This window comes from Bidens hawaiensis, unplaced genomic scaffold, assembly GCF_021521415.1.
Source record: "Bidens hawaiensis isolate Kalapana, Puna unplaced genomic scaffold, B.hawaiensis_p1.1 tig00022317_1, whole genome shotgun sequence".
In the NCBI taxonomy this organism is placed as follows: domain Eukaryota; kingdom Viridiplantae; phylum Streptophyta; class Magnoliopsida; order Asterales; family Asteraceae; genus Bidens; species Bidens hawaiensis.
The window spans coordinates 123,770-267,948 of NW_027493471.1; the positions used below are offsets into that span (position 1 = coordinate 123,770).

Below are 144,179 nucleotides of genomic sequence, written 5' to 3' on the forward strand. Positions count from 1 at the left end.
TGGGTTTGCACGGCGGATCCGACGGGGGTTTCATGTTTGACGGCGAAAATCTTGTTAAGTCAGGAAGTGTTGATAAATGGGGCTATTTACATCAGTGGTGGTGGTGGTGGTGATTCAAGGATTTGACAGCGAAAATCTTGTTAAGTCAGGAAGTGTTGATAAGATTTTCTCACAGTGAAGTGTTGATAAAGGATTTGGTTAACAGTGGTGGTTTAGGAGTATAATTGTAAAAGATATATTTTTTCAAGAATTTGAAAATATGGACGGGAAAGATAGGAAACATAAAAAAACAGTCTCTCAAGACGGTTTTTTGAAAAAAAAAAGTTTTGAAAAAATCTGAACTTTTACTCAAAGATTAGAAAAAAATTTGGACTTTACCTTCTTTATTTCCCCAAATAACGTCTCCTACCTGACTTTCTTTTGAAATTTAGCATGCTCCTGTTTATTTTTATCTTTTCTCAAAACGTCTTACCAGTCCAAATTATAAAAAGTTTTAAGTAAAAAAGGGCTATTTTAAAGACCCTCTAACATGACATGACCCACAAACCTTATAACATGCATTGTCTCCGTCAAAATAATTTTCAGCGTCATCTGGTCCACATAAATACTTTACCATTTACTTTTAAATATCGAGACAAATTTTCTAGCATAGTCACCATCAAAATAATTATTTTCTTATTTAACACCCAAATGAATGATCTTCCCAACGTGTCCTAACATTTTGTTCAATGTTTGAGAGTTCGGTTAATATTTCCATGCTAATTTTTTTTATTTATTAATTATAATTAAGTCATGCAAATCAAACAAAGTAAAGCAGTACAAGATATCAACTTTGATTACTAAGTTTTACCCTTAAACTTCTTTCTCAAAACAGGAGAAAACCAAGTGATTAAATGGTTTTTAGGCGAGAGAAATGGCCTTTTATGTTTCTAGGTAATCTGTCATTTCAAATGACAGAGCCTAAGAATTTTCAAAGCTTGCCTACTTTTGTCAGATGACTTAAAAATTTTAAAGACGTTCTGCCATTTGAAGTGAGGAAGCTAATGTAAATACTAATAGTTTACGATTCGCCATTTTAAATGGCATATCCCATTATCCCACCGGTCACGTGCTAGAAATTACATACCCCTATATTTTTCAGGGTTATGCCACTTGAATTTGTGGATCTCTAATAGCATGGTCACATACTTTGACTTTTTTTTTTAATACTAACTGAATTAATAACAACCAAATGATTTACAATGAAGTGGCAGGTAAGCAGGCAACAAGCTGTGCCGTAACCTCCTTTTGAATAGCAAATCCAATTCTACTAAAAACAAAGTTTTGGCTCTTATGGGCCGATAGATTACTACGCTCGACTTTATGAACTCTGTTCAGAAGGTCCACGGCATCCGGAGCTAAGAAACCAAATGTGTCAAAGGCAAAGAGTATAAACATGTGTTAATTCTCCAAACAAGCTTTCTCGTGTTTAACAACCTTACCCCGATGCCACCTTCAATGCTGCCTGGCCTGCTACAAATCCATTGTCCCTAAGACCAACAAAAAGGGACACTCTTGTGAGATCCACACAAGCGTGTTTCTCCCCTACCCACCCAAAAACAAGAATATCAGCCGGTCGTAAAGTAGATCTTCCTTCAAGAGGATCCGTAAGAAAGTTTACGAGGGCCTCCTTTTTAACTGAAATTCCGGCCCGTTTAAAAACATCGTGTAGAACATCCCTCATCAAATCATGTATGTACTTAAACCCAGGTAACTCTTTACAATGAACTGCGTGTTTGCCAAAAGAATCCAAGCAAACCTTGTGGCAAACTGGGCATGGCTCATCTACCGGGAACAAATGGATCATTAGCCGATACTTAAGGATGGTCCGGTATTCGAAAGCCGATATATGTTGGCCTAATCTTTCAATAGGGATAACATTTAAGAAATCTTGAGCCCGGGAAGCCGAAGGCACTCAAACACCGCTCTCTGACGAGGAGATAAATGACATATCCTGAATAACGTTATGCTAACAGGTAATACGCATCACAGTTTTCATTTACAAGCAAATATGAATCGCAATGTGGTGAAGGCAGGCGGGTCACATACTTTGACCCGAGAACATGAAGCCGGAGCTGATGTGAATGATGAGGTCGATGAAGCCAAACTCATACCCTTAGTAAATATCGATCAAAATGTAATATTAGGTTTACTTGATTGCATTGGATTTTATCCATGTTTTAGTTATGTAGTTTTACCAACTTTAATTTACCTCTAGCCCTCATTTGGTTTTCAAGATGTAACGGTTTGTTCAATATACGGTCCAGTTTTAAAACCCCTAGTCTTCATCAACATAACCGACTGGTGTCGTAGAAATTTACACAAATTACAATATTCAAATAGTAAAATCCGGATAAATAAACAATATCGACACATAACACCAAAATTGTTTCACACATTGAATCAAAAGTACAATATTGACACAAAACTCATTTCATAGCAAAAAAAAAAAAACGGGCACAAGAGTACGCGTTATAACTTATAAGTATAGCCCATATCTAGCAAACATTGCATCCCATCGATCGAGTAGATTTAGACGGATGCTTACAAATGAAAAACTTAACTACATCATATAAATAAGAACACACCTATAACTTAACCTTTTTCGCCATTTGTAAGCCTCCTTTTATGGAGAAGGTGCGAGTTCTTGCTTGGTAGCAAATATACGACGTGATTGATGTCTGGTATGATCATGCTTCTATAATAAACCCTTCACTTCACATTATTCATTTTTCTGCGTGTTTGGGTACAAGGCGCTGGACCAATTCTGGAGAGGCATGAGCTAGCTCTGTACCAGTATTAGTATCGTTTATTAAGAATCGTCCACATTCAATCAAAAATATATATTATTGTAATTGTACGCAACAAATAAGTTATTTATAAAAAAAATTGCAAAATGGGCTTCGAGTCAACAGAATCCGTTTTGACTAGGGTGTAAACGAGCCATGCCGAGCTTGCGCTCGGCTCAGTTTATTTACTAATTATTATTTTTATATACATTTCGAATTATTTTTACGTTTTTTATATATAATATATGGTATGTAGTTACTATTATCATTTTATTATATATAATAATTTTTGTGTGAATAAATTGAATAAAAAAATAATATAAATAACTGCACTTGTTTAGGCTCGCAAGCTAGCTCGAGCTTGATAAATGAAGCTCAAGCCCGGTCTTGTTTATCGAATAGGCTTATTTCAAGGTCGCTTAAGCACGACTCAATTAGAACATTTAACGAGCCGATCTCGAGTAGCTCATGAGCCCAGCTTGAGCTTGACAAGTGAAGCTTGAGCTCGGGCTTGTTTATTAAACAAACTTATTTTAAGGCTTTTCAAGTAGCTCATGAGCAACTTGGCTCATTTAGACCCCTAATTTTGACCCATATTGAAATATACCTGGTTTCCACGTGTTTAACATTTTTTCATATTTCTTTATAATTACTAACGAAGAATAGTATAACTATTATACCTTGTGGTGTGAAGTTAAATAAGGGAGGAAGGGGTTTGCCACTTGGTAAAGTTGTGTTTGGATCTCTTAAATCATCAAAGAACGGATGGGCACACGCCTCCAACTGAAAAACATTATAATCATCAAAATTCCGGTTTATTTTCATATTATAAAATACTAAAAATGTATAAAAGGCCCGCATATGAAAAAAATGTTATTTAGAGAAATAAGAAGCAAGTAACGAGATTCACTTACAGCACTACATCGCAGCTTTGGTGAATATTGGAGTAAACGTGAGACAAGATCAACTGCTTCGGGTGGCATTCGCTTCTGAAAAATCTGCGAAAACAATGCACAAATATATATTTATATGTTGGAATCAATATATTAAATAATCACACATACAAAATGTTTTCCAATACAAAATAAAAAATTGCTAACCTTATGCCATGGATGAGCCTTGATTTGTGGAAACTTAAATTCTGTGTAATGTGGATTCATACACTTGATTTCCTCTCGTGTTGGTGTTCCCAGAATCTAAATTAGAACAAATTAAAAAATTTAACGTCAAAAAAATCAGTATATGTTTTTACAGAAGCAAAAGTTGTAAAGGAATATACCTTGATAATCTCCACCAGCTGATCTACACCACTTTCACCAGGAAAAAGAGGCTGCATATGTTTACAAATCGTGTTTGTTTAACTTTCACCGAGCATACAATCGAACATGAACAATTGAACGTACAAAATTACTTGTTCGCGTGCGTTCATCAAAAGAAATGAGTGTGTTCGTTTATGTTCGTTCATTAATAGTATAAATAGACGGTTCACAACGTAAACGAACAAAGACGAACGAACATAATTTAACATAGACGAGTAGACATCTATTATGCTGGACCTAAAATTTTAATAAGACTAGACTAAATTGTAATCGGTGAAATTTTAATTTCATAAAACTATAAAAACTGTATGGGCTTAAAATATGTTGAAGAATATGTAAACAACCAAATGTAAACGAAGAAACATAAATGAACGAACTTCACGAACATAAATGAACGAACGAGACATGTGTTCATGTTCGTGAGTTCGTTTAACTAAATGAACAAAAGAAATTCTTCATGCCCGTTGGTTTACGAAATGAAAAAAACTTCCTACCGAACAGTTTAATGTTCGTTTATAAGCCTAAGATGAACCCGATATATTAAAAAAAACATAGAATAGTCACATACGTGTCCCAATAGTAACTCAGCCAAAACACAACCAGCAGACCACATATCTATTGCATTCGTGTATTCTGTTGCTCCAAATATCAATTCAGGAGCCCTGTAATATCTTGAACAAATATATGAAATATTCGGTTCACTGGGCACCTATAATGAAAACAAACAAAGCTCAAAACTTGACAACCAGCAGACAAAAGAAATTAATAAGTGTCCTCACCAACATCTTTGCACTCCCAAAATCACATAGTTTCAGCTGATGAGTGTGTGGATTAACCTACAAATCAAGATCTCAAATTGTTGTATAAACTTTACAATAAACGAGAAGTACATAATAATAGCAGGGTTATTTAGGTGTTAAAGATTTTACCAATAAATTTTGTGGCTTTATATCGCGATGGCATACACGAATCACATTGTGAATGTAGTTAAGTGCCCGACAGATCTGAACCAAGATGAATAGTTAAGTAACTTAAGAGGCAAATTAGTAAAAGTATAAGATATCAATGATCAATATTTGAGTACAAGTTTCACCTGATACGTGTACAACTGTACGTATAAAAGAGGTATGTGCTGAGTCATCCTACTGTAATGCCTTGACACGCGATACACCGTTTCAGGTATATATTCTAGCACGACGTTTAGGTACACTTCGTTCTTTTCTGTTGTTGAATAGAAACAGTTTTTTAATGGAACAATGTTTGGATGGTCGAGTAAACGCATGATTTGAAGCTCTCTGTTTTTGTATCGTTTATCCTGTAGCACTTTCTTTATAGCAACAGATTCACCGGTTTCAAGACATTTAGCCTATAAAATAATTAAAAACAATGCATTATTTATTATATACTTATATTATAACCAATATCTTTAAGCACAGTAACATTATATGTTTAGAAAATTTGAAATCATATCTTAGTACCTCAAAAACTACACCAAAGGAACCGGTGCCAACTACACGCTCCGCCATGTAAGATAAAGTCTAGACCAAAACAGATTCAATGATGTTCAGTCAAATCTAAATTTGCAATATTCAAAAGCTTATTTTGAAAGATTACCTGTTTCGGTTGTCCATTTCGACCACCAACAGAAGTCACTATTATCTGGCCCTTTTCCGTCCCGTTCCCATTGACAACAGTAGCTTCAACTTCCTATGTTACAATTTAATCAAAAACATATTCAAAATTATACCAATATGAATAAATAAAATTACCCTATGCATTAAATCGAAATGTACCTTGTCTTCAGTTTTATCTTCCTTGATTTTCATTTCGTTCATTTCTTTCGGAAGCACATCATAATCAGATTTTTCAGGTTTAGATGTAGAAGTTGCGTTGGATGTGCTTGCAGCCATATCAGTGGATGCAGCTTCCATATGCAACTCTACAGTTTCGGTATTCTTCTCTACCACTTGCGGCTCTGGTTCACCACTAACATGTGATTCAACCTCTTGCTCAACTTTTACTCTCTTAATGCTAGAATCTCCACCCTATTAAATAAAAACGAATAATAAGAACGCGACACGCGAACGGTTCACGAACAGCTAACCAAACGAAATTTCTTCTTCGTGTTCGCTAGTTAATAAAATGAACTTGTTTGTAAACAGTTCACGAACACAAATGAACAAAAACAATGTTTTGTTTGATTTGGCTAACCGAAAATGGCCAGTGCAAAGGAGCATTCCAGCTACAAAGTTTGTGTAGGTTTTTTTAAACATTCATATTCATATTTAATTTTACATATAAATGAATCACATAATATTCATATATACCTTTGCTTTATAATTACTAATATTGCTTAAATAGTTATAAATCTATATGATAAGATTTGAAAAGGCGTTAAAATGCATTAAAATCTTTAATGAACTAACATAAACGAGCACATTAAACAAACGTTCACAAACACAATTGAACAAGCATGGGCTCTGTTCATGTTCGTTCATTATTAAACAAGCAAACACAAACGAACTAAACGTTTGGTTTGTATACAGCATATAACTCCTCAAATCAAACAGTAGAACGATATCCAATACAGATCAGTAAAAGCTAGGCGTGGCAAATGTGACTCACTAGGGTTATTGGTTTAACTAAAATGTATAATGAGTCAGAATGGGCTAAACTAAAAGAAGAAAAAAGTTGGAATGAGTTAGAAGGGGTTGAGATCAAAACCCCTCCAAAAAATTCGAAAAAATAATAATAAAAAACCATAACTCAAAATATAAATAAAAAAAAAACTAAAATGTTTCCTAAGTTGCCCTCATTCAAAAAAAAAAACAAAAAACAAAAAACCCGAGTTAAAAAATTAGTTCTTCAACTAATACATCCATAAATCAGATGAACTAACATAAATCCTCTAAACTAACTAACTTAACAATAACTCTTAACACTTTCAACTAGTCTATCATTTAGTTTAAGTAAAATGTATAACGGCTCTGAATAGGTTGAGATCAAAACCCCTCAAAAAAATAAAAAATTAATAATAATAAAAACTAACTCAAAATATAAATATAAATCAAAATCAAAAAAATTAAAAAAAAAAAAAACTAAAATATTACCTATGTTATCCTTTAAAATAAAATAAAAACCTAGGAAAAGCATTCAACTAAATACATCATAAATAACTATTAACTAAGTATCCATAAATCACATGAACAAACACAAATCCTCTAAGTCAAAACTTTCAACTATCATTTAAATATAATAATCAATGAATGAAACACAAAACACCCACCGGATCTGAAACTGAAGATCTTCCAGAAGCAATACTCTTCAACCGACGCATCATCACATTCATTATTATGTTTCATATAACATAAGTTGGTTCAAAACCTTAATTCACTAGAAAAAAAACACAACTTTCTCTCTCTAAATCTATGGGTTTCTCTCTCTAGACTCGATCTCAAAGACTGGTCAAAGGTGTGAAGAGGGTAATCATTCATTGTTTGCCTCTTTATGTACGCTAGTCAAAGTTTGATTACAGCCGTTGGATGTGATGGTGAATGGTTGATCTGACGTTTGAGAGTGAAGGTAGCATTGGATGCTATGAAACAGGTTTGAACGAAAATGCCCTTGCGTATGGGAATTATGTTTATTTTCGTTTCTTATCCCTATACTATTTGAAATTTTAACTATGCAATGAAAGGAGGTAAATTTACGCTTTCGACGTGAAATAAGTTGAGTAAAACTGATACGTTTCTGGTTAGCTCTAGTTTGTCAATAAATGGCGTAAAGCTTGTTGTAGGGTGTTACCCAAACTGTTGTCGAAACATTGCCTGATAATTTTGATAACTAAATCGGTTAATTGTCGTAATCGGTTGGTCCGGTTCTTTAATTCGTGGCCGGACATAATGAATTTTGATGGGGTGGTTTGATACGCTTGTGAAAAGTTTTAGGGTGATGGTCCGCCAGATTTGAAGTTGTCTAAGAAATTTAAGTCCGTCAGATTTAAAAAGTGGCGAGACTTATGCAAAAATAAGGGGAAGAGGAGTATAGTTTGAAGGAAGAAATAAGTTATAGAATACTCATTTTTACGTTTTAAAAATTGTTTTCACATAATCATTTTTGTTTTTTTTTAAATAACATTTGAAACCATTTTAATAATAAAAAATACTTTATAAATAAATAGTTAAAAAGTAATTTGTTTTTACAAAAATAAATGTTTTTTATTAAACTCCTTCTGCATGAGCATTTTTTATTATTGTTTTACATTTAAAGGTAATGCTTCCTGGGTTTTTGTGGTTTTTTAAACTCCCTCATTAAACTTCTCTTACACCTACAAATCTACAATGAAATTTGAACCCTCATCACTTGATTGCTGAAATTCACCAATGTCACTGAACCAAACGCCTTTTTGGCACAACCCAATTTTCATGGTAGATCTTTTCTTAGGTAGGTCTAGGTCTAAACTGCAAATCAAAATGTTCGATATCCGCCAAGCCAAAATAATTTCTTAACAATGCGTAAGCGCCAGCAAAATGAATGCTTTTGCTTCGGCGCAAAGTTGAATCAAACTACTTGACGAGTTGATGTCAATAGAATGGGTATTTCATAAGTTATGGGCTATCGATTTAGAATGAAAGAAAGTTAATAGGCCTTTCTTGTTATTATTTCTTTTTAACTTTTACTCTTTTTTGTTTGTTTGTCACTAAGAATAAAGTTGTGTATGGTATTGAGTTTATGTATACTTGTGTTTGTTTGGCGCGTTAGGAACAATTCATTTTCTAAAAATGAACATAGACTATAGGGTGAACCACACAACAAAAGTATACCAGTGCAAAGAAAATAATAATAACCAAATCTCTTGTTCTGATCACAAGCATGATCTAATCAAGCTTGCACTTCGGCAGACATTTAACTATCAGCGTAATCACCATATAAAAACACCTATCTGCACAACAATCACCACTGCAAACAAACATAACCATTTTAGTTTCACTATGCTTGTGTTTATACATATTATTAAGAGTTAAGACATGAAGAAATGATACCAGCTACCGAAAAAGAGAATAGGATACCCAGGCGATGCCTCAAGAGCCACGGTAAGTCAATGATGTAGGCTGTCGCGGTCTACTCAAACAATTAATTTTAAGACTTAAATACCTATAATAAGTACGGGTAACTAAGATCGTCTCCACAGGAACTCAAGGAAAGTGCTAATTTATTATTACTAATTTAATTATTAAACTAATGCGGACAGACGATGTCAAGCGGTTTTTAGAAAATATTAATTAAAACTAAACAATTACTTAAAAAATTTGTAAACAATATTAATAAAAAACATTCGTTCTAGGTTTAGGTAATGTGCTAATCAACTTAATCCCAGATTCACTTGTCTTGATTGCGCAGTAATTATTAGACCTAGTAGTTTGATTGTGATGACAAACGATACCCTAACCGAATTGTTGACACAATTGAACTCGATCTACACAATTACCAATTTATGTTTTATGATAAATAATAAAATAACATTGACCGATGATTATTAGTTCAATGACACAAGAGCCTAACCCTAAATGTTGATGAAGAAACCAAACAAGTGATGTACTAATCAAAATCGCAAACACAAATTGTTTAAACAACCAAGCAATAATTGAACAAGATAAAAACAATAAAGTCAAATCAAGTTCATAATATGAAGCATAATAAATCTGGTCTTAAGAGGATTTACACAAAACCCTAGCCTAGAATGAACAAAGGATTTAGTCGAACATGATCATAATGTCAAACACTTATCTTTGATGAACATGCAAACCCGAGATGAACCGGAAGCTTCGGGATGGCTGGAAATCGTCTTAACACAGCTCTTCTGCCTCTAGAAGTCGATATTAGCCGAATGGGGAGGTTAATGGGTTTATATAAGGCAAACCTAAATTTTTGGCCGACTTAAGCATCTTCGCGTATCGCGAAGATGATAGGGATGCTTCTTCGCGTATCGCGAAGGACAAAATAGTCGCGGCCGGATTTCTCGCGAAGTTGCCCTTCTTTGCATCTTCGCGTATCGCGAAGATGAAAAACTTCAGATTTTTCTATTTTCTTTTCTTGAATGCATCGTGATGCGTGCACTTCCAATCTCTCACTTCCCGATTTTCATTCCAAGCCCGTAAATATCCTCGTTAAGCTCCATAGCTTTCAATGTCCTGAAAACACATAACAACACTTGAAGTACCAATGTTTATTCATTTATTTACCTAAATATAACTAATTAATATATAATAATAACTAACTTTTACCCAACCATCACATCCCCACACTTATCTTTTTCCGTCCCGAAAAAGATTTTGCAATGGAATCAGAATTAGAGACTATTTTCAAAATACTTCATAGATTATCTTAATTAAGCACAAAGAACACAAAAACCGCAATTGCCGATATTGTTGTTCACTTAAACCCAACCGCCGACAATTCAGACGTCTAATCATGTTAGATTTAAGTTCAAGTTAACATTCAGTCTAAGGGTCTCACACCTAAAATCACAAATCCACATAATTTGTTTCAGGCATGTCAAAGCACAGATAAAATCATAAAGATTATTTCTACCAGTGTAAACTAAAAACTTGTAATTATCAAAATTTAATTTATTAGACAACACATATGAATTAATTGAGCCTTTTGAATTTTTATCATAATTTAGACCTCACCCATGGATGTTCTCACCGTGGTTACTAGCCCAATGAGAAGCATGTAAGCTGTTGGTTCTTATTCATTAATGTTCATTAATCCTTACCCAGAGGCCTATCAGTCAAGCTACCAACTCGAAAGAAAACACATAGGTTGTTGGATTTTTATTTATTTTATTCTGATCCTCATCCATAGATGTCATCTCCAAGTTACTATCCCAGAGGGAGACACATTAAATTATTGGATCATTTTCAATATTATATATTTTCATGCTCATTGCTTAATATGTCAATAAAATTAAATTTTAAAATTTACAAGGCTTTACTCTACACTAGTGCATATCCATTACCTTACGCATTTCAGTTTTTCTATATTCCTAAGATGAGAACCCACAAGACTTCCTGATATTAATTTAGAGGTACATTTATTACATTATCAAAAGCCTTTCAGTATCAGCTAGGCCTACCGACACATCCCAAATTAAGTGTGTTCCCTTTTTTATTATCTCTTATTATATAATAATTTAGAAAAATAATCCCCGATTTTTCTATCATTTTCCATTTATTATGCAAAAATATAAATTCAAGGAACATTCAAACTTTTAAATTTCAATTTCTCCCCATCCCCACACTTGAGGCAAACATTGTCCTCAATGTTTAAAAATTTAAGACATAAAATAGGGATGGGGTTAAAATTCATTTTCATAATTTTAAAAACCGGGCCTAATGTGATGGTGGTTATTCATTTATACAATTACACTTTTAACACAAAAACTAAAAAAACAAAGAAGGTTATAAAAATGAAATCACCTGATAAAAAATATAACTCTCATGTGCAACTCTCGTGCCCTTGGTGATCTCTCGATGAACTTACCTCTTCAACTCTCAATAAAATCTGCAAACTCTCAAACATGTAGAAGCAAGCTTCTCATAAGTGTTAGAAATATAGATCTTTTAAATCGTTTGCAAAACCATTAATTTTAAATTACCAACCAATTAGTAATTAAATTCATAACCAAATTTGTTAAACGAGTAAAAACGTTAAAAGACCTAACTCACTGCCGTAGGAATCACGGTTGCATTTAGCGTATGCAACACCGCACAATCAAGAACAACCCATTACACATAACATTCCACATAACCTTCCACAAAACCCACCACTCAATGACTTACCACCAAACCCACCACTTCACCAACACATTCACCGAAACCAAAACCGCAGAGCTCAGAGACAGTACAACATGAGAGATGATCGTTCTATATGGTCTAAACCGCCAAACAATCGGGTCGAGTTCGAGTATGATCGGCGAAGGGGATTTGATAATTTTGAGGAGTTTGAGGATGAAGAAGAGATGGAGGATGATCGGGGGGGTCAGTATTATAGAAGACCACAACAACAACCCCCTCCCGTTCAACAACAGAGAAACCACCGAGCCCAAAGACGACAAGAGATTCCCGAGCCGTAGTTTCCCGAATATGAGTTGGTTGATGGGGTTCCGAGGGCATTTGTTGTTGGACTCGGTCTGCCCAAGACACATATTATAATTGATGTGGCTAGTACGTTATGATCCAAGTCGGGTCATACCCAATAACAAGCTAGACAAACATCAATTATATTTGTTTATATATGATATGATCATAAGTAAATAAATATTGACACTTATGTTATTTGGAAAATGGTTTCTAAATACAATGTACTTGTGAAATGAATAAATCATATGGATGATTTATATTTTGAGAGATAACATTTCATAGTGTTATTTAAGATGATTAAATAACAATATGTGAAAATGGTTACCTAGCATGTTGCCTATATATTATGTTACACTTATAAGTAATAAGTTTCATAACACAGATATATAAATGGAAGGTTTAGAAATAATAATAATAATAATTACAAGGAAGGAATCTCTTTCTCTCTTATTATTTTATTGTTATTTCAAATGTTAGTGGAGACATGCAAGGTTTCTAATTGGTGTCATGGGTGGTGCCAAAAGATACACACTTACTTCCTTTTTCACTCTCATTTTTTGCAAGTAACAAAAAAAAAAGTTTTCTACTCTCTCTCTTTTCTCTCTAATTTTGGCCAAGAGGAGGAGCCAAGGGAGGAAGAAAATTTTTGAGTGCAAATCCTAGCTACAAAGTGTTTGCTTGAAGGGTTGAAGGGTATACAAGCTTGAGGAACTCCTATCTTGAAGTTCTAGCCTACAATTCATCATTCCTTTCACATTTCCTTAGTTTTGAAAGGTAGTCTTAACATGCATGGACTTATAGTGACATGCATGTGTTTGATAGTATGTATTTTGTATTTGGATCCGGGTTTGGGTTTTGCATGTATAAAATTGGTTTTATACACTATAAACTAACAAGATTTAAAACATTTATCCGCTGCGTTTTTGGTAAAATTAAGGTTTTATCACTTTGATAATCTTGTTAAAACCCAACAATGGCATCAAGAGCCGCTTATACGAATGCATGCTTTATTAGACCCAAAAATTTTCGGGTTTATGGTGGGTTTTACCATATGGCCGAAAGTTTTTGGGGTTTTGGTTTCCCCATGGTTTTTCAAGGTTATACTTTACATGCATATGGTAATCTTGAAAAAACTAGGTCATTTGGATGATTGTTTACTTTGTTTGGACAAAACCCGAAACTTTCGGTTTGGTTAAGGTTGGGCCGAAAGTTTTGAGGGAAAGGGGAACCATTTTTTGGTCTTGGATTATTGCATATTTGGATGTGTAATAGATGTTCATAACCTAGCCATGGCCTTGTGTTTGGTTGTATGATTGTGTTATGGTTGATAATTTATTCGATATGGTTGTAATATTATTTGGGTTTTGTAATCTATTTATTCATTCATTTGGTTTATAATAATAAATAGGTTAGATGTATTTCTTTTACTAGAAAAATATATTATGATATATTTTGTAAAAGAAGATACAAGTAAGGAAACCCAAGTAAAAGATGGAGACCACAACACGGAGAGAACACTTGGAGCATTTGGATGCGGGATCAAGTCGGAGTTCACCGACACAAGTTCATGTTCTTATGGGTCCCTTAGGAGAGACATTTTGGCACACTTGTCTTTGGTCAACAAGTGTAGTCAATAATAGGAGGCTATGGTTATGAACATGTGGTTGTATAATGTATGCTTGTTTGGTTGATTTACTTTTGTTTGTGCTATTACAATATGGATTGTTAACAACTTAAAATCAACAACTTGCACAAAATTGGTTCCTTAGAAATCGTTAGGCAATAAAATTGGTTTTATTAAAGACTAGTGATTTCATAATAAAATGGGTTTATTAATAGGAACTTTGAAAATGGGTTTTTCAACTAAGTACCATACATTTGAATGCATGCAAATGGAAGGTACATAAATTGTTTTCCAATCTAGAATTTAGAAAACGAAAATCCCTTTTATAAAATAAGTCGAACACCATCCTTTTATACAACACTCGAATCACTTGGGAACTCGATATGGGATAAAGGTCACCTAACCATGTTGGAGGAAACTTGTGAGTTTGAGGTGGGTTTACCATATTTGTGGGATAAAGGTCACCTAACCACTTGTATGTGTAAACTCACACGTGTGTATAAGTAAGACGACTTAACTTGGAAACCATGTGAATAGGGTCACCGAAGCATGGTATACAATGGTGTTGATGGGATTAAACATGCCAACTAAATATAAGATGTTTAATCGATCCCATAAAACTAGAAGTTGCAAAGGGTTGCAATCGTCAAGCGTTGACTACCATCTCAAGTCAAGGTTTCACTGCTGATGAAGTCAAGCTAGTCGTGTTCCAGTTCAGCCTTAAAGATCTAGCAAAGTAGTGGTTTTTATCGTTACCATCAGCAAGTATCTACATGTGGCAAGATCTGGCTCAGCAATTCTTGGACGAGTATTACACACCGCAAAGAACATCCAAGGCCCGAACCTCCATCAGAAACTTTCAGCAAGGGTCGGGTAAGAATTTCCATGAAGCATTTACGAGATTCAAGAGGTTGTTGAGAACTTGTCCGCATCACGGGATTGCGTTGTGGGAGTTGATCAAAGCGTTTCATGATGGGTTGTCGAGTGACGATGTGCGTGATCTTCAGTCGACCACAAACGGGTCGTTTTTGACTAATGATGAGAATGAAGATTGGCAACACTTAGAAATGCATGCAATGAACTCGAAAAGGCAAGCTCAGTCGAATCGCATGGTAAAAAGAGCGGTTGTTAAAGCCGTGGATAGTGGTGAGTCGGATGATCGAATGGCTAGGTTGGAGAAAAAGTTGGATCAGTTGATGGGTGTGGGAGTGAAAGATAAAGGCAAGTCAGGAAAGGCCTATCCAGTTTGTGAGGGCTGTGGTGGAATAGGCCATGTAGTGGCGACATGTGGAGTTGTGATGGAAGACGAAGAATAAGAGAAAGAAGAGGAGGTAAACTTTGTTTAGGGTGAGAAGAGGTACAATAATAATATGAATTCAAACACCTATCACTCGGGCCTCCGAAACCACCCTAACTTCAGTTGTGGAAACCCGAACACGCAACAAAACCCGAACTTTCAAGGTAGTTCCCAAAAAGCAACCCGGCCTAGTATTCAGGTACTTGTGTATTTTGTATTTGAATTTTGTGGTGTAGTTCACTATTAACCCTCACGAGATCATACTCGTCCACCCAGGCTACCGGGGGGTTTAAAAGGCTTGTTGCATACGCTAAATGCAACCGTGATTCCTACGACAGTGAGTTAGGTCTTTTAACGTTTTTACTCATTTAACAAATTTAGTTATGAATTTAATTACTAATTGGTTGGTAATTTAAAATTAATGGTTTTGAAAACGGTTTAAAAGATCTATATTTCTAACACTTATGAGAAGCTTGCTTCTACATGTTTGAGAGTTTGCAGAATTTATTTTGAGAGTTGAAGAGGTAAGTTCATCGAGAGATCACCGAGGGCACGAGAGTTGCATATGAGAGTTATATTTTTTATCAGGTGATTTCGTTTTCATAACCTTATTTGTTTTTTTAGTTTTTGTGTTAAAAGTGTAATTGTATAAATGAATAACCACCATCACATTATGCCCGGTATAGTGGTAAGTCTTCCCATCTGTCACGCGGGTGACCTGGGTTCGATCCCAGGCAACGGCGCCATTTTGATGTAGGCTGTCGCGGTCTACTCAAACAATTAATTTTAAGACTTAAATACCTATAATAAGTACGGGTAACTAAGGTCGTCTCCACAGGAACTCAAGGAAAGTGCTAATTTATTATTACTAATTTAATTATTAAACTAATGCGGACAGAAGATGTCAAGCGGTTTTTAGAAAATATTAATTAAAACTAAACAATTACTTAAAAACTTTGTAAACAATATTAATAAAAAGCATTCGTTCTAGGTTTAGGTAATGTGCTAATCAACTTAATCCCAGATTCACTTGTCTTGATTGCGCAGTAATTATTAGACCTAGTAGTTTGATTGTGATGACAAACGATACCCTAACCGAATTGTTGACACAATTGAACTCGATCTACACAATTACCAATTTATGTTTTATGATAACTAATAAAGTAACATTGACCGATGATTATTAGTTCAATGACACAAGAGCCTAACCCTAAATGTTGATGAAGAAACCAAACAAGTGATGTACTAATCAAAATCGCAAACACAAATTGTTTAAACAACCAAGCAATAATTGAACAAGATAAAAGCAATAAAGTCAAATCAAGTTCATAATATGAAGCATAATAAATCTGGTCTTAAGAGGATTTACACAAAACCCTAGCCTAGAATGAACAAAGGATTTAGCCAAACATGATCATAATGTCAAAACACTTATCTTCGATGAACATGCAAACCCGAGATGAACCGGAAGCTTCGGGATGGCTGGAAATCGTCTTAGCACAGCTCTTCTGCCTCTAGAAGTCGATATTAGCCGAATGGGGAGGTTAAGGGATTTATATAAGGCAAACCTAAATTTTTGGCCGACTTAAGCATCTTCGCGTATCGCGAAGATGATAGGGATGCTTCTTTGCGTATCGCGAAGGACAAAATAGTCGCAACCGGATTTCTACAACTTCGCGTATCGCGAAGGTGCCCTTCTTTGCATCTTCGCGTATCGCGAAGATGTAAAACTTCAGATTTTTCTATTTTCTTTTCTTGAATGCCTCGTGATGCATGCACTTCCAATCTCTCACTTCCCGATTTTCATTCCAAGCTCGTAAATATCCTCGTTAAGTTCCATAGTTTCCAATGTCCTGAAAACACATAACAACGCTTGAAGTACCAATATTCATTCATTTATTTACCTAAATATAACTAATTAATATATAATAATAACTAACTTTTACCCAACCATCAGTCAACCTCAAGGGAGCAATATTGTTGTTTGACATTCACCTTCTTCATGCCGCTGCCTTGAAGCTCTTGCAATGTAGTCACACTATTATTAACCGCCTCCCCATTTGCACCTCTCACTTCAGATCTCAAACTCACTGGATTTGCATCCTAATTTGTTTCTATCACTCAAAATTAGGTAAAGGTTGTCCTATACAACATGATATACATATATTCTCACATCATTTATACATCATGTCCAACAAAATAAGAGGGAACATACCATGTGTGCATGATTTGTGTTTGCAATTGTTGTTGATAACCATCTCAACACAAAATGTAAGAATGAAGGAATTACCTTCTCAACATCTTTGTTACGACAACTATTAAAGTCTATTATATTTATGACCTATTAACCCTGGGCCTACATTAAAAGAAAAAAAAATGGCATATGAGTTAGAATCACTAATTTATCAGGTATCGTGTGAAAATAAGTTCATGCCAGCATGGTAAATATTTAAAAATAAAAAATAAACTTGGGAGAACAACTAATTTGAAATTAAAGCATTTATATGAAAGATGTTGATATGGAGAATATTCATGAAGGGTTAGTTTTTTTGTGTTTTTGATTGTTATGAAATTGGCCATAAAGCAATTACTAACTTTGAGTTTGAATGGCAGTCATTTGGAGCTTGAAAGGCACGATTTTCTTCTCGGGAGCGTAATCGATGCGGTGGTCAGCCAAGTGATGTTCGCTTTGAGAGATGGAGGTGTACAGCTAATCCGTGATATTCCCGAGGAAGTTAAAACTTTGACCGTGTTTGGTGATCAACACGGGTTCAATAAGTTTTGACAAATTTTTTGATGAATATGGTTTACCATGCACCCTCGCCCAACGGTTGGGTGGAAATTCAAGTTCGGCCTACATACAGATTTTTGATGGAATGACCGACGTGCATATTGACTTCAGGTTTGTTGTCTTTACCTTTATAGACTCTTTTAGTATTATTAATTTGATATTATTAGAAAACGGTTAGCAATAATAAGATGGTGTAAAAACATAGAAAGAATTAGTTTGTTAGTTATCTTACAAAGTAATTTATTGTTTGAATATTTTCTTTAGCTGACGTATTACTTTCTTTACAATAGTCAGTCCATCCTAAACAAAATTTCACCAGAGAGCCTAATGCAAAATCTTTTGTTCGTAAAACATAAATTTACAACCTTTAAAATATATAACAAAATTACATGATCACTTCTGTTTTCAATACTACTTTGTTGTTTCTGAATGAACTGCATGCATTTGCTTTCTTTGTTTCTGTCAAGAAAGAGCAAGAATTGATAAAACTAAACGAAAGCGAGCAATACTGGCTGACGTTAAGTTAGCAGACTCACCAACTTGCCTGTAGCGTATGGGTGTGATTTTGTTCTGACATGGGCCGTGATGAATTCCTTTGGGAAGCGTACACACCTTCTGTTTTGTTTAGTTTTATGTAGTTGTATGCTTGACCACATACTTCTTCTGCAAATCTTTTAGTTTATGTAGTATTTCTTGGAATGTAGGCTGCGATGGTGGCTCGCTGAATGTAAAAGAAAAGAAAGTTTATGGTATTTTAGCCGTTCAATTAAAGGTCAACTTTAAAAACATATTTATTAGTGAAACCAACCAACCTGCACCAACAGCTTTCGATAAGTGAAGTCCACAACGGGTCAACATCTTTCGGGATCTCTGGTCTTCTGTCCTACAGCCGCTATAACCTGCAAGTATGTCATAAATAAGTATGGTTTTCAAAAAGTATGTGTTACAACTTACAACCATGCATTATGCATATTGATCCAAGTTACCTGCATCAGGTTAAGATCATCCCAAGGCATCTAATGAGTGACAATTTCCTACAACACAACGCCATAGCTGTATACATCCGACCTAAACAACAAACTAACTTAATATCGGATTCATGAGAAAATGACAATCGAAGAAATCTTACTTTTCATCTGCTTGCTCGTTACGAATAATTTCCGGAGCCATCCATTGAGGCTGCACACCACAAATAAACAAACAAAAACGTTTGCACTTTGTGGGTCCCACATAACGTCACAAACACTTTGATGCTTGATGCGAGAGAGACCAAAGTCACCAACCAAAAAATTAGATCACATTAATTAATCATAGTGCATGTGAAACAAAACAACTTAAACAAGCAAGCATAGTCACCTTCGTTGTCCAGTTCTTATCCACAAGAAGATTTGAAGTCTTGAGATCACGTTGAACAATAGGTGGATTATACTGATGAAGATAGCTCATGCCTCGTGCCTATCACAAATAACACTACATCTCAATATATAATAATTAATCTTGATGAAAAGGATAATAACTATTATAAGCAAGGCAACTATGTGTGTACAATATCAATGGCCAATTGAAAATGTCGTCTCCAATCTAATCGTGTTGATTTTTGTTGAAGTATTTGAAACAAACTTCCGCTACATGATTAAGACAAGTGGATGTAGACTTGAGTTAAATAAAGCTGGTGTTTGAGGCGGAGTTAAGAGTGAAGAATTAACCAACCGGGTAAGGAACTCGGTGACAATGCATAGATGCTGAAGTGAAGTTACTGCCCCATGAACAGTAAAATTTTGGATGTCTCAGTCTTTTCATCAGAGACACCTTCAAAATAATTAACCATTACATATAATTATAAGTAACCTAACACTCAACGATCAATACTAACGGTTGAATAATTAATTTACCTCTTGTTAAACAAGATCATCGCATATGCCGAATATTCTTGGTATGTAAATAGCTTGATTGCAACATCCTCCACGTGTATTTTAATTTCTCTAAAATTTTACCTCTTAGTTGTTTCCTACAAAAATTGTTTAAATGTTTAGGTGACATGGTTAATGTACTTGATAAGCCAACTATTTTGGAAATCCTACAAACAATTCAATGTTGCACTGCCGTTGAGCGTTCTGACCCTACTGTTATGTGCACCCTTGGTTTGCAAATTCCATATTGAAAAAGGTCTCACATTTAATTTCTTTATATTCAAGATTTTATATTCTGTTATTTTATAGACAACTCAGATTTCGCTTTTTTCTGTCTTGATTAGTATAAGAGTTAATAGTTGTAAGACTTTATAGTTGTGTGGGTATGTTCAATTGAAGAGATTACGTTAAAGAAAGCGGAGAGAATAAAAGGTACCTGCTTTCGTGATGCTATGGTTGGAGGGATGCAACCTACCACTACAGACATCGGTCTGTTCATACTTATAGTAGAGACGTGGTAGTGGCTCCTCATTTCAACTGATTAATATTGGGCATTGAATAACATTCAATTGCCGATTAATTGGAGGGTTTGATTGCACATCTCAGTTTGTACTCCTTGTAACAGTCGGCCGACATGATTGGAGTCTTCAATTCAGCAATCTTCATGTACGTAACGGTTGAAATCATTGTCGTAGGACGTTATGGTCTAACAATTGATTAACGACGGGGAGGGCACCGCCTATCACCCTCAAACCGATGGGCAATCCGAGCGAACGATTCAAACGCTTGAGGATATACTTAGGTCTTGTGTTTTGGATTTTGGTGGAAACTGGGATTCCTCATCTTCAATTGATTGAGTTCTCCTACAATAACAGTTTTCATTCGAGCATCGGCATGGCTCCATTCGAAGCACTCTATGGTCGTAAGTGTCGTTCTCCGATTTGTTAGAATGAGATTGGTGAAACCCAAATCACCGGTCCCGAACTTGTCCAGGAGACCACTTATCGAATTGCGCAAATTCGACAAAATCTCTTAGCCGCTCGTAGTCGCCAAAAGAGCTACGCGGATAATCGTCGACTACCTCTTGAGTTCAACGTTGGTGATCGTGTTCTTCTCAAGGTATCTCCTTAGAAAGGTGTTTTCGTTTCGGCAAGAAAGGTAAACTATCTCCTCGATATGCTGGACCTTTCAAAATTCTCGATCGTGTTGGTAGTGTGGCCTATACTCTTGAACTTCAGCAAGAACTCACGAATGTTCATCCGACGTTTCATGTGTCGAATCTTAAGAAATGCTTAGCCGAGGAAAATCTCCACATACCACTTGACGAAGTGCGCATCGATGAATCTATGCACTTCGTTGAGAAAACCGGTGGAAATTATGGACCGCATGGACAAATAGACCAAACGTAGCCATACACTTTTGATAAAGGTTCGTTGGGAATCTAAACGAGGCGCTGAATTTACTTGGGAGCGGGAAGACCAAATGCGAACAAAGTATCCCCATTTGTTTGATATGGATTCTTTAACCTAATTTCGGGACGAAATTTTCAAAAGTAGGGAATGCTGTGACATTCGTCAATTTTCGATTCGTGTTTGTATTTGTAAATCCGACCTGTTGGGTCGTTTCAATGTATTATTTATCATTAATAAGGTATTCCCGACATTTAATGTTCAATGTTCGTTGTTATTCGATCATTTATGAAATCCCAAATCTTATCGATAACCTAGTTAAAACGCGTAAATATTCCAAAACCGAAAACCATATAATTTAAATTATAAAGCATAAGGTTAGAAATGAAAATTTAAATATTAATTTTCAACTTAAAAGATTATGAAATTTGTGGGGTTTAAAGTGTAAATATGAATTTAAAATATAATAAAATATATAATATATATTAAAAACCCAACCCTCTCCCGTCCTAACCCCCGTTTTTTCAGCGGAGCCTCCGGCCAACGGAATCCGGCGCTGGAGGTGGCCGCCACCCCCCCTTAAAACACATTTTTTAATCAAATTAATTATATAACAACCAATAATCGTCAATATAATATCTTAACAAACTAATTAATTGCGTTTTAACACCGCGAATCAAACCCGAAATCTTCACCGGAAATCTGGAAAATCAAATCAATATTATTAACGCGTATACGCTCCTCTTACTAGTATAAAAAGGAACCTAAGCCTCATTACAACTCGCTCACGCTCCTCTTTCTCTCTAATTCTCTCTGTTTTTGGCTGTAATATTGCGCGAACTTCCGGCTCCGGCTAAGTCCCGTTCTCCGTCAATTTAACACCTTTTAAGGTAATTGTAAGATGCATTTGATTAGTTTTGATCCAACAAACAAAACCCTAAAGTAATTTAAGCAAACCTAGGGTAAATTAACAGTTGTTAATTATAGGGTTCATATGAAGAAGATGATGAATCTAGAAATTATTTATATATATTCTTTTTTATATCTAAACTGATTAAATCGTTGGCTCAGCTGGTTAAAACGTTAGTATGATAAACAACAGACCCATGTTCGAAACCCGGGTCAAGCATACCTTTTTTTTAAAAAACTGTATATTGTTATTATTATTATTAAATAAAACCATTGAAAACTAATAATGTGTGTGTGTATATATATATAAAATTAAAACCATGTTCATAAAACACACGAAGTTTACAACTTAAGGATCCGGGTTCGAAACTCGGGTCAGACACATTTTTTTTTTTGTATATTTAATTTTCAGCTTATTAATAATTGATTAACCATTTTAATCAATTAAAAATTAAAATAAATTTATAAAAACCTTTTTAAATTAAATAAAAATTATGTAAATTAAATAATATATCTCACCATTTCACACTTAAAAACTGAATTTTCTGTTTACGTAAACCGTAATTAAAAATCGTTTATTAATCTTAAACGTAAACTTTATTTCACTAAAAATAACCTTGCTAAATCATTGATTATAATTTCGACTTATAAACCTTAATTCAAGTATTTCGAATATGCAAGCCTCGTATCTTTGTCATTAAAATACTTATATCATAATAATACCCGAAATTTCCGTTCAAACATAAATAATAATATAATAACCAAAAGCTATAAAGTAATGAAATATTAACTAACCATTCAATATAAATTTATACAATAACTGACCCCATAAGATTATCGATTAAATCTCGTATTCCTTTATCATAGTTGGTGCGGATCGCTCGTTTCGGCTTTCATAACGCTTTTGGTTCTTTTGCCATCTTCAATCTTTTCGTGACGCATTCGGATTACCTTTTTACCTCATTTCATAAGGTGAGTTTTCACAACTCCTTTTTAAATGTTTTCATATTTTGGGGTAGTATATGTATCCATTATTAAATTTCAAGATTTACAACTTTGCTTACAAACTACAATTCATATCATGGACTTGTATGCTTACTTGCTTATTTGTTATATACGTGGATTTCAAGTGGTTGCCTCAATAAGTATGATCATACGCCCCCCTTTGCACTCAGGTCCATTTGTATCGAGTGGAAAAGGGACCTCATATCCGAGTACGTTGGTAGCCCCAACTGGAAAGGACATTCGTTTGTTCTTTACACTCAGGTCCATTGCATCGAGTGTAAAGAACCCTTACTTGCGCATTTTACAAGTTTCATGGAATTGTATGGTTTTTACATAGTATATCAAACTGTGAAAATCTCATCAGCTATATTTGTAGCTGACCATATTTTATATATATGTTACATGTACCGTGATTAGAGGTTGAAGTATTGAAGACATTTAGTTCCTAGGTTATTCAAATAAACAAACTATTGCTATGATTGTGATTTTGATTTGGATTTGTATTTTTACATTTAAACTTGTGTTACATGTTGCTTGAAATGAATTAATGTTATTATTGTCACAAAATAGTGTCACTTGTTGTCGGGGTATGGTACTAAGAACCCTAATTTATTATGTTTTGGGCTTATTTTATTATATGGGCTAATACATTTGTTATTGGGCTGAGGGGGTTTTGTGGAGGTAACCCTAACTGGGCTAGGCCCATTAGGGTACCATGATGGTGGCCATGAGGCTCCCTATATAAGGAGGTCTCCACCTCCTTATCAAGGGTTGGCAAATAGCTCAATAAGAGCCACCACCATATTTTTGTGTCTGTGAACAAGAGATCCTCTGGGATTTCTTAGCGGTCACCTCCACACCCCCAAAAGTCACAGCAGATCACAGCAGCGGTCGGAGCAGAAGCAAGCAAGTCGTGGTTCGTTCATCTCGAAGTCCGTGGAAACATCGTCATGGGTCAGGTCAGATTCATTTCACGTTTCTACAGTTGGCGCCATCCGTGGGACGGCAATGATCCACACTTCGCTTCTCGTTTCGGCCCTCCGATCTGTCCATCAGCATCTCAGATCTACGGATCTGTTCATCAGATCTACAGATCTGTTCATCAAGATCTACAGATCTGTTCATCAAGATCTCAGATATACGGATCAATATTCCAGATCTGTTCATCAATATTCCAGATCTGTTCATCAACATCTCAGATCTGTTCATCAATATTCCAGATCTGTTCATCGATATCTCAGATCTACGATTTCTTCTCTCAGATATGTTCTTCCGTAGATCTAAAAAATATTTCCAGATCTGGAAATACTATCAGATCTGTTGGAAGAAAAACACAAGAAGAAATACTATCGGATCTGAACAATGATCTGGAAATACACAGGAAGAAATACCCGATATTTTGGGGAAAACCCTCATATCTGTGCTGAATCAGATCTGGGTTCGCTCACGCGTCAAGCATGCTCAAACATCAAGCATGCTCAAACATCTAAGTATGCTCAAGCATCAAGCATGCTCAAGCATGCTCAAGCGTCAAGCATGCTCAAACATCAAGCATGCTCAAGCATCAAGCATGCTCAAACATCAAGCATGCTCAAACATCAAGCATGCTCACGCATCGATGCTCAAACATCAAGCATGCTCAAACATGCGCGCAGGCACCGAGCGAGCGACAAGCATGCTCACGCATCAAGCATGCTCACGCATCAAGCATGCTCAAGCATCAAGCATGCTCAAGCGTCAAGCATGCTCAAACATCAAGCATGCTCAAGCGTCAAGCATGCTCAAGCGTCAAGCATGCTCAAACATTAAGCATGCTCACGCATCGATGCTCAAACATCAAGCATGCTCAAACATGCGCGCAGGCACCGAGCGCGCGACAAGCATGCTCACGCATCAAGCATGCTCAAACATCAAGCATGCTCAAGCATCAAGCATGCTCAAACATCAAGCATGCTCAAACATCAAGCATGCTCAAACATCAAGCATGCTCACGCATCGATGCTCAAACATCAAGCATGCTCAAACATGCGCGCAGGCACCGAGCGAGCGACAAGCATGCTCACGCATCAAGCATGCTCAAGCATCAAGCATGCTCAAGCGTCAAGCATGCTCAAACATCAAGCATGCTCAAGCGTCAAGCATGCTCAAGCGTCAAGCATGCTCAAACATTAAGCATGCTCAAGCATCAAGCATGCTCAAGCATCAAGCATGCTCACGCATCGATGCTCAAACATCAAGCATGCTCAAACATGCGCGCAGGCACCGAGAGCGCGACAAGCATGCTCACGCATCAAGCATGCTCAAACATCAAGCATGCTCAAACATCAAGCATGCTCAAACATCTAAGTATGCTCACGCATCGATGCTCACGCATCAAGCATGCTCACGCATCAAGCATGCTCAAACATGCGCGCAGGCACCGAGCGCGCGACAAGCATGCTCACGCATCAAGCATGCTCAAGCATCAAGCATGCTCAAGCGTCAAGCATGCTCAAACATCAAGCATGCTCAAGCATCAAGCATGCTCAAAGATCAAGCATGCTCAAACATCAAGCATGCTCAAACATCAAGCATGCTCACGCATCGATGCTCAAACATCAAGCATGCTCAAACATGCGCGCAGGCACCGAGCGCGCGACAAGCATGCTCACGCATCAAGCATGCTCAAACATCAAGCATGCTCAAGCATCAAGCATGCTCAAACATCAAGCATGCTCAAGCATCAAGCATGCTCAAACATCAAGCATGCTCAAACATCAAGCATGCTCACGCATCGATGCTCAAACATCAAGCATGCTCAAACATGTGCGCAGGCACCGAGCGCGCGACAAGCATGCTCACGCATCAAGCATGCTCAAGCATCAAGCATGCTCAAGCGTCAAGCATGCTCAAACATCAAGCATGCTCAAGCATCAAGCATGCTCACGCATCGATGCTCAAAACATCAAGCATGCTCAAACATGCGCGCAGGCACCGAGCGCGCGACAAGCATGCTCACGCATCAAGCATGCTCAAACATCAAGCATGCTCAAGCATCAAGCATGCTCAAGCATCAAGCATGCTCAAGCATCAAGCATGCTCAAACATCAAGTATGCTCACGCATCGATGCTCAAGCATCAAGCATGCTCACGCATCGATTCTCAAACATCAAGCATGCTCAAACATGCGCGCAGGCACCGAGCGCGCGACAAGCATGCTCACGCATCAAGCATACTCAAGCATCAAGTGTGCTCACGCATCGATGCTCAAACATCAAGCATGCTCAAACATCAAGTGTGCTCACGCATCGATGCTCAAGCATCAAGCATGCTCACGCATCGATGCTCAAGCATCAAGCATGCTCAAGCATCAAGTATGCTCACGCATCGATGCTCACGCATCGATGCTCACGCATCAAGCATGCTCAAACATCAAGCATGCTCACGCATCGATGCTCAAGCATCAAGCATGCTCAAGCATCAAGTATGCTCACGCATCGATGCTCAAGCATCAAGCATGCTCACGCATCAAGCACGCTCAAACATCAAGCATGCTCACGCATCAAGCACGCTCAAACATCAAGCATGCTCAAACATGCGCGCAGGCACCGAGCGCGCGAAAGGTCAACCCACAAGATACAGACCGAGGCTTAAAATCGAGATGTCATGAAGACAGCCAAAACCTATGCTCATGGCGCATAGCACATGCTCAAGCATGCTCAAGCATCAAGCATGCTCACGCATCACGCATGCTCACACATCACAGATGCTCACGCATTCAAAATCTCTGGATCATGCGTGCCACCGCGGATCAACTTCGGTTTCCGCATGCGCACTCCCGGCAATCACTCTTCGCCACAGCGGTTTGCATTCGCGCCACCGCATACATGTTTTTGCATACATGTTTCACACTTCCTTTTATTAATTTGAGCAATATGACAACATTATATTGACATCAAACTAAAAATAAAACGAAGTAAAACATACATGCGCGAGCTTCAAGCTCAAATGCGTTGACGAGTCTTAACTCTAAAACGTCAGGGCCTTAGCCCAAAAATATGAGCCTTAGCTCAAACTTAAAAGTTGGGAATACCCATAGACCCACAGGCCTCGCGCCAAGGGTGGAATGCTCATAGACCCACAGGCCTCGCGCCAAGGGTGGAATGCTCATAGACCCACAGGCCTCGCGCCAAGGGTGGAATGCTCATAGACCCACAGGCCTCGCGCCAAGGGTGGAATGCTCATAGACCCACAGGCCTCGCGCCAAGGGTGGAATGCTCATAGACCCACAGGCCTCGCGCCAAGGGTGGAATGCTCATAGACCCACAGGCCTCGCGCCAAGGGTGGAATGCTCATAGACCCACAGGCCTCGCGCCAATGGTGGAATGCTCATAGACCCACAGGCCTCGCGCCAAGGGTGGAATACTCATAAGCCCATATGGCTACGCGCCATACTAAATGGTTCGGCCACGAGCCGCGCAAGCACCTGTGACATCATTATTATTATCTGGCCGTTTGTGCCTCCATTATTATTTTGAAGACAAGCCGGGATAGTCATCCTGCGCAGAAGAGGCCCTTGGCCAGTCATTATCATCATATTACAGCTCGTAAGCCGCCTTGCGCGCCAGCTTAATTATTCTACAAGCTCGTAAGCCGCCTTGCGCGCCAGCTTAATTATTCTACAAGCTCGTAAGCCGCCTTGCGCGCCAGCTTAATTATTCTACAAGCTCGTAAGCCGCCTTGCGCGCCAGCTTCATTATTCTACAAGCTCGTAAGTCGCCTCGCGCGCCAGCTTCTTTATTATTACAGCTCGTAAGTCGCCATGCGCGCAGGCTCTCATTATTCTACAAGCTCGTAAGTCGCCTCACGCGCCAAGCTTTATTATTTTACAGCTCGTAAGCCGCCTTGCGCGCCAGCTTCATTATTCTACAAGCTCGTAAGTCGCCTCGCGCGCCAGCTTCTTTATTATTACAGCTCGTAAGTCGCCATGCGCGCAGGCTCTCATTATTCTACAAGCTCGTAAGTCGCCTCACGCGCCAGCTTTATTATTCTACAGCTCGTAAGTCGCCTCACGCGCCAAGCTTTATTATTTTACAGCTCGTAAGCCGCCTCGCGCGCAAGCTTCATTATTCTTCAGCTCGTAAATCGCCGCGCGCGCCAGCTTTATTATTCTTAGCTCGTACGTCGCCGCACGCGCCAGCTTTATTACTCAGCTCGTAAGTCGCCTCGCGCGCAGGCTTTTATTATTCTCATCTCGTAAGTCGCTTCGCGCGCAGGCTTTTGTTATTATTATAGCTCATAAGTCGCCTCGCGCGCAAGCTTTATTATCAGGCCCCGCGCCACTATTATTATGATGCGTGCTATATCTTATTCATACTAGTGCACCATCATCATCATAAGGATCACAACATGTCACCATCATGGAGAAAACCTCCCAAAACTCAAAGACAAGGCCGAAGGAAAGGGAAGAAACCGCCTCACGATCTAGCACACCTTATAAAGTCCAGTCCTCCACCTAAACGCTTGCACGCCTAGGAGCAACACTGGACTTGGGGGGCTTGTCGGGGTATGGTACTAAGAACCCTAATTTATTATGTTTTGGGCTTATTTTATTATATGGGCTAATACATTTGTTATTGGGCTGAGGGGGTTTTGTGGAGGTAACCCTAACTGGGCTAGGCCCATTAGGGTACCATGATGGTGGCCATGAGGCTCCCTATATAAGGAGGTCTCCACCTCCTTATCAAGGGTTGGCAAATAGCTCAATAAGAGCCACCACCATATTTTTGTGTCTGTGAACAAGAGATCCTCTGGGATTTCTTAGCGGTCACCTCCACACCCCCAAAAGTCACAGCAGATCACAGCAGCGGTCGGAGCAGAAGCAAGCAAGTCGTGGTTCGTTCATCTCGAAGTCCGTGGAAACATCGTCATGGGTCAGGTCAGATTCATTTCACGTTTCTACACTTGTGTTTGAACAATCTGTACGTGACACTCAGACGTTTCCACTTAAACGGGTGTTACATTGAGTTTATAATTTTTAAATCTCAATTCAAGCACTAAGGTATAAACCTTCAAATTAAAGTAACTTTAAATGATTATGATGCCAAGCAATAGCGTGTGATAAAATATTATTTGTCTTATAATCACATGAGGGTTAACGACTTCTGCAATCATGCACATTATTATATATATTAATTTTGAAAACGGTCTCCCTCACAGATATACTGTTTCTTTACAAAAAAAAAAAAATAAAAAACTACAGGCGGAAAAATAGATGTCAGTGGAGGTGAAAGATCGTTAGTAGATGAAGAAGACCAGAGATGAACACGATTTACATTGTTAGAACATTTTTAGCTGAAATTGATGCTGCGTTAGATTTAGTTTAATTTCCAACATGGCATAATCGATTTTAAATTTGGAAATAAACATTTCAGTTGTTCTCTTTAAGCCATAAACAACTCCATACTTCAGTATCTTCATCATCGTGATGATATATGCTTCTCCAGGTCCGAATTAGATAATGTTATAGCTTTATGAAATTAGTGCTTGCTATAGTAAGTAATTGAAGTTATTAGTACTAATAATAAACTATTTTGGATCTATTTCAGTTTTTGCAATGGATGTACTTCTTTATGTAACGTATGACGAAGATTGTAATTTTGCTTCAAGCTTGACAAACAGCTCTGCAGTTCACTTTCATCTTGGTAATTATCGGTAAGGATACTATGCCTTCTTTTCTCTTAATTATCCATTTGTACTTGGTTTATTTTCAGAAGATGTGTTTGTTTTTGAGCCTTTGGTAAAATAATTACTATTCTGACTATATGTGGTCAAAACAATCAGATTTGGGTAGCCTATTAGAAAGTTTCATAAGAAACTTCAATAATGATATAAATCTAAAGACCCTCATGTTTGTTACCGTGTGCTTATTCTTCTTTAAATTGATCAGATATTTCTTGGTGTTTTTGCTATTTTAAATTCATGACTCTGTTCAAACCCACATCGAGATAGACTAAGAGTATGTTTGGCAAGGAGCTTTTAGGGGTTTCAAGCTTCAAGCTTTTAAAAAAAAGCTCCTACCTGACAAAAAGTCTTGTTTGGTTCAATAAGTTTGAAGCTTTTATATTAGGAGAAAAAGCTCGTTTGAGAAAAAGCTACAAGCTTTTATAATTGAATTTACAATTTTGGTACCTGAACTTTCATCAACTTTTGTTAATTTATATAATAGTTACATATTTTACCCTTATTCAAAACTAACTACCCCCATGACTCTTTAAAAGTCCATAACTTTTTCATACGTTAATATTTTTTTAAACACATTACATCATAAAAAAGAGCATTTTATTCTCTTTAATTTGAGTATGATATTGATATACTTCTTTACCGGTTATGATTGGCAACAAGTCGAGTCAGACGAGCTCGGGTCATGTGTAAGACCAAATTAGGGTCGGAACAAGTCGATAAAAAAGGGTTAATGTAGTTCGGTTCGTGTCGGTACGGTTTTGGGTCGAAAGACGCCAGGTCAGAACATGTTTAAGATTAAAACGGTATCGGGTCGAAAAGGGTTTCAAATCAAAAGAGGTTGGTTTAAAAAACTATCTATTTGAAATTACTGTATATTTTAACTTTGTTTCTTGATTTTCGTCACGATTACACGCTTGCTGCCTTTGCACGAAGTACACGTCTGTATTCGTGCACTAATATCAAGTGAATCACGTACCGACACTGATTATGCGGTTGATCTCAGGTTGCGCGCGCACCCCGCAGCACCGCGCTGGCACCCAATTAGTTTTATTAAAAGCTCCAGCTACTCTGCCAAATACCTAAATATATCTAAAAAGCTCCAGCTACTCTGCCAAACACCTAAATATATCTAAAAAGCGACAGCTAACAGCTACTAGCTTCCAGCTTCTAGCTACCAGCTAGTTTTGCCAAACATACCCTAATACGGAGACCATGCAATATTGGTTCGTTCAATTGTTATAATAGTTTTGACCTCATAAATCTATGGCTGCTTTTCAAATATAAGCTACCTCTCTCTCTCTCTCTTTTTATTCTAGCCATCTGCAACAAAAAAAGTTTAACAATGGCCTTAAGGTTTCACATCAAAATCAAATTAAGGTAAGATTATCGAATCAATATTAGCAACCGAGGCAACTGATATGAAAGTGATACATTAAACAAGTATAAAATGTTGATTTTAGTTATATTAAATAAATTCTTTAGAATTTTGAAAATTTAAAATCGGATCCTCACATTCTTTGGATCTTATTTTTGGTGTTGGTAATACCTTATTGGGATGATATTTGTCTGCTGTAACAAAATAAATAAATAAATAATTAGCATTTTACATACTTCATGTTACTAACACTTGCATATATGATACAGCTACTGTATGAATGCGACCCTCAGAGACAACACCGCAACACCTCTTAAGTTCTTTTCTTCAATGATGCGGTGGAAAACATGTTAAACATTAGCTGCAAAAATATGGTAATCGAAGGTGGGAACAATGATCCGCAGCTTCTGCCACAAGAAATGGCTGGATACATTGGCCAACTTAATCTTTTTGAATTAGCAGTGCAGTCCAACAAATCAGTGTCTCACCAAGGCCACAGACATGGGAAGCAATCAGCATACTGCATCACAAACTGAGATCGAAACATTCACATCAATGCCTCCCGCGACACCTATTCCTAAGGAACTGGCACTAAAGAGGCAACACCGGAGTACAACAGGTAGCGGCCATAACTGCCCTTCAAATATCAATTTTAATTGCTTATAGTTCAGCTTAACAACCTACCAATTCAAACAGGGATAAGGGACAACGACACTGGAAGCAAGAGCAAAAACTTTCAACTTCAAAGGAAAATGGTCTCTCTTAATAAGTAGATGAAGACAGTCACCTTTTGTAAGGTTGTAGGACTATAACTATATGTAAGCAATCTATCCTTTTGTAGAAACTCCGATGGTCTCTATAAAAAGGTTTTGTCACAATAATGCAATAGCCGTCTTAACAGGGCGTTACAGTTGTGGCGGGTCTAAATAATAGTAAGAAATAAATCTCAACGAAAGTAATAGAGAAGAGCGTTGTATTAAGTTTACGATCGACTATGCATTTAAGTGAAACACACTTGGTGAACCAAAGGCATTCAATTAGCTACCCAACCAATGCTTCGAATAAGAAAAGTAGCATAGGTATTATATAATATATCACGAAAGGATTAATAAGCAACATAAAATTATTAGACCATCCGCACTCAAGCTTTGTTATGGCTTTGTGGGCCAAAACGCCCCCCCCCCTGGGCGTTTTTGGTCAATTTTTTTGAGGTAACATTTTGTACATAACGTTCAAATGGCACACATTTTAATAAATATAATCGTTGGGCAATAAAAAAACCTTTTATTTGTATAATACAAACAAACCCCCCATTTCAATATTTTTTAATCATCTTCTTCATTTTTTTTTTCAAATAACCCAACAATACCCATCACTTTATATGGAGCAACCAAATTCTCAACGGATAATTAGGGTAGGGTCTCGAAGATGGACCCATAAAGAAGAGGTAGCGCTTGCAAAGGCTTGGGTCTATGTTTCCGAAGACTTGGATCCGTGGAACGATGAACGTCGGGTTTTTGGCCACTAGTTTGTAACTATTTTGTTTTAGATGGAGGATCAAGCGATCGTACAGAGGACCAGGTGTGCTCGAAATGGAAAAATATGATGAGAGAAATTAACACTCGCGATAACGGCACGTACGAAGTCATAATGAAAGTCAAAGGCCGATGGAATTAGGAATAGTATTTTTATGTATTTTGTTTATTGAATAAAAAGCTGTTTCAAGCATTTATGTATTTTTAAATTTATAATCTATGTGTTTTTATGTGTTTCTTATTTACTGAAAGGAATATTAACCTATTTTTATTTTTTAGTTTTAGTTAAAATATTAAAAAAATCAGAAAAGAAGAAAATGATTGTTGTGGAGTTGCATGATTTCAACCATCTAAAAGTAGAGGATTATGACTAGGATGGTGTTTAGTGCGTTGTAACGGACGGATTTTGTTCTAGTGGCTAAATACAACAAACCACACAAAAGAAATAATAATCTACTCCAACCTTTGCACTTGTTTTCTAAGCGCAATAATAATAATAATAATAATATACTATTGGTTCAATCACTCCACTCGTATTATATCTTATCTCTTCATTTCTCTCACACAACTACTATTGTTCCCAGTTTACTTGTTCTCCGTTAAGTGTTAGCAATGGCTGAAACAGCTGTCTCAGCCCACCTCAAAGTCATTTTTGAGAAGCTAGCTGATGAAGCCTTGAAGAAATACGTCCGTGCTCATGGGATTCACTCCGATCTCAAGAATCTGGAGAGGATACTGTCCCAGATCCAGCGTCTGCTTAACGATGCTTCTCGAAAGGAGATAGTGGATGAAGCTGTTAAACACTGGCTCAATGATCTCCAACATCTAGCTTACAGAATCGATAACATACATGACGATGTGGCAACCAAAGCTATGCATCGTGAGCTGACCAGGGAGTCTGGAGGCAAGGTACTCACTCATAAACTGCATAACAAGTTGGATAGTATTACCACCGAGTTACAAAATCTATATAAAGCAAAATCTGATCTAGGTTTGATTGTGAAAGACGAAAAGTCGAAAATTACTAGTAGAAGAAATGAAACCTCTTTGCCAGACGTGTCTAGTGTTGTTGGACGAGAAGGTGAGAAGAAAAAGTTGCTCAGCCAGTTGTTGTGGGACGAGCCATCTAAGGAAAACTTTAGCATTATACCTATAGTTGGTATGGGTGGAGTTGGCAAGACAACTCTAGCAAGGCTTTTGTATAACGATACACAAGTGAATGATCACTTTGAACTCAAGGCATGGGTTTATGTTTCTGATAATTTTGATATATATAAGATAAGTGATGCTATCGCTCAGTCGGTGACGAAAGAAAACAAGGAATTTAAAGATTTAAATCAGCTTCAGATGGCCATCACACAACAATTTGAGGACAAGCGATTTCTACTTGTAGTTGACGATGTGTGGACTGAGAACTATGATGATTGGGAAAACCTAGTTCGCCCATTTCATTCACGTGCTCATGGAAGTAGGATAATCATCACAACTCGTAAGAATCAGTTGCTCAAAAAGCTAGGTTTTGATCATCTTAATTATCTCAATAGCTTGTCAAATGAAGATGCTTTGTCTTTACTTGCTTCACATGCACTAGGTGTTGATAACTTCGACTCACACATAACGCTTAAAGCACATGGTGAAGGTATTGTGAAAAGGTGTGCTGGTTTACCCTTGGCAGTTGGAAGGCTATTGAGGACCAAAGTTGATAGAGAAGACTGGGTTGCTTTGTTGAACAGTGAGATATGGGATTTAGGATATGCTGATAGTATTATTCCAGCCCTTAGTGTAAGCTACCATGATCTTTCTTCAGATTTGAAGCGGTTATTTGTGTATTGCTCATTGTTTCCTAAGGGCTTCTTGTTTGACAAGGAGGAATTAGTCTTACTGTGGATGGCTGAAGGGTTTATCATCCAAACAAGTTCAACCAAGTCAATAGAACGCTTAGGCCAAGAGTACTTTGAAGATTTGTTATCAAGATGCTTTTTTCAGGATGTTCCCAATGACAAATCTTTGTTTGTGATGCATGATCTCATGAACGACTTGGCCACATTTGTTGCTGGAGATTCTTTTTTAAGGTTTGACATGCATATAGAGACAACAGAGGAAGATTTGACAAAGTACCTCCACATGTCATTTATTCGTGAGGAATATGTAGCTTACCAGAAGTTCGAGGCTTTTAAAAGTGCTAGAAGTTTGAGAACATTTTTAGCAGTATCTTCTGGAACAAATCAAAGTTGGAATGCCTTTTACTTATCTAGTAAAATTTTGGTTGATTTACTTCCAGAGTTATCAATGTTAAGGGTTCTTTGCTTAAGCCGTTTTGAGATAAGTGAGGTACCCGATTTCATTGGCAGCTTGAAGCACTTGAGGTATCTTAATTTATCTCGAACTAAAATCAAAGAGTTACCGGAGATTGTCGGCAATCTGTATAATTTACAAACATTGATTGTTTGCGGTTGTCAGAGTTTGACTAAGTTGCCTAAAAGTTTCTTAAATCTAAAAAATTTGCTACATTTTGATATCAGGGATACTCCACAATTGGAGAAGCTTCCTATGGGGATTGGTGAGTTAAAAAGCCTACATACTCTCACAAAGATCATCATCGGAAGAGATAATGGTTTTTTAATAACCGAGTTTAAGGGTTTAAAAAATCTCCATGGAGAAATTTCCATTCAGGGATTGCATAATGTGCAACGCCCAATTCATGCACGGGAGGCAAATTTATCTATTAAACGGCTTACTAAGTTAGAGCTGAATTGGGGTGATGGTTCTCAAAGGGGAACATTTGAGAAGGAGGTTCTCAATGAGCTCAAGCCACACACTGATACGCTTGAAGAGCTTAAAATTGTGTCATATGGGGGAATAGATTTTTCGAACTGGGTCGGTGATCCCTCTTTTCTTAGGTTGGTACATGTGTCGATACGTGGCTGTAGAAACTGTACATCTCTACCACCGCTTGGGCAGCTTCCTTCACTTAAGGAGCTTTCTATTCAAGGCATGGATAGGGTTGAAATCATAGATTCAGAGCTATTCGGTCCTGCCAGTGTTGCCTTCCCTTCACTTGAAATTTTACGGTTTGAAGATATGCCGGGGTGGGATACATGGTTAACCAGCAACCAGGTAGTGTTTCCATGCCTTAGAGAGCTTTATATAAAAGACTGTCCTAAATTGATTCATGTCTTAGTTGAAGCACTACCTTCAATGAGGGTTTTACATATAGATGGATGTGGTGTTGGTTTATTGAGACATTTGATTATGGCAGCTTCATCAATCATTAAATTGGAAATACTATCTATTTTAGGGCTTACCTATGAGGCATGGAGAGATGTTTTAGACTATCTTGGGGCAGTTGAAGAAGTAAGAATCTACAAGTGTAATGAAATAAAATATTTGTGGGAGTCAAAAGCACATGCAAGTAAGGTTCTTGTGAATTTACAAAAATTATATGTATATAGTTGTTTAGATTTGGTGAGTTTAGCAGAGAAAGAAGAGGAGGAAGATAATTTTGGGAGCAATCTCTTACCGTCTCTTAGAATTTTGGATGTATGGCATTGCAACAACATGAAGTGTTGTTGTTGTCCAAATAGCATTGAGAGTCTGTGTATTGGTTCTTGTGGTTCTGTTACACATCTCTCCTTGCCAACAACAAGAGGAGGACAGAGGCTCAAGTCACTTGATATCTCTCTATGCAATAAGCAAATGGAAATATTCAGCAACGCAAGCAAGACACTGCTGGAAATCGTATATATATATCATTGGCCAAATTTGAAATCAATCACTCAATTGAGTACCTTCATTCACCTCACCCACCTTGAGTTATATGGATGTCCAAGTATTGAGTCGTTTCCTGACCTTGAGTTGTCGAAGCTCGCTTCATTACAGTTTATTTTAATAGAAAAATGTCCAAGTATGGATTATTCCTTTCCTCGTGGGCTTTGGCCTCCCAAATTGGTTAGCCTTGGAATAGGTGGGTTGAAAAAACCCATATCAGAGTGGAACTCTCAGAACTTTCCAGCTTCTCTTGTTGAGCTAACCTTATTTGGTGAAGACGTGAGTAATTTTAGTGAACTGTCACATCTTCTTCCTTCGTCTCTTACTCGACTTTGCATAGAAGAATTTGATAAACTGGGATCACTTTCAATGGGGCTGGAACACCTCACGTCCCTTCAACATCTCGAGATTGAGAAATGCCCAAAGATGATACATCTACCAGAATGGTTGTTGCCTTCACTTTTGAGTTTGAGAATCTATGAATGCCCAAATCTGGAAGAAAGGTGCAATGGAAGAGGCTCCCACTACTGGCCCCTCATCTATCATATCCCCTGCATCGAGATACAACCCAGGTGCTTGTTCTTAATAGATCCCTTTTTTACTTGTTTTAGTTTTGATATGCATATATAAATTAAATATTTGGATTTGTTTTCATTCAAACAACAAATTGTACATACTATCTTGCAGAAACTATGAGGTTCATTGGGATCTTTCTGACAGTTGTTTTCCTTTTCCTATAGCGATTGATTGGACCCATCGAAGAGATAGAGTTTGTGGTTTAGAGCAATATACAACTTCTGAAGAATGATAGTTTGTGGTTAGTGGTAATCTACAAGTCTTTTGTTGGATTATTGATGTTTTGTTGCTCATAACAAAGTGATTGTTTTTTAACATTTATCTATCTTCTCTAACATGCAAATCTTGGAGATGCTGGCTAAATTAGCAAGTAGTATGAATAAACCATGTCAGTTTGTCATCAGTAAAAGGCCTTCTTGAACCTTTGCCTATATCTTCTTTTAATCCAGGGTAACTATCATTATTCATTAGTAATTTACAACAGTTCCGTGAAATTTTTTAAATTAGTTTTTTGTTTCAGTACTTGACTATGGAATATTGCAAGAGGTATATGTGGCTGGGGATGAAGTTGAAGGCCGCTTGCACCCGGACTAAAAACTCTTGGTATGTCATAACTAAGAGCATTCTCAACCGATCCCCTATCCCTATCTCTATAATTACACTAAAAAACCTTACATTTCTCTCTTCTGTTTAATTAAATACTTGCCATATTAATTGTTTATTGGATTACATCGAAACAGAAGGCAAGCGGGCAACAAGCTGCGCCGCTACCCCTTTTTGAATCGCAAAATCCAATCTTTTAAAAACTATATTTGCTGATCTTGGAGTCATAACATTACTATGCATTAAATAGTATTTTTTTTGTACTTTAATCATTACAGTTTTCTTTCTCCGCCCAATAATTTACAAAAAATCACTACCTTTTCTCTCTCCACCCTATAATTTACACTCACAACCACTCAAACCCCACCCTATAATTTACAAACTCTCCTCACAAAAATTTGGGGAACCTGATGAGAATGCTCTAAAAGGTCCATTTGCAGCTGTTTTTTAGTAATAAAGTCTATAAATTCCTATTCAGGTTGAAAATTGGCGAAAAATTATGTTAGGAGTTAATGAACAATTTCAGTCAGATCTAGAAACAAGTAAACGAGTAGATCATGCATGTTACAGTTCACATGCGATACTTCAGGTTTTGATCAACATCTTCCATCTTGAGATTTCTCGAAACAAACTGTTGCACTTCATCAAAGTATTATTCCTCCTGTTTTACATATTTTAGTATTTGAAATGATTGAAGGAGCACGAGAAGCATTGGATATGGAGAGTTAAGAGTTTGACAGAAAGTCAAAATAACGAAGACCAAATCCGTGACATTATATACAATGTAGAAGAAATCTCCTTGTATAAATATCTTTATAAACTTTCAAGGCAATAATTTAAATTATGACATTGGATTTTCAGGATGTTAAATTGGTGATTTATAGTGAAAATTGTTAGTTTGACTCAAATTGTTTTTTTTTTCTTTTCATTGAAAATTGTGTTCACAATCTTGATTACGTTGACGGATAGTTTTAGTCACCATTGAATTGATTTGTATTTGGATGCATATCCTAATAGAATTTGTTCATTTTTAGTAATTTATAAAAATTGGTTGGCATTTGCCTAAATTGACTCGTTCCATGAAATGCCTTTGTGAATGATGTTCAATTATAAGAATAGCTACTAAGTTAGTAAAAGTCATTTCATTTTGTGGATAGCAACAACAGCAGCAAACGTGTCAAATAGGTCGGATTTCAAAAGATAGGAAATTTGTATGTTCAACCAACTAATATTTGTGTTTAAGAGTAGGGGCGTGTCTGCAAGTGATTTGAACTAAAATAATTGATCAAATCATTATGATTTGGTAAATGGGACCAAAATTTGCAATTATGCACCAAGTGTAGAAATTGAAATTTTAACAATTAGCTTGATCAATAGAGTCATAGCAAAGAAGTGGTATCCTAACTAAGGGGGTGTTTGTTTGGGTCTGAATGACTCCAATTCAGATCTGAAGTCTGATTCGGTCAGATAATGAAGTGTTTGGCTTGTTTAAAGATATCATCTGAATGACTGAATGAACATCTGATTCGGTCAGATTACATATGGAGCTGAATGATAAAGAGGACCATAATACCCTGGCCAAATCAACGTTTCCTTCTGGCCCAGGCAGAACACCACCATCCATTCCTCGCTCGATTTCAACCCGATTCCAAGCACAAACAGGTATGATTTTGTTTCCCTACTCGATTGCTGCTCTTATGTTTCCCCACCCTCTTCGATTCCTATTTCACAATCTCTAGGGTTCGAATGGCTAGGCCTAGAAGCTAGGATTTATGGTTAGAACAGGTAACTGATGTTCAATTTGGTTGAATCTTGTTTTTAGATTGGCAATTTGATTAGAAAGACTGATTGATGTTTTCACCATTTGATGATATGGAAAGGTATCTAGGTTTATTGGGATGAATTTGTAAAGAAAATTGTGGTGCGCATAAGGTATTTGATTAAATGTCTTGAATGAAATGACTAATTTAACTTTTAAGCATTTGATAAAGTGTCACTCGAGTATTTTGCATCTATCTTAATGAAAATATTAACAGGGTCTATGTTTTCGATCTCCTAAGGTTTGAGTATTTTGATGCTGCGTTTGTTGAATTACTATGTTGTTACTGAGATATTACTACATAAGAACACATCGCTAGAGGTACCGTAAAACTGTTAATATATAAAATTTTGTTTTGGGTGTTATCTTTTTTCGGATTTATTTTATAAAGTTGCATTTTTGATACAGGGTCTTTACAAGTCGTCTGGTAATTTCTGCACACAATGCGAAGCAGAAGGTTTCAGAAAGATAACATTTTATCAGGTTCTTTATTGAAGTGATTATGGATTTACTTTCTTATTATTATTATTCTTGTTTTTTTAATTTACTTTTGTATACGGTTTCAGGATCGTCCTAATATTATGGCAAAATATACTTGTCGTATCGAGGCCGACAAATCACTGTACCCGGTATTGTTGTCTAATGGAAATCTTTTGAACAAGGAGACTTAGAGGTAAGAAAATATTTTCTATATATTATTTATTATTTTTATTTCTGTAATGTGTTTTGAATATTATTTGGGAATTGTTGCAGGGTGGAAATCATTATGCTGTTTGGGAGGACCCGTTCAAGAAACCATGTTGTCTCTTTGCTTTGGTTTCGGGTCAGTTAGAGAGCCGAGATGATGCTTTCACTCCGTGTTCGGGTCGTAAAGTTGCATTGAAAATATGAACCCCGCCACAGGATCTGCCAAAGACCAAACACGCGATGTATTCTCTCAAAGCAGCCAAGAAATGGGATGAAGATGTTTTCGGTCGCGAATATGATCTTGATATCTTTAATATAGCGATTTGTAAATATATGAAACTATATATTCTGTTTTTTTTTTTTTTTTTTTTTTTTCTTTTTTGTAAATTTTTTAAACATTGCACTCAAATGTTTGTAGAGTGACATGTTGGGACTGGTTCGTAATACAAGGTATTGATTAGCTGATTTTCGACTGCGACGTGCGTTAACTAAGGAAGAAAGATTCAACCATGCGCACAAACAACTTAGAAATGTTATTGAGCGATCATATGGTGTTTTGAAGTAATAATGTGTAATTTGGATTTTCTATGATGTTTTATATTTTCTTTTTATATTTATTTATCATTCGGAGTTCTAAACAACCAGATACAATTCATTCGGCATAAAATAGTTCAAGGGGTAAGATAGTCATTTTGTACAGTTATTCAGATGTCCAATCAAACAGACTTTAACTTATTCAGATCTTACTAGCTCAGACTCTCTTAACCATTCAGACCTCTTTATGGTTCAGCATTTAATAATTCAGCAATTGCCAAGCAGCCCCTAAGTACCTAATTGAGTTCAATTACGAACATCAATTTGTTGCTACAACGGGTCACCTTCTAGCTTTCTGCTAGTACCTACAACAAGAAAAACTCGTTAGAAGGGGACCAGAGGCCGAGGTCTCTGGACCACCCTCCGACACTAAACATTAGTAATTTACCCAATGAAAGTATATATGGAATAAATATAGATATGAATACTAGAGATATGTTAGTACACGGTTTTCCGTCTCGGTCTTTGTTAAAAGTATTATTATATTAGAATTTAATGTATAGGGGTATTTTGGTAATTATAAGCCAATTCGCTTTTTAATGTAGGGCACCTTCGTTAAGCATGTTAACAAATGAGAAGAACGAATGTGGGCCATTCGTCTAGTATTAAGGTATTCCGTAACAAATGAGGGTCATTCGTTAAGGCGTGTTAACGAATGACCCCATCCCCTATATATACTCTGTAATGTATTGTTAAAGTAATGAAGTTATTATTTTGGAATCCGCATCTCGTTACTCTGTCCAATTCTCTCCGTACACACACTCACTTTGTTCATAGCAGTTAAACCTAATCATATATTGAATCAATCACTGTAATCACAGAACTAGATCCTCATGAACGATATGGTTTTTCAATTGGTATCAGAGTTATACGTTCAGATCTGTGATTGATTCATGAGTATAATTGTATCGTAAGCATTCAATTGATTGATTTCATTATCAATTAGTTGATTAATCGTACTGATAACGTTACTGTAATTGAACAATTGAACTAGTGTTTGAGTCTAATTGATCGTATAATAGACTGAGGATTAGTTACTAGCATCCGTTGATTAAGTTTAGATCGAATTAATTGTGTTTTAAGTGTTTGATTTGATTGGTTGAATGATTTGAGGTTATGGTGGGAAAAACAGTTTGAGTGTTGAATTGAATTGGTTTTGGTTTTGTTTGTGGATTTGAACGAGTATGGATAGTTTCGGATTGAGTTTGTGAATTGTTTAGTGTTGGTTTCAGTGAATTTGGTAAGGATTTGTGATAAGTTTGTGATTTTGGACTTGGTTTGAAGGTATGAATGTTCATTCGTTAACATGAATGCTCATTCATGTGATCTTCATTCGTTAAGCAGTTGTAACTGAATCATGCAGCTGTCATCCACTCATAACCGCTTATTCGTTATACATAATGTCATTCGCTATGAGCTTATCCGTGTCCTTAATAGCTTTGTAGTTCATTCGCTATAATCATTCGCTACCAGAAACTCATTCGCTATCTGAGTCATTCGCAACCCGACATCATTCGTGTCCTTCCTCATTCGTTTCCGTAGAACATCAATGCACTAAACATGTCAAGATCGATATCCATTTCGTTCGGGAGAAGGTCCGGCTTGGTACAGTTAAAGTTCTACATGTTCTCGCCGACTATCAATATGCAGATATTTTTACCAAGGGTCTACCGAAACATCTCTTTCAACGGTTTCGGTCCAATTTATGCCATCGTCAATCTACGGCTCAAACTGCGGGGGAGTGTTAACCAATAATTATAAATCAGTATTATTGGTGTATATTTGTATTTATTAAATTGATTATGTTTGTTAGGAATGATTGCATTTCTCTTGTTAGTTTCCTATAATCTATCCTACTTGAATTATTTATAGTCTGTATCATTGTGAATATGGAATGGGACAATAATAACGATTTCTTATAATGTTGACCTCTTGATTACAAGTGTTCGTAATGGTTACAATCGTGAATGAAAAGGATCGACTGGAATTGCTCTGATACCCTTGATTGGGTTAGAAACAGAACGAGAAGAAGAAACTTAAAAGGATAGAAGAAATTTATAACCCAAACTCTTATTTCATCCAATTTACATGGCAGACCATATATAGGTCATGATGGTTGGTGTAATACAAGATAACATAAATACAAAAATTGCAAAAGACACATAACACTTAAGTGTTGGGAGGCTAGTAGGGGGCTTTCAACACCATCCATGTTCGCCGAGAGAGAGCTGGAGCGCGAGATAGCTGAGGCTCAGGCTCGTTTGCTTTAGGACCAGGTCAATAGCGTGTGCACTCTTATCATGAACAAGGAGTTTGAGATTACTTTCTTGCATGAGCGCCTTTCTGCACAGGAGGAGTCAGTCACTTCTTTGACTCTTTATTAAAGCATACTGTTACCCCTTGGTTAAGATGATCCTTGACCTCAAGGATCCAACTCAAGAACCATTGGACCATCAGCTTAGCCTTTTCCCAATTATTATCAGCCAACTAATTCGTTCAGTTGACTAGCTCTTGAACCATCATTCTAATTGATATCTTGAAAAACTTGATAACATGAGCACTTGGTCAGTAGTAGTTTCATCACAAACAAAAGCTGGAACAACAACTATACCCAGTAAATCTCGTCAATAGGCAAGTATCAGTAGGGTCTGATGATAAGGATGGAAAAAAGACCATAATACTATTTGTCCTTTCTTTCATTGGAATTCTATTCTTTCATTGGAATTCTATGGTCAAACGTATTCTTAGAGGGATGTAATGCTTTTAAAGCCATAATCACATCTCTATACTTGTGAAGTAGCAACTTTATTTGTTCAAAATAGTTAGGAGACTCTTCTATACCCTGCAACATAATAGAAGTTTGAGTTGGTTGTCCTTCAGTAGCATAGACTTGTAATATGGATAACTCTCCTCTTTCTTTCCCCACTTTTTTTAGATTGCTCTTTGGTAGTCGATTTAACCTTTTATTTTGTTGACCCCTCAATATCACCTTTTGACCATGGAATTTAAACTCCACTGCTTTATCCTTGTAATTCATTTTTATGCATCCTAATGAAGTAAATCATTGTACCCCCATAACTAAATCACACCCACCTAATGGCATCATAAATGCATCAGTTTTAACACTGCATTCTTGAGTTTTTTATTTAAGGGTTTGGAAAAAAAAGAAGAAAATTTTTCTTTTTTCATTCTTGAGTTATTTCTTTAAAAGAAAAGAAAGAGAATGCAAAGAAAAGTTGGGGTTTTTTCCTCGAAAACTTTCCAGCCAAATATGACCTAATTATGAAGGAAAGTTTATGTATAATATTACTAATTTACCCTATCTTTTCCTTCCTATCTAACTCAATAATAAGGACATGAATGTAAGTTTACAATTTTTTTCTTATCTTTTTCTTCCTATCTAACTCAAGAATGTAATTAACACTTTGTTTTCGTTTCTTTTATTTTAACTCTAGAATGCCTTTTAAATATATAATTTCGTTTCCTTTCTTCCCATTTACACCCTTTTACCATCTTGTCTCTAGCATAGCTAGCCTAGAATCCAAGAAATTGTGAGAACTGCCTGTATCCATAAGCACTTGCAACTCCATCTTGCCATAATGACCAGCAACTCTTAGGGATTGAAATCTATCATCATCATCTAATGCATTTACTGAATTTACGCAATTTCCAACTCATTATTTACAGTTTCTTTGATGCGAACCCGACTTCTCTACGGATGGGTTTTAGGGCCAGATCTAAGAATGTTGAAAAGTCTCTTGAGCTTTGGGGAGATGAAAGGGTTGGGGATGCCGAACAGTTCAAATAACCGCAGCATTTATTATTACAATTAGGCCCATTTATAGGTTCGTGTTTATTTTATGGATCACAATTTGAAGATAAAAGCAAACTATTTCTACCAAAAGGATTATATCCATTTAAAAGTTGTGAAGTCTCTTAACCGGTCCTAGTCAATGAAAATACTAAAAAGGGGGATTTGGTTAGGTGTTTGTTTATGTGAAAATTGAAGATAAAAACAAACTATCCACATAACTAAAAAAGTAACACAGATAGTCAAATGTACATATATGCAAACACAACATGAAGATAACAACTGTTTCACAACCACTAACAACACCACAACAACACTCTACAAAGAATTGGTTTTGCTCTCATAAGTTATACACCAAAAACTGAATCTCAAGAACCCTAATCTTGAAAAGTGAAAACTCACCAAAAACGCTCATCAAATAGTCAAATCCTCTTGAATCACAGTAAACGACCCGGTAATATTACCACCAACATCAGGGAAGTTTTCATATCCCGGGAGATATTTTACCTTGCCCTTTGGATCCACTTCAACAGGGTATTTTAGTAAATGTCCTCTCATTTCAGACACGTCATCTGCTGCAAACTGTCTCCAGTTAGCTTCAGACAATGATCTCACATATCTTACACATTCGATTGATTCGGGCTGTTTAAAGCGATCATCCACGTGCCCAAGATGTTCAGCCCAAAGAGACATTCGATATCCATATATCTAAATACAAAAAGGGATACCAAACTAAGAACATGTTTGGTGTTACTTACATGATTAAATCTTTATGTAATAAATAGGTGTTGTAATTTAAGGATAAATACCTGTCCTTGTGGATACGAGCGTTTTGCGGCCCAAGCATGATGCGGTTGGTAGGCCCCCATTGCAATCTCTGTGTCTCGGGTTCCCTCCATGGACCGTTGATTAATGTTTGCAGATCCAATAATAACATACTCATCATCAACTATCATGCCCTTGGAATGAACATAGATCATGAACCGTCGGTTCTTACGGGCAAGACCCTGAAATAATGATAATAATAACTATTATTATGTTGTTTGAAATTGTTGTTCTTTCTGATCTTGATGCGTCAAAAGCTTTTCATTGAATGATATTAAGTCCATGAAAATTAAGAAATAGAAATGATATATACTAATGAGATTAAGAATACTCCATTCCGAAACTAGACATGCACTTTAACTGATTGGATAGAAGACTAAACAACCCTTCATTTAATGGACAAGACACCAAAAGACTCTTATGCCCCTGACCCAAGCCAGTTCTTCCAACAGCTCCTTGCTGGCTAAACAGTGCACCGGCCCATTTCACATGTGAAGTTCAAAAGTATGGAATGTCTGCTTTATTTTTTTGAAAAAGTTTAACTACATTATTTAACTTACAAAAACACAAGAAGAATGTTATTAGGGTTTACTTATACCACATCTCATTGGAGGGCGGGCCTTGGAGCAATTGATAAGGTCGCTGCTTTGTGTTCAAGCCGTGGAAACAGCCTCTTGCACATAAAAGTGTAGGGTAAAGCTGCGTACATCAGGCCATGAAACGATTCGGCCCCTCCCCGGGCACTTCATAAACGCAGGAGCCTAATGCACCGGGTACGCCCTTTTTATACCACATCTCATTGAGGTTACAAAAATAGTATAATTTTTTACCTCAGAAATCAAGATGTTATTTTGTACCAAGAATAATTTAAAATTACCTAAGTGTCCAAAGACACAGTAATCACTCTGAAATACACTTCAATCACCCAATTCAATCAACGCAGGTAAAACAAATTCAACAGCCAACACATATTCATAGAGACAAGTGGGGCCTACCTGAGGAGTATTTCCTAAATCAGGGCTCTCCTGACCTACATTATCATGTGGATCCATGGCTTCGCGGTTTCCAAGACAAAAAAAGTTCAAATAATCTTGCGGTGAAGATACTTCATCGAGCCCAACTTCTACCAAAGCTTTGTAAATGGTCTCATACATCATTTGCATAGTCATGTTCTGTAAATTAAGAATACATAAATTCTTTAGTGGTTAAAAAAAAAACTTCAAACTAAAATGAACTTTACTAGATATATTACATCCTACAAAATGTGGATGAATAAACGTATAACAAGATGTATGAAAAAGCGAATATGAATTGTAATATGTTTGGCCTTAAAGTCAAACTGTAGAGAGTCAAAACTACATATGTGTATAATACCTGCCAATATAGAATACGTTGAATAGCAATGCTTGCAGGGGGACCCTCTGGCCACATAGGGACGATGATATATACAGCAAATCTTTCATGTGCTCTAATTTTACTAGCAATTTTAAGAGCAATTTCCATTGGAATCAAATTGTCAGCACCTAAGACACGGAATCAAATATGAAAAATTGTGATTAGCAAAATCTGAAGTGGAGTACATGTCATAGAAATGATCCTTACCCAGGTCTTTGTATGAACTCCAATTATATGATGACCCAAGAAAGTATTGGTTCTCGATATATATAAAATGTTGAGCAGAACGAATAGCCTTCACGTACGCCGTGTGTATGCTCATATCAATCATCACATTCTTCCCACAAGCCAAATTCTGTTCATAAAAGTTTACTAGTGAAAAATATTGATCCTAAAATACGAATTTTAAAGAAAAAGTCCACAAATAAACCAGCAATACCTAAGCCAACGAAAACTAAACTTAGCCCATGAGAACACTAAACCGACCCAGATACCCTAAACCCAAACTGGTTTCTTAAATGATTAAGTCAAACATTATATCTTAAGTGGGTCAAATGAACTCAATTAGGTTAAAGGGAACGGGTTTGATGGGTCAACCAGTTTGGGAATTAATCAAAGTCTATATGTTATGCACACTAGAAATCACACTTTTGTAATTATAAGAAGTGTTTATGGATCAACTCAACCACATCCAATCTAATTAAACTTGATTCATTTCAGCCCAAGCCGAGCCCAATTTTACATACCCAAATAAAAATTTATTTCTCATACCTTGCTTTGAGCCTCTCGTGGGTCCTTTGGAAATCCTTTAACCGAGTTTGAATCAATGGAACGGAATATCTGCATTCAGGTCAAGAAGTTTATGATGTAGGAAACATTAATGCAAAATGCCGATTATTTATACTAATATCAATTTATTTACCTGTACATGCCAACCTTCAGGATCCTGGTCATCAAGATGAGGTTGTTCATTTATACCCAAAATTTGTGGCAACCTTTCTATTTTGAGCAAAGAATCATCATATGAAGATTTTACTATATTCAAACCATGAGGTTTTGAAGACTTTAGCCACCGTTCCTCAAAGTTGGCCAACACATCATATGCTGCTGGACCATCAATTTTACTATGCATGTCATGCCATGGTTCTCTTGGACATCCCGCAAGATTACCCTAAAAGTTTAAAAAAAATAAAAAAATAAAATGGGTGGGTGGGTGAGGAGAGTCAAAACAGATAGGTTAAAACCCTGATACGTCTAGCATTACACCAATTGGAGAATAGATGTTATACTAAACTTGTCATATCATAAGTGATTTGGTTTGGTTTGCTTTGATGTTGGCGAAAACCATTAACCCAAGTATCCCTACTTATTTCCAAATTTGAGTAGAAACTACTAAAATATCTAGTCTTTATGGTGGTAAGATTATAAAATCTTGATCTTTTTTGTTGTAGAATTATAAAAAATAAAAATCTTTAAAAATTCCTTTTAGTTTCTAGAGTACTAAGATTATATAAAATTTTGATCTTTATGGTTGTAGGATTCCAAATTGGCATCTAAGTTGAAAAAGACCTTTGAACTTTATGTTAGTGAGATTTTAAAAATATGACCTTCATAAGTTTAATATGTAGAAAGATAACAGCCTATTGTAATTTTTTCTAATACTAGGAATAATACTAAAAGATCAAAGTCATCACCGAGAAATTAGGATTATGGAAGTCGTCTGCATGCACCGTTTGTGAAGTCCTAAACAAGGGATGTTGTGGAGTATCATATCGACCATCACACAGATCAAGTCCCCCAACAAAAGCTTGAATTCTTCTTCTACCATATCCCGCATCTGTGTCAACAATCACAGTTTTCTGGTGGTGTGTAAAGATTGCAGCTTTCTAAAACAAATTATGAAAATGAAAATAAGATAAAAGAACAAATAATGAAACAACAAAGGTTTTACAAAAGGTGTAACCTTTTAGAGTTCCAAACTTTGAAACTATATTAAAAGGGTATAGATGGAATTTATTCAGTTGAAATGCACCTTTTGTTTCACCGAACTACGAGGAGCAAGAAGTACTTTCACCGCAGAGTTCTTAAAAAAACTCCGTGTCTCTTTATCATGGGTAGCCATTAGTCCATCCTGAAATACTAAGATAAATGTGTTACTACTTAAAACAAAGCTTGTAAATGACAAAAAAAAAGGATAAAAGATGTTTCCAATTTGTAGCCCAAAATGCTCGTTGAAGATAAATGTGAAACTATTAATTACTTAGCCATACATGGCTTAAACAGAGCTTGCAAATACAAAAAAAAAAAAAAAAAAGTTTACCAATTTGTAGCCCAAAATGCTTGTTGAAGAAGGATGATCCCAAACTAGAAGCAAAACTCTCACGCCTTCTTGTGATTTATATCTCAAAAGTTCTCCAAGACTAATTTTATTTTTCTCACGGACTAATTTCACATTGTGCCACACGGACCAACCCGTTATATATATAAGAAGTCGGGCGTTACATATTGCTTCATATATATCATTCCAGCAAGACCCATGCACATAATGCCTGTCTTGATCCAGCATAAAGTCAGGTAGAGACCTGGGGTGCACATGCGCATCTTGATATAAAGTCACCCGCCCACCTCGCCTTAACGGGAAATAAGTCCCAGGAACTCCATTATATTGTGGGCCCGCTCCAACCCCGTTACGATATAAACTCACTTTTTCTATTGGAGAGTATTGAATTGTGAGCCCCAACATCGCTCCCGCTTTGCATGGTTTTCCATTTGTACCAATTATTGGAAATAACCCTTCGATTTTAATTTCTGAGTATATTTGGTCAACCGGTATTGATACAATTCCTATAAGTTGAGACCCAACATCATCACTATCCTTAACAAGAAAATGAACTTCGGCAGCATGATGTGCAACAGGGACATAAAAATGTTGTTTCCAAACAGGATTTTCACTGTTATTAATTACATAAGTTCTTCCAATCACTGCAGTTTTTACAGCAACACAGACGTATGGATCACTAGTTATTTTGCTTTTGCTTCCCGGTAATGCATTGAAAATCCCCCTTATTGTATTATAAAACGCATCCCTATTTGGAAGGTTTTTCGCCTCATGAATCCATATATCTAAATTCCCATGTAGGAGTAGAACTTTTAACGATTTGTTAGAAGGCGTGAATGGGACTATTTGATATTGCCGGTTGCTTTGTGGATCAACAAATGGCCAATGTGTAAAAGTAGGATGATGCCCATGAAATTTTAATGCTATATCAAGCCCCTTTATAACAATTTCCAGTGTAGGCCGCTCGGTAGCCTCTTCCAAACATTGATATGCAATTTTTAAAAATGTGTACAAAGAATCACTATTAGTTTCTTGCTTTAGATACGGATCCATTATTCTCTCTATGGTTTCATCAATGTAACATTCCCGAGCAATGGGTCCAAGCCCTTTCATATTTTCTTGTAAGTAAACTGGATGATATGCCACCCTCCCACAAAAGATTTCAAAAATGACAACTCCAAAAGAGTATATATCGGATTTTCTTTTCATTTTACCCGTGGTTTCATAATCTGGATCCTCGTACACTTTCATGCCTATCTCTTGATATGTTGGGCGTAACTTGGAGATCTCAAAGTACGCAATTTTTGCCTCTGAGTTCTTGTCTAACAGAATGTTGGCACTCTTTATATTGGTGTTTATTATTCTTTGCTGGTTGACCATCTTGGTGTGAAGGTGATCGAGCCCACGTGCAATCTCAAGGCACATGTGTAGACGGTGGGCCCATGTAAAAGTATCCCTGTTACGAACTCTTTTTAAACAGTAATCAAGGCTTCTCTCAGGAGCATAGTCATAGACAAAGATCATTTCATCAACTTCATCACAAAAGCCTAGAAGAGAGACTACGTTCGGATGCTTATAACTAGTAATCATTTCAAGTTCTGCATAGAACTCTTGTTTTCCTTGGATGTCTTTCTTACTAGTGATGCGCTTTATAGCTACAGCAATGCGTTCCTTGGATGGTATACCGTTATTTTTCTCTTCTGTTGTCAGCAAACTATCATTTCCAAAATGATCCAGTTCAGCTTTGTAAACCATACTATTTGTGTCTAAACCAATGCAGTATGTTTCAGAAAAGTTCTTGGTTGCCAACTGTATATCACCGAATCGAAATCTTGAGAGTACCATGGTTTCCCCCTGCAGCGTGCGTTAAAAATAAATGAGAATATATGTATATGCAGGTAAGGATGATGATGATGAAATTAAAACGAGAACCGTCCTAAATCCTTTGTTCATGCCTTTTTAGAATTCCAAAAGGACCCGGGTTGACCCAAATCAGGAACAAAGGTTTAGGGCTAAATTAGTGGGGGATTGACTGTTAATGTTGACCATTGCCTGTCAAAGGCTGAATGTTAGGAGGCATTAATTACCTAAATTATGTTTTAAGTATTCTATTTGTGTTTTAGTTTGATCTGTATTGTTTTATTTTGATTACCAAGTTCATATTCTAATTGGAGACTTACCATCTCTAATTGGTTAAATCGGAGACTAGCCCCTCTCAAATCGGGCCAACTATCTTGTTATTTCAATAAAATAAATATTTCAATTTTTGGGTTCCATTGTCGGGAAGTTTACGAAAATGGTTCAGACCCGGTCAACAGACAGCGACACTGGTCAGGATGATCCGATCGTCACCCAGCGACATGGCGCCCTTAAACAGCGGTCTCAGCCACGTGAAAAATCCAGCCAAGGCAGAAACCGAGATGAAGGAGACGGTTCCTGGCGATCGCAACAGCAATTCCGACACTACCATAAGATTGATTTCCCGACATTCAGTGGAGGCGACCTAAGAGAATGGGTATTTAAAGGCAGAAAAGTATCTCCGTTTTTACAACACCATGGAGGAAGAGGAAGTTGATGTAGCAGCAATGCATTTAGATGGGGATGCTTTGGATCTACACTCCGGGTTAACAACCGAGCGGGAGTTAATCTACTGGGAGGAATTGGTAAAAGCACTGCAGAAATATTTCGGACCACCAGAATTTCTATCTCTGATGTAGACTGTAAACAAGATTAATAATTGAACCTGTTGATTCACAAGAATACCAGGAACAATTCTTCTAAATATCGTTGATTCACAAGGAATATCGATAATCAGGAATTTCACACACTAACACACACTTGTGATAGGAGAAAATGACTTTTCATATATTTCAAAAAACCACTGATCTCCCAAGATTTACAGGAATATAAAATGCATGGAAAATTTCGAATGGGCCTCAAAACATAAACGGGCCAAAAACTAGGCGATAAGAAAGTCCAAAAGATAAAATAGCTCAAGTTATAGCCCTTTTAGTGAGGCCCCCTTTGACAAACGATCCTGGGCTTCCAAATATAAAATAGGTTGCTCCTCCAAACTTGGACCCGCACCATTCCCCCATGGGTAGACAAATTCTCCCTCGACTTCACAACGGGCTCGTCATCAGAAGAATCGCCATGATAAAGCAACAAATGCTTCACATTAAACACATCAGAACAACGAATGTGGCTAGGAAACTTTAGACGATATGCATTGGCACAATTTAGATGAAATGGGCTGAACCCGGTGCTCCAATGAACATCATGATCATGAGCAAACTCAGCTTGGCACAATTTCTGATCCCATGCTTTCACATGATCACCGACCAAACACCTTAATAAATTACCAAGTGATCGATTAGCAACTTCAGTTTGACCATCCTCCATAAACTACGCCAAAAATGACTCAGAAACCGGGTATCCCGATCAGACACGAAATAAGAAGGCAACCCATGCAAGCGATATACATCACGAAAGAAAAGTTGTCTCACATTAACAACATCAGTTGTCTTCTTGCAACGAATAAACTGGACTATCTTAGAAAACCGATCAACAACAACAAAGATAGAATCATTACCTCTTTGAGTATGAGGTAACCCCAACACAAAATCCATACTAATATCAACCAATGGCTGCGAAGGGACAGGCAAAGGCATATAGAGTCCTGCATTAATAGTCGTGCCCTTTGAAACATGGCAAATACGACATCTCTTAACATAACGATCCACTTCTTTCCTCATAGTAGGCCAAAAATAAGAAGCTTGCACTAACTGTAAAGTACGATCACGACCAACATGCCCTTCACCATGTAACTCCGTAATAATTTTTAATCGAAGATTGGAATCAGGAATACATAGTTGATTCCCTTTGAATAGAAAACCATCATGTACAAGAAAATCTAATTTCTGCCCCGCTTGCACACCCTGCATCACGAATAACATCCAGGCCTGGCACATCAACTCTCATAGATACAAGGAGATTACTCCTCCTGCTTCAGCAGCTCGATTTGAAACACAAGTCTTGTGTTTGACCACAAAAGTAAACTTTTCAAGAAATGCAACCAACGTCCATGCTTATGAGATACCTTATCTTGCGTGCGAATATGCCTTAAAGAATGATGATAAGTGAACAAAACAAGCTCCTTATGAAACAGATAGTGATGCCAATGCTTTTCAGCTTGGACCACCGCATGAGACTCCAAGTCATAAAAACTATACCTTAACTTTGGCACTGTCAATTTCTCACTAAAATAAGCAACAGGTCAACCACCTTCACTGAGAACCCCGTCAATTCTAACCTTTGAGGCATCAGTATGAAGTTCAAAAACTTGAGAAAAGTCAGGAAAAACCAGAGGCTTGTCTTTTATAACTTGAAAGGCTAGCTTTGCCTCCTCTGTCCATGCAAATGCCTTCCCCTTCATGCAATCTGCAATCTGTTACTGGCCCTATAATAGAACTAAAATGCGGAATGAACCATCTATAAGAAGAAGCAAGTCCATGAAGCTACGAACTTTAGTAATGGAAGTAGGAGTTTAGGGGTCATGAGCACACATTTCTACTTTAGATTCCATCCACCTGTATCCAATCACCAGAAACAACAAACTCCAAAAACAGAACTTTAGGGGTCATGAGCACACATTTCTTTGATGCTACATAGAAACTATCCCTACGAAGTAAGGCTAAACATTCCTAACACGCACGGCATGCTCACTGAAAGAAGCACTATAAATAAGAATATTGAAGAAGCACGGATCTAAACTGGATAGTTCGGATTAGCGTTTCTACAAGTACGGATTGTCAAACACACTAAACTTCAGACGAGATCAGATTCCAACAAGGTTCCTACAAAACAAACACCGTGAGACTCACTACGGGAAGGACAAGATGGGGGGTCTTCTCGTAACCACCCTCCGGCGTGAGCATAAGTACTGTACTATGAACGGAAAGTTTGAAGTACGAGTAATTGTTGAGATTAGTGGGGAGTGAATGGATACCTCATGAAGATGGTTGAAGTATTTATAGCCGGGGATGGGGAAGGTGATTGGTGGAGTTGTCACTGTCAGGATATTCCTTATTCACCTGAATGACACGTGTCGCGCGCTTATAGGTATGACAGCTTGGCCACTTTTGGGACGGTTATCAGGTGTCCAGCTGTCTTATTTCAATTGGCTAATGTCATTGTCAGGAAATGTTGTGGTAATCTTCTAGAAACAGTTTGTTGCAACTACTCTTCCTTATCACGTGGGAACTTCGTTTGTGTGAGGTTCCTTGTGCGACCCACAGATTCTTTCCACGGACACTCACTTGCGGGTTGTATTGGTGATCCGTGGGCTTACTTCTATCGTTTTCTTACTACCCTACATCTATAAGTCCCCCTAGTCCATTGTTTTTTCCGCAAAATCGTGTTGCGGGTGGAATTACTTTCTGCATTTTTCCAGGCGTGAGGTTTGTCTTTGTGCGCGGATTTTGATGCTTATCCTTATTAGACTAGGGTGACTTCTAGGGGTTATGATGCGACATTTTCAATCTGAGTACTGTTAGGCGTTATGCGACAGTACTGTCAGACGTTATTTTCGAGGTGTCTGCACGTATTTTTAGGCGGCTGATTCAAAATCATTTTGCTTTTGTCAGCTCCCACCTAACGTGTCGCCCTCTAATTGGGCGATGACGGGGGTCATGCTGGTGGTAAGGTGGTGGCGGTCAGGTGGTGGCAGTGGAGACGGTAGCGGTGGTGGTTGTTGTTGTTAAGTGGTGTTGTTGAGTAAGTAGGGTGAAGAAGGAATGGAATGGAAAAAAAGAAGGGGGTGAGAAGAAATGGTATTGATGGAATGAGATTCCATGTGTAATGGATAGGGGTGCAAACGAGCCCCGAGCCCGAGCTCGACTAGGCTCGAGCTCAGCTTGTTTAACTTACACAGAGTTCGAGCTCAAGCTCGGCTCGTTTCGAGCTCTATTTTCAAAGCTCGAGCTCGGTTCGGGCTCGGCTCATTTACTATTTATCAATTATTTTTTATATAATTATAATTATTTGTATATTTTTTAATTGTAATATTTTATGTATAAAACAATATATATTATTTTGTTATTTTTATTTATTTTTTCACAACATTATATATATTAATTAATAAATATTAAATATATATTTCAAAAAATTATAAAAATGACAGGCTCGTTTATGCTCGCGAGCTGGCTCGAGCTCGTTAAGTGAAGCTCGGGCTTAGGCTCGGGCTCGTTTATTAATCGAGCTTATTTTTAGGCTCTCGGGCTCAGGTTCGATTAAGCTCGGCCCGATCGAGCTTTTTAACGAGCCGATATCAAGTAGCTCGCGAGCAGCTTGGCTCGTTTGCACCCTTAGTAATGGATTATTCCATTCCATTGAGCAACCAAACATAACTGTTTTCATTCCCACGCAATAAATCTTTCCATTCCCACTGTCATTACTGCATACCAAACGCTACATAAAAGTTAGACCTCTCTTTGCAACCCAGTACCCACAACCGCCACCACATTGAACGACACCACTGGTCCACCACATCCCTACAACCATCGTCGTAACCCACAACCACCACCATTACCTTCTACGTCGGCAACTAATGGTGGAGATGCAAACAAAAAATCTAGCGGCAACTGCTATCTTCTCCGGCCAGTACCTGTAACTTCTGTAACTTCTGCTCGATCTCTCTACCCCTCTGATTGCATCGATCTCTCTACGCCTATCAGTTGATCCAGCTTCACCGCCAATTAAAATTCGTCGCACACCAGAAACCCTAGCCCCATGCAATTATGAGAATCAAAAGAAAGATGCTATTCCTCTTCCCTGAACTTTCAATTATTTTAACAATTTTATCTAACATATTACTTATTTCTTGCATTATTTCTTTGTTAAAATATTATTTATCACATAACATTATATATTTTATTTTCTATGTTAAAATATTACATAACATTAAATATTTCATTCTCAATATATAAAATTTGTTCAGTTTATTACGCAAGTACACTATTCCTTTTTTTAATTAACAAACAATATAAAATTTGTTTTTAAAAAAGTGCAAACTGTCTCTAAAAACTATTTTAAAAAACACTGTAAAAATACAAAACAATTATCAAAAAAAATATTTTTTAAATAACAAAAAATGTTTATTTTAAATAATAAAATAATGTTGTTTGTTATTTTAAAGTAATAAAAAATCATTTTAAAGAATATAAAAAAGTATTTTTTTTAATGTGTTTTAAAAATAATAATAAAAGGTAACAAAATGACAAAAAAAGAAAAAGCAAAGGTTTGAATCGTATTAATGTAAACTTTGAGGGAAGGGATGTGCTAAGTAAAAATGAGAAAAATGGATACGTATAGCAACACTCATTACTTATATGTGTTCATGTGCCTATTGTTACATATAATTCAAAGCTTAGTGAGCTTAATGTGACTGTAGCTGTTAGTGAGTCAATAAGTTTAGCGAGTCTTATGTTAGTATTCGAATAAATCCGTTGGATAAGTAGACGTTTGTTTGTTTTTGATTTAAGTCTTGTATGCTTATCTATATAAGCAGCCTTTATCTACCAATAAACTCGATTAGTTTTGTTAACACATGCTAGTATTTAACTAAGATTTTGGATGGCGTTAGTGTAAAGGGCAAAAAAACGAGGGACTTTCTCATTTAAAGGACGAAGAGTGAAAGTGAAGTTTTCAAAGGACGTGATTCTCAGTTATGATTAAAGGAGAAACTTTGTAATTCTGTCAAAAACTAATAATAAATGTGTATAAGTGAATATGAGTTATGTTTAGAAGATTATGTTACTTGTGTAGGTGAATTTATTACTATTCACCTACTATACTTTTTTCATATGTAGGTAAAAAAAATTCTAATAAATCTTATGAAACTGTAAATGTAAAAAATTCAATCATGAAGATGTTTCATTAAAATTATGATGTTCTAAAAAGTCAATTTTTATTTTCTAAAAAATCTAAAAATTTGTATTTTTCTTAATGAATTGTCGTGTAGAGTAATTTTAGGAGTAATTAGGAAATTGTCGACTTACTTGCAAGTTGAGTGCATTTTTAAGTTCCATGATGACAGCTTCCATTGTTGGACGCTTGGCTTGAGTTTCTGCCAAACAACGATATGCAATTTCTGAAAATGCGTGGTAAGAATCTTGATTGGGTCCTCTATTTAAAGTAAATATGTGATGATTGTTTTCTTCAACTATTTTAGGATCTAACAGTTCCTTTAGCGTTCCATCATTGTATCGTCGCCTTGCAACTGGTGCAAGCCCCATTTTATTTTCGCCAAGGTAAACTGGATCATATGCCAAACTCCCAGATAGGACCTCAAATAAAACCACTCCAAAGGAGTAAATATCTGATTTCCTTTTATACTTGCCTGTAGTTAAATATTCTGGATCCATATAAACTTCTGTGCCTGCAATACTTTGTGTATACACAGTGCTAGCTTGTTGCTTCATACGGTCGAATTTGGAGAGTCCAAAGTCAGCAAGCTTCGCATTCAGATTTTCATCTAATAAAATATTATCGCTCTTTATATCTCGATGTATTATTCTTGGTTTTCCCTCCATTTCGGTGTGGAGGTAATTAATTCCGTGTGCAATATCAAGGCAAATTTGTATTCTTTGCGCCCAAGTAAGATTAACCGTTTTACCAATGTTTCCAAAGTAATCACTAAGGCTTCCGTTAAAAGCATACTCGTAAACAAGAATCATTTCAGGAGCTTCTTTAGAAAAGCCAAGAAGTGAGACTATATTTGGATGCTCACAACTAGTTAGTAATTCAATTTCTGCTGAAAACCCTTGTCTCCCTTGCTCGTCTGCTCTGCTAAGAATACGTTTTATAGCTACAGTTTTGCTTATCTTGGACATTTCATCTTTACTCTTCCCTTCCATTTGTGACATACTTTGGAAATCTAAAACATCAAGATTTGCTTTGTACACTATACCGTACGCACCAGATCCAACAGAGTACTTTTCATCAAAATCCTTTGTAGCTCGCCTTATTTCACTCAGTGGGATCTTCAACAAATCCGTCTACAAAATAATGTAACTAATGCATTAACTGAGAATGGGAGTGTTGGAGCTTGTACATTCTTAGTTTAAATTAATATGAAATATATATATATATATATATATATATATATATATATGAATGAGTGTCAACTTTAAAAATTGAATTAAGGTTTATACCAAATGTGTGTGGGAGTGTATGTGCAAATGATCCAACAAAAAAAGGCGGCGGCAATATGGCAACTAAACTTAACTACTCTACTCATATAATAAAAACTCTACCTTATAAAACTAACAACTGTTGTTTTATATGTAGAGTACTTATCTCGTGTTTTTTTATAAGCAGAGCAATCATGGTACATAACCAAGATAATAATTATTGAAACCCAATTATTCTACTTATGAAACATAATTACACTAGTTATATGTATAATATTTATTATATCCCGTCTCAAAATTAACGTCATGGACCATGGTTGATTTAAATGCATGTCTTGGCAAACTATATATTAGGTCTTTGCCGTAGATTTTACCATAATTTTGTGATTTTGGATGTTTGTGTGTATCCGTGCAACAATTCCCTATACACACACCCACAATCACAAAATTAAATAAATCTCAAGCAAGCACCTAATACTTTGTTAAAGCCTACTCTCTATTCAAGAGGTGGATAGTTCAAAATTTGCAAACTGTAAATTTAGGTGGTTTCTAAGATTAGGCTAGTTTGCTGTTATATATATATATATATATAGGGTGTTATACATATATATATATATATATATATATAGGGTGAGGATCAAGAGAAAACTCATCTTTAGAGAGAAAACTTAAAAACTTCTAAAGAATTATTTTTAATTAAAAATAAAAAAATATTTTCAAATTTCTGTTTTTGCCATTATTCTTATATTTTCGTACCATTAACTCGAAAAAAATAAAAAAAATTAAAAAATTAAAAAAAAAACCCCTCAGTAATGCACATACGTATTACTGTGCGAAACCGCTGTATTACACATGTGTTAATTACTATGTATTTTAAGTTCAGTAGTGTTTAATTATATATAATCAATATTTGTGTATTGTATATATGTAGTAGTGTTGTATTATATGCAAAAAAAATAATAATACAATAAAAGTCGATGCAGTGAACATGTGCGTTAACGTTGTATTACACATACATACTAATGTGTATTCGATGTGCGTATTAGTCTTATATAGCATATATACAATAGTGTGTATCAAATATACAATAGTCTTATATAGCACAACACTTTAGCATATATGCAATGCACACTATTACACGTGTACTACACCGACGCGGTTACAGACAAGCTTTTTTTTTTCGGAACCAATAACAACATATAAGAATAATGGAAAAAAAAGAAACTTCAAAAAAATTTTAAAAAGAAGTTAAAAATAATTTTTTACGAGTTTTTAAGTGTTCTCTTTAAGAGGAGTTTTCACTTGATCCCAAGGGAAGTATAGAATGAAAACTCACCTGAGTTGTGAAAAACTCGTGAAAACCCTATGTAACATCGTTTTTTTTGTTTTTTACACACGTAATATATGTTGTAACATTTAATACAAAACATCGAAAAAACAAAAAAATAATTGTTTTGTTATTTTTTAACATTTTTTTACTAATTTTTATATATGTTTTAAGAAGAGAGAAAAAATTATATATATATATATATAATGCGCACACTTCTTCAAATTGCAGTAGTGAAAAGCGTGCAGAAAAAGGCATTCACTTAAAAATATGTTCGTATTAATTTGGTTTAGTTATTTTTGGATTTTCTATTTATCCTTATGTTAGAAAAGTAACTTAGTTCCCTTACAGAATTTTATATTCCAAGAACTTCAAACAAAGCAATGTTTATTTACAATACTCACCTCAAACTAATTAAAAATTAAAATAAAGTAATTACCTTCGACTTGTTAGATGTTGTACCTTCATCTACAGCTTTTGAGTGTTCCTTCAATACAAATTATCACAATGGAAACGAATTAGTAAACACAAAAGTAAATAAGTAATAATGAGAAAATAATGAAAGCACAAAATCAAAAGGATGGTCTTACAAGAGTTGCCTGTTTCCATTGAAGTTCCAACAGCTCCTCAAGTTCCTTGACAACCTGATCCATAGTTGGACGTCTCACAAGCTGTTGATTCAAGCATTTATAAACCAAGGCTTGAAATTGTCCCAAAGATTCTGTATCAATCTGATTCCTTAAATTAGAATCACTTAGTTGTTCATGAATATCATCATTTGTAATCATTAATTTCCTCCCACAAAGGACTTCAAACAACAGCACACCAAAAGAGTAAACGTCATACTTCGGTGTCATATTGTCAGTGCCAAAGTAGCTAGAATAGAGAAGACGATGCCTCCAACTTTGAGGATATTTTGTGGAAAGTTCAAAACCGTAGATCTTGGGTTCCCAATCTTCGTCTAAAAATATTTTAGAGCTATTGATGTCACAATGTATAATATCATAATGGATGTAATTCAGTGCACGTGCAACACCTAAACATATTTTAAGTCTTTGGGACCATGTGAGAGTTGGAACACTTAGATGCTGGTCAAGAGTTCCGTGAAATGCATTCTCGTAAATGATGATCTTTTCATTATTCTCGTCGCAACGACCTAAAATAGAGATGATATTTTTATGTTTGAGACTCTTAAGCATTGATATCTCTGTTTCCGACTCATCTCCTTGCCCGTACGTGTGATCAAACCTTCGTATGGTGAAATTTATTGGATTCCTATCCCGCGAGAATTGTCCTTTGTATACCTTTCCAGATGCACCTTCCGTAATGAGATTCTCATGAGAAAAGTTGTTGGTTGCATACAATATCTCTTCATAGTTGAATCTCTAAGTAAAACGAAGATAAAAAAAGTTAGGGATGTTGTTGGATAATATGATAATGAACTAATGAATAATGTCGGTAGAAACTTTATTTATTAAAATGGTGGTGTTGGGATAATATTCATCAAAATAATGTGTTTCGAAAACTTGTTTATTTCTTACTCCTAATCTCATTAGATAAAAGCTTCAAAAAGAATTTAAGGGTGTACTTGAGATAAAAAAAAAATTACCATACAGGTGTAGTTGAATTGTATATATACCAAATGGGTGCTTTTCTAAAATTTGTTCCTCTTTCCTAATTTACAAATCTCACTTATAAGACCATCCTCACTCGAGCAATTTTCGCGACATTTTGGGCCACGAGTATCGGCGTACGGGACGTACCGGGGATTTCCAATACCCGACCCATTAGTCTCTATTACTACAAAATACTTCTAAATTTTCAATGAGTTTGTTTGGCAAATGCATAATTAAATTTTTGAAAAAAAAAAGAAAGAAAAAACCATAGAAAATGCATAATAAAATTTTTGTACGATAGGTCATATAGTAACAGGTTACAAATTTTAATTGGGCAGGTCACTCTAAATACTAAGGGTGTTTTCGGTTCGTGGAATTCACATGAATTCGCTGGAACTGAAATTTAAATCTCTTTTCTTGATGTGTTTGGTTAGCAGATTTCGTTAAAATTCGATTTCAATTCCATTTTCAACGAGTTTGTTTCGCAAATGAAATGGAATTGGAATTTGAAGGCAATTGCATCAAATTCTTACACTTAAAAGGATTTCACTAAAAGTAAAATGTAATCTTCGACCGCCCAGGTATGGTTGAGCACCGATACAAGTCTGGCACCAATACGTTTTAGTCCGATACATAATTTCTGTTAATCAAATTCTAAATCAAGAGATATTATAGCCTTTTGTGCCTCTGCTTCTCTTGCCCGAGCTGGTTATAAATTGTTTATTTCAAGGTAGCAACTAGCAAGAGTTAAAGCCAGTGATACCTGTATGCCATCTATAAACTGCAGTGGCCCCTTGTGTGCAGAAAGTGAAACTCTTATCTTCTCCTGTAAAAGCATGAGTTTAGAGAATAGAATAGTTATTCTATTTCTTTTTTATATTTCACCTAAGGATATTCTCTTTTTTTTCTCTTTATAATTCACTAAGTTTTCTCATATAAGTGTGTTCTTAAAAATTCAGTTGCATATTTATCCTTCCAAACCCTCCTTAATTACATATTCACTCAGCCAAATATTCAATTTCATATTTCCCAATCCTTAATTAAAAAAATGCAAATTTAACCATTTTAATTATTATCTTCTTTAAATAGTTTATATAATGACCATTTTATCCTTAGTTTTACTAAAACTTTAAATGCTGCACATTTACCCACAGTGCTGAGCACGTTTGGTTGGGTTCAGTTATTAAGCGAAACCGAAACTGAAACCGAAGTCATCAGTTTTGAGTATACAAACCTTACGGTTTTCGTTTTTTCGGTTATTGTCGGGTTTGTTTTCCTATTATGTGTAGACATTGCAAAAAAAAAAATATTAAAAATGAAGATGATGATTTTAAGCTTGAAAGAGCGTATTACAGTACCACAAATATATTTAATACAAAAAACAAAGATATGTTTAGTGAAACCATACGAATACAAAGTTGATAGAGTAGTAGAGTTTAAAATTCTACAAAGTTCTTAATCAAAAAACACTAAGGGCGTGTTCGTTTCACAGAATTCGTGGGAATACAAAGGAATTGGAATTAAAATCCCATGGCATGGCGTGTTCATTTCTTTGGAATTGGAATCTTAATTCCATTTTGGTGTGTTCGGCTATCAAAGAATTGGAATTGGAATTGGAATTCAATTCCTTCAAATTCCTTTAAATAAAGGGATTTCAAATCCTTCCAAAATGTGAAGGATTTTAAGGAAATACATAGGAATCTTTTCTCGAGTTTTTTTATTTTTTTTAATTTATTTTATTTTTTAACGAGGAGAACGAATAAGACATTTTAGTTTGTTTTATTTTTTTGTTTTTGATTTGTATTTTGAGTTATGAATTTGTTTTATTATTTTTGAATATGTTTTTGAGGAGTTGTTTATCTTAATAGAAAACCGCTAAAATAATTCAAAAAAAATCATAGCGCAAAATATAAATAAAAAACAAAAAACCTAAAAAACCTATAATGTTTCTGCCGTTATCCTCGTTAAAAACCAACGATTCTAATTCATTTGTCAAACGAACACATCAAGAATGGAATTGGATTTCAATTTCTTCCAATTCCAGTTCCTTTCAATTCCAAATCCTATGCAAATTCAAGCTCCAATTCCATTCCATTCTATGAAACGAACGCGCAATAAAAGTTTAGTCTTTATCATCTTCATCACCATTAATCGGTTTGGTTCGGTTTTTTCAGTTTTTATAAATGGAAAACCGAACTACAACCGAAAATTCATTTTTTCAAAAAATAAAAAATTAACCGTCGGTTAATGCTTCAGTTCGGTTTTTTCGGTTCAGCTTTTTTGGTTAATTCGGTTGTCTGCTTACCCCTATTTATTACCTATTTTAATTATTTTTTAAGTGCTTTTGTTTGTTTTTTGTGTTTTTAGGGGCATAATAATCATGTGAGGGGCACGTGAAATAGTTAACTTGGATGGATTATTGATAAGTGGCAGAAACAGCAAGTAATTTTAAATGCCATCGGTTAATTCGTCATAAATTTGCATTTTGGTAGGAATGAACAATATGAGAAAAAGCATATAGCTCTAAATCGCAATCTACCTAAAAAAGAGAAAGTTAATAATAAACCCTTTTAAACGTACCAAATAAAATTAGTGTTTGGATCAAATCAAAATAACTTTTATCGTGAGAAGTGTAAAAAAAAGTAGAATAATTATATCAACGTTGGAGTTTAAACAAAAGTAATTATTATTATTACACTATTTTTTTTTGTTGTAACATAATTACCCTTATTACAAAGCTGTAATTACTCTAATTATTTGTATGTTTGGTATTCTAATTTTATTTATACAGAATCCCACCTTAATAAGTAATAACTAAACATCTACTTTAAACTCTAATAATATTAATTATCTTAAAAATAATTTCTCTTGACTTATGGAGTTATCCTTTAATTAGATCTAAATTAGACAACAATATAAGCAAGCCCCTTTGGAATGTTCAAGTTCAACGCATGCATGCTTTCGGTTGTGTTGAAGAAAAAAGAAGTTGCGGATTATTATTATTCACCTGGATTTCGCTACGTAGATGCAGGCGAGACTGATTTTCGAGGCCGGCCACTCGACGGATGCGCCTCTCGCGTTTTCTTAAGAGCGAGATGGCCTCTTGCGACTTGCTCAAATCCTCCTTCGACAAAAGCTTATGAGATTCCATTTATTTCTAGACAACGCTAACTCCACAAAGCCTCAGCATAAATCTGCACGAGCCTTTTAAGTCAAAGGAGAGAGAAGATGGAGACGGGTGTACTGAGTGTTTAATTATTAAAGAAGGAATGACATGGGCTTAGATATTATCATTTCCATTTTTATATTGAGAGTTGTTTTCACTTTTTCTTAGAAACAAGGTCCCGATAGAGTGGATTCCAGCTGCGCTTCACTAGCATTTTTTTTATTTAAACGAACAAGGTGATTTTTGAATGGTATATTGGTTGTTGATAATTAATACCAAGTTATTATCTTTTAGTCGTAGGTCGTAACTAACTAATAAATTGGATGTTTGACGGTTTCTTCTTTTAATTTATTGGTTTCTAACAATCCGCGAGTAACAGAATCCTAATGTTGTTACTTGCAGGTCGTCGGAAAAACGTTTTTAGCCGGAAAAGTCTTATTTTTTTGCCAGAAAGCCCAACCTGAACACTGTCACCACCACTTGAGTTCCACCAACCAACCATCACCAATTGAGCACCACAAACTGATTCCGACGATGGTTCTAGGGTTCTGCCGACTATAATAATTGGGACTTTTACTAGAAAAAAGTTACTAAATGTCCGATCCAATGTTACAAAGATGTTTTGGAAGAAAATGTTGAGTTTTACAGAAAAATGCGAGTTTTTTTTTTTTGGCAAAAGACGTTTTTCCGACGACCTGCACCTAACGTCGTTAGAATTCTATTAGTTGCAGATTGTTGGAAACAAATATGATAAAAGATATGATCGTTATCAGCCATTTCATTAGTTGGAATCAACAGTAACTAAAAGATAATAGTTGGAATTAATAAAAACAATACACCTTTTTATATTTATAAGCCCAATGAAAACTAAAGTCACGAAATTCGTAGAAGTTTGGAGGAATTGAAATTAATGTATTTGTTTGATATGAAAATCATTTGAATTTAAAACTAACTTCAATCAAATCGCTTGTTCATTGGAATTCAAGATTCCTTTCACTTGCACAAGGAATGTTCAAAAAAGTGCTAGAATTTTTAATTTGGTTTGGGTCAAAATCAGATATTTGGTCAGAACGGGTTTCTACTCAAAACGGCTTTCGGATCGGCATGGATTTTAGGTCGGGGAGGGTTTCAGCTCGGGCCAGCTTTTGGCTCAGTACAGATTATGGTTCAACATGAATTCGGGCCCTAGGCTCGTAGCGATATTCATGTCGGAACGGGTTTCGACCCTACCCAAAACCCGTCATGATCCGAACCCTGAAACCAATCCCGACCCGAAACCTGTTCCGACGTTAAAATCCGTTTCGAACTGGAACCTGTAACGACCCAAAACCCATGTCAATTAGAAACTCGAGTCGAACCAAAACCAGTTCCGACCCGAAACTCGTCGTATCTCAATCCGAAGCCCATCCTGACCTGAAACTCGTTCCGATCCAAAACGATTCCAACCTTTAACCCGACTCAACTCGTTTTTAGTCTTAAGGATAGAGGATAGGAGGAGAAGAATTCCAATTATATCAACAAGTTTACAATTTAATTTGCAATTCAAAATCCAATTGAAATTCAAGTTATTTCTAAAAAAATTCATGAACCGAACAACCCTATAAGGACTTTAACATCTTTCACAGTTTTTTAGAGGGAGTTGAGTTTTTTTTCCCAAACACTACACCATTATAGGTGTAACATTTCGGATTTTTCAAACCGTATTCATTTACGTTTAACCCGATTCGGGAATATTTTGGATCACTATTATTAATCAAAAATCAAATCTTTATAAGTATTAAATTCCTAATGTTCACTTTAGGCTCTTGTACTTTAAAAAACGTTTAAATCCTAATGATTTCATCAAAAAGTGCATTTAAAGACCAAACACCAAACTAAAAGGACTAAACTTGTAAAAAAATGAAACTTTCCCCTCTTAAACCTCGGAGCACCGCGCGGCAGACCCCCACCCCTGTCGCACGCCGCCTTGGCCTAGCTGGTCATATCATTTAACTTGATTTTGTTTCTAAACTCGTTTAAGGCATAAAATCGTTTATTTTTAGGCATGTTTGAGTAAATTAAGGTCCAAGTAAACATCATATAACTAAAATACCATTCCTAATTCGTTTCCCTCTGCCCAAGATCAGATCTTTATGGATCTTTCGATGATTCTTTCCTTAAAACACATATACTTGCTTAAACGGGCCAAAAAGCCTATAATTAGTTCGATTTAGCTATTCATATATAAACAAGTCATAACCATCTGCTGTAAACCTTAATCTAACCCTAATACACCTCCTCCAGCTGTCACCTACCTCTGATAATTCTCAAACCCTTCGGTTTTTGCATATTCGTTAAAGACACAATCCTTGACGGTTGACTTTGCTTGCTTTAGGACCTTTGACTCATCGTTTCTCCTTGTTCTTTCACTTTCCGGGTAAGTTGTAAACTAGAATCGTTCATCACATTCCCAATTCAATAGCCTTCAATCAATTTCGGTGATTGAAGGGTGTTGACTGGTCAATTGCTTCAAAACCCGATTAAGGGTAAAACAGTCAACAAGTTTGACTTATCGTTTTCTCATACTTCTGGATGGATTCAACGTTCGGTCCAGAAGACTTTTATTCTCGTAACGTAATTTTAAGGCTACTGCCCAAAACCCGACTTCCGAATCGCTGTTCGGATTCTGGTCAGTACTAGCTCGCTTAAACATTAAAATCAACATAACTAGAGTTCTACCCATCCGTTTGGATTGATTCCAGCGGCATTAAGTTCTTTTTTATTTATAGTTTCATATCCAAAAGTTTCAGATTCTGATCATTAATCTCGTTGGACGCGTATTGGACGACTCGCTTAAATCATTAGTTCGTTGTCGAATTTATTAATCACTTGCCTTCCGTCTAAGGTGAGTTTTATCATTCCCCTATTTTACTCGATTTTCATAAACTTTTTGGGGACATATGCGTATATAATACTATATATACATATCTATATATACATACATATCAAAAAATAACAAACGTGTAATTGTGTATGATAAATCAGATCTACTTGTTATATGCTTATTTGTTATTGTATTGATTCGCTTGACATATCCCCATGTATTGGGTTCTCATTCTTATTGACCACTGCCCGATTCTCATGGCAACGATCTTATTCTCATTATTTGCTCATGGTTGATTTACCGGCGCCCGATTCGCTTGGCAATGGTTTAATCGATAACTTATTTGCTTATGATTTGATTTCATTACCGCATTTATTATGTTTTGATTATTTATCATATTAACATTATTTTTGTGTCAAAACTTGGTGGCAAACTCACTCAACATATTTGTTGACAAAAACTCCATTTTCTACGCATATGCAGGTTGCCTGAAGATTGAAGTTGGAAACGTAGACAAGACCTTAGGATATAATTAAGATAATCGTTATATGAACTCATATTTGTGTATTTGAATTGTATATTTGGATAATGTGTGTAATATTTTTAAACAATTAATTAGATATTGTCATTTATATTTATGATAGTATCTTCGAGCTGTGAGCAATTGGATCACGCCCCGACATTTCCGCCTTAGGTTGGGGTGTGACAGATTGGTATCAAAGCCGAAGGTTATAAGATAGGTCGTTAAAAATGGTCCTAGACATATGTTAGGAACCCTATACGTGCTTATCTAAACTGCCTTGTGTGCTATTTAATAAATTGTTTACAGCTTGCTTAGATTAATTATTTAAATTGTATTTATCTTGTTTATTTGTTGCAAAATTCCGAGGTTATGCCTCAACTTTCAAAATATTTTTAAATCCTCTTAATTTTAGTAGATTACCTTTTATTGTGGGAAATTCCTTAAAAATTCCCGTGTCGTGTTTTGCTCTTTCACCTTGAAGCGTGGGAATATGACAAATCTCGTACAACCACATAACTTCAAGTGGTACCCGTAATCGGCTAAACGGTTACGTGGTAAACATAACCGGCTAAACGGTTATACTTCCAAATTATGTTTTTAAATTATTTTAAATGCTTAGTTGGGTGAAAAATCCATGTAAATCCACGGGCACTCCAACTATTCATTTTTTAAATAATTTTCGATTTGATTTTTGGTTTGGAACGTATCATCCGGGGTGGTTCCCGAGATACACCAACTACTTATATTTGATTCGTTGATTCGATATTTAGTTGAGTCGGTTAAATGCCATGTAACGCTCATGGTCCGAACAACTCCATTGATTTGATAATTCGTTAATTAGTTAGGTCAGTTAAATGCCATGTACACGCTCATGGGCTGAACAACTCAATTGTTTATTACTCGTTATTTGAATTGGGCCAACAAATTGCCATGGAACGCTCATGGGAGGCCAATTCACAAATTTTATGTTGTTTATTTAGTTGGGCCATTCAAATTGCCATGAAAAGCTCATGGGAGGTCAACTCGTTTGATATGCTTGGTTATTTTATTTTTTGAAAATCTTATAAAACATTATTTACTTAAATGCTTCAAACTCATACATATTATTTTAATTCTTGACTCGTCCTCGAGTCTTCACTAATACCAAAACATATACATACGCATCCCCATAACTTCATATCAATTCATTCCTACAACTCACCTGTCATCTTACACATTTTCGTTGTTGGTCCTCATAAAATGTCTTTCCTAAAAATCATCGTCATAATCAACGTCGTTCACCTGTTTCCCGTAATTGCCATTCGACTACTAGAATCACCAAGGAGTGCTGCTGTATACCATTAACCGACCAACCGCCAACCTCAACAAAACTAAAATACACCGAACAAGAAAACTTATACTGACTCATATCCGTTAAAATATTATTTAAATTATATTTTCTTATTTATATCCATATCCTCAAACTATAAATTTCTAAGTACATTTAAATCATTATCCTCAACTTTAAACTATAAATATTTTAATATCACTTGTTTTCCTCAATATCATAATGACTTTCACAACTTATTTTCCACTTTATAAATCTTCAATATTAAAATTAAATTATTGTAAATTTTATTATTATTAAACTAAATTATGTATTCTCTAAATTTAATTTTCATTTTTAAATTTAAAAATTTTCCATTAATTAATTTAACTTTTATTATTAAATTGACTTTTTGATTGAACCTTCATCGTAAATATTTCAAGTCCATACTTTGATTTTTTAAAACTTTGAACGTTTTAAATGATAAATTCGTAGTTGTTAGAATAGTCATGGTGGTTCATGCATATCTAGCCTTGCATTTATCTCAATTTGTTATATGCTCCAATTTAATTTAGAATTTATTATTTATTCAAATTTCCATTATTGATAATTCTAATTACTTACTTCCTAATATTTATAACGATTTTATGAAAAAGGAAAAAAATCCACGAACTCCCAATTTAATCTAATTTAATTACCTACTTTATATCTAATTTTAAAGATTTAATTGGAATAGGACTATCTGGGTGATTTGGGAATATCCGCTTCCCAGTTTAATCTATTAAACAACTTAATTCAAATACGTATATTTTCGCATTATCATTAAATTTTGAATTAATTACTAACTATTATAATATTTTTGAATATCTTAATCGAATTAATCTAAATCTCAAAATCACCAACTTGAAAAGCTATGACTTTATATTAATTTCTCTTTAAATCTTGTAAGTTCTCAACTAACTAAACTTGACTCACCAAAATTCACGTTAACTATGTTTAAACTTATATTCTCGATCTTAGAAACTTCATTCCTAAAGAATACGATCTTTAAGGACTCTGCATGTGACATTCGTCAATTTCGGGTCTTGTTTGTATTCGTTTTTGTATTTGTTTATTATGTAAACCGACCCGATTTGTAAACCGAAGCTTATGTTATAATCAAAATAATGGATTTATGTTACAATATTGTTTCACACTTGTTGGGTCTTGAAAACATCCTATTTTTATTTTTGTTTATTTATTTATTTATTTTTTGTTGTTTTGTGTTTTTGTCTTGATCCATTTTGCATGAAAACTCTTGTGTCTCACACCCATATTTGACCACCAACATTACCCTATATATACACCACATTTCCTCTTCATTTTCCCTTGCTACAACTCCAAAAAAAAAAAACTCTCTCAAACATCAAAGATTTAAGGTTATCTTCTTAAGTGTTCTTGAAGGATTTTGGTCTTTCATCTTAATTAGTTTATGTCGCCTTATTAATACTTGTTTATGGTTGTGCAACACATATATATAATATACACCCTTTGTTTACCTTTGGTAGTTACTTCTCCGATTCCGGTCGGTGAGGTTTCGGACCCCATAAGGCAAGGCTTCATGGAGGACTTCGTGTCCTTGATATATATACATCTATATAACTTGTTCATACATATTAGTCTTGCTTATTTTAGTTTGTTGGTCATTTTTACAAGTTCCATGGTTATGGGTTTTTAAGAGTCTATGCTTCGGTTTAACCGTAAATAGCTCTAAACCGTAAACCGAACTTTGTTACTAGTTTTGTTTGTTTAAACATACTTAGTGTTAGATCTAAGTTCTAAAATCATTTTTACAAATTCTATGGTTATGGGTTTGTAGAATCTTACCTCGGTCTTAAACCGAAACACGATCCGAACCGAAAACCGAACTTTTGTTTAAAGACTTTATTGTTAACTTTTGGTATTTTTTTATTTGTACATTATTATACAAGTTATTTAGTGTTTGGACATGTGGAAACCATCTATGAACTTGTTGTAAGATGGAAACCGAACCAAACCGATTCTTGCTCGCTTAAGACACACAAGTGTGTTTTTTTTAGCCATCAAGACTTGTATATTTCTTTAAAAATAGTTACAAATTGATTTTTAAATATTTTCTTAAGTACTTGGAAATGTTGGATCCAACTTGATCTCATAACAAAGTTTGGACCGACAAAACCGAACACTCGCTTAACGTGCGTTGTTAGTTCTAAAACAATGGAACTACATACTTGGTTAAGTCTTATTAAATTTTATTGAGTTATCTCATAACATTCAATATTTTGGAAAGTTGACTTTGGGTTTGACCAATTATCAAGACCCGAACCGACAACCCGAACACTCGATAAAAAAAACCCGTTTTAGTATCTTTATTCCAAAGGGATTTGCATTCTTGCATTTACCCACCTTATTACTTAACATAGGTTGAGTAAATATTAAGGTTAGATACTTTAACCCGGTTTCGAGCAAACTTACATTTTTAAAGGGTTATTATTATAAATTCTTAAATAGTCACATTTTAAACCTTGAACTTTAATTATTTACATTTCTCAACATTTATTTTGTTTAAAGACCTTCAAGACAACCTTTCTAAATTCAGGACTTCTTTTCTTTTTAGGCATTGTGCGTTAAACTCGTCGTTCCGACAAATCTCCAAATTATCATCTTTCAAGTTTACTACTTGAAGGTGAGTACTTTATACCCCATTTTCCATCTTTTATTTTGGGGGTGACATTTCAGACTTATTCAACAAAATGCTTTATATTTGAATCTTAAACCACAAACGTAGTTGTATACTTTACCTAAATAATTGCTCGATTTGGTGTTCTATGCTTATATGCCTATGTGTTTCTCGCTTTTGGTTGGTGGAACTATAAAATCCTAGACTATTTGGCATCCCCTTATAGCAAGGTGTCGTTAACGTAATGCAATTAACGATAACTATAAAATCCTAGACTATTTGGCATCCCCTTATAGCTGGGTGTCGCTAATGTGTTTAGCGATATTTATTTATCCAAATTACCACTTTTATTTATCGTTTCGTATGCAAGTTTTGTGGCTATCTTTATTATATACTAATATGATTAAACTTATGAATTGCTCACCGACCTTTGCGTTGACAAACTTTATTTTATGAAATGTTGCAGGTTTGCATCTTGGTTGATTTATGATTGTGAAGAAAACGACATCAAAGACCTTAGGATATTAGTAAAAATGAACAATATCAATTTGCCATATTTTGTGATATCTTGTTCATGGTTATTTTATGGATAATTGTTATGTGACATTTTCGATGTTGTGAAATGAAATGAGTTTATTAAATACTGTCACTTTAATTAGTGTCATGTGCTTATGGACAATCGTTACACCTCGGCATGTTCCGCCGCCTTTGGTCGGGGTGTGACACTGCATGCCATTAACTATTTGTTATAAATTAAACCTTTGCGTAATTCATCCACTGAATAAAATCCCTTTATCTAAGTTAATCTATTAAGATCTTGTACCTCCATCTCATTTCCTTAATCTCGATTACTACAATAACATCTGTTTCACCAAATCTATTTTCTTCAATTTTCAAAATTTTACTTTTAAAAGCAAAAGAGGTTTTCGAAATATCACGGCTTTATTTATTCAACTCGAACATTTATTAATTTGAAATTATATTTAGAATTATCAAAACAATTGTTTCTCTTAAAAATTGTTATTTAAAACGTTTTATAACCCACATGATGTAACGAATTATGTGGACCATTCGACGATCTAAGTAATTATGGGTCGGCACGTAATTACCAAAGTCCTCGCATGGAAACCATAATACGTACAATTGTGTGTCATGATTTAGAACCTAAGGTAGCTTAGGTAACGGTACGAATGATGAGATGATAAGGACATGGTGGATACGCCGCTGGTACGTCCTATATATAAGTGTCATACCCTGACTAGCACAATGCGGAAGCGTTAAACGGGAATGTAACAGACATCTCTGGTATCAACAACATTGTTTATAAAGAAACATTACAAACTAATTTACATTATATTACATTACATTATTCTATCATGGTTTTACAATCTATGTGATACAAACAAAACTAGTTCGTTAAACTATATGATCTTACTACTAATAGCCTTGCTTCTATTCATATAGCATCAACCACACCTTGTACACGTAGCAGATCACCAAGTTATTCCAATTTAGGTACACTTGAAAAGCAGTTTAAAACGGGTCAACTACTAAAGTTGGTGAGTTTCACGAGTTTCCAGAAAATAGTTATGATTATTCACAATTTAACACTTGTAATTGTGATATAAGTATGTATGTATGTAAATGATGTAATTATGCTAAGCTACAGTAAAGCCTTGACTATTTTTGCTGCGTGCATCCATTTCCCACGCCCAATCAACAACTGTGGCCCCCTTTCCGCCCACAATATGCCCCAAGTAGCTATGTCTAACACTACATAGCGTGTTTGTGTAATTATGGTCCTGTGCAAACGGGGTAAAGTCTCAGCAACATATGCCGGCTCCGTTTGGGTTTGTCAAACCAGTACTACTATTCACAAGCCACCGGCTCGAAGTTAACTGTGTTAGTGGGGACTTTCGTGTGTTAGCACTTAGATAATTCACATCAATACATGTTTCAGGTATGTATATGTAATCAAACATGCTTTTCACCCCAAAAGTTCGTAAAACAGTTCAGAAGTGAGATCATGAAACTCACTGTTTAGTAGATACTCAGCATTGTGTCAGCTTTCCAGGAGGTCACAAAGAGCTCACGGATTTGTTTTTGGTTGCCCAGGTGGAGACTTTCCAGGAGGTCACCCATCTTGCTACTACTCCCATCTGAGCACGCTTAACTGTGGAGCTCTCCTCTCGTCCACTACCATTAAGCCCAAAAACGCGTTGGTGATTAAGAGGTGGGGCATTTACTTATGAACCAAGGATCTCTCTTGTCCACGGCCGATGTGGGATTTGCCTAGGGTGTTACAAACACCCCCCCCTTTTGGACTCATCGTTCTCGACGTGGTTTGCCCCACCATCCAATCTAGGATGTGGGATTCGCCTAAGGTGTACCTCGCGACACCCCCGGGGACTCACCGTTTCTGATGAGGTTTATCCCACCATCCCGAACGGCACAAGAGTGGCTTTCATACCTCTTGTAACATCCGGCCCCTCTCACCATCAATATTGTCCGCTTTGCCCACAAAGAGCTCACGGATTTGTTTTTTGTTGCCCAGGTGGAGACTTCCCAGGAGGTCACCCATCCTGCTACTACTGGGGGGTGTTTGCAACACCCTAGGAAAATCCCACATCGGCCATGGACAAGAGAGATCCTTGGTTCATAAGTAAATGCCCCACCTCTTAATCACCAACGCGTTTTGGGCTTAATGGTAGTGGACGAGAGGAGAGCTCCACAGTTAAGTGTGCTCAGGTGGGAGTAGTAACAGGATGGGTGACCTCCTGGGAAGTCTCCACCTGGGCAACCAAAAACAAATCCGTGAGCTCTTCGTGGGCAAAGCGGACAATATTGGTGGTGCAAGGGGCCGGATGTTACAATTAGACCCGAATATATAATATGGGTCGTGTAAAGGGTATTTAAATTTCACCTTAAAGGGTGAAAGAGTTTCAAGGGTCCGACCCCTTTTCAAACCCTTTACTCGTTTACTAGTTTCTAGATAGATATGCATCAGTTTCGTGACTAATTTGAAATGTAGAAGAGGTTTGTATTTTATATATGATCATCATAAGTTTCCCAACTACTAAGAAAAATAAAAATAAAATGCCATACTACTGACTGGAAACATATACATATATATATATATATATATATATATATGAAAATCACTAAAATGCTCTGTACATGTAATTTGTGAATGTGAATATTATTTGCATCGGTTCAAATGGTTGATAAACTTTCGAAGTTAAGAGTTTATTGTGTTATTAATTGAAAGTATAATTGTTTTAGGATTCACATATTAAAGTCATATATGATATATGCAACTAGTAAATACAGAAAAGGAGATGCGATTACTGCTTTAAAGGGTAAAGGGTTGGACCCTTGAAACCCTTATTTATACCCGACCCTTTTATTGTTTAGAGGGTAGGGTATCGGGTCCAAATTTCTTCCTAAAAGGGTAAATGGTCCAAGTAGGGTATTAGGTAAAAGGGTAGGGTCTTACCCTTTGAACAATCCTAACACCAACCCACACGGTGGCATGAATCACCATTGCTTTTCATGTAGCACCTTTACAAATATTTATCCCATCCAATAAACTTTAACACTAAACACGAAAAAGGAAAGAATTTTGCATTATTGTTAAACTAGATTATTAATCCGTGTACGACACGGGTGAAAATATAAAAATTGACAACTAAAGACATGATATAAGATGACAAGTTTTTGCTATATATTTATTGGGAGGATTATTTAATATAATTGCAATTCAGATTCTTATGTAACCAAAGTACTTGAACACATAAAGTTACAAAAAAAGGACTTAGTACACACACACATATATATAGATATATGTATGTATTTTTGAGACAACATGTTTTACAACTACAAGTCATATTAAAACGGAAACATAATCTTGAAAGACATAAACTTTTAAAAAATGACAGTACATAGTGGATGTTTACAAAGCATATTTAAAACTTTGAAATATAAACGTAATAAACTACCAAATATTTATTTATAAACAACATTTGTTGTTTGTTTTATTTGTAACTTTACCTTGCTTATTTAAAATAAGCATTTTAAGATCATCGCTACTATTTACTCTTGACAATCCAAAATAAAGTTTGTCACGTGTAAAAACCGTGTCTTTCAGGTAACTAATGTATACAAACTTAAATTACGTTAAAGTCGGTCTAGGCTATGCCGTCTACATGTGGTCCCAAATTTCCATTTTCTGCATCGTAACTTGCCCATTGGATCCTAAGCTTCCCGTACCTGCTTCTAATTTACATGAATACAACCACATGAAGTTAACACATAATGTGCCAAAATCATAACCTGATTCCATATAATCCAAATCATACAAAAGGTCAACACTCAAAATCAATCTCAACATCTCATATGCATATTTTTTTAAAATAAACACAACACACTAACTACACTAAAGATATTATACCTACACACTATTGACCCGTTATCATTTGGTTAATCATGTACACAACGACTTGTTACGACATTATTAAACATATTACTGAATCTCTATTTTATTAACAGAACACCCACAAAATCATATCAAACAATTTTAGAAAACTCTATTAAAATTACATAAACTCCATTATGATGTTATGTAATCATCATCATCGTTGTACTCGGTAAATCCCACCAATAGCAAAGCTATGGTAGGGTCTGATGAGGGTAAGATGTAGACAACCTTACCTTTACCTCGTAAAGAGGCTGCTTCCGGTGAGACCCCCGACTATTGTTCTTCGTTTCTTTTTAGCCTTTGCCATCAATCTGAACCAAAACGACATAAATATTGTATGTGTTTTGTGCGAAGAAAAACATGGGTTATGCCCACAGTATTTGTTGCCAATTTTCTTATATTAACAACTTGAACATTAACCTTCCTACTATTTAAACATGCAACTTTTAGATCCCAACTTTATAACTTTTGCCAAACAATACTCCAATTAAATAGTTTAAAGTTTCCATTTACAACGTAAGACTCGAGTAACTTATTATAAGAGTATCACATTTACCATACGACGGTATTCTCTCCTAATAGGAAAGTGGGTGGGTGTATATGCATATACACACACACATACACGCCAATCATCGTTAATTTTTTTCAAACAAAAATTTAGGATGTTACACTTTCCTTTCAAAGTCGCTTGATGCTATTGCATGGAAAAAGGCATCCTACAAGCCCAGCAACTAAAGCAAATGTAAGTCTGGCCAATTAAGCTTAGATGGCTGACAAATTAGTGTTATGGTTGCTTGTCAGATTACATCTCACAAACATAAGCTAAATAACATAGATAAATAATGGATGATTTAATGTATTATTTAAGTTGCGTGAAGAAAAAATATGCAATATACAAACACTAATTAGCATTTCACATAATGAACTACCACATTAATTCTTCCAATCTTGTTCAAGGCATAATAGAGATTAAACTCACAATATGATTAATTACCTCAAGAAGATTTAATCCCATAATAACCGTCAAACCAGAAGCTGCCGATGGTAAACCTTGTACTAAGTGTCCATATGACTTTCTAGCAAACAAATCTGCTAAAATAATGGCTATCGAAATGAATAATACATTAATATACATGTTGACGACTCTAAACACAGTGATGAGAAGACGTACTTGCAAGACAGTTTACATTAACCTAAAGAATAAGCAATTGTCTGCAAATGAAATATACACTAAGGTAGTTATAGATGACCATTTGAAACATTTTACCTACCAAGTATCTGCTATTAATAAATTTATAATGAGATTTTTTTCATGGTCTGTGGTGCCCCAAATTCGTACCGACCAAACCCGTACTCACTTATTTTGCATCAATATATTGACATCAGTTTTGAAAGTAAAGAACATCATGTTCGACTTTCAAAGTCAATGAACTTTTTTATTAAAATATTCAACAGTCAGGAAAAAAAGAAGTTGATCTTAGCACTTAACTTTTACCTTTGAAGTAACTCGACAAAACATGTTCTTCTTTGATTAGCACTTAACTTCCTGTCTTCCACGATAACCTCATAAGCCTCTCGTTCAATCTTAAATTTTATAAAAAAAAGTTATTTTTTGTTTTCGGTTTAGTGTATTTTGAATTTAAAAAAGTATACATGGAAGCACGAGTCATATAAAACTTACGGGACTCAATAGTTTTACGCGTTGTTGTTGAATCTTAGACGCGCGTGTCTGCCAAGTCTCATTTGTTTGTGTCAAGCCTAAAAATGTGAACAAAATATCTAATTAGCCAATAGCAAAACATGTGAACAAACTTCCAAAAACTCATAATCCAAGATATGATCTTCTAGCATAACAACAATATTAAAAATCAGGGTCTTCAATAGTGAGTGAAAATTAATATAACTCACTGTTATCATATTAAGAGCTTTCAAATAAACACTAAACACTGCCCAAATAAATGAACATGCTGCTCAATTACAAAACATGGTTTCTATTAAATAAAAGGAGTGTATGAAAGATTAGCCAAATAGAATATGTAACTATAAACACTTGTGTACAAATTGAATGTGATTTAAAATACTTACTACTTTTATTATTTAATTTATATTTATATTCCTTTAAGGCAGTTACAAAACAAATAATATGAAAACGTTTTTTAAATTTATAAAAGGTAAATCCGATATTTTAGTCATTGACCATTTAAAGGTATTAAGTATGAAACTGCAAAACAGATGTAATAGTTTCTAAATTTGAGTAACTGATTGTCAAAATCATTTATTGAAATTTAATTGACAGAATGATGTTTATTTATTTGAAAACTTTATAATAAAAATATATCTGAATTAAAGATATGTGAAGCAATACCGTCTAACAAAAACAACATGAAGAAAGACTAACTTATAAAAAACATAATAACCATTGATATCATTCATGACCAGTGGAGCAAAAAAAAAAACATGAATAAAAAAAACCACCCACTAAGCATTTAGAATTCACTTGTTCAGATTGTTCATAGCAAAAAATAAAAAAATCAATTATATTTTTATGTTATCTAAACGATTGACCGCTATTGATGGTATACTAATATCATCACTTGATAAAAAAAAACACATACCCGACTGGATTTGAAATCAATGAAAGCATCCATAGCAACTTTCGTAACTGTATAATATGTGAGAATTGGAAAATCTAATCCTTGCTATAACCTAACAAAATTCGGCATGCTTAATTCATGTTCCGAACATAAATTCTGAAATAGAAAACCTAAATCAATAAATTAAATCATACCAATTGCATGTGGATCTGCATGACACTTCTTCATCTTTCTAAGTTTCTTATAACAGCTTCCAATTCATGCTATGATCTGAACAAAAAACTGAGAATCGAAAACACAAATTAAAAAAAAATAAAATTGCCAGATTCATTGTTTGTAAACAAAAGTGAATTGTATAGATTGAAGCCTAAACAGACTGATACGATAAATCGTGTAAAAGCATAAACAGATTCATAAAGTATGAAGATGCAAAAAAATAAATTGATTCAAACTGCTAGTAACAATAAATCGATTTATGGTTTTAATCCATTATATAATTGTTCGATGAACATAAATCGATTAAAACATTGATTATCCAGCAATACTTCATTAATAGCTAATTCAAACCAGAAAGCATACCTTCATTAATCGATTGGATTGAGAAGACCGTTGATTCGAAACAGGAAGCATGCCTTGATTAATCGCTTGTTGAATATCAATCTTGATTACCAATTAGAGTTTAATTGATGGAAATCATGCAAAATAAGACGGACGAAGACAGCGGCGTGAAGGAAGCAAGCGATATTTCAGATCGTGAATTAGGGTAAAGATCAGTTACGTTATTTGATGAATGATTGCAATGGGTATCAGGTAGTTAAAAAAACATAAATGGGTTTCTAATTAATTGAATTTGAATTTAAATTATTTAATTATGAAGAAAATGAAAGAATTGTTTTTTATATATGGAAGTAATAGGGTTAGACCAATAAGAAAAAGCCACGTGTCCAAAAACTCAATTTTTTTAATAAATATATAGATAATTTTCCAAATAGCATGGGCAATTAGACAAGAAGCAAAAACCTGCTCCGCCGATTCCTCTTGAAAACAACAATGTGGGCATAGAACCTATCATCCAAGAAAAACTTATCTTTTTTTGGAACTCAATAATTCCAAAAGAAAACATGAGTAGGTGTAACATACCCCCCATCAATTTTTTCTGGAAACGAGCTAAAACCGGTTCCTAAGATCTAGCCAAATTCATGTTCGATTCAACTACCAACCCAAGATCTAGCTAAATTCCGTATATGTTAATCCATGACCCCCTTTCATAGCCCATTATCAATTTCTAGATCAATGGATCACTAATTAGTGATACGTAAAAAGCGCGTGCGCGCGCACACACATACACATACACACACACACTAGCAGGTAACCCGTATGATGCTGCGGAATCATACAACAACTTGCAAACAAAAATGTGTAAATGTACAAAACACAAATTTAATAAGATCGCGTTAATGTAGGCTAAAATGAAATCGGACGCGCCAGTGGACGACCATTGAAGTATGATGTATGCACTCGTGTAAAGCATCCATATTCCTACTCAATAAGCAAACCATTGAACACCAAAATAGAGCATCTTTTTTACACTCAGTTTGTTATACAACTTATCTAGACGTATATTAAAAACAAATAATTGCAACTCGCTTACACTAAGGTAATTCAACAAATGATCAAAGTGGATATTTATTGGTGGTGTCTGTAGTTAATGGAATTTTGGTGTAGTAGACCAGCAGCAACAGTGCCGTTTGAACATGTCATAGGTGTTGTGTTAATATATGTTTGCAGCTGGGACACCCATTTGGAGTTTTGTTGTTGTTGTTGTTGTTGATTGTGTTGTGGTAGAGTATGATATTAAGATGTGGTAGAGAATCATCCGTGTACTAAGCTCCTAGTGGCGGCAAGCACATATGGCACCATGTAGTCGTCCTTAAATGTAACACCATGACAAGTACCTCATCTATGTTTGGAGTAAAAAAAGTTAATTCTGAAAGTTAGAGGGCTAAAAATGAAAATTTTAATTTTTCCGATTTCTTTACGTGAATCGAAGCTGAATCTTAAACTACTTCGCGCTACGTTAAGTAGCTGACATGTCAGACCATTGCTTCGCGCGACGCGAACGGCGGAGGTTTGTCCTTCGCGCGACGCGAAGGAAGTCAAAATCGACTATAAATAGGGCAGCTACGGGTTTGAGCCAAACCATCCTAAGACACATCACATTACACACACTTAGCCTAGAAGTTCGTGCCTAGAGTCTCCCGGTTTTCCGACGGCTTGTTTTCGCGACGTTTACGCAAGAAACGAGGTTCCGAAGCCCTGTTAACGACCTACTGCCTTATTAAGCGAAGTTCTAGTGACGAGTTGCCGATCTTTTCTTGTTTTCATTCTCGAGTGATCGCTTAAGGTAGGATATTGCTTAATTTACTTTATTTTATAGTTATTTAAGACCTAGTTAAGAGTATAGTCATTAAACTGCAAATGATTTCCAAACACTGTTTTATTTAAGTAACGACGTTGCATTCATAAGAAGTAATTATATTAAAACTATATATTTTGACGGGCATGTAGTAACAGGAAGGGGGATGATGTGTGTCTAATAACCCTATAATAATGACCCTCACAACTAAGCTTTAATATTAAAACGAAAATCCTAAAACCACACACAACCGGCAAGTGTATCGATCGCAAGTAGTATAGACTTAGGAAGTCCGAGTATCGAACACGTGGACACGTTAGAACGCTAAAGATCACTAACCCTAGACAAGACCTACATTAAAATAATATTATATTGATTTTTGATTTCTTTTAACTTAACTGAACTAACTGGATTAACTAACAAAACTTACCAAAAATAGAAAACTTAACGGAAAACTAACTGTGTTGACTTAAGATGGAGAAAAACGTCTACCTAGGTCTGAATCAAATTGTAGGCCTAACAAGCTAATGGATTGGATGACTTCAAGACACCGATCCCTAAAGATGACACGACTAAGGATCGCTCGGGCTCACTGGATCACCTCTCGGTCTCACTCAACAAGCCTAAACTACTCAAAATCGGCTAAAACGACCAAACCGGGAAACAATTGCTAACGTGTTCTAATGAAGGATCACCTCTCGGTGTCACCAACACTCGACCCTAATGACAATGAATACTACACAACCAAGGATAGAGGAACAATTCAACTTAAACCAAAATAGATCAACTAGTCGCTCAAAACACCTAAACCTGACAAGAAACGAACTCGCTCTCGCGCAATCCTTATTCTAGCATGCAAAGGCAGTGAGACAACCCTAACTTCCTATCACCTCTCGGTCTCAAAGAAGGTGTCTAACCGCTGTACTTAATCCAAATAATCACGCAACAAAACCCTACGGTGGTACCTACCGCAAACAAACCCTAAACACAAAGTCTAGAATCAAACAATGCACCGATCAATCAATACAAAACTAATCAATCAACACACGGGGTTTATGCAATGAATCACTAAAATTTCCAGCCACTAAACACAACCTATTTCATGTATAAATCAAACTTTACAATAGCAATTCAAGTCTATCAATCAAACAATCCATAAAACCTATCAAAACCTAACAAGAATCATCATTCCTAGGTAGAACTAACAAGATTAGCCGAGCATAATTTTTGGACAGCAGCAAACACTTAATAAAACCATCATTAAACTCATACCAATCATCTTAACAAACATCCAATGATCAACACTAATCATAAACAATTCAATCTCTCAATCAAGTGCAAAACTAGTTAACAATTAAACAAGAGAATTAAAGTTGTTGAACAATGTTATGAAAAAAAGGATATTGGGTGTTCCGGGCTGCTGTTGGCTGTTATTTGCTGCTGTTATTGCTGCTGTTGTTGCTGCTGCTGTTGCTGTTGTTGTGCTGCTGTTGATGTTGTTGTGCTGCTGTTGATTCCGTCCAGCAGCTCTTTTTGCTGATTAGGGTTTTATTTTTTTATATAATATAATATAATATGGTCTTGGGCCTCCATGATGCATACGGGTCGGGCCTTGAGCTTTGTCTTGAACTTGTATGCGTAAAAGGCTCGTAGAATGCTCGAAAAGTCCCGGTTTTCTTCTTTCTTTCACCCAAAACCTACAAGATTAATAAATGTATGTAAAACCTATCTAAAACGAGTTAAAACATATAAAATATAATATAATACGTAGATAAAACGTGCGGAAAATACGAGTGTTTTACAACACATCAGGGGATATCATTAGTAGACTCTTCTTGTGTAAGGTAAGTAATTCGTACAAATCCCAATCAACCACGGGACCCATTTACTTACTTGGAGAAGTTTGCCAACGTGATAGAACCTATTAGGCCAAAGCATGCTATACTAAACGTCATATATAAATACAAATATATTTTCATAAAACGACTATTACTCTATCAAGGTTAAGTCCAACTTAAAGTCTACTGAGTTAAATCAGACTTAAGGTCTACTGATTAATCAAGAAACACCATCAAGGTATTTGTGCAAAACCTATTACAAATATAGGTTAACAACATAATTTAAGGAAAGGTTCTAAACGACACCGAACTGACAACAACAGGTGAATATGTTAAACCTTTTACCGACTGAACTGATTTTACTCTTATAGTAACCAGGTTGTTTATTCAACAAGTCTGATAAATGTTTGCATGAGATTGCTTGTCTCTAAAATCGTTATAATACAAAATATCTAATAAAAAGAATCTCAGATCGAATACACATGTGTCTGGATCCATACATAACTGACCATTTGGCATACAAAACCAACTCAGTGATAATCAGTTCTCCAACAGGGTCAAATAGCTTAGGCGAAGAATGTCTCCAAACAGGGGCTATGTAACTTGAGGAACCTTTGAATTGTGTGTGTTTGGCAGTGGTACAAATCCCGGGAATGACAGGCGTTCCTGCTGAGATTGTGAAACAGAAAACTATGTTTGCATTTAACGACTGTTATAAATTATTTTATCGAGTCAACGTTTCACTAGCACACAGCTGACGTATTTTTCCAACCCTTGCTGATAATTAAGTGCTGATAGCGATAGACAAGGATTATGAGTCATGAAGATAGAAGATCACTCAAGATGGCTCAATTTTGAATATAATCCTTGTAATAATAATACAACAATATTTTGTAATCAAATACTCGGGTGTTAAGAAATGGGCTAGGGATTAGGAATATATGTTGTTTAAAGCATGTTTTATTTCTATCCCTTTGTAACATAAATAATGTGATATAATGGCAAAGTGTGTACTTTGTTTTTGAATCCATTTATTTTGCTGAATCACAGAATGTTTGGAGAAAAGAACCAAGAAAGTCAAGGGAGTTAAATCAATAAACAGACAATGACTCCTGAAAATAACAAAGCCATACCTGAAGAGTATGTTGGTGGAATCCATGAGATGATTAAAGAAGCGGGAACACCTCTGATTAAAATGATACAAGATAATTTTGCTAATTCGAAAAGTATGGCAAAACGTGCAAAACCGAGCCAAAGTATTTCTGTCTATTTGAAGAAAGAGACTAAGTTTACAAAAGAATTAAAAGAAAAGAAAAATGATGGGTATGAAAGTTCAACTGCTGAGCATGAACCAAGTAAAGTCAAAAGAATAAAAACAAACTCGGGTTGTACTTTTAAGGATTTCCAAATGTATAAGCAGAAAGAATTTTATAGTGATAAAGGGGTAATAGTCACTCTTCGATGGCTTGAGGAGATGGAATCTATTGTTATTATAAGCAAATGTACAGAGGAGGAGAGTATCCAGTATTCTTCCCAAATGTTCAAAGGAGAAGCACTTGAATGGTGGAACACATTGATCGACGTTAAAGGGTGAAACAACTTTTACAATCTTAAATGGAGAACTTTTAAGGAAATGATTAAACATAAATTTTGTCCGGTACATGAGATTGACCAGATCCAAACAAAACTATGGAATCACAAAGTGATTGAAACAAATATCAAGGAATACAACATGAAATTCCTTAAGTACTGTAGATTGGTGCCTCATCTGGTTACCCTTGAGTATAACAAAGTCACCCGAGACATCTACAGGTTACCCTAAGAAATTCGCGATCACATATGCCATCCAAGACTGAATCTGCGATAGAACTCACAGGGTACCTCATGGAGAGTATGATTAGAAATCATGAGGAGGAAAGAAAGAATGTTAACGAGAATAAACGAGAAAGTGATGGAAGAAAGAAATTTGATAAAGGGAAAGAAGGGTCGGTTGCATTTAACCAACTGATGTGTAAAAATTATGGGAAGAGACATGAAGGGAAATGTTTGAGGCCAACCATTAAAACCGATGTTCGCAAGTATGATCCATTTTCAACTTGCAATTTTTGTAAAAGGCATGGTCACTAAGAAGAGGATTGCAGAAAGAAGTTGATAGTTTGTTTTGATTGCGGTGAGAGAGTTCATTTTAGTGCTGAATGTATGAAAAGGAAACCACAATTGGTGGCGCTAGTGGAAGTGGTGCCAAGAATGACAGAAGAAAAGGGAGCGCCCAGGATTTTATGCTTAACACACAAAAGGCGGGAGAATTACTAGACGTGATCACTGGTATGTTTCCTATCAATAACGTTTATGCTAGAGTCTTGTTTAATTCAGGAGCTAACCAAAGTTTTATTGATTATAAATTTTGTAGTCTATTAAACGAACCTCTAGCTAAATTAAACAATTATTATGAAGTAGAAACTGCTAACGAAAACTTAATCAAAATGTCCGAAGTTTTAAGTAGTTATATTTCCTTAGCTAGGTATGATATACTAGTACAACTGCATGGAGTTAGCAGAATTTGATGTAATTTTAAGAATGGATTGGTTATCTGCCAACCAAGCCCGTATTTTATGCAATGAGAAAGCCATTGATATTCTAACTCCAAATAAGAAAGTTATTCGTATAGCTGGGGATAAAGAAGCTGGTACTATTGTAATCATTTCAAAGATCAAAGAAAGTCATTGCTTAGGCAACGGTTGCCTCGTATTTATGGCTTATGTAACTAAGGAACCTAAACCTAAGAAAATGGAAGAATTCCAATTGTCTCTGAGTTCAAAGTTGTATTTCCCGAGGAGCTACTTGGAATCCCACCAGATAGAGAAGTCTAATTCAGAATAGATTTAATTTCCAGGGACAACACCAATTGCTAAATCTCCTTATAGATTGGCACCGACAGAGATGAAGGAGTTAAAGAAACAATTAGGCGAATTGTTGGAAAAAGGATTGATAAGGCCAAGTTCTTCTCCTTGGGGAGCTCTAATTCTATTCGTTAAGAAGAAAGATGGGTCAATGAGAATGTGTATTGACTATCGTGAATCGAACAAAGTCACAATCAAGAATCGATACCCGCTTCCAAGAGTCGACGATTTATTCGATCAACTCCAGGAAGCCAGTTGATTTTATAAAATTGATCTTACATCCGGATACCATCAGATGAAAGTTCAAGAAGATGATATATCAAAGACAACATTCTGAACTCGATACGGACATTACGACTTCACCGATATGCCGTTTGGAGTCACTAATGCTCCGGCAGCTTTCATTGACATGATGAACCGAATCTATAAAAGTTATTTAGATAAGTTTGTTATTGTCTTCATTGATGACATTCTTATCTACTCAAAGACGAAGGAAGATCATCAACTTCACCTTAGAGTCACACTTGAAACATTAAGAAAGGAAAGACTCTATGCTAAATTCTCGAAATGTGAATTTTGGTAGTCCGAAGTACAATTCCTTGGACATATCATAAATGAAAAAGGTATCCAAGTAGATCCAGCAAAGATAGAGGCTATTACAAAATGGGAGACACCCAAAACCCCAACTCAAGTTAGATGTTTTCTGGGGTTAGACAGTTATTATCGAAGATTTATTCAGAATTTCTCTAGAATAGCCATTCCATTAACTTCACTAACCCGAAAGTCAGTTAAGTTTGAACGGGGAACGAAACAAGAAGAAAAATTTGAAACTCTAAAGCAGAAATTGACAAATGCACCTATCTTAGCCTTACCCGAAGGTCAAGATAACCTTACTGCATACTGTGATGCTTCACACACATGTATGGGGCGCGTCTTAATGCAAGGGAAAAATGTTATTGCTTATGCTTCTTGGTAATTAAAAACTCATGAAAATAATTACACCACACATGATCTTTAGTTAGGTGCTATAATTTTCGCATTGAATTTATGGCGACATTACTTGTACGGTGTAAAATTTACTGTTTATACTGATCATAAGAGTCTGAAGCATATATTTGATCAAAAGGAGTTGAATATGAGACAAAGACGATGGATGGAAACGCTTAATGATAATGACTGTGAAATCGTCTATCATGAAGGAAAAGCCAATGATGTGACTGAAGCTTTAAGTAGAAAAGAGCATGATAAGCCGAAAAGAGTTCGAGCATTAAGACTGGAACTTAAAACTGATCTGCTAACCCAAATTAAAGAAGCTCAGAAGTTAGCACTAGAAGAAGGAAATATAAAGGCTGAAAAAGAGAATGGAACTATAGACTAATTGGCTAAGGGCAATGATGAAATACTCAAGTTAGGAAAGAGAATCTGAGTACCAATGGTAGGGAATTTACGAGAAAAGATTTTAGAAGAATCCCATAAGTCCAAATATATGATGCATCCGGATAGTGATAAAATGTATCATAATCTTAAGGATGATTACTGGTGGATCGGTATGAAAAAGGAAATCGCCTTATTTGTTGCCAAGTGTTTAACATGCTCAAAAGTTAAGGCGGAACATCAACAGCCGTTAGGTTTGTTACAGCAACCTGAGATCCCAATCTGGAAATGCGATATGATAACTATGGGTTTCATCATGAAGTTAACAAAGACATTCCGTCAAAATGATGCAATCTGGGTTATTGTAGAAGACTTACCAAGTTTGCCCATTTCATTCCAATTCAAGAATCATTTAGCATGGATAAGTTAGCACAATTATATGTAGAAAAAATTGTATCGTTACACGATGTGCCACTATCCATCATTTCTAATAGGGACAGTCGTTTCACTTCTAATTTTTGGCAAAGTTTTCAAAAGGTAATGGGTACACGCTTAAATTTAAGTACAGCATATCACCCATAAACGGATGGACAAACTGAGAGGACAATTCAAACACTAGAAGATATGCTTCGTGCCTGTGTTATAGATTTTGGTGGTAGTTGGGATACTCCCCTTTCGTACAATAACAGTTACCACACAAGTATTCAAATGGCACCATATGAAGCATTATATGGATGAAAATGTATAACGCCCGTACGTTGGTTCGAAATGGGTGATAATCAATTGTCAGGACCTTAAATTGTCCAAAGAACGACTGATCAAGTGATTCAAATTCGAGAACGATTAAAAGCAGCACGGGACAGACAAAAGTGTTATGCTGATATATGATGAAAACCATTAGAATTTAAAGAAGGAGACAAAGTGTTGCTTAAAGTATCACCTTGAAAGGTGCTGTGCGTTTTGGAAAGAAGGGAAAGTTAAGTTGACGTTTTTTCAGACCATTCAAAATTCTTGAAAGAATGGGTCGTGTAGCTTATCGGTTAAAGCTACCAGAAGAGATGCAAGGAATTCATGACGTGTTTCAAGTATCGAACCTACATAAATGTTTAACTGATGAAACCCTTACAATGCCTCTGAAGTAGGTGTAAGTAAATGAAAAGCTCAAGTTTGTAGAGGAGCCGTTACAAATCGAGGATAGTAAAAGCAAGTTCCTTAAACGTAAAAGATTGAAACTGGGAAATGTTAGATGGAATTCCCGACGCGGTCCGTAATTTACGTGGGAACTTGAATCTGAAATGAAAAAAAATACTCGCATTTATTCCAATAAATCTCGAGGACGAGATTTTTCTAATGATGGGGAGGATGTAACACCATGACAAATGGCCCATCTATGTTTGGACTAAAAATGTCAATTCTGAAAGTTAGAGGGTCAAAAATGAAAAATTTGATTTTTCCTATTTCTTCGCACGACGCGAAGCTGAATCTGAAACTACTTCGCCCTACGCAAAGAAGCTGGAACTGAAACCGAGGAAAAGGAGTTTCGCGCTACGCGAAGCGGTACTTCACGCTACGCGAAACCTCGTTAAGAAAACAGATACACGTGTCTAACTACGTGTCAACACGTTGCACGATTTCACAAGCTACGCGGCCTGACATGTCAGACCACTGCTTCGCATAATGTAAACGGCAGAGGTTTGTCCTTCGCGTGACGCGGAGGAGGTAAAAATCGACTATAAATAGGGCAGCTACGGGTTTGAGCCAAACCATCCCAAAACACCTCACATTACACACACTTAGCCTAGAAGTTCGTGCCTAGAGTCTCCCAGCATTCCGACGGCTTGCTTTCACAAGGTTTACGCAAGAAAGGAGGTTCTGAAGCCCTGTTAACGACCTACTGCCTTATTAAGCGAAGTTCTACTGACGAGTTGCCGTTCTTTTCTTGTTCTCATTCTCGAGTGATCGCTTAAGGTAGGATATTGCTTAAGTTACTTTATCACATAGTTATTTAAGACCTAGTTAAGATTATAGTCATTAAACTATAAATGATTTCCAAACAATGTTTTATTTAAGTAACGACGTTACTTTCATAAGAAGTAATGTTATTCAAACTATATATTTTGACGAACATGTAGTAACTGGAAGGGGGATATCATTAGTAGACTCTTCTTGCGTAAGGTAAGTAATTCATACAAATGCCAATCAACCGCGGGACCCGTTTACTTACCTGGAGATGTTTTCCAACGTGATAGAACCTGTTAGGCCAAAGCATGCTATACCAAACGTCATATGTAAATACAAATATATTTTCATAAATCGACTATAACTCTATTAAGGTTAAGTCAGACTTAAAGTCTGTTGAGTTAATCAGACTTTAGGTCTGTTGATTAATCAAGAAACACCATTAAGGTATTTATGCAAACATATTACAAATATAGGTTAACAACATACTGAAAGGAAAGGTTCTAAACGACACCGAACTGACAACAACAGGTGAATACGTTAAACCTTTTACCGACTAACTGATTTTACTCTTGTAGTAAAAAGGTTGTTATTTCAAAGAGTCTAATAAATGTTTGCATGAGATTACTTGTCTCTAAAATCGTTATAATACAAAATAGATAATAAAAAACAACTCAGACCGAATACACATGTGTCTGGATCCATACACAACTGACCATTTGGCATACAAAACCAAGTCAGTCACAACCAGTTCTCCAACAAGGTCACATAGCCTAGGCGAAGAATGTCTCCGAGTAGGGGCTATGTGTCACACCCCAACTTAGGGCCTAGGAGTGTGACCATTAGTTGGTACTTGTTTTGTAAATATGTCAGAGTTGATGGGTAAATTTTAGCAGAAGACTTACTGGTTTAATATAAAATTATTTTCCATTGAAAATTTACTTGGGAATTAAATACCCAAGTATAAGTTTTACAAAATATTGTTTTTAAATATTACAAGGATTTCATATCAAAATTGAGCCATCACACATTGTGAACTTCTATCTTCTTGATGACTCTAATCCTTGCTAATTATATCAGACTTAGTTACTTGCAATGGGGAATAAAATATGTCAGCTATGTGCTGTTGAATCGTTATGACTCTAAAAGCATTTAAATAACAATCATAATACAAATATAGTTTTCTTGACAAGCTCAGCAGATATATTACTATACCCAGTATTTGTAACACTGCCCTACACACACACAATTCTTCGAGCCACATAGCCCATTCCGGAGAACTAGTTATGGCCATTAGCCCGTAGCCACGTAGCCTTTGATTGTATAGGCTTAACAGTTATGTTTGGATCCAGACACATGTGTATTCGGTCTGAGTTGTTATTATTCTCTACTTTGTATTATAACATTTTAGAGATCACGTAATCTCATGTAAATGTTTGACTGACTCTATAAGACAAACAAACTGTCTATCTTATATAGTATAAATATGTTTTGACTGTTTGTAAAGGTTTAACGTATTCACCTGTACCGTTGGTATGATTGAATTGATAAACCTTCTTGTGTAAGGCCTCGAACCCTGGGAACCCCACAGTTGGTATTCATTCAAAACATTCATAAAAAAAATTAAACTTAAGAACAATTCTTTTCATTAAAATAAGCATCACAGAGTATACTTCGGTGGAAAACGTAAATAAGTAAATGAGTTCCCAAAACCCGGGAATTTTGCCCAAAATCAACATAATTATCTTTAAATAAAAACTTTTAAAAATAAATGTTTAATAATATAATCTTCAATTTCCGTATGCCCTTCACCGTCCAAGTAGCTTCGTGCACGTCCAAGCGGTAAGACATCCTCTTCCTAACCTAAAACTCACACTAACATGCACACAAAGTTAGCTTGAGCTGAGTGAGTTCAAGTTTTAAGTAAATGATATCAGTAGTAATAATTATGAAAGTCATACCAAAAGTTTAAAATGTAAAAGGGTGCATCCATCAAATCATCATTATCGAAAGCTAAACATCCTCATACATACATATACAAAATGTATATGTAAACATCCTTTCAATTACATCTCTATATATATAACATCCACGCATAACATCAGGGTCGAGCAAACGTACAACCCAAACACGTAACATCAGTGCATGCAAACACAAAGTAGGCATACACAACATCAGTAGTCGAAACGACTACAACATCGCCAAATATAGGCCAAGCAATAATGTATATATATATATATATATATATATAACATCAGGGTCGAGCAAACGTACAACCCAAACACGTAACATCAGTGCATGCAAACAAAAAGTAGGCATACACAACATCAGTAGTCGAAACGACTACAACATCACCAAATATAGGCCAAGCAATAATGTGTGTGTGTATATAAATATATATATTTAACATCCCAAGGCCTACCATATACTAGCAAGCCTATATAAATTCGTTTAAAACATTTCATCGTGTAAGAAAACACTTAGGCGTGCATGCTAGCCCAAAAGTAAAAAGAGTAAAAAGGGCATCATGAACTCACCTGAAATCAATCGAACACCTGCAACGAGCTAAGAAATCCCTAAGTGCACAATCACAAGCAAGGGCCTGTAAATTATACACAACGTGTTACTAAAATAGACCGTAAGAACACTCTTGCCTAATGGGCCGTTCAAGCCCAACACTTTGGCCCAAGGCCCAACTACTTGGCCCAAGGCCCAACACTTGGCCCAAGGCCCAAGGGTAATCAAATCGGGTCGAATGCGCGTGTAATAAACCTTAAAACCATTTGTTAAACGAATCAACTCCAAATGGACCAAATTCCATTTTAAATCTTTTCATTCATCAAGATTATGTCACCCGAGTTGATGGGGTTGACGGTTCCTTTTTACAACTCTCACTTTAACATTAAACGAAAATTCGTGCACCACCGACTCGATTGACAAAGCACTAACCAAACCAGCTCCGAGCATCAAAAAAATAATTTTTCCACAGCCCTTAGACTCCCCTAGGGCCATGCAAACAGATTCGGCTGGTCATCCAACCGATTAACACATCAAACTCAACAATTCTAGACAACCGAACATAACAATCAAACTACAACTAGTTGATCATCTTAACGAACACCTAAGAACATGATCTTTGAGTATGATGTACGGGATATACCTAGGAAGATTGTGGTGCAAAAAGTCACTTCAAATAGCCCCGACAAGAACACAATTGAACATCCACCGGTTAAGCCTAAAACGAACTTATCGATCAATAACTAGTAAAACGTGTAGATTTTAGCATGCGAAGATGCATTTAATTACATAGGATAACCTTTGAAATAAATTATTAAATTTTTACCAGACTTTAATAAATGTCTTAGGTTTATAAAAATATTTTTATTATATTTTTCTATTTGACACAAAAATTATAAAAATTCCTCCAACACAGAAAGGTACGTGCAGCTATTTCAATGCGCAACAAAATGGTTTTATTTTTATAAAATTCATTACCGAACAAAATTAAACGATTCCAATTGGGTTTGGTTCCTAACTCAAAATACTAACTTCCAGAAGTGGAACCAACCAATTTGGACTTGTAGAAAAAAGGTTATGACGTCGGGAAGACAGACCAGAATCCGTCATCCCGCATCAGTTTTGACACTCGATTTTATAAATTCATAAAACCCATTAAAATCTCGTCCAAAAATTATGTATTATACCTTTCTGAAAACTAGACTCAAAGTAGAACATCATGGAATCAAGAATCGATCAAAAACAATAGATTACCATCACGTTACAGACCCTACAATAAACGTATACGAATCTGTCAGCAAACTGTTATCATTAAAACTGAACCTTAACGACCAATAAGCGCATTAATATGATTAATTAAGGTGTAAAAGACATGGGGAATCATAAAACCGACCTTGAATTGATGTTTTCACGGACGAAACTTGGCTGGGCAGAAGAAAAACGAGCAGGGGGGGGGGGGAGGTTTCTTGGCCGATCGCTGCTGCAAGGGGGGGCTAGGGTTAGGTTAAATGTTTTATGATATAAATAAAATAGTTACATCCAAGTCCCTCCAAATTGAAGTGTAAGGCAAAGTGGAAGGAAAGTTAAATGGTTTAACGTACCGCGATGACGCAAAGGCTTCCTAGAAACGTCGGATAAATCCCGAGAATTATACATATTCTACAAGCTTTAATTCTTGAAACCGGAATTAACGGGCGTTACATCTTGATTGTGAATGATTGTTAACCTATAAACAAATAGGTTTGAATGATCACCTTAATGGTGTTTCTTGATTAGTCTGCAGACCTTAATCTGGTTTTAACCTTGATTTGGTTTGTGAATGTTTTGAAATTATGTTTGTATTTGTGTGACGTTTGGTATGGCATGCTTTGGCCTAATAGAGTCCGTCACGTTGGCAAACTTCTCCAGGTAAGTAAATGGGTCCCACGGCTGATTGGGATTTGTACGAATTACTTACCTTAGGCAAGAAGAGTCTACTAATGTTATCCCCCTTCCAGTTACTACATGCCCCTCAAAATATAGTTTTGTATATCATTACCCTTATAGAAGTAATGTTTACTGAAAACTGTTTGTGAATGCTTTTGAAAATACTTTTAATATTAAAGGCCATAGCCTTGACTGAGTCTAAGCTATTTATAATATGATTGGCAATAACTTAAACTTAGATCCTACCTTAGTGACTGTACGGGAATGCTAATACTAAGGTAGAATAATTGCTTGATTGGCAGAACCTCGCTTCTAACTCGCTTAACTGATCCACGGGGCGTCAGAACTCCGATACTCGCATGAATTTCAAGAAAACAGGACCTCGGAACTTCACAACGATCGGGCACGCTCCGCAATGTTAAGTGTGTGTTTGTGAAGGTGAATGTGGGATGAATGAGCTTCAAACCCGTAACTCCCCTTTTATAGGCAAAATTTTGGTCACCATCGCGTAGCCCGATGGGGCTTTCTTCTAGCCATCGCGTAACACGACGCCGCAATCCATAAGATTCTGCCATGTGTTGACACGTGGTTAGACACGTGGACTCGGTTACATAGCGTGGTCATCGCGTAGCGCAATACCCTCTTTACTTTGGACCATCGCGTAGCGCGGCGCCCCCTTTTCTTTGATTTCTAGGAAACTGCATCGCGTAGCGCGATGATCAATATTGTCTCCCCATTGCGTAGCGCGTTGGGTTTAGAAAACCAAAAGTTTCATTTTACACCCTTTAAGTTTCAGAATTGTCATTTTTAGCCCAAATTTGAATCGGGTATTCCCGAGATGTTACATCCTCCCCACCTTTTGAATAATCTCGTGCTCGAGATTTGTTGAAATAAATTTGGGTATTTTCTTTTCATTTCTGACTCAAGTTCCTAGGTATACTCTAGTCCACGTCTTGAATCCCAACGGACCTTTACTAACTTGAGTCATTTGCGTTTGAGGAACTTAATCATACTATCTTCAATTTGAATTGGTTGCTCTACAAACTTAAGTTTTTCATTAACCTCAAAATCTTTTAATGGTAATGCAAGAGTTTCATCATCTAAACATTTGCGTAAATTTGATATATGAAACACATCATGAGTGCCTTTCATTTCCTCGGGTAATTCCAATCAGTATGCAAAAGGTCCTATTGTTTCAAGTATTTTGAATGGTCCTATGAATCGCGGACTCAACTTTCACTTTTTACTAAATCGTACTACACCATTCCAAGGTGATACCTTGAGTAGTACTTTATCTCCTACTTGAAACTCTAACGGTTTGTGAATGAACCTGTTTGGATCTAGATCTTATGATGACATCGATTCATTTGTTGATTACCTATACGTTTAGGATTGATTACTTTAACTGTGTGTAGTGTGTGTGATGAAAGTGTATTTGGACAGAGTAACGAGGCAGTAAAGGAAGAATATCAGAACTGTTACTTTATCAATACATTACAGGGGTATATACAGGAGATGACTACATTCGTTAAGATAGTCTTAACGAATGTGTCATTCGTTACATTAAAGTCTAACAAATGAGACTTCTCATTCGTATTACATTACATATAGCGAATAGCCTTCATTCGTTATGTCCCATTTGTTAATATTGGTTAACGAGTGGAAGTTACATTATACGAATGTGACACATTCGTTACAAGGTAACGAATGTGCCTTACAATTAGGCGAATGAGCAGAATAGCTTAAATAACAAAAAGCCCCTTTACATTAATAACCCCTATACATAAAGACAATTACATTAAAAGACGCATAAAGACCGAGATGTACAAAACATGTATCAACAAACTCCCCCTCGTCTCGAGCTCTTTATGTTCTTCAATGCTGAAACATCTTCGTTTTCCAATCCACGCAACTATGAATCTTGTATGCATAACAGACACGAACAACTTTCTGAAACTGCATAGCAAGTTCGTATTCGCTTACATTAGCTAATCTGATCTAACTTGTAAATAAGGCATCGTTGTCAAACTCAGATAAATTAACCAACCACATCGGATCTAGAACACGTATAACACTTGTGTTTGAACCGCTTCCCAATACGATAACCGCTTCGTTTGTTTGATTATCATAATACCAATAATTAAACGAGGTGAACAAATTCCAAGGGAAGGTCTTCATTGGAGCCCTCTTCATTGTCTTTGGTGGCTTTACTTGTAGAATCATCTTCCCCCAGCCCGTGCGTTGATCAATCTCGTCAATGTACTTGTGAGTCGGCACCTGCGGCTTGAAGAACTTGAAACCATAACGGGTTTCATGTAATAAATGAGTATAGAACCACTCAGCCCACTGATCTTTCCCACGATTCACGAACGGTCTGTTGGCTAGTGTTCTAACATCACACCTTGGCATAGATAAGATATCGTGTGGGCGTTTGAAATAATAAATACCATGTTCCCACTTCACGATATATACCTTAAGCTCAGAATCAAGCTGCCATGACACCAAATCACCTTTAACATATTTTACAGACTTGTACTTCTTCATCTAGTATGCCAATGCTCGAGCCTTGGCCAATTTTACTTCCTCCTTTTCATGATATAGAAAGGCCTCGATCATCTTGTTCATTTTCTTCATATCATGCTCAAATATACCCTCCAAAGCACGCTTCTGTTTTCTTTCTTTAGCAGACAGGTGACCTGTCTCTGCAACTTTGTTCCATTTCTCGATCTCTTCTCGTAGACGACGTTCTGCTGCATCAAAATGTTCTGTAGTGAAAAATGGAATACCTGAGTTGTTGTAGGTTTAAGTGTAGAACTCAGGGTACTCCTCAGCAGTAACATCCTCAAATTCTACTTCTTCAAATTCATGCACATTCCCACGTGGAATACCTGTATTCGTACTTTCCTCAATCTCAACATCCACATCCACACTTTTACCCAATTTCTCAACCTCTTCTTCATTTTGATCCAGAAGCAAGGCTATCTGCTCTTTGGTCAATGAATGATCTACAAACTCTACTTCTTCGATCTCATATGCGTTCACCATACTATAAATAATACGTCCATACTCGAAAATAAAATCATATTTGCTGGTACAATGTCAATCGGTTTCGCACTCGTGTAATCCTTGTACAACACAATCTGCAACTGGTTACCTTCTCCTTCACTACCACCACGTATACTTGTATCACCAGCTTCATTACCTGCTACTGGTGTACTCTCAGCATTACTCGCCGGTGATGTACCACCGCCCGGTTCTGATCACCCACACCTCCTGCATCCGGATCCTCTTCATTATTCTTCAATCTTTTCAATTCGTCATCTTTGCACGTAAGTTGAAGAATGATCTCATCAGCTTTATCAATCCTCTCCCCCCTGAGCAGCAACAAGGGCTTTCAGTTCCTTATTCTCTCGCTGAATGTACTGAATATGTCGTAACAAATTCCGTTGTGCTAGCTCATGGGTAGCTTTGTCAGCTTGCATCTATGTCTGTTGAAGATGCAACAGATTCATCATGTGGAACCATTGAGTTTGAGGAGTCATACCAAAAAATTTGGATGAACTAGTTGCACGGGACCCTAAGGACGAGTAAATGTCATAAACGAATGCTCAGGTCGTGGTAACTGTGTAGTTGTAACTGGAGTTAATGGAGTAGTTGGCTGTAGTGTAGGCATACGAGCTAACACTGTTTGCAATATATCTCCAAAATAAGGATCAGGTCTTGCAGTAGTATCCAAAGTCATAGATGGAGGCACTAGAGAAATAGGCATCTGAATAGGAGTTGGAGATCTAGTAAAAACAGGAGTAGGAGATCTCGGAATACTCTGAGGCAATGGAGAAGTAGGAATAGGAGCTGAAATAGATACAGGTGGAGTAGATCGCTCAAATGGTTGACTTGGTATCTCTATTCCCGAACCTTGTCGAACACGTTGCTTCTTCGCCTTCTCACCCTTGTCAACCAGTGGTTCTTTGCCCTTATGTTTACGTTTTTGCGCATAAGTTAACTCAGCCTATGGTCTCGGACCACCATCACCAACATCATTTCCACCATTACCACCATCACCACCTTCACGCTCAGAATCGGAATCCTCATGAGCCCAATGATCATTAAATGGTGAGACATAATCAATGTTCGCAAGATGACCGATCAATCGCTTAAACTTCGGTCTCTCTTGAAGACTTTGACCACGGTAAGATCTTAAACGCCTCATATGCTCTTCATCCATGTGTTCAAGCTTCATCACGTCATATTGATTCTTCAATAAATTAGGCTGCAAGTTATTGATCATCATCTGTAGAAATCTGGGATACATGAGAAACTTATAATGGCTCGTGATATTTTCCTTCAGATGATAATAAACCAATTCAGAGAAGTTGAATGGTTTATTCAGTACTAGAGCAACAAAAGCTGACTATAGCATCACTCGGCAGTCATCGAATCCACCCTTACGTCCACCGAGACAATGTATCAACACGTGAAGCAAGTACTTGTATTGTTCACACAAGTTTGCTTTATTGTACATTGATCTACCCAAATCTCCATTATACTTTACTTGTCCAAACAACCCTCTATCAATCCTTTATCAAACTCATACCTAATGTCTATCTATCACGAAACCCCAATGAATCTCTAATCACACCAATATCAATCACAACTCGCTTATCTTGAATCACTGCCTCTATCTGATTTTCGGCCTCGTTGTATCTAGCAGTATTCCAGAATGCTCGAATAATACTCTGATAGACAACAGTACGAGTAGAGACGGCCTTGTATATCCTGGAGCGTGTCAAGAAACTGATCATGCCTCCAAAGATCGGTGTTTCTTCAAAATTCGGCTATAAATAGGCACAGATGTTGTGACTCTTGTTCCAAGATAACATCACTAGAGCTTGTTCAGGTTTAACTTGAAGTGGTTGATCAGGGTTAGCCTCGGGATTTTGCTCTGGAACAGGATTTTGAATATTCTCGTCTGCCATTTTTTAACAAATATAAATATTAGTTAATCGTTGAAGAATATAATAATGATTAACGAATATTCATCTTATTCGTTAACAATATTTAAACGAATGAGATATTCGTTATTCATTACATACATTACATTCGTTATGGATATAACGAATCATACTTATAAGACATTTGTTATAATAAGGAAACAATTCTTATTATTTTAACGAATCAATTCTGATTCGTTTCTCCTATTCGTTATAAGTTTGACAACCCATTTGCTACCTTAGCTAATAAGATAAACATTCGTCAACTTTTAACGAATCTGACTTGATCATTCGTTACATGAATAACGAATCAGTTTAAAATTAACATATTAGACGATCACAAGTCAAACATATAATTAATTTTGACCCAGTTTAGTCAATGACGAAAAACATCGTCAAAAACACTCATTGAATCCATACCAATTTCACAATCAAACTTTATGAAACTAATCGGAAACTTGTTTAATACACTTAATAGTTGATTACCTGTCCTAATTTTCATCTAGCTATTAGTTTTTAGTTGTTAATTGTTTGGTTTATAATTGATTATTAAACCAATCAATTAACCCAGTAAAACCCCATGAAATCTCTCAAATCTTGTATCTCTGATCTCGTCATTACCTGTAGAATACAATGATATCAACCAATTGATCAAATATGCAGGCTAAAACTTCTGAGAAAAATTTTCAAGAGGTTGGCTAGGAAAGCGATCAAATAGTGAATAGGCGAATGAAGATTCATTCGTCTGACATTGGGATTATAAACCCCAATAATTTCACACTTTTCGAGGTCATTTGTTCAATTTTGAACTAACGAATTGCCTCACTCATTAAATTAAGAACCTGATTCGTCATCCTTTTAGATGAATAAGTTGTCCATTCGTTAAGTTTTAACGAAACTTACATTAACTCCTCTTATTCATTAACTTTCTAACAAATATAGGAATCATTCGTTAAAATCTTACCGAATGATATATTAAAATCATTCCATTCGTTAAATGTTTTAGCGAATGTCTTCCATTCGTTATGCACAACGGAAGCAAATATTAATATAACGAATAAGAAACTTATTCGTTATGTTTTAAATAACGAATGGCTTTACATTCGTTAAAGCAATTAACAAATCACCAAACCTCCTTAACGAATGAGATAAAAATCTCATTAAGGAATTAAATAAGATTAAAAACCAATTAGTGTTTTAATCAAAGAATTAAATAATCAATCAAAACAATTAGGGTTTTGATTTTATACATTAAAATAAAATACCCGATCAATCCAAGATCGGCTAATGTTTAAATTAAGCGGATTTTTACGTTTAAAGATCAACCGATACCAGTTGATAATAAATTAAGCACGATTAAATTAAAATTTTGGGGCATTAAATTCTTCGTATTGTTTTGGGATTATTCGCCAGCTTGGTAAATCGTAAATAACGCAGAAATAAAATTTTTTTGAGTTTTGAAATATCTTTCAAATAAAAAAAATAAAGTAAGACTAACTAATATAGCAGTACATAGTTTTGTGAGTTGAGCAGGGAATCATATTGACCAAAATTTCCATCCATACCAGTTTTATTTTCAGCATTTATATGACATGTGTTAAGTCGATTATTGGTATTGTTGTCCACCTAAATCTTCTAACAAAATTTTCAGAATTTACGGTGATATTTATTAATTTGTTCAATTAGGCACAAATTTTTGAAAGAATTAGTTCGAATCTTGATTCAAGCGTATTTTGATTTTCTCCAAATCACCTCAACTTGACTTAAACCTTAAAACCAATTTGATGAGAAGTGATTATTTTTAAGTAATCATAGTCCGTAATCCCCACTACAAGACATACCCTCGTTATCAAGCAATACCCTAAGGTCCTTTCCCATGGATGAGTATGCACGATTTCGTCTGTCGGTTTACAGACATTGTGTCCCTTGTGGTCCGTTTCTTAATGGTAATAAGACGCGAGCAAGGGGACAATGTATGACTCACAGCGTGGTTTGATCAAGTCTGTAATTCATTTTGTACACAAAGTACTTTTTGCGATCAAGTTTAGAGACTTAAGCAGTTACACTGCGGGTTCGCTTTTACAAGCATTTTTAATATTCATCGAAATGAATACCAGATGTAAAACCGAATAAAGACCCAATGAAATCCAGAACCTTAAAGCATCCCATCAATACAAGATTTAAGGCCACAAGACCATACATCATTGAAGCGTTAACCACCAACTAGATACTTTTGCTAAAATTGTTTTCAAATTGATTAGAAGGCTTGAGTATGACCGGTTTATTACATTTCTGCCATCATTATCAAGACTTTTTATCAAACTAATCTCCCTAAATATTTTATATTTATATCACTTACTAATCCATACTTGTTTGTTCAAAGACCTACCAATACATCAATGCAATTAAGCACCCAGTCTTTTATTACTTACTTTTTACTAGACTTAGGAACAAATGATCAATGTACTATCATTTTTCCGTTTTGCTTCTACACTCATTTTGAGGAGCATTTTTCTTTGTTTTTGGATTTTTAATATTTGAATGTTTTTGGAGTTTTTAAATTTCTCTGTACAAACTGAAAACACAATATTTTTGAATTTTATAATTTCTTTCTCCCCCTAAAAACAACAAAAATTGAAAACGTGTTTTGTCAAACGCTTTTAAACCATTTATACCCAGCAAATATTGAAAACGTGTTTTGACAAACGCTTTGGTATAAAGGTCAGCCTTTTGAAAATCCGTGTGAATTTTATCAATTGAAATTAATTTCTTTTCAAAGCAATCATGTACAAAGTGATAACGGATTTCAATGTGTTTGGTTTTTGAATAGGGAACCGGATTTTTGGTGATAGATATAGCGGCCGAATTGTCAATAAAAATAGGAGTAGTAAGAAACTTCAAACCATAATCCCGCATATGTTGCTGGATCCAGAGAACTTGTGAACAACAACTCGAGGCCACCACATACTCCACTTTGGTTGTTGAAGTTGTGACCGTTGTATGCTTCTTACATTGCCTGGAAACAAGCCGGTTTTCTAAGAACTGACAACCTGCTGTTGTAGACTTGAAATTGATCTTGCATCCTCGATAGTCCGAATCAGTAAAAGCGGTGAGATCAAACTTATCGTTCTTGGAGTACCACAACCCGATGTCGGGATTTCCCCTCAGATAATGTAAGATACGCTTTACTGCCGCTAGATGAGTCACTCGGGGACTCGATTGGTACATGGCACACAAACAGACAGCAAACATGATATCAGGTTGAGATGAAGTCAAATACATAAGAGATCTGATCATCGCTCGATACAGGGTTGGATATACGGTATCCTTCAATTCATCCGGTGATAAATTGTGACCCACGGGAAGAGTTGTCGAAGGAATTTTGCTGTCGGATATCTTGAATCGGCTCAAGACATCGTTCACGTAATTGGTCTGATGGATAAAGATCCCGGAATCAGACTGGTGAACTTGCAATCCTAAGAAAAAGTTCACCTCTCCCATCGAGCTCATCTCGGATTTGGTTTGCATCGTCTTCTCGAAATCTTTGCACAGGCTGTCGTTTGTCGAACTGAAAATGATGTCGTCCACATAGATTTGGACGAGGAGCAGATCATCACCCACGTTCTTATAAAACAAAGTACAATCCATAGTTCCCCTCATGAATCCACTTTCTATCAAATGGTCAGCCAACGTGCTGTACCAGGCTCTCGGGGCCTGATGTAAACCATAAAGAGCCTTGTTTAATCGATAAACACGCTCTGGAAAGTCTGGATCCTCGAAACCGGGAGGCTGCTTCACGTATACTTCTTCATGAATAACTCCGTTTAAGAACGCCGATTTCACATCCATATGATAAACCTTAAAATTTTTATAGGCTGCATAGGCAAGAAAAATACGTATAACCTCCAGTCATGCCACAGGAGCATATACTTCACTGTAATTAATGCCTTCTTGTTGATTGTAACCAAGAACAACCAATTGTGCCTTGTTTCTCACGATTACCCCGCGATCGTCCTTTTTGCACTTAAAAACCCATTTTGTCGGAATAGCCTTTTTCACACGGTCGGGTTTATCAATTAAGCCCAATACACCCAGTTGAATAAACTGTTGCAGTTCCTCCTGCATTGCTTCAACCCAAGATGGTTCCTTGAATGCCATCGTGACACTTGTTGGTTCAATCTGTGATAGAAAGCAGGTGTATTGTGCAATACTAAGGATACCCGAAGAGTGCAAATCCGCATAAGCTCAAACTATCGAATCCTCAGTAGGAGATAAGTTACAGTCAACCATATCATCACATACATTAGCTAATTGGTGTCTTGTACGAACCCCATCATTCACATCACCAATTATCTATTCCCGCGGATGATTAGAATGAATCCTTAAGGAAGGATTAGCAGGTACAGATACGTTGTCACCCAGATTGGTGATATTTGCCTCTGACGTTTCTAAAGAGACAGTTGGGCGAGTCATCATCAATTAGAATAGGCTCGTTTGTGTCTGTAGCTTCATCTAATGGAACTGACGATGAATCAACAAAATCAGCTTCATCGGAAGACTCAGAAACCTCATTTGACGTTTCTGATACATTAGGAGAGTCCTCTACATCAATCGAAGAAGACCTTGGAATAGGAAGACATTTTTCTTCCAAATAAGATCTAATGAAATCTTTTGGTATTTCTTCAACCACTGATTTAAATGAATTAAATAATAACTCATCGTAGTCGAAAATCCAATCGGGACCCGTACCTGTTGGAGGAGTAGTATAACTTTGGCAATCAACGTGATACCATTCTTCCATACAACTAGAAGAGATATTGAAGATTCGTTTCTTAGGAGAATTGTATCCCAAAAAATAACCCTCAAAAACTTTTTCATCAAACTTTCCAGCATCTCTCTTCAATACGGTACACGGACACCCGAACGGTTCCAAATACTTTAAGTTCGGCTTACGATTGTTCAGAAGCTCATAACTTGTCTTCTTAAACCTCTTTATAGTTAGTACGCGATTCAGTGTGTAGCACGCTGTATTCACAGCTTCGTTCCAGAATTGAACGGGTAGCTTAGAATCAGCAAGCATCGTTCTCGCAGCTTCAATCAACGTACGATTCTTTCTTTCAGACACACCATTTTGTTGATGAACATAGGGCGCACTGAATTCCCGATGAATTCCTTTCTGAATGCAGAAGAAATCCAATACATTATTCTTAAATTCAGTTCCATTATCACTTCGTATTCGTCTCACTTTTAGTTTATAAAGTAATTCGATCTTCGTTATAAGGTTCTGAATTAAGATAGGCGTCTGATCTTTCGATCCCATAAATAGAACCCATGAGTGTTGTGAGAAATCATCAGTAACCACCAAGCAGTACAGATCACCAGCGATACAAGCACGATTCAATGGACCAAAGAGATCCATATGAAGTCGTTCTAGTGGAGTATCAATCGAGTTAAGTGACTTACTCCGATGTTATTTGAAATGTTATTTGTTCTTTTGTTTCCCCTTTTTGTATGCAACGCAGTGATCATTAATCTTGAAATTCTTAAGTGAAACACCATCCACCAGATCATTTGAAATGAGAAAGTTCATCTTTCATATATGAATGTGCGCCATGTGTCGATGCCAAAGAATAGAGTCCTTTACTGTAGCTTTCGAAACGAAACACGAAGCCGAAGGCGAAACACTTACATTACAACTCATATCAAGTACATAAATATCATTTGATCGAGGTGATCTCATGACAACCATGTCTTCAAGAATCGTGTATCCCGGTTTAAGAATAACACATTCCGTGTCTGTGAAAATTGTGGTAAACTTTTTATCACATATCCGTGATACGCTCAACAGATTATGATCCACCTTTTCACAATAATTAACCTTTTCAAATGTCACTTTCCCGTTTGAAACTTCTCCTTCCTTAGTTATCATACCACCATTGTTACCAGGAAACGCCACCTAACCCCCTTGAATATCTTTGATGTTATTCGGAAGATCCAGGTTGCTAGTGATATGCCGAAAACATCCACTATCCAATATCCACTTGTGATTTGTCATGGATCTAGATGAACTCTGCACAACAAAGTAAAGATATTAATTCAAAAAGGCAACCCAAGCCTCAGTCTTGGGCTCTCCCTTTGATACTTTCGGAGAAAAAAATAAATTAACACTAGCATTCGGTACTTGAGAATAGGTGACCAGTTTCTTGTTTTTCTTCTTTAAGTAACCGTCACGTATGATTCCCGAATCCGTGTTCTTACAAATTGGTTAAACACGATCAACAAATTTGTTTGATACATTAAACGATTCAACCTGAACTACTTTCTTCAGATTAACATTTGAAATACATTATCATACACTCATCAATGTGTTTTTCTGTCAGATTCTGATTCAATTCAGTCTTTCATTTTGATGACAACTTGATATCATCAACCTTTGCTTTACATTTCTTTGAAACATGACCCGGTTTATCATATTTAAAGCATAAATGTGTATCTAAGGTCTTATGTGGTGAAACACTTGGTTTACTTTCATGAACAGGTTGAGCAACTTCTATCTTAGATTTTTCAAAAGCTACTTTCTTAGAAACAGTAGATTTAAATCCCTTTTTATTTTGATAAACTCTAGATTGGTAGAAATAGAAGAGTTCTCCATCCCAGATGATTTTACAAATTTTATGGGTTTAAACTTGTTATCATTTGCCTTTTCTTGAACATTCTCAAGTTTTGATTTGATAAAACATTGTTCAAGCTCAGTGACTTTTGATGTGTCATCTTGAAAAACACTGTCAATTAATTCAGGGTTTAGAAGATTCAAAGGAACTTCTTTATCTGAAAACACTTTTGACAAACCTTTTAACTTAAATATCTTCCCACTTGAAGATGTAGGTTAAGGATTGATGAACCTCAACAACTCCTCATTAGACACAAAGGGTTTGTCTGATTTAGGTACATTAGATGATACCTTATGAGTTTTTGATGAATCGCCTAAAGATTTTGAACCATACATTTCTTGTTCAAACTCTTCAGGTTCACATAAGATGTGATTGTTAGCGGGAATGTTCTTGTTTTTGAAAATCTCATCTGGTTCAAACAACTCCTCAATAGAACCATCCAATTCACTTTGGTAAACACTGATTTACTTGTAATGTGAACTGGTTTTGTAGTTGCTTTAATTTGTTCAACATTATCAGATTCAACTTTATGCATTTTCGGACATTGTTTCACATCAGGAATGCTACAGTAATCTCTTTTAAAGGGAGAAGGAACCTCAACATACCCTAAACCCGCTTTCCCATTTTTCTTATGAGAATGATTTACCTCAATGATCTCATTTAAAAGAAACGAGGAATCTCGAAATCTTTCAAGTTTGTTTTTCAATTCTAAAACTTCATTTTCCAGATTAGAAATGCAGGTTTGGAGTCGGAGAATCTCCTTGAAATCTTTCTCAACTACAATTATCTTACATTGAACCTCAGCTTTAAGATCATGATTGCTTTTAGACAGATTTTAAATTTTTAATGTAGATTGTTCCAGTGATTTGGATTTCTGTCGATAACATTCATTGATCATAAAATGATCTTTTATGAGAGTAGTGTTCTGATTTAAAGCTATTTCAAGTTTAGTTTTGAGTTCAGCACATTCAGTACACTCAATCACAATAGCTGAAGGTTCAGATACATTAGCTTGAGGAGTAGGACATACCTCTTCGATCTTAGCCATGCAAGCATAAGATTGAACTTGATCAGGAATTGATTTATCAGATTCGATTTGCACCGACGAACTCTGATCAGAATCACTTTCAAAGTTAGAGGAGTCACTTTCTTCCGATACATTATCACTGCTTGTGTCTTCAAGCTTCTCATAAGGTTCGACAACAACAAGATTTGCTTGATTTCCCGATAGCATTGAGACCAGTCTACACCTTCATTTGTGACAAGAGCTTGATTGTTGGAAAATATAGATTTGTCACTTAACTCTTCTTACTTTGATTACTTCTCGGAGCATTCTTTCCCAGGTTTCTGTCAGCATTGCGTGGCCCTGAATACTCCTTTCTTGGTATATCACATTCTTTGGCAAGATGGCCAAAGTCCCGCAATTATAACACTTGACCTTCAGTTATCAAAACCAACTCGCTTCTTAAGTGTAGGAAGGTCTTTTTCCATTCTTTGCATAAACCTCTTAAACTTTCTAACAATCATTGCCATATTCCATTTGAGATCCATTAGTTCAAGGTCATCAGGATCAATCTGATCATAGTCTTCATCGGTCAACTCACTTGTTGCAATTTTGCTACCAACCAGTTGTTCATATGAAGTCATTAATGCACACACAAAAACAAATTGTTGTTCAGCTTCTTGAAGATTTACTTTTGGCAACGAACTTGAAGCATTTGCAGTAGACTCAGACTTTGCACCGGTTGCCATAAAGCATACATTAGTTGAGCTGTTTACATTAGATGTCTCATCTGAGCTTGAGTGAATAAAGCAGTGATTGGGACAGAACTTGAACTTGAAGAAGTGTTTGCTGGCATTTCTCCAACATAAAGTGAAGGATTCTGGTTTTGATTATCCTTCAAAGAATTTTGGCACCTCAACTCAAATTCTCTTTCTTCTATCTTGTTAATAAATTGCACTGCAGTGAGCTCTGTGTTACGAAGGAAACCATTCTCTTTCAACACAAAAAGGAAAGTAGAATATGATGAGGGCAATGCGTTCCTCAGAGTATCAATTATGTCAGTTTCGGTTGGCTCAAGATTCACACTTGCCATTTCCACAACTAGATGACTAAACCGATTAATCATCTATTCCACAGTTTCATTCTTCATCAAGATGAAATTTCTAAACTAAAACTTTACAAGAGCCTTCTTACTCTCAAGCTTATTACCCAAGCTTCTTCTTTTCAGAATATCAAATAAATATGAACAAATTTTTATAGTGCTATATTTGTGAAAGATTTGTTCAGGCAAAGCCATTGTGACAGTCGAATAAGCCTTTGTCACTGTAACACCCAACTTTTTTGAAATGAATAACAGAAAGTTTTGTTAATAGTTGTGTGTCGTTAAATTAGTCGTGAGTTAAGTGTTTGTGATTTGGAAAATGTGAGTGGGTTGTGGGGCCCATAGCCTCCTATATAAGCCCAACCCCTTTACCCTTTTTGTTTCCTTTCACAACACACACACTCAAACACACACACTTTCTCTCTAAACACCTGGATCCGATCCCGAGCTAAAAGAAGGAAGAATCTCGTGTGTAAACGTCATCAAACACCAAGAACCACATTAGATTCACGAGTTGGTCCAGATCTAAACCGAACCCAAGAACAAAAGGTAAGCTTCGGCCAAAGGGTTAAGTTTATGGTTAGAATCGACATGCAAATAGATATAATGATAGATCGGGTTGTAAGATGTAAGAAAAACATAAACTTGGTGAGTTATAACCTCACGAGTTTGATATAGGACAAAAAGGTGATGTTCGGACCTCATAAAACATGGGTATACAAAGTTGGTGAAACCCAAAACCCATAAAAAGGGTAAAATCGGGTCCTAAGGAAGAGTCACGGAGTAATTGGCTTAAAATGGCAAAAAATGAAGAAAAGGAGGTATTTTCGCATAAGTCTATTTCACATCGCACAGCCATGCGAAGCGAAAAAGTCATGCGAAGCGAAATCAGCATGTGAAGCGAAATCGCATGCGAAGCGAAATTCTCATGCGAAATTCCAAGTGAAATTCTCATGAGAAATTCCAAGCGAAATTCTATGCGAAATGGCCATGCGAAATTTCATGAAATCCATTTTCTGATGCATTTTTGTAAAGGACTATTAATGAAAATAAAATTTTTCCCAGCCAGGGGCTCTGCCCCTTGGACCCTGCTTGGGGCTGCCGCCCCTAGACCCCACTAACAGGGGCGCTGCCCCCGGACCCCCGTTAGTTGAGGGTTTCATTAACTTAGATGTAGGAAGTGGTAGTAATGGATAATTGACACACGTAATGTATTGTACAGTTAGCCGTGCACAACTAAGGAAGGGCATTACCATTAACGTGCGAGAGAAACCGACTCCAAGTGAGTTCTAGCCCCTTTATCTGTTATGTTTTCGGGGCTGTGTGCATACTCCTATGTGGTAGATAATACACTTACTTGATTGGTAAGTGTACGATACGTGTATGATTGTGTATTGAATGTATTGTTACATAATGATTGTATAAACGAGTATGTAAATATATTTATAACTAGAAGATATGTAAAGTATGCACGTATGATAAAGGTATGGTTATTCAAGACAGAAGGGACCAGACCCTTATAATATCTGAGATGTTAGGGACCAGACCCTCATAATATCTGAGATGATAGGGACCAGACCCTCATAATATCTGTAATGTTAGGGACTAGACCCTTACAATATCTATGATGTTAGGGACCAGACCCTTATAATATCTGTGATGCTAGGGACCAGACCCTTATAATATCTATGATGTTTAAGATAGAATAGCTTATGGTATACCATAGAGTTTTATGAAAGAAAGTATGTAAGTACGTATGCATGTATGTAAAGTATGTATGAAGGAAGTAATAGTAAGTAAGATATGAATGCGTATCTTCGGATGTGTATGGGTGAGAATATGAATGTAATGTATGTTAATTGATTAACTAGAACTCACTCAGCGTAGCTGAATTTTAGTATGCACGCAGGCAAATAGGTTGAGGCAGTTGGCTTGAGGAGGAACACATGGCATGGACTGAAGAGACTGGCATCCACGATGAAGCGTCATGACTGTATTAGTTAATGTTTATGAAAAGACAATTTGTACGTTAAGACAAAAACAAATGTTTTGTAATGTGATGTTTGAAGTTTTAAATTATTCCGCGAAAGTTTTTATTAACTCTGATTTTAGAACTGTGTTTATGAGTAAATCCAATACCAAAGTAGGGTTACCGAGAACGGGGCCTTACAGTCTCACTTTCAAAATCTTTCAGTTCTTGTGCTTCATAATGCTTAAATTCCTTTGGAGTCCAACCAAGATTGTCACTACCAACAAGAGGTGTTGCATAAACAACATAGAGATACTGTACGCTGCTTGGATGCACCAATCCCAAATGAGCACGAAACCTCGGTTCCCACCGAGCAAAATCTGACAGTTTTAACAGTTTTGGACACTTGTTATGACTATCGATCTCGTTATCCATCTTCAGCATTTGTTGCATTAAAGCATTCTGGGATGCTAATTCATAGAATGAAGCATTTTGAGAAGCCATAATATAACAAGTTATGAAATTCAGGAACCAAACTTGTCAAATTCTAAAACTTATGATTACTGTTCATACGAATGAATTACTGTTCAAACGAATCAGAACAATAACGAATGTGAGGTATACTGAATAACGAATGGAGTGATATTCATTAACAATTCAAGCGAATGTGAAGTGTAACGAATGTGAATAATAACGAATGTGAAGTTAAGTGAATATGCTCGAAGATACTCATCGAGCATACCTAGCATAGTGAGTCTGCTCGAGCAAGATTGTTATCTTGCTCGAGGACTCAACACTTGTATTATTTTGTGTTTCATTATGTAATGATTAGGAACTTCTAGAAGGAATGTCAGGGTCTATAAATAGGGTCCTAGGTTTCCATTTAGGGCACGGGTTTTCACACGGCTCTCTCTACGAAAAACATTCTAAAGGAATATTCTATTGTTTCCTCGTATAGCCGCCGCCACCTACGCCGTCACACGAAACCCCAGACATTCCTTACACTGTTCCATTAATGAGTTATTAAATACAGTGAATCTTTGTCTTGAAATCGTTCTTACTGATTATTCATTTACGTTTCGTGTTTATTGTTTATTCCTTCACTCCTTCGTTCCCACTTGTTGGATATCCTGATTCCGCTAGGATATTCAACAGGTCTTTCGGTAAACAGAGTCGGTGTGTTCTTGTCAACCTTTCGAGGTTTCACCCGACTCACGGTCCTGACAAGTGGTATCAGAACTTGAGTAAGCTCGCTGAAGGCCACGGGACAGAAGGTTGTGAAGAAGCTTGAAGCTTTACTCCATCTTCACTACTGCAAACTCCAGATCTACTGATATGGAAGACCAAGAAGTTTCCACAAACAAGATTCCAAGGTTACTCGGACAAGTAAACTTCATAAAATGGAAGGTGCTGTTTGAAGCAGCGGTGAACTACAATGACCCAGAGCTGTGGACTTCCATCACCGAAGGAAACTACGTTCCTTCAACAGCTTCAAACAACAACGCAACCGTTGAACTAAAGATGAAGAAGAGAGATGATAAAGCTCTGTCTATGCTGAAATTAGGGCTGTCTTGGGAAATTCTGACAACTGTAAATCATCACAAGACTGCAAAGGGTATGTATGATGCAGTCATTGAAATGTCTGAAGGGAATACAGAATTGAGAGACATCAAGAAAGACAGATTGAAACAGCAGCTTGACAGATTCAAGTTTAAGGAAGGAGAAAGACTACAGTCAGTTATGCAAAGGTTCATGATGATTGTGAATGAAATTAGAACAACAGACCTTCAGATATCTGACTTTGATCTAAACAAGAAACTTCTATCATCTCTGTCTGGTGAGTGGTACACTGCCAGCAAGTTCATCAAAGAAAAGGCCAGTTTTCCAAACTTTAAATTGGATGATGTGATTGCCTTTATCAAGGCTGCAGAACATGAAATGATTGAGAACCATATGATTCGAGAGGACAAGCCAAGCTTTCAAATAAGCAATGCCCTTTTAGCACCCATGGGCAACCTCTCAATCAAGAATCAACAGCCTATTGTTGAGGAACCATCAGAAACAAACTCATCTTGTAGTAGTCAATTAAGATTCAATGTTTAGCTGATTGAAGATGACACACCATCTCCAGCAAATGGGCAGACTACTTTCATGCAGCACAACCCAACTCAAGGAACAGACTACCAGGCCTTGTTCTTCATGTTCACTGAGTCATACCATGCCTTTGTGGCCAAGAATCTGATAAATACAAGCAATGTGCAAGAAGACCTAGAAAAAATAGATGCTGATGATTTAGAAGATATGGACATTAAATGGTAAGCAGCTATGCTAGCAGTGAGGAGCAAGAGATTATACAACAGGACAGGTAGAACAAGCTTCAATGGTCCAACTGAAAGATTTGGATTTGACAAATCGAAGGCCATCTGTTATAACTGTCAACAACCTGGACACTTTGCAAGAGAATGTAACATGCCAAGGCAAGTTGGAAATCAATTGAATTAAAATCAATTCTAACAGAACCAGAATCAAAATTTCCAGCAGCAAAGAAATCAGATTACCAACCAGAACCCCTACCAAAATCTAAACAGACCCCAACAACAAACATTTCAACCTCTAAGAAACAATCAAATGCAGGCTCACACAAACCAGAACAGAACAAATCAGAACAATGTGAACCAGTAGAGAGACCAAGGAAATGTTGTTGTTACCAGGGTGCCACAGGATGGGAAATTTGATTGGAGCAATCATGTTGCTGAAATGGAGACGACAAATGTTGCATTTATGGCAAAGGTGCATGACCAGGCTGAATCTTCAAATACTCAGGTACAATATGATGTCTCAATTTCTGATCTTCTTATTACTATTGATCAACCTAATCAGGAAATTGGAAGATGGAAAACTAAGTGTGGGAGGAAGGAAGCCTTTTTGAATGTGTATGAAACAAGTGAGGCAACCTATGAAAGTCAAAACAAAGGACTTAAGGATGACTGTATGATGGCATACCAGACCCAATCAAGAATGACCATTGAAATTGAAGGGTTGAAAAAGATGTATGCAGAAGAAAAGATGAAGAATGCTGAATTACTAATTCAAATGGATTTGTTGAAGGACCTTGTTTCTACTGGGAATATTGTGGGATATGTTGATAAAATGACTGAAGAAGAGAAGTACAAAAAGGTTCCACCACTTTTTTGTGACAGCTACCCACTGAAAGTAGACAAGGAGAGTAGAAGTGAATACCTTAAGCAGTTCAAGAATGTTTTTGATGACAAAGAAGAGTTTGTAAAGCAATATGCTAATGTGTATGTAGACCATAATGGAGAATTTTGCAGCGAAGAAGGGCGGGGAGCCAGAATTTAAGAAGAATGACAAATTGGTAGGAGAAAACAAGAAGTGGAGTGAGTACTCCAGTGAAGAGAGCAATTGCAGTTGTGGAAGCTCTAAGTCATCCAAGGGCAAAAAGAAGAAAGGATCAAGCAAAAAGAACAGTGAAAAGATTCATCTTCTTCCAAAGATGACTCCAAAGATGAAAAGGCATTATGAGAAAATGAGGAGAGAGCATGTGGTATTTGACATATGTGCTAGACCACAATATGAGATCAAGAATAGAACAGAAGAAATTGTGAAATCCACTTATGAGTTGTATGACATTAGGGATGTTGATTATGTGCCAACAAGAAGATATGTAAGGCCCCGAACCCCGGGAAACCCCACAGTTGGTAAACATACAAAAGACTTGAGAAATTAAATAAACTTAAAAAAAAACAATTCTTTGCATTAAAATAGCATTACAGAGTATAATTTGGTGGAAAACGTAAATAGATGAATAAGTTCCCAAAATCAAAATTAATTATAACTTTTAAAAGTCTTTTGAAATAAAAGGTTTGTAAGTAATTCTTCATTCCAGTATGCCCTTCACCGTCCAAGTAGCTCCGTGCACGTCCAAGCGATAATGCATCCTCTTCCTAACCTGAAACTCACACTAACATGCACACAAAGTCAGCTTAAGCTGAGTGAGTTCAAGTTTTAAATAAGTAGCAACAGTTTTAATAATCATTCCGACGGTTTTAAAACGGTAAACAGAAGTACATCGGTTAGGTCACCACATTCAAATAAATAATCATCCTTACGTATGAGCATCTCTATACGTGCATTCCTATATATATCACTATATATATATATATATATATATATATATATATATATATATATATATATATATATATATATATAACATTCAATAATAACATTCAGGGCCGAGAAAACGTATAACCCAAACACGTAACATTCAGCGCATGCAAACACAAAGTAGGCATACGCAACATTCAGTAGTCGAGACGACTACAAACATTCAGGGTCGAGCAAACGTACAACCCAAACACGTAACATTCGGCGCGTGCAAACACAAGGTAGGCATACGCAACATTCAGTAGTCGAGACGACTACAACATTCGCCAAATAATGGCCATTCTAAATATATATAAATATATATATATACATACACATTCCATAACATTCCAAGGCCTACCGATACTAGCAAGCCTATGTAAAACCATCCAAAACATTTCATCAAGTAAGAAAAACACTTAGGTGTGCATGCTAGCCCAAAAGTAAAAAGAGTAAAAAGGGCATCATGAACTCACCTGAGATCGATCGAATACTTGCAACGAGCTAGGAAGTTCCCATGGGCACAATCACAAGCAAGGGCCTGTAAATTATACATAACGCGTTACTAAACTAGACTGTAGGAACACTCTAGCCTAATGGGCCGTACAAGCCCAACACTTTGGCCCAAGGCCCAACACTTGGCCCAAGGCCCAAGGGTAATCAAATCAGGTCGAATGCGCGTGTAATAATCCTTAAAACCATTTGTTAATCGAATCAGCCCCGAATGGGCCAAATTCCGTCTTAAATCTTACATGAACCCCGAGCACATCCTGGTTTATCTTAGAATCGATCTTTTGGTCTCGAGCACACTTTGTTCTACTCAAGCAAACCTTCTTCGAGCACACTTTGCTTTTGTGCATGCTCAGGAAAAGAAGAAAAACTAAGTAATTTTCGAGCAAGGTCTCGAGCAAGCTCGAGTAAAGTCAGAAGCATGCAAGTGTTTGCTCGAGAAAGGGCCTCGAGCAAGCTTTTCAGCATGCTCGATGAAGTGTTTTCTCGAGCAATGGCCTCGAGCAAGCTGCCCAGCATGCCCGATGAAAGAAGTGTTTTCTCGAGCAGGGTCCTCGAGCAAGGTCCTCGAGCAAGCTTTCCAGCATGCTAAATGAAGTGTTTTCAAGCATGCTTGAGTAAAAACTGAGTATACTCGTGAAGGAACTTTGACTTATGTGTGCTCGTGGACCGAATCCATGGTCGTAAATGAATTAAACTTGAGATTTTTGGTGTCGATGACCGTTTGGACAAGCTGACCTTTACGGAAGATACATACCAGGGGTATTTTGGTAAATTGCCCCGAATGGACCAAAAATATTTTTTTCCCCACAGCCCTTAAACCTCCCTAGGGCTGCACAAACTGAATCGGTCGGTCAACCGATCAACTAACGCATCGAACTCAACAATTTACAATTTCACACCCGATAAACCCTAGTTTTCGAACTAAAATCGATTGACCGATCTAAACACCTCCAATGACAAGGAAATTTTAATATGAAGTAAATGCCATACCTGGGGATCTTTCTACACCGGAACTCTAATTTTTTATCCACGGGAAGTGGGTCAATTGCACTCTAGCCGAAATCTGTCCAACGAAAAGTTTCGGCAAAATAGAGCATCAAGACGATTAAGGGTGAACAAAAGAGTGTAGGGGATGGTAGTACATACCTTGAACTACCTCTAGGTACTTGGAATCAATCAAAAGTCGAAGCAATGAAGGGGGGGGGGGGGCTGCCACTTGGCCGATCGCTGTAGTTGCTAGGTTTAGGGTTTTATTATTTTTTTTATGTTATAACTTAAGATATTACACTCTAGCCCTTGTAGATTCAAGTGTAAGGCAAAATGGAAGGAATGGTTAGGTTCTTTAACGTACCGTGATGTGTTGTAAAACACACGTATTTTCCGCACGTTTTATCTACATATTATATTATATTTTGTATGTTTTAACTCGTTTTAGATAGGTTTTACATACATTTATTAATCTTGTAGGTTTTGGGTAAAAGAAATGAAGAGACCGGGACTTTTCGAGCATTCTACGAGCATTTTACGCATACGTTTTCAAGTAAACAACTCAAGGCCCGACCCGTATGCATCATGGAGGCCCAAGACCATATTATATTATATTATATAAAAAATAAAAAACCCTAATGCTGCTGGAAGGGGGCCGATCGCAGCAGGGACAGCAAGGGAGAGAGGAGAAAAAGTTTTTTCGGCTAGGGTTTTGATCGTGTGACGGCTAGGGAAGGAAGAAGACACAAGAACCAAGTCTCGGGGACGTTTCTCATCAGTTGTAGCAGCCAAGAACAGCCCGGAATTCATCCATATCCTTTTTTTTCATAACATTGTTCATCATCTTTTTATACTTGTTCAATTGATTACTAGTTTTGTGATTGATTGAAAGATTGAAGTGTTTATGAGTAGGATTGATTGTTGAGATGATTGGTATGAGTTTTATGGTATTTTTATTAAATGATAGCTGCTGTCCAAAAAGTATGAGAGGCTAATCTTGTTAGTTCTACCTAGGAATGATGATTCTTGTTAGTGTTTGATGAGCTTTTTGGATTGTTTGATTGATTGACTTGAATTGCTATTGTAAAGTTTGATTTAGACATGAAATAGGTTGTGTTTAAGGGCTGGAAATTTTAGTGACTCATTGCATAAACCCCGTGTGTTGATTGATTAGTTTTGTATTGATTGATCGGTGCATTGTTTGATTCTAGACTTTGTGTTTAGGGTTTGTTTGCGGAAGGTACCACCGTAGGGTTTTGTTGCATGATTTATTGGATTAAGTACAGCGGTTAGACACCTTCCTTGAGACCGAGAGGTGATAGGAAGTTAGGGTTGTCTCATTGCCTTTGCATGCTAGAATAAGGATTGCGTGAGAGCGAGTTCGTTTCTTGTCAGGTTTAGGAATTTTGAGCGACTAGTTGATTTATTTTGGTTTAAGTTGAATTGTTCCTCTATCCTTGGTTGTGTAGTATTCATTACCATTTGGGTAGAGTTTTGGTGAGACCGAGAGGTGATCCTTCATTAGAACACGTTAGCAATTATTTCCCGGTTTGGTCGTTTTAGGCGATTTTGAGTAGTTTAGGCTTGTTGAGTGAGACCGAGAGGTAATCCAGTGAGCCCGAGCGATCCTTAGTCGTGTCATCTTTAGGGACCGATGTCTATATATCATTCAATCCATTAGCTTTTTAGGCCTACAATTTGATTCAGACCTAGGTAGACGTTTTTCTCCATCCTAAGTTAACACAGTTAGTTCCCCGTTAAGTTTTCTATTTTTGGTAAGTTTTGTTAGTCAGTCTAGTTAGTCCAGTTAAGTATTTAAAAATCAAAAATCAATATAATTATTATTCTAAGGTAGGTCTTGTCTAGGGTTAGTGATCTTTAGCGTTCTGACGTGTCCACGTGTTCGATACTCGGACTTCCTAAGTCTATACTACTTGCGATCGGTACACTTGCCGGTTGTGTGTGGTTTTAGGATTTTCGTTTTAATATTAAAGCTTAGTTGTGAGAGTCATATTTATAGGGTTATTAGACACACATCATACCGGGATGACGTGAAGGCTTCCGAGAAACGTCTGATAAGTCCCGAGAGTTATACATACTCTACAAGCTTTAGTTCTTCAAACCGGAGTTAACGGGTGTTACAAATCCACCCCCTTACAATGGGATTCGTACTCGAATCCCGATGCGACAGGAACAACTGCGGATAATGCCTCATCATTTCGTCTTCGGACTCCTAAGTGGCCTCGGAACCCCTACGGTGCTTCCACTGCACCTTCACTTGCCTAACCACCTTATTTCTCAAGCGCCTCTTCTGACGGTCAAGGATAGCAATCGGTTGCCCAACGTAATTCAGCTTACCATCGAGCTCAATATCGTCAAGAGGCACATGGGCCTTCTCATCCGCTAAGCATTTCCTCAGATGAGACACGTGAAAAGTAGGATGAATCCCCGCGAGCTCGTTGGGTAAATCCAGTTTATAAGCTACCTTGCCAACTCGGGCCAAGATGCGGAACGGGCCAATAAACCTCGGACTGAGCTTCCCCCTCTTACGAAAATGAATAATGCCCTTCCATGGAGAAACTTTTAACATAACCCGATCCCCAACCTCAAACACGATAGGCCTTCACCTTTTATCGGCATAAGATTTCTGACGATCCTGCGCGGCCTTCATATATGCTTTAATCTTGTCGAGTTTCTCAGTCGTAGCCTCGACCACCTCTAAACTACCTAACTGCTTTTGACCAATGAAACCCCAACAGACAGGAGTCCTACACCTCCTACTGTACAACATCTCAAATGGTGGCGTCCCAATCGTGGCGTGATAACTGTTATTATACGAATAATCCACCAACGGTAAGTGATGGTCCCAACTACCACCAAAGTTGATAACACAAGCCCGCAACATATCCTCGAGATTCTGAATGGTCCTCTCGGACTGACCATCCATCTGCGGGTGATAGGCAGTACTGATGAGGAGTTTGGTGCCCATCTCCTCGTGAAACCTTTTCCAAAACCTGGAGGTGAAACGTGTATCCCTATCCGAAACAATAGACACCGGCACCCCATGCCTAGAGACGATCTCACGAATAAACACATCGGCCAGCTGCTCTGAGTTAATAGTCTCTCGAATCGGCAAGAAATGAGTGCTCTTGGTCAGTCTATCCACAATTACCCAAATGGTGTCATAATTGCCCCAAGGACTACGAGGCAGTTTAGTCACGAAATCCATGGTAAGACGTTCCCATTTCCACTCAGGTATTTCCAATGGCTAAAGTTTCCCAAATGGCTTCTGATGCTTGGCCTTAACCTGTAAACACATCAAACACTTACTCACGTATTGTGCCACCTCAAATTTCATTGCAGGCCACCAATAATTTTTCTTCAAATCTTGGTACATCTTGGTCGCGCCCGGGTGAATAGAATAGCACGACTTGTGTGCCTCAGCCAAAATTTTGTCTCTGAATCCTCCATACCTCGGTACCCATAAACGGCCATCCTTATATTTCACCCAATCACCTACGTCTTCCAACGACCTTTCCTGACCCAAAATACGCTCTGACCTAATCCATTCCACCTGCAACGCTTCATTCTGTGCGTTGGCTATTTGTTTCAAAATGTCGGGTTTGAGAATAAGCTGGTAGGATTTCACACGAATAGGTTTTGGTCTCTCCTTCCGGCTTAACGTGTCAGCCACCACGTTAGCCTTACCTGGATGGTACATGATCTCCAGGTCGTAGTCCTTAATCAACTCCAACCATCGACGATGCCGCATATTTAGTTCCTTTTGCTCGAAGAAATACTTTAAGCTCTTATGATCGGTATAAATAACGCAAGGAACACCGTACAAATAATGCCTCCACAACTTAAGCGCAAACACAACCGCTGCCAGTTCTAAATCGTGGGTAGGATAATTCGCCTCGTGAGGCTTCAAATATTGTGAGGCATAAGCAATGACTCGACCTCGCTGCATCAAAACACACCCAAGCCCCTGATAAGAGGCATCAGAATACACCAACAAATCGTCGGTGCCATCAGGTAAAGCTAAGATCGGGGCATACGTCAATCTGTTCTTCAACTCGAGAAAAGCCTCCTCCTGTTCCGTACCCCAAACGAACTTAACACTTTTCTTGGTTAGCTTGGTTAGTGAAGAAGCAATTTTCAAAAAATTAGGAATAAAGCCGCGGTAGTACCCCGCCAAACCCAGAAAACTACGGATTTCGGTTGGAGACTTTGGAGACTCCCATTCATTCATGGCTTCCACCTTTGTAGGGTCAACCAGAATACCACTCGGGTTAATAACATGGCCAAAGAATTGAACCTCACGTAACCAGAAGGAACACTTAGAAAATTTCGCATACAATTTGTTCTTTCGCAGAGCCTCCAGCACTACCCTGAGATGACCGGTGTGATCGGATTCACTTTTTGAGTACATAAGAATGTCGTTTCGATGAACACAATAACCGAACGATCGAGCATCGGTCTACACACCCGGTTCATAAGGTCCATGAACGCAGCCGGTGCGTTGGTTAAACAGAAAGACATCACCAGAAATTCGTAATGTCCATAGCGAGTGCAGAAGGCAGTCTTAGGATTATCCTCCTCCCGAATCTTCAGCTGATGATACCCGGACCTAAGGTCGATCTTCGAGTAACAATTAGCCCCTTGGAGTTGATCGAATAAGTCATCGATCCTCGGGAGCGGGTACCGATTTTTAACAGTGAGTTTATTCAACTCACGGTAGTCAATGCACATTCGCATGCTACCGTCCTTTTTCTTAACGAACAAGACCGGGGAACCCCAAGGCGAGATGCTCGGTCGAATAAAGCCCTTATCGAGCAAGTCTTCCAACTGTGCCATAAGCTCCTTCATTTCATTCGGCGCTAGACGGTAGGGAGCTCGGGCAACGGTTTTGGCGCCCGGTACAAGGTCTATCTGGAACTCGACCTCGCGATCCGACGGCACATATTGCAAATCATCTGGAAATACATCCGGGAAATCCTGAACAATAGGGACATCACCGACGGTAGCCACCTCGGTATTCACATTCGTAGCATACGCCAGATACGCCCCGCACCCCCGCTGCATCAACTTCCCCCCCTTAATCATGGATACAATATGTGGCGTCGCAACATTCCGATCACCGAAGACCGTAATCCGAGTCCCATCCGGGGCCCTTAGACGAACGAGTTTCTGACCACAAATGATCTGAGCATCGACATTCGCGAGCCAATCCATCCCGAGCACCACATCGAAACAACCAAGCGACATCAAATACAATCGCACCGGAAACCTATAACCAGACAACTCTATGGAACAACCCTGATTGGCCCTTGACACGGACACAGATTTTCCTACGGCGACCTCAACCTCAAACCCATCTACTACGCGCTCGGGTGACTTAATCAACAAGGAACAGAAAGCGGTAGACACAAAACTCCTACTGGCGCCCGAATCAAATAAAACTGAAGCCTGCAACTCATCAAGTAGGAAAGTACCTGGGACGATATTATACTACTGCTTAGCTACACGGTCAACACATACGATTTCAAAGGAACAAGAAATTATAACGGTGGAATGAAAACTAAATAAGGAACAAGTACCTGAAACGACATCCGCATCCTCTTTCGCATCCTTCTTGGAGATGTTAAAAGCCCTCACTCTGGTCTTCGGCTTCTTTTCCATCTTTCCTCTTGAGGAAGTCCCCTGACCGGACCCCCCACCTTACTGGTAGGACAGTTTGATGACAAGTGACCGGAACCCCTACAGCGGAAACAAGTTAGAGTCGGGCAATCATAATGGGGGTGTCCAACCTTATCGCAACGAAAACAGGTGCCGGACCCACTCTTACACTCCCCCTTGTGAAGTTTACCGCACTTCTTGCAATTACCAAATGCCGCATCTCTCCTAAACTCAGTAGTTTCAATCTTCACCCTTTTGCCAGACGAACTGAAGTTGTTTCCCCCAGGCCGCTTACCATACGAATTTGTGTTCCAAGTCTTCCTAGTCTCGTGCAGCGGTAACTTCTCCCTCTGATCATACAATGTACCTGCCAAGGTAACTACCGAGTGAAAGGAGTTCATGTCGGTGGTCTCCACACCTCTACGTATATCCACCGGGAGGCCCTTCACATACTTTTTAATCCTTTTTTCCTCAGGGGTAACCAGATCGGGACATAAGCGAGCCATCTTGTTGAACTTTGTGGTGTATTCCCGATGTGACATACTGCCCGCCTCCAAAGTCAAGAATTCCTGTTCAATGTTATCCATTTCGTTTGGAGGACAGAACTGATCGAGAACCAACTTCTTCAATTCATCCCATGTCATCCTCCTAATCGATCGATCACCCATAGCCTGCACTAGGTTATCCCACCAACATAATGCCTCGGAACGAAACGAGGCGGGTAGCATAAGTGACCATGTCATCTCCCTTACACATACTAACTCGCAGAACGGCCTCCATCTCTCTCACCCACTGATGTGCTGCCAAAGCGTCTTTGGTACCATCGAAGGAAGGGGGGTCGCACTTCTTAAAGTCACCATACGAGCAACCCCGGGTAGATACACTGACTTTCCGCACCTCATCTTCATCCCCACTCGGCACATACACTTCTTCTTCTTCTTCGACCTGCACCTCCGTACTCTTCCTTCCCCTATCCGAACCCTTACCAACCAGTGACTCCTCCATGGCCCTGACGACCTCAGCAATGATCTCAGGAATGGCGCTATGAAGCACCTGGTAAACCTCATCCGCGATAGCCACGGGCATAGCAGGATCTAAGGCGGGGTTATCCCCCTCCTCATGAATCAAGGTGTCCTGCTGGGAAGTAGGGATCTCACTCTCGGCTTCGGCACGTGGCTTATGACCACAACCACGACCACGAACACTAGAACCACCTTTCTTAGCTGCCCGAGTATTAACCATGACTTATCCCTACAAAGACAGAATTTTAATATGGTCAGGTACAAGTGGCATTTAGAACATGTAAGGTAAGGGTAAACTGCTAATGACGTTGATCAAGTGTAATTAGTTGTTTACTTTACCCGCCCGTCCTAATCACCCCTTGCCCCTATCCACATTAGCCTTCTATCTAACACTTAAACAGTTAATCACATACTGGAAACTTTTAAATTTAATGGAATGACTAAATAATTAAAAGTTACCTCTTGGCGTGCAGCTACTCGCGGTGGGCATACTGGTTTCTTTTCTTACAGTTTGTGTCCAAGCATTCGGGGATGCTCGGATCGCTCGAACCATGGCTCTGATACCAACTTTTAAGGCCCCGAACCCCGGGAAACCCCACAGTTGGTAATCATACAAAACACTTGAGAAATTAAATAAACTTAAAAAAAACAATTCTTTGCATTAAAATAGCATTACAGAGTATAATTTGGCGGAAAACGTAAATAGATGAATAAGTTCCCAAAATCAAAATTAATTATAACTTTTAAAAGTCTTTTGAAATAAAAGGTTTGTAAGTAATTCTTCATTCCAGTATGCCCTTCACCGTCCAAGTAGCTCTGTGCACGTCCAAGCGATAAGGCATCCTCTTCCTAACCTGAAACTCACACTAACATGCACACAAAGTCAGCTTAAGCTGAGTGAGTTCAAGTTTTAAATAAGTAGCAACAGTTTTAATAATCATTCCGACGGTTTTAAAACGGTAAACAGAAGTACATCGGTTAGGTCACCACATTCAAATAAATAATCATCCTTACGTATGAGCATCTCTATACGTGCATTCCTATATATATCACTATATATATATATATATATATATATATATATATATATATATATAACATTCATTAACAACATTCAGGGCCAAGAAAACGTACAACCCAAACACGTAACATTCAGCGCATGCAAACACAAAGTAGGCATACGCAACATTCAGTAGTCGAGACGACTACAAACATTCAGGGTCGAGCAAACGTACAACCCAAACACGTAACATTCGGCGCGTGCAAACACAAGGTAGGCATACGCAACATTCAGTAGTCGAGACGACTACAACATTCGCCAAATAATGGCCATTCTAAATATATATAAATATATATATATACATACACATTCCATAACATTCCAAGGCCTACCGATACTAGCAAACCTATGTAAAACCATCCAAAACATTTCATCAAGTAAGAAAAACACTTAGGTGTGCATGCTAGCCCAAAAGTAAAAAGAGTAAAAAGGGCATCATGAACTCACCTGAGATCGATCGAATACTTGCAACGAGCTAGGAAGTTCCCATGGGCACAATCACAAGCAAGGGCCTGTAAATTATACATAACGCGTTACTAAACTAGACTGTAGGAACACTCTAGCCTAATGGGCCGTACAAGCCCAACACTTTGGCCCAAGGCCCAACACTTGGCCCAAGGCCCAAGGGTAATCAAATCGGGTCGAATGCGCGTGTAATAATCCTTAAAACCATTTGTTAATCGAATCAGGCCCGAATGGGCCAAATTCCGTCTTAAATCTTACATGAACCCCGAGCACATCCTGGTTTATCTTAGAATCTATCTTTTGGTCTCGAGCACACTTTGTTCTACTCAAGCAAACCTTCTTCGAGCACACTTTGCTTTTGTGCATGCTCAGGAAAAGAAGAAAAACTAAGTAATTTTCGAGCAAGGTCTCGAGCAAGCTCGAGTAAAGTCAGAAGCATGCAAGTGTTTGCTCGAGCAAGCTTTCCAGCATGCCCGATGAAGTGTTTTCTCGAGCAATGGCCTCGAGCAAGCTGCCCAGCATGCCCGATGAAAGAAGTGTTTTCTCGAGCAGGGTCCTCGAGCAAGGTCCTCGAGCAAGCTTTCCAGCATGCTAAATGAAGTGTTTTCAAGCATGCTTGAGTAAAAACTGAATATGCTCGTGAAGGAACTTTGACTTATGTGTGCTCGTGGACTGAATCCATGGTCGTAAATGAATTACACTTGAGATTTTTGGTGTCGATGACCGTTTGGCCAAACTGACCTTTACGGAAGATACATACCAGGGGTATTTTGGTAAATTGCCCCGAATGGACCAAAAATATTTTTTCCCCCCACAGCCCTTAAACCTCCCTAGGGCTGCACAAACTGAATCAGTCGGTCAACCGATCAACTAACGCATCGAACTCAACAATTTGCAATTCCACACCCGATAAACCCTAGTTTTCGAACTAAAATCGATTGACCGATCTAAACACCTCCAATGACCAGGAAATTTTAATATGACGTAAATGCCATACCTAGGGATCTTTCTACACCGGAACTCTAATTTTTATCCACGGGAAGTAGGTCAATTGCACTCTAGCCGAAATTTGTCCAACGAAAATTTTCGGCAAAATAGAGCATCAAGACGATTAAGGGTGAACAAAAGAGTGTAGGGGATGGTAGTACATACCTTGAACTACCTCTAGGAACTTGGAATCGATCAAAAAGTCGAAGCAATGAAGGGGGGGGGGGCTGCCTCTTGGCCGATCGCTGCAGCTGCTAGGTTTAGGGTTTTATTTTTTTTTATGTTATAACTTTAAGATATTACACTCTAGTCCTTGTAGATTCAAGTGTAAGGAAAAATGGAAGGAATGGTTAGGTTCTTTAACGTACCGGGATGACGTGAAGGCTTCTTAGAAACGTCGGATAAGTCCCGAGAGTTATACATACTCTACAAGCTTTAGTTCTTCAAACCGGAGTTAACGGGTGTTACAAGATATCCAAGAGAAGAAGAAGGAAGCTCATTGAGAACTTCCTCCAAGCTGAAGAAAATTGTTTTTATCAAAGAAAAGTATCCACAAACAATTGACATCAGTGAACCAATCAAGATGGATTTCTCCAACACCTTGTGTCCAAAGACCTCTTTAGGATTTGGCTTTCCCAAACCTAGTGACAAAATCAAAGACAAACAATTACTTGAAGATATGGGAAGCTATGCCAAGGTCTGGTGCAAGAAGTGTGATGCATATGGTCATCACACTGATTCTTGCTGGATTGTTGAGGACACCTTTGAAATTCCTAATGTGGTGAGTGGATTTGACATGAAAATTTACAAAGAGGTGTATCAGAATTACTTGAGTGGAAATAGAAAACCATCTGGTTGTGTGGAACAAAAGGAGATTCGTGAAAAGAGACTCAAGACCATTCTGAAAATCAAAGTAAATGAGAAAGAGCCATATAAAGCTGAGAAGAACAAAAGGTCAACTGATAAGGGAAAAGAAAAGATCAGACCTGGAATTCTCAATGGTGATGAAAAGATTTTGTTAAAACAGGGGTTTGAACCAAAAGGGTTCCAATGGAAGACAAAAAAGGAGGTGGTTGAGAAGAAGAACTTTGTGATTGAGCAGACAGAAGAAGTAATCAGATCACAGGTTGTGATGGATGGGTCAAATTCTGACACAGAAGAAGATTGTGAAATTGTGTATGATGACCCACCTCCAGTTCCAACTCCAACTCCTGATGAATCTTCCACTAACACTCAATTACAAACTGATGTAGTTTGGAAATCAGATTCAAACTAATTCTGTTTTATGTGTATGTGCAGGAACAGTCCTTGAACAAAAATGACTCATGGTATATGAACAGTGTATGTTCCAGGCACATGACCTGTGATAAGGGTGTGTTGATAAATTATGAAAAGAAATATGAAGGGCCAGTTTCCTTTGGGAGTGATAAATATGGAGGAAAGATTGTTGGAAGAGGAACACTCACAAATGGCAAAGTATCCTTTGAGAATGTGCTGTATGTTGAAGGACTACAATACAACTTGCTCAGCATCTCTCAAGTCTATGATAAAGGATATAAAGTGGCTTTCAATGATGAACACTGCCTGATCTTGAAGCCTGAATTTGTTATTCCAACTGAGATGATTATGATGTTGGCTCCAAGAAATGGCAACCTCTATGAACTAAGAATGAATACTGCAACTTCAAGAGGTGGTTCATGCTTTGTGTCAAAAGCAACTGAAAATGAAACCAAGCTATGGCATAGGAAGATGTGTCATGTGAACTTAAAGAACATGAACAAACTTGTAAAAGGTGAACATGTTGTTGGCCTTCCGACAAGAGAGTTCAAATTGGAAGAAAAATGCACATCCTGCCTGAAAGGGAAACAACACAAATCCTCACAAAAAAGCAAAATGATAAATACTATTGATGAGGTCTTGGAACTGCTACAAATGGATCTTTTTGGTCCTATAAGTGTTCCAAGTATTGGAAAGAAAAGATATTGTTTGGTGATTACTGATGACTATTCAAGGTTTACTTGGGTATACTTTATGGGCAGCAAAGATGAAACTGCAGAGTTGATTAGAATGTATGTGCTAAAAATGGAAAATCAACTTGAAAGGAAGGTGAAGGTCATTAGAAGTGACAATGGGACAGAGTTCAGGAATGGAATTATGGATGAATTATGCACTTCTAAGGGTATCTTTCAGCAATACAGTGCTCCCAGAACTCTTGAACAAAATGGAGTTGTAGAAAGAAGAAACCGAACATTAATTGAAGCTGCGAGGACCATGATTGCTGATGCAAATCTGCCAGTCACCTTCCAGGCAGAAGCAATCAACACTGCATGTTATGTGCAGAACAGGGTTCTTTTGAACAAGGCTCAAATAAGACTCCATATGAGGTTATCTTTAAGAGAAAGCCTTACGTAAAGTTTTTAAAGCCTTTTGGATGCAGATGCTCACTCCTGAATACAAAGAACTATATGAATAAGTTCCAGTCCAAATCACTGGAATGTTTCTTTTTGGGCTATTCATCTCATTCAAAGGCTTATAGAGTCTGTGTGAAGGAGCACATGGTGGTTATTGAATCTTCTAATATAATTTTCAATGAAAACCATTTCAATAATGTTGAAGGACCCAAGTGGCTGTTTGACTTGGAAAAGATGATCAAATCATTCAAAATCTACAGTGAAGATATGGATGACAACATGTACAGAACCAGCTTTGAAGATAAAGAAAAACAAAGACAAGTTGATCTGGACAAGCTATGGTCATCTGTTGCTCCTGAGGCTAATGGATTTAACTTTGAAAGGAACAACCTTCAAGCTGCTGAAGTTGATACAAATGGACAAGATGATGCAGCGGAAGTCTCTAATGAAGGGCTAAGTGAAGTAGAGAGTGAACCAATTCAAAGTCAGCAACCTGATCAGACTGAAAGGATAAACCAATTTGAAGAGAGGTTCCAGTCTTTGTTTGACTCTCTACAATTTGGGTCAAATGAAGCATCTACATTAGAGATAAATCAAGCTCAACAAATGAAGAATCCCAAGTGAGAATTGAAGATGATTCTGCTGTGTTAAACATGACAAATCTTGAAACAGAAGTATCTGCACAACAAGTTGTACAAACCACTTTTGTTGAAAGAAATCACCCAGCAGAAAACATAATAGGAGGCTTGCATGAAAGAGTGACAAGAAGTTCTTCTGAGAAGGCAAACATCTGCCTGTATGCCTGCTTCTTATCCCAAGTTGAACCAAAGAACATTAATCAAAATTTGAAAGACAACAGCTGGGTAGAAGCGATGCAGGAGGAATTAGCCCAATTCAGAGACTTACATGTATGGGACTTGGTTGACTAGCTTAGAGGCAAGTATGCTATTGGGACAAAATGGGTCTTCAGAAACAAAAAGGATGAAAGAGGAATTGTTATTAAGAACAAGGCAAGACTGGTAGCTCTAGGATGCTTACAAGAGGAAGGAGTGGACTTTGAAGAAGTTTTTGCTTCAGTTGCAAGACTAGAAGCAATCAGAATCTTTCTGGCATATGCAGCATCCATGAATATAAAGGTATATCAATTAGATGTAAAGTTTGCATTTTTGAATAGGAAAATTGATGAAGAAGTCTATGTTACTCAACCTTCTGGATTTGAAGATCCAATGCACCCCAACAAAGAACCTCTCTTTTGATTTGATGGCCTACAGAGACAGTGACTATGATGGTTGCAACATGAGCAGAAAATCAACCTCAGGAAGCTGCCAGTTTTTAGGGAACAGGTTGATGTCATGGCAATGCAAGAAACAGACTACATTGTCTATCTCAACTGCTGAAGCTGAATACATTACTACATCTGCTTGCTGTGCACAGGTTTTATGGATTCAAAATTAACTGCTGGACTATGGTCTGAATTTCTTACTTACTCGTATCTTAATTGATAATACTGCTGCTATGTTTATTGTTAAGAATCCAGTCCAACATTCTAAGACTAAGCACATTGAAATTAGACATCATTTCATTAGGGATTGTCAGGAAAAAGGGCTTATAGAAATGAAAAGGGTAGACACATCTGATAATTTGGCTGATTTGTTCACTAAACCTTTAGATAAGACCAAGTTTCATTTTTTGTTAAAATGCCTAGGAATGATAAATGCTGATGAGGTTTAATTTAGGATGTGTGCTTAAGATGCTTAACGATGATCTATGTTACTCACTTTGAATGTTTGCATGATAAAAGTGCTATGCTTGAATGATTACTCAAATTGCATGAATTATGTTTGTGATTGTTCTTGTGTGGAATTTCTGTTAACTTTGATAATTACAGCTGTTAGTACTTTGATCTGCGCTTGCATGATGAATTTTTATGATTCTAAGTACTTCGAGCATGAATATGTGCTTGATGATGTGCCTATTGCTCTTCGAGCACAAGCATAGGCTTCTGTAAGACTATTCTAAGTCCTTCGAGCACAGATGTTATTGCCCAACAACTCGAGCATAGAATGCTGTCTTGAAAATTTGCAAGTGTTTTGAGCATGCTTCTGTGGAAGATGGGTGTTTAATGCTCTTCGAGCACAAACAATCCATACTTGAAGTTTTTCTCAAGTAACTCGAGCATGAATGTTGTTACCAGTGGTCGAGCATGTACAGGTGTTCAGGATAACTTGCTTATTCCTTACTAATTACTGCTCGAGCACAAAACTAAGTTTCTCGAGCACAATCATTGAAATGATTCACTTCTAAGGTTGCTCGATAGACTTACGAGCATGCTTGATGAAGTTCTGAGCATGCTCGACAGACTTTAGTGATAATTTGTTGTTTCTATGCTATCTGAAAGTTTGTGCTTTGATACTGTGAAAGTGTGTGCGTAGTTACAAATGCTTAAGTGATAACACCATATTTAAAATCGCTGTTCTTCCAGTGAAATCTCAAAGAGAAATGGTTTTTAAATGGTAAAAGTTTCTTTTTCTAAGTAACACTGTTTTCGGTGACATTGAATAAGAGAAATGATAATATTATCCAAGTTCCCAACTTCAAGGAAGAAAGAAACTGTTTTCAGGGAAATTGAATCCAACCTACAATGGGAAATGATAGAAAACTGTTTAAGATAACTAACCCATGGATTATAACTTCAAAAGGCTTTGAGTATAGTCATTGGCAAAGTATGGTAGCTTTCCATAGCCTGTAGTTGTAATATGTGATATACACTTAAATTTGCTAAGTATGATGTGGTGAAACATTGGAAAATAAGGTATGTTCTCTAGCATATCTCTCTGAATGATAGACAGAAAGGTGATTATCCAATCATACACGAGCCCGTTGGTGTTTCTGGTCTATAAAAATATCTATTAAGTATTTGAGCATAAATAAATTATTGATATATGGAAAACCTCTCAAAAGAAAAAGATTGAAAGGTATAAAAAGATCACAAGTATAATATATATAAATAAGTTATCTGATTTCATGACTTAAGGGGCAGTAAGGGAACTACAGGGGTGGGGCATACGAGTAAATCTTAAACACCCTGAATGTAAGGCATGTAAGTCCGGATGGCATGTAAGTCCAACGTTCAACCTTACAGTTTGTTATCAAAGGCATAAAAAAACTAAATAACTGCTCTAGTGTACAAAAATCAATTTTGACCAGGGCATCAGGGGGTCGGAGTCAATTCAGGGTGATTTGGAGAAAGCTAAATACGCTTTGAGAAGAGATTAGAGGCAATCTGAAGCTATAATGATAACCATTCCTATCTTATGCTCTAATTGAATTCTAAATGTATCACAGAAAGCAAATGACCATTATGCTAAGTATACCTGCTGTCAACCTGACTTGAGTCATAATAACACTGACCATGAAGTGGTGTGATCGTTGTCTTAAATAGTCTGATCCCATGTTGAGATCTTTCTAATTGACTTAAAATGAATTTTATTTTTGAACTGGATTTTGATCTCTTATGTCACCTTAAACTAATTGCTCGTTTGATTTACTGTTATGAAATGATTATTCTTTTGTAAAAGTTAAAATTTTGAGCACAAGACATGATTACTCATGTCTTGAATCAGTGGTATAAAAGTTGTGGTTCTCAAACTGAATTGAAATTTAAGTTAAGTGTTTCGAGCAAGGAAACTGTACTTGCTTATGCATTGCGGCTTCGAGTATACTATGAAATGTGTGAATTGACTATCTGTTTCGAGTATGACATGAGACGTTGTGCTGTTAAGTGTTTCGATCATGCATCTTATCTTCGAGCACCTGATATGTTATGAAAATTGGTGCTATGTGTTTCGAGCATGATTGCATGGTAACTAGCTAAGATCTAAGTTTTCGAGCACAAAGACCTGAAAGGAGACATTTATGTGTTTCGAGCATTGTTGTGTGCTAGATACTTTGGTATAAGCATTCGAGCTAAGGAACTTGATGAAGATCATTATGTTAAGTAGTTCGAGCAAACTCATGAACTAGACACTTAGGCTGTAAGTTCGAGTACAAAAAAAATAGGAAAGATTTAATCTGCTAAGGCTTTCGAGCATAGTGTACTTAGAGCATATAGAGCTATAGATGTCTAGAGCAAAGTTTCTAATACTGGAATGAATCTCGAGCATAGAGTAGCGATGATAAATTTCTAAGTACACTCGAGCATGATGCATAGTCGAGTAAGGTAAGATTACTAGTGTGACTCGATTGAATATTGAACGAATTTTAACAAGTACATTCGAGCACACTACACCTCGAGTATGACTCAATGCTCTTCAGTAAATTACTTTTTAAGGTAATCGAGCACAAGTCTAGAAGAATATTGCTTTGTCTCACTGGTTGTACCATGTACTCGAGCAAGGACGAAGAATATTCCAAGTACATCGAGCAAGAGTTGTACCATGTACTCGTGTACAGGGGGAGCCAGCTTTTACTTTGGCTGTATGCTCGAGCAAGGGAGGTACATTAAATTTGAAATTAAATGATAACTGTTGTGCGCTAGACAACAAAAGAGGTACTGTACCACCCAAACGTTAGGTATAAAGGGGGACTTAGAAAGTTTTTCACACATTTCTTTTTTTAAACCTAAACGAAAAACCCTTTTGCTCGTGCTATCTCCCTCTTGCTCGCTGCTCTAATACTTGCTTAACTTCACTTCGATTACAGCCATTAGCTCTGTTTCAACTTCGGTAAGACATCGTTATTCGATAATCGTCACTTCGATTTCGAAATTAGGATTTCTAATTGAACTAATTGACTAACTGTTTACTTGTTCTGACAGGTATGCATATTACTACGGAACAGGTTAATTGAAGACGCCATTAGTCATCTATCTATCCTCATATACCAGTTTTGCAACTTTGGGTGTACTGACATTCTCTTATTTTTGCAGAACTGATGGCGTTTAAATTCGAGAAATGGCACAATATGTGTGCTCAACTGGAAATAGATGATGAAAATCGCGAGTTGGAGCCAATGATAAATTTCTTAAACAACTCTAATCTGCGAGTGGCATTGACAGAAACCCCACGATATACATAAATCATATTCAGATTTTGGGGTTCTGCAACATATGTCAACGATGTCAATGGAGAAAGAATTGAGGCATCGGTTCTAAACCACGACATTGAGATAACAGAAGCTTCAATCCGGGCTGCACTACACTTGAATGATAATTTTGGGGTTCAGCCATCTTACTCAGTCCCACGGCTGCTACGAGTCTTTCAAGAGACTATGGGCTACCAAGGAGGAGTTAAGGAGGGGCAATTTCAAAAGGGAAGTTTTCCCTTAGTCTACAGGTTCTTGATCCACCACGTCATCCAGTCCTTATCTCCTCGGAGAGGGACATGGACTTTATTGAGCAGAGAGCTTGGCACTCTCACTGTAGCAATACTGTACAGGCAACCTTTTAATGTTTCAAGGCTTATCTTTCAAGGATTGGTTTCGAATGCAGAAAAGGCAGAAGGACACAGATTCCTCATGTATCCAAGATTTCTACAGATTTTAATAGACAGGGTCTTGCCTAATCTTTAGAAAACTGGTGAAGTGTTGAGGCTTCAGGATCCAAACATTTGCAAAAGAATGAAGGATGCTCAGAGCAAGTTTGTTGAAAATGATGAATAGGAGTTACTACCATGGTTGCTCGTACCAGCATTTGAAGCTATTGATGTACCAAGGACTCCAGGGAATAGTGATGTTGAAGACAGTGATGGTGCAAATGATGATGGTAATGGTAATGATGGTGATGATGGTGCTGAGGGTGGAAATGACATGATGATTGGTAATGATGATGCTGCATAGGAGGCAATTGAGATAGATGTGCCTTTAATTGAACAGGCTGCACATGAGGAAGTTATTGCAGAGGTAGATGTGCAGGAGGAGACCGATGAGCAGGATGAGGTTGTGGTCAACCAAGATGCAGAGCCGATGGATGAGGATGTTTTTGTCGCTCGAGTTGTATCAGGTGTTGCAGACACAGTTAACAAGATAACTCCACCAGACTCACCACCACCTGCAGTTCACCATGTTGACATAGAGTCTGTTGAGACAGAGGCTGAAGATGACGATGTTACCTCTTCACCATCCCTTACTGAACCTGCTCTGTCTGATACCAAACAAACTGATGATATTCCTGTTCCTACTCCACCTACATCTCCACTACAAGTTTCATTACAACCATCCCAACCCACTCAAGATGCACATATCCAAGTTCAGACTGCTGCTGATGCTAACCCACCAACTCATTCAATCCCATCTTCTGAACCATATAGAGTTCCATCTCCTGAAACTGCAGAGTCTGAACCATTCTCTGAACCCGCGTCAAAGCCAAATCTTGAAACCCCACCATCAAGCCCCAATATTTATGATGTTATTTGTGAAAATGCCAAACTTGAGTTTGAAAACATAATGTTAAAAGAACAAAATGCCATTTTGGCTACACGGAACTTGGCTTTGGAAGCTGCTCTGAGTGAAGCATTAATGGAGATTCGAACCCTTGAGGGGCAGTCTGAGGTTGAGAAGACCTCTGATGCAGCAAAACAGGGGGAGAAACCTAAAGGCATAGAGAGCTTAAAGGTAATTGGAGAAATGTATGAGAGTACTGATGAAGAGACTGTGGAGGTTGGTCAATCAAATGCTTTAAACATGATTAATCAAGCATATGACGAGGAAGATTCTGATGTTGAGGGGGAGGAGAAAGAAAAGGAAGAAACAGAAGAAGAAATTATGAAAAGAAAAGCAAAGGGAAAGGGGGTTGCACTTACAGATGATGATCTACACCCCCTGCCCCAACATACAGTTCAATCTGATGACATTCTGTACAAAGAAAATGTAATTGATCCAGATGTTGAAGAAGCTGAATCTGTAAAGACAGCCATAAACTTAATGAATGAAGAATTAGAGGCTTTGGAGAAAGAAGAAGAGGAGGATTTTCCTCAGGATGTGCTTGAGGCACTCATAAACATGAAAAAGAAAGAGGAGGCAGATGAAAGGAAATTGAAAGAAGCTGATGAAGCAATAAGAGCTACAATTGATGCATTGAAAGAGAGTATGAATGTTGATGAGAATGAGAAAGACAAAATTGAAGAGTCAGTAGAAATCGAGACTGAAATGCCTGAAACTGAGGGTGAAGTTGAAAAAGAAAATGAACAAGAAAAGGAACTGGGCATAAGAGAAGAACCTGAGACACCAAAGATGCCATGAAACGTATATGTAAAGTTCATCTCTAACACTTTGACATCCTCCTACACCCTGAAGACTTCATACCAGAAACTGTGGCTGCTGCAAAAAGAGCTCAAAAAGAATACAGACAAGAACAGTGGAATAAAAGCCAACTTCTGATCAAGGGCATGCCAGAGCCAATTGTAAGTGAAGTACTTGATGAAGATGCAGCTAGAACAGAATCAATAACAGAAGATGTTGATGAGGAAGTGTCTGACATTTCAGAATCCGTTGATGAGGAGATTATTTTAGAAGGACCAGAGGTTGAATCACATCAACCTATCACTCCCACTCAATCTAAATCAAATTTGAAAAGAAAAGACACATTTGAAATTGAAACACCAAAGCCCAAAAGACAAAAATCTATAAAGAAGATGGTGTATAACATAAGGATAAATAAGCTTGAAGAAAGAAGAAGAGCTCAATCCACACGAAATGATGAACCAATGATTGAGGCTCTTCTTAACCTTGAAGAAGTAATTGACATAAATGATGAAAATGAAGATGAGGAAGGGTTGAAGGAAACTGAGAAAGGAAGATAAAGATTATCTGAACAGCTTGGGATATGATCCACTATATCTCCAAAGACTATCAAAAAAAGATATAGCAAAAGAAGCTGAGGGGTGGAGAATACGGAAAACGAAAAGAGAATTGCTTATGAAGGCTGGTCACAAGCCTGCATTCCTTAATCTGCAACCTTTTGATAAGATTGATAGAATGTACAAAGGGGCACTAGTAGATGATATATCTGACTATGTGAAGAAGGTGTCCAAGAAGAGGGAGAGGGAAGAAAAGGAGTTAAAGGAATCTGACAGCAGTAAGAAAAGGACTGACAAGAAAGCAAGGGATGAAACAAAATATGAATCATTGAAGGCAAAACACAATGATATAAAATTTCTCCAACTGTACGGCTACAACTACAACTTCTTAATAAATCTCTCTCATGAAGAACTGAAGAGAAAAATTCAACTTGTAAAAGCCTCTTATCAAGACAAGAAAAGTCAGGAAGAATATCAAAGAGAACAAGAGCTAAAATTGAGATTGGCGAGAGAAAGAGAGGAGGCTAAGAAGAAGGAAGAAGAGGCAAAGAAGCGGTTTGAAGACCCTCAGAGGGTAGATATGTTAAAAAGGATTGTGATGGAGAAGGGAGTGACAGAAGAACAGTTTCAGAACATGCCTCTTGAACAATTAATGGAAATATATAATAGAGAGCAGAAACTGTATATTGAAACACAGAGAAAATTGCAGGAAGATAAGAGGAGAGTTGAAGAAGAAGTACATGCTGAAATGATAGGTGCTCTCCACAAAACGGGAGTAAAAATGTCAAGGTTGTTGGTGCAAACAGAAGAAACAATTAAAAGATGGTATGTAGAAGAAGGGCTCGATAAAACAAAGACAACTCATATAGGGAGCTCGAGCAGAACCCCAAGGTCTGAGATTGTGAGCCTGTACCACCAAGGAACTTAAATTTGCCTACACATCTCTACTTCGACAAAAGATCAAAGACCTTAAGGGCTGTAACTGAAGATAAGGAAGAACATCTTATCATCTTTAGGGATGATTTGAGAAATTTCACAAAGGAACAACTGACCAGGATGACTGAACTGACCTTGTATGACAATCAAATTAGAAGTCAGCCATCTGGTCAACAAAGGAATGATCTTTCTAAATTCTTAAAAGAATAGGCAGAAAGTGGATTACCATTCCTGAAGCACAAGAAAAGAGAAATTAGAAGTCAGACAGAGAGGGAGAAGAGGAACAAGAGGATAAATGAAGTACACACATCTGAGCTCTCCCTCTTTAACTTGAAGAAACAAAGAACACAAGCAAGTAGCTCACACCATAAAAGGAAGACCTTGAAAGAGTTCTTGGCTATGAGAAAGGTTATGCAGGAACCAAACTCAAAGGTACAACAATTCGGGAGAATCATATACATAACATACAATCAACACGATGATTCCACTACCTTGAGAAATGAGTCTGGAATACCTATTGCGGTAATAACACATGATGAAGATCTCAAATTCATGCATCCACAAGACTTACAAGATCTAATTAATGCAAGATTACCAAGTGATGTGATGTGTAGTAAAACACTCGTATTTTCTGCACGTTTTATCTACGTATTATATTATATTTTATATGTTTTAACTCGTTTTAGATATGTTTTACATACATTTATTAACCTTGTAGGTTTTGGGTAAAAGAAAGGAAGAAACCGGGACTTTTCGAGCATTCTACGAGCCTTTTACGCATACAAGTTCAAGACAAAGCTCAAGGCCCGACCCGTATGCATCATGGAGGCCCAAGAACATATTATATTATATTATATAAAAAAAATAAAACCCTAATCAGCAAATAGAGCTGCTGATCGGATTAAGCAGCAACAACAGCATCAACAGCAGCACAACAGCAGCTAACAGCAGCACAACAGCAGCACAACAGCAACCAACAGCAGCAGCAATAGCAACACAACAGCAGCCAACAGCAGCACAACAACAGCAACAACAACAGCAACAGCAGCAGCAACAACAGCAATAACAGCAGCCCGAAACACCCAATATCCTTTCTTTCATAACATTGTTCAACAACTTTAATTCTCTTGTTTAATTGTTAACTAGTTTTGCACTTGATTGAGAGATTGAATTGTTTATGATTAGTGTTGATCATTGGATGTTTGTTAAGATGATTGGTATGAGTTTAATGATGGTTTTATTAAGTGTTTGCTGCTGTCCAAAAATTATGCTCGGCTAATCTTGTTAGTTCTACCTAGGAATGATGATAATTGTTAGGTTTTGATGAGTTTTATGGATTGTTTGATTGACAGACTTGAATTGTTATTGTAAAGTTTGATTTAGACATGAAATAGGTTGTGTTTAAGGGCTGGAAAATTTGGTGATTCATTGCATAAACCCCGTGTGTTGATTGATTAGTTTTGTATTGATTGATCGGTGCATTGTTTGATTCTAGACTTTGTGTTTAGGGTTTGTTTGCGGTAGGTACCACCGTAGGGTTTTGTTGCGTGATTATTTGGATTAAGTACAGCGGTTAAACACCTTTCTTGAGACCGAGAGGTGATAGGAAGTTAGGGTTGTCTCATTGCCTTTGCATGCTAGAATAAGGATTGCGCGAGAGCGAGTTCGTTTCTTGTCAGGTTTAGGTGTTTGAGCGACTAGTTGATCTATTTTAGTTTAAGTTGAATTGTTCCTCTATCCTTGGTTGTGTAGTATTCATTGCCATTAGGGTCGAGTGTTGGTGAGACCAAGAGGTGATCCTTCATTAGAACACGTTAGCAATTGTTTCCCGGTTTGGTCGTTTTAACCGATTTTGAGTAGTTAGGGTTTGTTGTGTGAGACCGAGAGGTAATCCAGTGAGCCCGAGTGATCCTTAGTCATGTCATCTTTAGGGACCGGTGTCTATATATCATTCAATCCATTAGCTTGTTAGACCTACAATTTGATTCAGACCTAGGTAGACGTTTTCTCCATCCTAAGTTAACACAGTTAGTTTTCCGTTAAGTTTTCTATTTTTGGTAAGTTTTGTTAGTTAATCCAGTTAAGTATTTAAAAATCAAAAATTAATTAAATATTAATCTAAGGTAGGTCTTGTCTAGGGTTAGTGATCTTTAGCATTCTTACGTGTCCACGTGTTCGATAATCGGACTTCCTAAGTCTATACTACTTGCGATCGGTACACTTGCCTGTTGTGTGTGGTTTTAAGATTTTCGTTTTAATATTAAAGCTTATTTGTGAGGGTCATTATTATAGGGTTATTAGACACACATCAAGTTTTTGGCGCCGTTGCCGAGGACACGGTTTTAGGCGTTTTGAGAGCAATCCGAGTTAGGACTTACCTTTTGTGCTACTTGTAATTATTTTTGTTTAATTTTGCTTATTTGTTAGAATAGTTTAGATAATATTATTCCTAATTATAGTTTTATGCGACAGACTCGATCTCTAGGACCACCCGACACGGAAGCATTTCCCGAGCCAGAGAGAGAGTTTCGTGAGAGACGTCGTCCCGTTTCACCTTCATCCACTTCTTCATCCGTTGACCCCGACGATAGGGATAGGATCATGGGCGACATTCCATCACCGAGGAGGACAGTTGCGGACCGGGCCCGACCGGCCAATGCTGGCGCGAGATCCAGCATCGCACCACCCGCCATTGGAGTTGCGACGAACTGGCAGATCCCGTCGAACATTCTGAATACCATTGCTCATTCTGCTCAGTTTCACGGGTTGCTTCATGAGAACCCGCACTCTCATCTCACTCGCATCGTGCGTATTTGCGACACTTTCCATCTTGCAGGCGTTTCCGAAGACGCCGTTAAGCTCCGTGTCTTTCCGTTTTCTCTCGCTGATCAAGTGAGTCTGTGGCTCGAGTCCCTCCCACAAGGCTCTATAGCTACTTGGGCTGCCATGCAGACCCAATTTCTTGAAAAATACGATCCTCCGGCTAAGGCCGCTCGTTTGCGTAACCAGATACATTCTTTCCAAATGGAGGACACAGAGAGTTTTTATGAGACCTGGGAACGATTCAAGAATCTATTAGCATTGTGCCCGAACCACGGCTTGCAAGATTGGGCGGTCGTCGAAAAGTTCTATAATGGAGTGACGTACGCGACGCAGAGTATGCTCGACACGGCGGCGGGAGGAAATCTATTGACAACCAAGGACCCCGACGAGTGTATCGCTTTATTCAATGGGCTAGCTATGAGTGGGTACCAGAGACCACCCGCCAGAGGAGGTAAGACCGTCGATTCCATCTCACGAGGCATGCATTCAGTGGACACGACCACCGCACTGACGGCACAGGTCGAGACATTGGCGGAGATGGTGAAGGATATGCAGACGAAGAGCAAGTTGTGTGAGATCTGCAGAGGGGGGCATGATACCGTTCAGTGCCCAGTTAGTTCCCAAGAGGAGGCCGTAGACTTCGTAGGAAATCCAAACCGAAATCCAAATTCTTTCAATTCGTATAATTCGGGATGGAGGGGAAATCAGAACTCCAACTGGAGGAGCGGCAACCAGTCCGGTTATCAGCAGCGTCAGAGCCTATTTCAGGATGCCGGTGAGGGAGCGAGCAGTGGGGAGAAGAAGCCCACTTTGGAGGAGATGATGGCGCAACAAACGCAGATGCTGTCACAACTTATGTCACGAGAGGATTCCTGACACAAAGAGACGCAGGAGAAGCTTCGAGAGCATGAACAGTTCATGAGGAATCAGGGAGCGTCAATTCAGAGTCTCGACCGGCAGATGGGAGAAATAGCGAGTAGGTTGAACGAGAGGCCGCAGGGTTCACTACCAAGTAACACCGAGCAGAACCCAAAGGAATTCGCCAAAGCTGTGACAACGAGGAGTGGTGCAGGGGCACGAGAGGAGCCCGGGATTCAGCAGAGAGGAGTCGTCGAGGAGCCTGTAATTGTATAGGAGGAGGTGGATGAGGAGATTCAGATGGAGTCTCCAACGGCCCAGGTGCATCGGAGAAGCAGCTCAGGGAGTTCAGCACAGGCCGAGAGACAGCAGCTACCAAGCGAGCCACCGAGAGTCTACAAGCCTAGAGTACCATACCCCGGAAGACTCCGCCGAGACAGAGATGAGGAGCAGAACTCCAACTTCTTTGATCTTCTGAAGCAGCTTTACCTTAATATCCCATTCCTTGAGGCACTCAATCAGATGCCTAAACACGCGAAGTTCCTTAAGGATATTCTTTCGAATAAGGAGAAGTTAGCTGAGGTAGCTTCCCTCCCTCTGAGTGCTAATTGCTCTGCTATCTTACAGAGGAAGCTACCAGAGAAGAGAGCCGATCCAGGGAGTTTCACAATTCCCTACCTTGAGTGATGATACAGTGGTTCAGGCGCTGGCTGATCTTGGTGCCAGTATCAATCTCATGCCATATTCTGTGTATCGCAAGCTGGGTTTAGGTGAACCGAGACCTATGAGGATGAGTATCCAGCTTGCTGATTGTTCCGTGAAGTATCCGCGTGGGATTGTTGAGAACATGCTCATTCGCATTAGTAAGTTCATCTTCCCGGTGGACTTCGTTATTCTTGACATGAATGAGGATGATAATGTTCCACTCATTTTGGGCTGACCTTTTCTTGCCACCGCACATGCGTTGATCGATGTTCACGATGGCAAACTGATCCTTCGAGTCGGGGATGAGAACGTCACGTTTGACGTTCGACAGTCACCTAAGCATCCCAAATCGACTGATAGCTCCGTATGCTTCATTGATACGATCATGACTCACGTGGGGGAGTTTTCCAGTGACCCCGGTGGAGGCCCCGCCTCAGACACACATATCCTAGATAGGGAGACCCCGGGGGTTGAGATGGTCGCCTTGACTGAACACCCCCTGATGTTGACATTGAGTCGTCTTCCTTCGACTCTGAGTTATCTACTGGAGATCATCATGATCATCAGTTTCTTGAGTTGGAGGAGTTACGGGACCGTACTTACGCGCTGTCAGATTGTTATAAGCAGCAGGTGAAGGAACTGCAAGATCGTAAGTTAGAGGGTATTGACCAGTTTAAGTGTGGGGATATGGTCTTATGGTATAATTCCCGGTTGAGGTTTTTCCCGGGAAAGTTGAGATCCCGTTGGTCAGGTCCGTTTATTATTACTGAGGTTTTCCCAGATGGCACTATTGAGATTAAGGACAAAGGCGGAACATTTATGGTGAACGGTGATAGACTGATGCACTACATTGGCGAGCCGATGACTGATCAGACGGTCGAGTTATTCTACCTTGACCCACTCTATGAGATGTAGACGTGTGGATGCATCACTCGGGAGACTGCCCGAGTTGTAGAGTTTGTATTTCTGTATTTGTGTGTGCTATCTGTTTTATTTGTTTTGTCTATTTGAAAAAAAAATTATAAAAACCAAAAACACAAAAATATGTTTATTTGTTTATGTTTTTGTTTTCCGTGTTGTACGCCGCTACATGCGAGCGATTTTGAGTTTTGCAGGTTACATTATGCGCATAGTAGCTATGGTGGCGTTTTGGAACAGGTTCTCCCGAGGTTGCGGCCGCGAATGAAATGCTATACGGTCGTTTGGATACTACTCAGCTGTCGAAGATTTTGCACACAAACCATGGGAGTAACCCGTTCTTTGTTTTAGTCTTGTATACTTTATTTTTATTTTCTGTTTTATTTTTAACTCTTTTCGTTATACTCATCGAGTACGTTTTCGTTCTAAGTGTGGGGATGGGGTTTATTTTACTTAGTTGTAGGAAAATTTTTGAAAAAAAAAAAATTGAAAAATTGTCCCTTGAAATATGTTTTCTCTACGTTAAACAGGAAATGATATTATTACCGAGTAGTGTTTGTTTCATAATCTCTTGGTGTCTTTTAATATATATATATAATAAATAAGAACAGTGCCCATTAGACCCGCACGTAATGTATGGTAACCGAACGGTTTGGACTCAGTAATCGTGTGTCGGTAGGCTCAGCCTTTGAGAATGAAAGGGCGGTTTGGTTGTTGACCTAATTGAACCTTTTAAATGGCCTGACTATAGTGGGAAACATCTTAGGGGTTTTGTTTGTTTAACTAAGCTCGTGACAGGACTGGAATGAAAAGCCGGGTCATACTCAAGCCTCGAGTCACATGATCGTCTGTATATTATTTGTATAATCTTTTGTATATGTGTCTATTCTTGTGAAGCTCCGTACTCTGTTGCGCGGTGGCGCAGACCTGAACGTTGATGCTAGCAGAAGACAGTTTTGCTCGGCCCTCTGTTGCTCGGTGGCGCAGATCTGAGCCTTGATGCATTTCTTTAGTTTCGTCCAACATGGTATAATAAAAAAATAATAATAATAATAAAAATGCAAAAAGCCAAAGGCAGAAAAAAATTATTTTAAATCAAAACCACGATGAAGGAAACTACTGTCGGTCGATCTTGACCAAGCTAGAGTTTATAGGTTGTATATGAGTCAAAATGTTTTAATCATGTGGCAATAGGTTTAAGTCAAGTTGGGGTGGCTCGGCCCGGTAAAACCATAATGGAATTGGTGAAGTAGCAGCAGGGCTTTTAGGTGTGAGTTCCACTTAGTCATACAAATTAATAGAATTGTCACGCCTTATTTGCCTCGGTAAGTATTAGGGGCATGGGTTTAAAGTGGACAGCAATACCCGGCAATCGACCTGATCTGGCTTAATAGGTGAAAGTTGGAAGGGGTAACGGGTCACTTGTTATAATACTTTATAAAAAAAAATTAATAATAATAATAATAGTAAATAAATAAAACCAAGAGTTGTCGGTTGAACTCGGGTATGATCCTGTGTAGTATTCTTTTTCAGGGACGAAAAAGTCTTAAGTGTGGGGATATTTGATGTGTTGTAAAACACTCGTATTTTCTGCACGTTTTATCTACGTATTATATTATTTTTTATATGTTTTAACTCGTTTTAGAGGTTTTAGATACATTTATTAATCTTGTAGGTTTTGGGTAAAAGAAAGGAAGAAACCAGGACTTTTCGAGCATTCTACGAGCCTTTTACGCATACAAGTTCAAGACAAAGCTCAAGGCCCGACCCGTATGCATCATGGAGGCCCAAGACCATATTATATTATATTATATAAAAAAAATAAAACCCTAATCAGCAAATAGAGCTGCTGATCAGATTTAGCAGCAACAACAGCATCAACAGCAGCACAACAGCAGCACAACAGCACCAACAGCAGCAGCACAACAGCAACCAACAGCAGTAGCAATAGCAGCACAACAACAACAACAGCAGCAACAACAACAGCAACAGCAGCAGCAACAACAGCAATAACAGCAGCCCGAAACACCCAATATCCTTTCTTTCATAACATTGTTCAACAACTTTAATTCTCTTGTTTAATTGTTAACTAGTTTTGCACTTGATTGAGAGATTGAATTGTTTATAATTAGTGTTGATCATTGGATGTTTGTTAAGATGATTGGTATGAGTTTAATGATGGTTTTATTAAGTGTTTGCTGCTGTTCAAAAATTATGCTCGGCTAATCTTGTTAGTTCTACCTAGGAATGATGATAATTGTTAGGTTTTGATGAGTTTTATGGATTGTTTGATTGACAGACTTGAATTGTTATTGTAAAGTTTGATTTAGACATGAAATAGGTTGTGTTTAAGGGCTGGAAAATTTGGTGATTCATTGCATAAACCCCGTGTGTTGATTGATTAGTTTTGTATTGATTGATCGGTGCATTGTTTGATTCTAGACTTTGTGTTTAGGGTTTGTTTGCGGTAGGTACCACCGTAGGGTATTGTTGCGTGATTATTTGGATTAAGTACAGCGGTTAAACACCTTTCTTGAGACCGAGAGGTGATAGGAAGTTAGGGTTGTCTCATTGCCTTTGCATGCTAGAATAAGGATTGCGCGAGAGCGAGTTCGTTTCTTGTCAGGTTTAGGTGTTTGAGCGACTAGTTGATCTATTTTAGTTTAAGTTGAATTGTTCCTCTATCCTTGGTTGTGTAGTATTCATTGCCATTAGGGTCGAGTGTTGGTGAGACCGAGAGGTGATCCTTCATTAGAACACGTTAGCAATTGTTTTCCGGTTTGGTCGTTTTAGCCGATTTTGAGTAGTTAGGGTTTGTTGTGTGAGACCGAGAGGTAATCCAGTGAGCCCGAGCGATCCTTAGTCGTGTCATCTTTAGGGACCGGTGTCTATATATCGTTCAATCCATTAGCTTGTTAGACCTACAATTTGATTCAGACCTAGGTAGACGTTTTCTCCATCCTAAGTTAACACAGTTAGTTTTCCATTAAGTTTTCTATTTTTGGTAAGTTTTGTTAGTTAATCCAGTTAAGTAGTTCAGTTAAGTATTTAAAAATCAAAAATTAATTAAATATTATTCTAAGGTAGGTCTTGTCTAGGGTTAGTGATCTTTAGCGTTCTTACGTGTCCACGTGTTCGATACT

At 37.2% G+C, this 144,179-nt stretch overlaps 3 protein-coding genes and 1 pseudogene across 4 annotated transcripts; 2 read left to right on the forward strand and 2 right to left on the reverse strand.

Annotated features, from left to right (window-relative positions):
- Window positions 1-2,722: 2,722 nt before the first annotated feature.
- On the reverse strand, window positions 2,723-7,496 carry LOC143565319 (shaggy-related protein kinase epsilon-like). The gene is made up of 13 exons (XM_077052317.1): window positions 7,434-7,496; window positions 5,941-6,192; window positions 5,762-5,854; window positions 5,626-5,685; window positions 5,241-5,513; window positions 5,077-5,151; window positions 4,927-4,983; window positions 4,716-4,856; window positions 4,108-4,158; window positions 3,929-4,024; window positions 3,743-3,826; window positions 3,509-3,611; window positions 2,723-2,827 (listed from the first exon to the last, which is right to left on the reverse strand). Exons 1-13 carry the CDS (start codon window positions 7,494-7,496, stop codon window positions 2,766-2,768), a joined length of 1,410 nt encoding a protein of 469 aa, XP_076908432.1. The 3' UTR covers window positions 2,723-2,765.
- Window positions 7,497-33,439: 25,943 nt separating this feature from the next.
- On the forward strand, window positions 33,440-37,800 carry LOC143565325 (putative disease resistance RPP13-like protein 1). Its single transcript, XM_077052320.1, has 3 exons — window positions 33,440-37,209; window positions 37,378-37,454; window positions 37,734-37,800. The coding sequence occupies exons 1-2, from the start codon at window positions 33,482-33,484 to the stop codon at window positions 37,382-37,384; spliced, it is 3,735 nt and encodes a 1,244-aa protein (XP_076908435.1). The 5' UTR covers window positions 33,440-33,481; the 3' UTR covers window positions 37,385-37,454; window positions 37,734-37,800.
- A 2,090-nt stretch (window positions 37,801-39,890) lies between these two features.
- LOC143565321 (puromycin-sensitive aminopeptidase-like) lies at window positions 39,891-40,608 on the forward strand (annotated as a pseudogene). The gene is made up of 4 exons (XR_013141047.1): window positions 39,891-39,956; window positions 40,044-40,118; window positions 40,202-40,308; window positions 40,389-40,608. The product of XR_013141047.1 is annotated as a puromycin-sensitive aminopeptidase-like (transcript).
- Window positions 40,609-45,066: 4,458 nt separating this feature from the next.
- LOC143565326 (uncharacterized) lies at window positions 45,067-64,569 on the reverse strand. Its single transcript, XM_077052321.1, has 15 exons — window positions 64,427-64,569; window positions 62,183-62,245; window positions 60,394-61,188; window positions 60,243-60,290; window positions 57,343-58,341; window positions 49,268-51,139; window positions 48,980-49,078; window positions 48,642-48,833; window positions 47,870-48,118; window positions 47,719-47,787; window positions 47,155-47,302; window positions 46,927-47,075; window positions 46,548-46,724; window positions 45,537-45,734; window positions 45,067-45,435 (listed from the first exon to the last, which is right to left on the reverse strand). The coding sequence occupies exons 3-15, from the start codon at window positions 61,000-61,002 to the stop codon at window positions 45,142-45,144; spliced, it is 5,103 nt and encodes a 1,700-aa protein (XP_076908436.1). The 5' UTR covers window positions 61,003-61,188; window positions 62,183-62,245; window positions 64,427-64,569; the 3' UTR covers window positions 45,067-45,141.
- Window positions 64,570-144,179: the final 79,610 nt, after the last annotated feature.

What these genes read in the sequence shown, in the direction of transcription:
- LOC143565319 (XM_077052317.1), bottom strand. Translation starts at nt 7,496, where the DNA reads ATGAATGTGATGATGCGTCGGTTGAAGAGTATTGCTTCTGGAAGATCT. An exon ending in GAAATGGACAACCGAAACAG is followed by an intron (nt 5,686 to 5,761) that starts GTAATCTTTCAA and finishes GTTTTGGTCTAG; the next exon opens with ACTTTATCTTACATGGCGGA. An exon ending in ATTTAACTTCACACCACAAG is followed by an intron (nt 2,828 to 3,508) that starts GTATAATAGTTA and finishes ATACTGGTACAG; the next exon opens with AGCTAGCTCATGCCTCTCCA.
- LOC143565325 (XM_077052320.1), top strand. Translation starts at nt 33,482, where the DNA reads ATGGCTGAAACAGCTGTCTCAGCCCACCTCAAAGTCATTTTTGAGAAG.
- LOC143565326 (XM_077052321.1), bottom strand. Translation starts at nt 61,002, where the DNA reads ATGCTTAAGAGTCTCAAACATAAAAATATCATCTCTATTTTAGGTCGT. An exon ending in GTAGTTCGGTGAAACAAAAG is followed by an intron (nt 48,834 to 48,979) that starts GTGCATTTCAAC and finishes AATTTGTTTTAG; the next exon opens with AAAGCTGCAATCTTTACACA. An exon ending in AACGTATTCTATATTGGCAG is followed by an intron (nt 46,725 to 46,926) that starts GTATTATACACA and finishes CTTAATTTACAG; the next exon opens with AACATGACTATGCAAATGAT.